Genomic DNA, 144179 nt, shown 5'->3' with positions numbered 1-144179 from the left:
GGCAGTGTCTACTCTGAAGTGCTGCAGCTGTGCCACTGTAGCATTTTAAGTGTAGACAAGCTCAGAGCCTCAAAGTCCTAGATTATGAACCCAGAAGGGGCCACTGTGATCTTTCTGACTTAGTTTGCTTTGCAATAATATTAACATCACTTTGCACCTGGAAAGAATCTGTCATGATCTGGGGAACTCAAAGCACACCAGTTAATCCTCAGAACCCTCCCTCTTAAATAGGTAAGTACCCTGGGTTAAATTATTTATGACCGTTCTAAACAAAATGGAATCAAGGAGGAGAAAAAAAAACACCTAAACTTCACAAGAAAATGAAGACTGATGATAAAGTGTATGGGATCTAACCAAAATGCGGTCCGGAAGGGTGAAGAAGTCGTAACCTGGTGCTGGCCAGCCCAGGGTTATTAGAAACACAGACTCACACAGGTGCTGCAAGAGAGTCCATAAAAGCAAGGGATCTCGGGACATGAAGATGAGACTGCCCAGACAAAGGCTTGTAGAAACCTTCAGCGGCAGACCAGTTGAGTGTGATTTTTGCTGTCTGCCACCTGTTTTTGTGTGACCAAGAAATAGAGATTCCCCTCCCTGGAAAAGGGTATCCAATGGGCTGATCCTCTGCTGTTTGTGCTGAATTGTCTCAGCAGTTTACATTGCAAAAAGGGAACCTCCAACAGTCGTAAGCCCTATGTATTAGTAGCAGCCTATTGTGTTGCTCTTGCTACCAAAGTTTCCGTATGTCTCTATAAGGCCCCAAATTGTCTGGAGTTTTCTTTGTTTATTGGGAACAAATCAAATATGCATCATTAGACAAGGAATTTTTCAGGAAAGTTTTCAAAGTCCCCCCCTTGCCTTCTGCTGTCATGAACTCCTCTGAATATATGGCCCACCTGTGAAAAATGTAAATTGAACATCCCTTTCATTTACCAAGAAATACACATTTTCCAAAGAAGTGTGTGTTTCCTTCAAGAACGCCAAATTAAATACTGGGTAAGGGTTCAAGTATATTAGTATATTATCGCTTGTTAGCAATAACTTTGCCAATTTCAATGGGCAGGAGTCAAACTTTCTCAAAGCTGCCGTTACTGCTCCTTCGGTTCATTTTATGGTTCAGTTGTGCAGCTTCTCCCTATTGTAAATCTGTTGATCTCGGAAACAGAAATGTACAGGCTTTTCTCAGGTTTCCAATTCGTAGCAAAAGTGTTTTACAGAGTGCTCACATTTTTGCTGATTTGGATTTATAGGTGGCTTTAATTGGGGCTTTATAGAGCAGATGCTCTTGTTTAAAGAAATACAAATCTGGTTTTATACCTGGACACCAGATTCCAAACATATAAACAGCAAAGCATCTCTGTGGAATTGGGGCTCCAGGGCCAGATAGGCACAGCCCATAATCAGATGTGTGAGAGCCAAGGGACCCCATTACTCCCCTGCTTGGTCCATTATAGATTGTGACTCCAGCTGTGAAGAGCTTCAAAGGATAAACATGCAAAAGAGCAGTTGCATTTTTTTAATAATAATAATTTGTTTGCTTGCACATATACTATGTTCTGCAGTACAAATAGGTGTGCTTTATTTGTATGCATTTTTGGTGGTTGCTTTGAAGATCTGGCCCTTAAAATCCAGTAAAAAAAGATCAATGATACCAGGTCAGATTGATTGAATCATCTCAGCCTGAATTTTAAGATGTCTCCAATGAAGGACATCTTGATAATGTGCAGACTTTTCCCGGGTATTTTGTAATAATCTGGATTGCTTCCGACCTCTTATTGATCATGGTTTGACTTTGGGAATAAACAGACAAGTTCAGGGCCGACTGATCTGGTAGTATGGGAGCAGCCCAGTATGCTGTCATAAAGAAGATCTAACTTTCAATCCTGGACTTTTTTAACTCCATGGATCAGTGAGTGCTTGAAATATTGTCGAGCATTCCACTATCTTACTGATGCTCTGATAGCATTGGCAGTAAGAATATGCCAGGGAGTGTGGATCAAATAAGACACCCCCTCCCCACAAACTTTGAAAATGTTTGTGAGCTTTGCCTATCCCCTTGCTGACAGGTTCTAGAAGTAGCTCCAATGACCCATCCTCAGTAGGAGGTGAGGGCTCCATGCCATGGGGCCTTGGAACTATGAAGGAAGAAATGGTAGTAAAATCTATTGGGTTGATCATAAGCTTAGGAGCTAAGGAACTCCTATTCTTGCCATTGTGGCTGTGGACAAGTCGCATCAAACTCTGTATCTCAGTTTTCACATCTGTAAAATGGGGATAAGTGGTCAAACCAAGGTCTCTACCATAGAAGATTTTTGTGCTAATTAACTGAATAGTGTCTGTAGAGCTCTTTGAAATATAAGGCCAGATCCTCAGCTGACATAGTCAATTTACACTAGCTAAAGATCTGGCCCATAAAGTGCAATGGTGTTATTAAAAGAAAGAAATAGAGGCATAACTGAGGAACCACCCACATTTTTTCAGGGGAGATGTTCACCCTTTTGGGTGTGAGTGGAAGTATTTAAATAATTGTCTGTCAGGTCCATTAGATAGTAGTGATATTTATTCGTATGTTCCCAAAAGCTCATTACCACTCTAGGCTGCCCTAGGTGAAAGACATCTGAGGTTAGTTCTTGGTGACAGAACTCTGATTCACTGCTGAGGTCTTGATGGGGAAAATGACAGAAAGAACATTCTCTCTCTGCCAGTGGCTTGATGGCGTGTGTTGATGGCTCTGCTTAGTCTCACTGGGGGGGTTTTCAGCTCACATGGGTACATGCCGTTTGAGATTTGGTGATGCTGAGTATTAAAAAAACATTCATAGGGGTAAGGTTAGAGGGAACGTGGAGTGGTGAATAGATTGGCAAGTCACGAGCCATGCAAATCATTTTGTCTATATCTGCTTTTATGCTAGAAAACAGTAATTCTTGCCACATAAATAAGCAGGAGGCCTTTAAAATGCTGCTTTTCATTCAAATGTGTCGTGTAACCAAGCCTGCAGCCCTTCTGGTCTTTATGCTTGCCCATGTTTCAGCTAACAGCAGCCATAGTCCTGACGTCAACTCTTTGGCGATAGCTCCCCCACCCTGTGCCCACACCTTTGACCTTGCAGTTGTGCTTATCCCCCTGCACAACTTCCCGAGCCTTGAGGTCAGTTTTTCTACTCTTGATCGGGGGCATTCCATCCCTGATTCATCCCACCCCAGCAGTCACTGACAGATTATTAGAGAAGGAGGCCCTTAGACTTGTCTGGAAGAAAGTCATTGGAGATGCAAAAAAGGAACCTAAGCTTTAGAGGAAAGGAAGTCAAACCAGTGAGGGTTGATTGTATGCTCACTGGGAAGAGGAAAACTGGGTAACAGTCAGGGAGGCAGGTGGTACTAATGGAAGGTTTTGCTTGTGTTTTTTGGGATGTTTGAAGTCGGGGGCAGGGAGTGTGTGTAGGGGGCAATTATGAAGATGATGGAGGGATGATGGCCCATATCCTCAAATATGTTTAGGCACCTAACTGTTAGTCACCTAAATATTCTGAGGATCTGGGCCCATGACACTGAAAGAGTCAGATGGGATTGTGGTCAAAGGTACAAGATGATGCATGAGAAGTGCACAAGATAGGATCAGGCAGATGAAGCAGTCAAAACAGAAGGGGTTACTCAAAATCAATCCTTCTTTATAAAATAATTCTGCTGTTGTTCTGGACCCTTGATGAAATACTATCAGTTGATTAGGCAGAAAGAACAAAGAACTTTGAGGCCAGCCCCTACTAAATGTGATTTAATTCAAATCTTTCAGGCATTTATATGGATCTACAAAAACAATGAGGAGTCCGGTGGCACCTTAAAGACTAACAGATTTATTTGGGCATAGGCTTTTGTGGGTAAAAAACCACTTCTTCAGATGCATGCAGTGAAAATTACAGATACAAGCATAAATATACTGGCACATGAAGAGAAGGGAGTTACCTTACAAGTGGAGAACCAATGTTGAAGGCCAATTCAGTCAGGGTGGATGTGGTCTGCTCCCAATAATTGATAAGGAGGTGTCAATACCAAGAGAGGGAAAATCGCTTTTGTAGTGAGCTAGCCACTCCCAATCCCTATTCAAGCCCAAACTGATGGTGTTAAATTTGCAAATGGATTGTAGCGCTGCAGTTTCTCTTTGAAGTCTGTTTTTGAAGTTTTTTTGTTGAAGGATGGCTACTTTTAAATCCGCTATTGAATGTCCAGGGAGATTGAAGTGTTCTCCTACTGGCTTTTGTATGTTACCATTCCTGATGTCTGATTTGTGTCCATTTATTCTTTTACGTAGAGACTGTCCGGTTTGGCCAATGTACATGGCAGAGGGGCATTGCTGGCACATGATGGCATATATCACATTAGAAGACATGCAGGTGAATGAGCCCCTGATGGTGTGGCTGATGTGGTTGGGTCCTCTGATGGTGGGTATTGTCATTTTAAGAATGCTTGATAGAGATCTTGTAGGTGTTTGTCTCTGTCTGAGGGATTGGAGCAAATGCACTTGTATCTTAGGAGTTGGCTGTAGACAATGGCTCGTGTGATGTGTCTTGGATGGAAGCTGGAGGCATGTCGGTAAGGATAGCGGGCAGTAGGTTTCCGGTACAGGGTGGTGTTTACGTGACCATCACTTATTTGCACTGTAGTGTCCAGGAACCGGATCTCTTGTGTGGACCGGTCCAGGATGAGGTTGATGGTGGGGTGGAAATTGTTGAAATCTAGGTGGAATTCTTCAAGGGCCTCCTTCCCGTGGGTCCATATGATGAAGATGTCATCAATGTAGCACAAGTAGAGGAGGGGCACTAGGGGACAAGAGCTGAGGAAGCGTTGTTCTATGTCAGCCATAAAAATATTGGCATACTGTAGGGCCATGCGGGTACCTATAGAAATGCTGCTGACTTGAAGGTATAAGTTGTCCCCAAATCTGAAATGGTTGTGGGTGAGGACAAAGTTACAACGCTCAGGCACCAGGTGTGCCGTGGCCTCATCAGGGATTCTGTTCCTGACAGCTTTTAGTCTGTCCTCATGTGGAATATTGGTGTATGGATCTAGTTTATTTAATTTATAGGAAAGGTATGATGGTAGAAATTCCTCTGAAAACTTATGAGCCAGGTCCTCAGCTTGTGTAAACCATCATAACTGCATTGATTTCAATGGAGCAATACTGATTTTCACCAGCTAAGGATATAGCCCAAAGTTCTCAGTAGAGAAGGATATCCAGAAACAGGGACCTAAAGGTTACCATGTAAAATCAGCCTTTCATTATCTAAGCACAGATGTGGCTCTGCTCCAGAAGAAGCCTGTAGCACCTTTGTAATTAATGAGGGGATTCACTAGACATGTCAATGTAGCAGATTCATGGACATTTTATCCAGTGCTCTTTCTCTAATTTACTGTTCTCGTTACAGTACGTTAGATGATATTTTGCAGCAAGTCTGAAGGGGACTAGACCTGTGCCAGCATTGTCCCAGCTCTCATGTCAGAGGCTATTAAATGTCTAATCTGATTAAATGTTGGCCTTATTACAAACCCCGTATCATAAAATGGCCAGCTAGTACTCACTCGGAAGGAAAGAGAAAATAATTTCAGTAGCTGGTGAATTCAAACCACAAAACCCTCAGAGAGAACGTTAAGGGCCCCAAACCTACGCAAAATGAGCTGTGGAAAAGGGCCTAATGCTGAAACTACAGTCTGGGTTTCAGCTAGATTCGGCTCAGCCAGAACTTGGCTGTCAACGCTATAGAAAAGGCTAGTTGACAACACCCAAATGTTGTTAAATACTTCAGAGAGACAAGGTGGGTGAAGTAATATCTTTTATTGGACCAGCTTCTCCCAATAAAAGATATTATCTCACCCATCTTGTCTCTCTAATATCCTGGGACCGACATGACTACAACAATGTTAAATACTTTGGCAACTACTTTGTTTTGCTGCTAGACTCTCGTGCTAAAAAGATTAGTCTACTGCTGGCCGTGGGCCAAATCATGGCCTGGCTTGTACAGTCAAGCATGGGAATAAGGGGGTGTAGTCGGGCGGCTGCCCCACTCCAAGGTAAACAGGATTAAGAGCAGCTGATGGAGGCTGGCGATGTAGTTGGCCCCAGGTGTGGCTTAATCAGGCCACAGCTGGACTGGATAAAAGGGGAAGAAAGACTCTTGCTTCAGCTGCAGAGCAGAGAGGACCAGGCTGCCTGGGAGAGCAAGAAGGTACCTGGGGCTGAGCTGAGCTGAGCTGGGAAGGTCAGGCAGAGCTGAGGAGCTCTGGCCTGGTGAGTCCCCAGGCAGAGGCCTTGCTAAAGGCCAGGGGAAGTACTAGGGCTGCAGGGAGGCAGCTGGGGCTAGAAAGACAGCAGGTCCAACCCGCTTGCCAATGATGAGTGGCCATTACGGACTGCAGTCTGCTCCAGTGAGAGGGGGCTAGGCAATGACTGGCAGTAACCACTGAGGCAAGGTGCGTATAGAGGGTTGGGGGTTTCCCTAGGAAGGGAAACCCAGAGTGTGGGGGTATTTCTGTGGGCAGAACCCCAAGGTAAAGGGCACCAGGATCTGGGAGAGACACGGGGGACCTGAGGCAGGCGAGACACCAGCCAGAAGGAGGTGCTCTGGAGTGGAAAAAGACCTAATTCCCAGGATGACCAGCAGGAGGTGCCACACCGGTGAGTCAGCGACCCTGCTACAGGGGGTATCAGGTCTCCATTATGCCCTTGTCTTAGCTACTCGTCCTGTGATGGAGCCTCAGCAGAACTGCTGTGTGTTTCTTTCCTGCACGTGAGGGGAGGATGAGACAGAGAATGGATGGGGCCTTGGCTCCAACCCCACCATGCAGTGGGTAATGGAGTCAGACCAGCACTTTGGGAGCTGTGAGCTGAATCAAATATAAGGCCCAGCACAGAGTATTTTCCCCACTCCCAGCAAGACAGAAGTCAGGAGGCAGGTTGTGACTTTCTGTACATTGCCCCTTGATTTTAGCCCCGTACTATCAGTAGCTGTGGAAGTACTCAGCTCAAAGGCGTGCTAGGTGCCTATGATGGGACTTAGGCCAGACCTACACTAAAAAGGTAGGTCGACCTAGCCACATCGCTCAGGGGTGTCAAAAATCCACACCCTGAGAGACGTAATTAAGCCAACCTCACCCCTGTAGACAGCGCTGGGTTGATGGCAGAATTCTTCCAGCAATCTAGCTACCGCCTCTCAGGGTGTGGATTAACTACAGAGACAGGAAAATCCCTGCTGTTGCTGCAGTTTCTGAGTGTCTACACTGAAGTGCTACAGCTGCATTGCTGCAGTTTCTGGTGAAGACAAACCCTTACTCCAGCTATTGCCATGCTAGCTGCTGGGTTATTAGCTGGCTGAAATTGGGCTATAATAGGGAAAAAACTTCCCATAAACATTCATAGGCATTTTTAACTAAGTGATCTCCCACACTGCGTGTGCCCTATTAGGGGTTGCTCTCCATAAATATTCCAGCAAAACACTTTCACTGACAGGAATGTTTGAGGGAGAAGTGAATTTTAAGCTGGTATTGTAGAAAATGACTTTCGAATTCACAAGGGTGAGTACGTGCACTGCAGACCTGATTCTCAGTTACTCCAGTCCAAGCAGGGAGTGGAAACATATCATAGGAGCTGTTTCTCCAATCAAACCTGTCTCCAGTACTGCTTAGATTGAATTTTGACTATCAAACACTTGCAAGGAATTGATCGTTTCATTTAGGAGATGGCTTATGCCCTGAAACACAAGACTTCTTGGGAGTCTGCTCTAGCAATAGATAAATTAGGCTGTTGCCTAGAGCGGCAGATTTCTGGACAGCTGCAAGCAGATTTGGACAGCAGATTTGGCCCAGCTGCCCCTCCTTCATGATGGACGAGAAGCCAGGCCAAATTTGAGTGGCACTGCAACTCCATGCACTAGGTAGCAATGTCACTCAGTCAGATTTGGCCAGCTACTCCTCTGTCATGCAATGGGCAGGGGATGAGCCAAATTTGTGTGACAACCCCATGCACCAAGTTGCAATGCCACTCAGTTAAATTTGGCCCTCCCATTGCTCCCTCGTGGGGTAGGGGCACCCAGGCCAATTCTGCCTCCTTCAGTCTGTGAGAAGGGAGGAAGTACACTGAAGTTTTGCCCAGCATGGCAGATTGCCTTGAGCGGCCTCTGGGTTTATATATCTTTCAAATAATCTTTTAAAGTCCTATATTCTCATTATCCATATAAATGTCTAATCTTTTTTTAAATTCTGCTAAGCTCTTGACCTCAGTTTTTGTCAGTGAGTTCCACAGGTTAAATACACAGATGGGTGGGGGAGAGGTTAAAAAAATATTTCCTTGGATCAGTTTTCAGTTTGTCGCCTTTCAGTTTCATTGGATGCCCTCTTATTTTTGTATTATGAGAGGATAAATAGGAGCTCCTGATTGGCCTTCACTTTACCATTGATTATTGTGTATACCTCTATCAATTCTCTTCTAATTTGTCTTCTCTCTGAACAAAACAGTCCCTGTCTTTTCAATCTCTCCTCATAAGGAAGTCTCTCCCTACCTCTGAATCCTTTTTGTGTCAGCTTGCTCAAGAAGGAGGCTACAAACAATTATTTGCAGGGCTTATTCAATGAATAATTTCAAATAGTGCATACATGTGAGAAAATCACAGTCTGTTCCTGAACAATGTACAAACAGAAGCAAAATTAATGGAATAAATTATTACTCATGAATTACTCATCCTGCTCTGTCGCTGGCATTTAAATATAATAATGACCAACTAATTTAAGAAGCCGGAGAATCAGGTTTGTCATCCGTTACAGAAGGAAAAAATTATTCTCCAGTTGTTTGCAGGCTGTGGCTGATAAAGAGAAATTTTACCTCAAATTTCCTATGCTGGTATGGTGCATATGACATGACCACCTCTAATCCTAGCAGAGTTTTAAATATAATTAAGTCATTCTATAATACTGCCACTAGCTTTCTCCTGCATGCCCCCTTGTTTAATACATTCCTGGATTTTATGCGAAGACCTATGATGGGTAATCCCTGTAAAGAGAATTTTATTCCATTTTTAGTCTTAAAGTTTCAAAGACAAGTTCTACAAATCCCAGAATTATTTATGTAACTTTATTGAAAACGAACCTTAAAACAAAATAAAAACCCACCATAGAAGACTGTAATTATAGGAACTGAAATGTACATGAGGTGAAATCCTGGCCCCACTGATATGAATTTTGTTCTGTAATAGGCTGGATTAATGGTACCAAGGAGTATTCTCTAGCTGACCTGGTGGTATGTTTTATGTATGTTTTGCTTTGATGATAGTTTCCATGTTAATTGCTGGTGAATTGTTATTGGCCAAGAGAGCAGTGTGAACAGTACACAGTGAGAGCAGCCCGGGGCAGGGCACAGCTGATGTATCAGAGTTGGCAAAAGTCAAGGAACTTAGGCAGTAAGAGAACATTGTTAATATATGCAGAGTGGTTTCTTAAATGGATTACCATGAGAGGTTGTTGTGTGGTCAGAGACTGACACCATGTGCTTCAGCCCAGAACCAGAGCATGACCTCCTACCTGAAAGTCCCTCAGTCTATTAAATCATCCATACACGTACAATATGTCCTGGTCCTCTTTAGGAACTGGAGGTCCAAGAATTCAGATTGTATCTGAACTTTACAGAGGGAGGCCTAAATGTCCCTGAACTTTGGGTGTTTGACTTCTATCTGAAGCCAGATTTCCCACATAGCCTTTCTCTTTACCATGGAATACACTCAAATTTCCAAGCAGCACACCTGTCCACCTGGGAATGTTCAAGATCTGATTTCTGCAGCTGGGCCCCATCTCTGCTTATGATTCACCAGATAGTTGTGGCAAAAAAGGATGAAGTGCAAACCATCAGTGTACTGTATAATGTTCAGGGCTCCCATGTCTGCACTTGCCAACAGACCCCTGAAAGGCTGTGTTTGGGGTTTATGTATCTAAAAAAAATCAGTGATGTATATTTTCTTTGTGCATTTTTATAATATGTACATTGCATAGACCCAGACTGGCTTCAGTGTGAGAGTACTCAAGAGTGACAGCTCACCAGCATGAGTAAGGGCATCACACTCTGGTCCATAGTAGTGTGAAAAATCTTAGCAAAAGAGTACATTAGCTTTTCATTCAGAAACTGAAATGTCAGCCCTGGTTCATCTCTGAATATCAGTCAGAATACTGTACATGTCTGGGAGGCAGTAGTCTCTTGATTATGAGCAATCTGTCTTGCTCCATAATGGAATACATTTAGACTAGCCTCAAGGAGGAATTTACCCTGATTCAGGTCTGTTTGAAAAATATGCTGGTCATAATGAAAGGAGAGTGCTGGTTTCTATATGCGATATGGTGCGAGTTAGAGGGTAATTTATTCTGCCCGGACTGTGAAAACAGACAAAGGCAGCTTTCTGTAACTCCAAATAAAACAGCAATTGGATAAGCAGCAGATTAGCGTTTTAGACCAGGAAATATCTGGAGCCTGTATGATTATAGCCAGCTTGTTTATTGATTCCATCCCAGAATATCTAACAGGAACATTAATAATACATTCAATTGTGGAGCGAAACTTTGAGCTCCAAGTGAAACTAACAGCTCGGATCACACTCTGCTTTGGTGCTAAATTGTGGCGCTGGGTGTACTTATCACCTGCATCTGATTATCAAAGTATCCTGAAAAACTATGACTCAAATGGAAGTAAGAGAAATTATTCAAAATTGGTGCCTGAGAGTTCCTAGTAACATTAGAGGAGAAGAAACAAAAAGCATCGGAGCTACCAAAATGCACAGATACTTGAGGGTTGTATGATTGTTTGGCTCAGTTGCATTTAGTTTGTATTGTTCAGGATGAAACTGGACACCAGAGTCACAATGCTGTATGATTAAGTACTGCAATGAGATACAACAGGCAGTGCTTTTCTGGGAAAGCCAAAAGCCAAGTGATGTAACAAGACAAGATGCGAAATAATCTCCCTGAAATACACTGCCTGGAGTGTCATATTGCTGGTATGAAATTGAACTTATCCATAAATCAGACAAAGCAATGATTTTACTGGGTATTATAGGCTCCAATGCTGATCAGCAACAGCCAATCGAAACCCACCAATTGTATTCAAAATTTTTACGTTATATTATTACAACTATTGAAGTACCAGTAATTATATACATGAAGTTTTAGCAATATTTTTATATTATAAAATGAGATGAATTGTACATGAAAAAGATAAAGATCTTTACACAAAGCAAGATGAAACTCAGAAATCCTTTGTCTGATCATTCTAGCTAGTTAAAGATCCTCAGCTATGTCAGAGCTCCATTAAGGACAACTGAGGAGAGCTGGGAGTAAAGGTGTTCTTAAGAGAAGTTTTGAGGAAGTTTTTTGTGGCAAAATAAGAAAGCAAAGCATAGAATATAGATCATACCAGTATGCGTCATTCTGACAAATAAGAAAGCCAGAATATCTTGAATGCTCCCTATCAGACTGTAATTGACTTAGAATATCGTAATCACCAAAAAGTCAGCTTGTGAACAATAGAAGAAATATTGATGGAAAGCACTATTTTATATAGAGAGGGGAAAATTAACATAAAGGACACAGTTAGGCATTGCCACTGCAACCAATTGGATAGAAGGACAGTCAGATCCCATAGTGATGAGCACTGTGTGAAAACTACATTGCAAATTTTTTCCAATTTTTTTCCCCAAAGGCAAAACATCTGAGAGTGGGAAAGTCAAGAATGACTGATTGCCAGGCACTGTCATGGGAATTTTCATGATTATGCATGCTGGATCCCCCAGAAATGAGTGATTAAGGACAGCTGCAGATGACTTTGTAAAGGATTTAGAGACCCGTATTGTCAGTGAGTCAATAATAGTTTTCCAAAAGCTGGTTAGTCCCTTCCCCTGGCTTCTCAGTGTGTCCTGTTTATCTGTCATGCTATGATTTTGAGCTCTTTGGGGCAAGGATATACTTTATTTTCTGTACTGTGAAGCACATTATCCATGCTAAATAAATTAATAATAATGCATTTAGGACATAGTTATATAGCCATTGATGGACGAGTAAGAGCTACTTGCATAAGGGTTGCAAGACTGGATCTTTTAATCCTTATCTCTTTTAATTATTATTTATAATTTATGTTACAGTAGTGCCTTGAGGCCTCAAGTGAGATCAGATCTCCATACTGCTAGGCAGTGTGCAGGTGCATCGTTAAATATAGTCCCTAGCCCAAAGAGCTTATAATTGAAATAGGCAAGGCAGACAAAGGAAATGTTATCATCCCCATTTTACAGCTGGAAAAATGAGCCCCAGATCCTCAAAGAAATTTAGGCACCTAACGCCAAGTAGGAGTTAGGTGCCTAAATTTCTTTGAGGATCTGGGCCTGAGACTTTAAGTGACATGTAATCTCATATTGTGATCAAATATATTGTAGTGATTAATGTAGATAATACCTCCACCAATCAATGGTGGTATTTCTTTATCTTAGTGTTAAGTAGTTGTGTTGTATGTTATGTCGCCGGTCTGACCTGGCGGGATTGGCAGGAAATTCTGTTCTGCCTGTGTGTACTGGAGTTGGTACTTGCAGAGTTCCAATAAATCTCTGATTCTGTAAGCGAGTATTAGAGCTGGTGGCAGCAGCTTCAAAATGGCAAAGGCACTTCTGCCTGAGAAGAAATCTACTGTTAATGCAGATGAGACTGGAGTCGCTTGCTCTCTGAGGGTGCATGAACTGATGAGAAAGCAACACAGTAGCTAACAGTGTTTTTGGATGGTGATGCCAAAGCATTTTACCAGCAGCTTCCCAGTGCGGTTCATAGTTCTTATAAGTGTTTGAAACACTGTCTGTATGACCACTATGAGAGGAGATTGACCCTCTTGAAATAGCGGAAGGAATGGGAAGCAGGAAGGGGAGCCCTTGAATAGTCTGTGTGCGTTGAGGATACTATTCAAAAGGGCTTTTTCTGTGCCACCCTGTCCATGAGATGGCTCAAGTGAAGCAGAATCTGCTACAAGAAATCTGGACGTGGCAATGCAGAGAGGAGCCTATGTGCAATGGCAAGCTCTGAGAGACTCCTGGGTGAAAAGTCACATTATAAGTGGTTTGACAGGGGGACTTTGTAACCTGCTCATGAAGGAAGATAGCATCCTGGACAAATGTCTGGACCCGACTATACTCAGAATTCAAAAGGTGGAAGAAGAAATTAGTGTTTCCTTAAAGGTATCAACTGTTAAATCCCAGCTTCAGGGTGACTCCTCTATACCAGATATTGCACTTCAAGAAATGACTGCAAGGGAAGTGGCTAAAAATATTGGAGGAGACCCAAGTGAACACTACTGACAGGTGTGCTGTGGGTTAGAAGAGTGAGACTGTTTCCCCAGTGGGTCCCAGGCCAGGTGACACTTGCAGGCAAAGCACAGGCAGAGGTCACTGGAGACAGAAGCACCCATGCAGAGGACGGCTACACCAGGGAAACTAGACGGTACTGATGCAGTAGGGCCACCATCAGCAACTATTAAAACAGGCCACATGAAGGTCTGCCCACGTACCTGTTATGATGTGTCTGGAGACACGGAGGGCTGGAAAACCACAATGTTATTGGACTCAGGATCTGAAAAAAGTCTGGCCCATGGAGAGCATGGAGTTAAATTGTTGACTATTAGCAATCAGTCACTGTAGACAGTGAAATCCAGTTCCCACTGAACTTGGGGTCTTTGTTTACTAAATGGACTTTGGCTGTGATGACCAATATTTGTAATGCTGTTGTATTGTGGGTGGATTTCATCTGAGCTCATCACAAGAACTGCTGGAGTGTTAATAGAACACGCTTGTCCCGGGACAATATTTAGATATTCCTTCTGCATGTGCGTAGGAGGAAGTGTGGACCCTGGGGAGGAACTTTTGGGACCATAGAGGTGCCCCTATCATGCCTACAGGGTGACAGAGAGGAACTGGCCCCCGTGGTAAATAAGTTTCAGAATAAAGTTGTGGTGAAGCCACATCATGCAGTAATGCCCCTAAGGGTAAAGGACTGCTGCAGTGAACCTGTAGGAGTGTTTGAAGCTACCAATATCCTGTCAGGATGGTGGTTAGGCAGAACTCTGTTTCGCCCTAGGCCAAAGGGGGAGTTCTGGGTAAGAGCACTTAATGTGACTAACCAGGAAGTGCAGCTAGTGAAAAATCAGACAAGGGGGACAGTGCCCAAAACAGCTGTGGGTCTCAAAGCTGCTTACAGGGGCAGAGATCAACAACTATGAAGCAGCCCAGTCACTAAAAGAGCTAGGAGTTGACTTGATAGAAGGAGCAGCAGAAGGCAATGGAAGGAAGCAATTAGAACAGCTACTCTTATGACATGCTAGTGGGTTCTCCAGGAATAATGAAGAGCTTGGGACATATGATCAGGTGCAACACTGGATTGTGCTTAAGCCCGAGAGGGTTCCTGTGAGGCAGTCCCCCACGTTGGGTTCCTCTGGCATACCAGGAAGCAGTGAAAGAAAAGCTAAACTGTGTGCTGGAGGATGGCCTGATTGAGCAAACTGTTATCTTGGTCATCCCCTGTCATAAATATAAAGGGAAGGGTAAACCCCTTTGAAATCCCTCCTGGCCAGGGGAAAGCTCCTCTCACCTGTAAAGGGTTAAGAAGCTAAAGGTAACCTCGCTGGCACCTGACCAAAATGACCAATGAGGAGACAAGATACTTTCAAAAGCTGGGAGGAGGGAGAGAAACAAAGGGTTTGTGTGTCTGTCTGTAGTCGTCTTGGCCGGGGACAGAACAGGAATGGAGTCTTAGAATTTTTAGTAAGTAATCTAGCTAGGTATGTGTTAGATTATGATTTCTTTAAATGGCTGAGAAAAGAATTGTGCTGAATAGAATAACTATTTCTGTCTGTGTATCTTTTTTGTAACTTAAGGTTTTGCCTAGAGGGGTTCTCTATGTTTTTGAATCTAATTACCCTGTAAGATATATACCATCCTGATTTTACAGGGGGGATTTCTTTATTTCTATTTACTTCTATTTTTTATTAAAAGTCTTCTTGTAAAACACTGAATGCTTTTTCATTGTTCTCAGATCCAAGGGTTTGGGTTTGTGGTCACCTATGCAAATTGGTGAGGCTTTTTATCCAACATTTCCCAGGAAAGGGGGGGGTGCAAGTGTTGGGAGGATTGTTCATTGTTCTTAAGATCCAAGGGTCTGGGTCTGTAGTCACCTAGGCAAATTGGTGAGGCTTTTTACCAAACCTTGTCCAGGAAGTGGGGTGCAAGGTTTTGGGAAGTATTTTGGGGGGAAGGACGCGTCCAAACAGCTCTTCCCCAGTAACCAGTATTAGTTTGGTGGTGGTAGCGGCCATTCCAAGGATAACGGGGGTAATATTTTGTACCTTGGGGAAGTTTTGACCTAAGCTGGTAAAGATAAGCTTAGGAGGTTTTTCATGCAGGTCCCCACATCTGTACCCTAGAGTTCAGAGTGGGGGAGGAACCTTGACATGGTGGCACAGTGGTGGGATTAACCTGAAATCATTTTGAGATCCAGTTGAGATTTTTTGAACTAGAAATACAGATTTTAAAAAGGAATTTTTAGGAAGTCCAGAAGGCAGCTTTGAAACTGAAAGCAGCTTGGTTTCTCTCTGCTTTGTGGCCAAGCAGAGACAAAAGGGGATTATCTTGTGAATTGCAGGTTTTCTTGCCTGGAGGCAGGGTACTTAACTCCTGCAGGGAAATTCACAGTCTTCCAACCCAGAGGTTTGTTTTTTTTTTTCTTTTCTTCCTAAAAGTAAATAGGGGGTGTGTGCTCTACCCATTTGCCTGGAGACAAAAGTGGCAGGGTTTTTTTTTAGGATTTTGATTTTTTTTTTTTTTGTTTTACAAGGAGCACAGGTTTGAAAAGAAATTTTTTTCTTCTTTGGGCTGGGTAAGCAGGTTTCCAAGTAGTTGGAGGTTTTTTGCTTTAATTTGGGCCCAGAGCAGAGACAAGGGAATTGTCTTTTTCTGTAGGCTGACAATCACTATCAGAGAATAGGTATTCTATTCCAGCACAGCAAAATTTTACAGCCAAGTTTTGTTTGTTTATTTCTAAACCTCGGGTGTAAAGTTAGTTAAAAACAGAGAGGTTAGAATGGCCAAATCCTCAGCTCGACTACAGCTGGAATTAGCCAAATTTCAGGCTGAGGAAAAACAAAGGGAACATGAAAGACAGATAGAACTCATGCAGCTGAAGAAGGAACAAGAAAGGGAGGCAGAACAACACCAAGAGGCTGCCCACAAGAGGGAAATGGAGGCAAGGAAGCATGTGGAGGAGGAGAGGGAAAAAGAGAGGAAGCATGTGGAGGAGATGGAGAGGATAAAGGCCCAGCAGAATATACCAACAAACCCTAGCAATCCTTCTCCAGGTACCACTTCCCATCCCAGAAAGTTCCCCACCTACAAGGCAGGTGATGATACTGAGGCCTTCTTAGAAAACTTCGAAAGGGCCTGCCTTGGGTACAACATCTCTACTGACCAATACATGGTAGAGCTGAGGCCGCAGCTCAGTGGACCCTTAGCTGAGGTGGCAGCTGAAATGCCTAAAGAACACATGAACAAGTATGAACTGTTTAAATCCAAGGCGAGAGTCAGAATGGGGATAACACCCGAGCAGTCTCGTCGGAGGTTCAGAGCCCTAAGGTGGAAACCAGACATGTCATTTACCCGACATGCCTACCACATTGTAAAACATTGGGATGCCTGGATATCAGGAGCAAGTGTTGAATCTCCAGTAAATTTGCCCTTCCTAATGCAAATGGAACAATTCTTAGAGGGTGTTCCTGAGGAAATAGAAAGATACATCCTAGATGGGAAACCCAAAACTGTAATGGAGGCAGGAGAGATTGGAGCCAGATGGGTGGAGGTGGCAGAGAAGAAGAAAACTGGTCGCAGTTGGAGCGGAGACCAGAAGGGACCACCCCAGACCACACCCTATTACCGGGGGCCGCCCAAAGCCCCACCTACCTCCCAAAGAACCCTCCAGACCCCTTATCGTCCCACCACCCCGTTCTCCAGCAACCCTCCTCGCCCCGGTGACCCGTCAGCTGGACGATGTTTTAAATGTAACGAGCTGGGGCATGTAAAGGCCAACTGCCCCAAGAACCCCAACAGATTACAGTTCATTGCACCGGAATCACACCAGAGGTCCACAGGCCCAGATACCTCCCAGATACCCTTGGAGCGGAGGGAAACTGTGAGTGTGGGTGGGAAGAAGGTCACCGCGTGGAGGGACACCGGAGCACAAGTGTCAGCTATCCATGCTTCCTTAGTGGACCCCAATTTAATCAACCCAGAGATCCAAGTGACGATTCAACCCTTCAAGTCCAACTCTTTCAATTTGCCTACAGCCAAGTTGCCTGTCCAGTACAAGGGCTGGTCAGGAATGTGGACTTTTGCAGTCTATGATGATTATCCCATCCCCATGCTGTTGGGGGAAGACTTGGCCAATCATGTGAAGCAGGCCAAGAGGGTGGGAATGGTCACCCGCAACCAGGCTAAACAAGCCGTGAGGCCTAGCTCTGTTCCGGAAACTTCTATCAGGACCCAGTCAGAGGTGATGGACCTGGACCCCAGGCCAATGTCTGCAACAGCAGTAGTGGATCCAGTCCCAGAGACCCAGACGGAACCAGTCCCAGAACCGGAACCAGCCAAACAACCAACACCAGACCCCGTGTCAGCACTGAATCCAGTACTTGCAACCTCAACACCAGAGGGCCCCACCGAACCTGAACTGGCAGCAGCCGATAACCCTACACAAGAGGCTCAGCCGGAGCCTGAATCCCAACATAGTACACCAGCGGAGAGCGGTTCACAGTCAACAGAAACAGCTCCACCCCCTATATCGCTTCCAGAGGGACCAAGCCTAGGTCCACAATCCCATGAGGAACTGATGTCTCCAGCATCAAGGGAACTGTTCCAGACCGAACAGGAAGCAGATGACAGCCTCCAGAGAGCTTGGACGGCGGCACGGAGCAACCCACCGCCTCTCAGCTCTTCTAATCGATCCAGGTTTGTTGTAGAAAGAGGACTTTTATACAAGGAAACTCTTTCTGGGGGACACCAGGAAGACTGGCATCCTCAGAGACAGTTGGTAGTTCCAACTAAATACCGGGCCAAGCTCTTGAGCTTAGCCCATGATCACCCTAGTGGCCATGCTGGGGTGAACAGGACCAAAGACCGTTTGGGGGGGTCATTCCACTGGGAGGGAATGGGCAAGGATGTTTCTACCTATGTCCAGTCTTGTGAGGTGTGCCAAAGAGTGGGAAAACCCCAAGACCAGGTCAAAGCTCCTCTCCAGCCACTCCCCATCATTGAAGTTCCATTTCAGCGAGTAGCTGTGGATATTCTGGGTCCTTTTCCGAAAAAGACACCCAGAGGAAAGCAGTACATACTGACTTTCATGGATTTTGCCACCCGATGGCCGGAAGCAGTAGCTCTAAGCAACACCAGGGCTAAAAGTGTGTGCCAGGCACTAGCAGACATTTTTGCCAGGGTAGGTTGGCCCTCCGACATCCTCACAGATGCAGGGACTAATTTCCTGGCAGGAACTATGAAAAACCTTTGGGAAGCTCATGGGGTAAATCACTTGGTTGCCACTCCTTACCATCATCAAACAAATGGCATGGTGGAGAAGTTTAATGGAACTTTGGGGGCCATGATACGTAAATTCGTAAATGAGCACTCCAATGATTGGGACCTAGTATTGCAGCAGTTGCTCTTTGCCTACAGAGCTGTACCACATCCCAGTTTAGGGTTTTCCCCATTTGAACTTGTATATGGCCGTGAGGTTAAGGGGCCATTGCAGTTGGTGAAGCAGCAATGGGAGGGATTTACACCTTCTCCAGGAACTAACATTCTGGACTTTGTAACCAACCTACAAAACACCCTCCGAACCTCTTTAGCCCTTGCTAGAGAAAACTTACAGGATGCTCAAAAAGAGCAAAAAGCCTGGTATGATAAACATGCCAGAGAGCGTTCCTTCAAAGTAGGAGACCAGGTCATGGTCTTAAAGGCGCTCCAGGCCCATAAAATGGAAGCATCGTGGGAAGGGCCATTCGTGGTCCAGGAGCGCCTGGGAGCTGTTAATTATCTCATAGCATTCCCCACCTCCAACCGAAAGCCTAAGGTGTATCATATTAATTCTCTAAAGCCCTTTTATTCCAGAGAATTAAAGGTTTGTCAGTTTACAGCCCAGGGAGGAGACGACGCTGAGTGGCCTGAAGGTGTCTACTACGAAGGGAAATGTGCTGGTGGTGTGGAAGAGGTGAACCTCTCCATGACCCTTGGGCGTATGCAGCGACAGCAGATCCAGGAGCTGTGCACTAGCTACGCGCCAACGTTCTCAGCCACCCCAGGACTGACTGAACCGGCATACCACTCCATTGACACAGGTAATGCTCACCCAATTAGGGTCCAACCTTACCGGGTGTCTCCTCAAGCTAAAACTGCTATAGAACGGGAGATCCAGGATATGTTACAGATGGGTGTAATCCGCCCCTCTGAAAGTGCATGGGCATCTCCAGTGGTTCTAGTTCCCAAACCAGATGGGGAAATACGTTTTTGCGTGGACTACCGTAAGCTAAATGCTGTAACTCGCCCAGACAACTATCCCATGCCACGCACAGATGAACTATTAGAGAAACTGGGAAGGGCCCAGTTCATCTCTACCTTGGACTTAACCAAGGGGTACTGGCAGGTACCGCTAGATGAATCTGCCAAGGAAAGGTCAGCCTTCATCACACATCTCGGGCTGTATGAATTTAATGTACTCCCTTTCGGGCTGCGAAATGCACCCGCCACTTTCCAAAGACTTGTAGATGGTCTCCTAGCGGGATTAGGAGAATATGCAGTCGCCTACCTTGACGATGTGGCCATATTTTCGGATTCCTGGGCAGACCACCTGGAACATCTACAAAAAGTCCTTGAGCGCATAAGGGAGGCAGGACTAACTGTTAAGGCTAAGAAGTGTCAAATAGGCCTAAACCGAGTGACTTACCTTGGACACCAGGTGGGTCAAGGAACTATCAGCCCCCTACAGGCCAAAGTGGATGCTATCCAAAAGTGGCCTGTCCCAAAGTCAAAGAAACAGGTTCAATCCTTCTTAGGCTTGGCCGGTTATTACAGACGATTTGTACCGCACTACAGCCAAATCGCTGCCCCACTGACAGACCTAACCAAAAAGAAACAGCCAAATGCTGTTCAGTGGACCGGAAAGTGTCAGAAGACCTTTAACAAGCTTAAAGCGACACTCATGTCTGACCCTGTACTAAGGGCCCCAGACTTTGACAAACCGTTCCTAGTAACCACAGATGCATCCGAGCGTGGTGTGGGAGCAGTTTTAATGCAGAAAGGACCTGATCAAGAATTCCACCCTGTAGTGTTTCTCAGCAAAAAACTGTCTGAGAGGGAAAGCAACTGGTCAGTCACTGAAAAAGAATGTTATGCCATTGTCTACGCTCTGGAAAAGCTACGCCCATATGTTTGGGGACGGCGTTTCCACCTGCAAACCGACCATGCTGCACTAAAGTGGCTTCACACCGTCAAAGAAACTAACAGAAAACTTCTTCGGTGGAGTTTAGCTCTCCAAGATTTTGATTTCGACATCCAACACATCTCAGGAGCTTCTAACAAAGTGGCTGATGCACTCTCCCGTGAAAGTTTCCCAGAATCAACTGGTTAAAATCGTCCTTGAGATGTGGAAAATATTGTTAGTCTTTATGTACTTGGTAGTATATTTAGAGATGCATGTGTCTTATTAACTCTGTTTTCCTAGAGCTCCAGGAAGAAATCCCAGCCAGTGTTTCACCCTAGCTGAGATTTGGGGGGCGTGTCATAAATATAAAGGGAAGGGTAAACCCCTTTGAAATCCCTCCTGGCCAGGGGAAAGCTCCTCTCACCTGTAAAGGGTTAAGAAGCTAAAGGTAACCTCGCTGGCACCTGACCAAAATGACCAATGAGGAGACAAGATACTTTCAAAAGCTGGGAGGAGGGAGAGAAACAAAGGGTTTGTGTGTCTGTCTGTAGTCGTCTTGGCCGGGGACAGAACAGGAATGGAGTCTTAGAATTTTTAGTAAGTAATCTAGCTAGGTATGTGTTAGATTATGATTTCTTTAAATGGCTGAGAAAAGAATTGTGCTGAATAGAATAACTATTTCTGTCTGTGTATCTTTTTTGTAACTTAAGGTTTTGCCTAGAGGGGTTCTCTATGTTTTTGAATCTAATTACCCTGTAAGATATATACCATCCTGATTTTACAGGGGGGATTTCTTTATTTCTATTTACTTCTATTTTTTATTAAAAGTCTTCTTGTAAAACACTGAATGCTTTTTCATTGTTCTCAGATCCAAGGGTTTGGGTTTGTGGTCACCTATGCAAATTGGTGAGGCTTTTTATCCAACATTTCCCAGGAAAGGGGGGGGTGCAAGTGTTGGGAGGATTGTTCATTGTTCTTAAGATCCAAGGGTCTGGGTCTGTAGTCACCTAGGCAAATTGGTGAGGCTTTTTACCAAACCTTGTCCAGGAAGTGGGGTGCAAGGTTTTGGGAAGTATTTTGGGGGGAAGGACGCGTCCAAACAGCTCTTCCCCAGTAACCAGTATTAGTTTGGTGGTGGTAGCGGCCATTCCAAGGATAACGGGGGTAATATTTTGTACCTTGGGGAAGTTTTGACCTAAGCTGGTAAAGATAAGCTTAGGAGGTTTTTCATGCAGGTCCCCACATCTGTACCCTAGAGTTCAGAGTGGGGGAGGAACCTTGACATCCCCAATTGTAATAGTGGAAAAAAGCTCCATGGAGATTTGAGGATCTGTATTGACTACAGGGGACTTAAGACACTTCCCCACAGAGCAGACACACAGGATAAAATATGAGAGCGAACTATTTTAGAAGTTTTAATTTGGTGTCTGGATACCATCAGATTAAAGTGGCTCCTGAGGACTGAGGAAAAAACTGCCTTTGTGACACCCTCCAGGTTGTTTCAATTCCACAGGATGCCTTTTGGACACATGAATACACCATGGACATTTCAGAGAGTAATAAATGATCTAACTCAAGTTTTGAGGACTGAAGACATCCTCACATACTTAGAGGGCTTCATTTGTTTCCATAAAACATGGGAGGAACATCTGGTAGAAGTAGAAAGGACTCTAAAGGTTTTTAAGCAATCAGGGTTTAAATTTGTGGGAAACAAAGGAGTTTGCAAGGAGTTGCATCACCTTCTTAGGACATTTAGATGGCGAGAATGGGTAGGAGTCCCAACCCCAGAAACTGAACATTATAAAGTACTGGAAGGTTTCTATAAACCCAGTGGTAGTACAGAGGTTTGTAGGCCAGTATAGATTCTACAGGAGATTTGTAAAAAAATTCAGAGTGGGCAGTACCATTATACCAGCTAACCAAGAGTGTCTGGACAGAGCAATACCAAAAACTGTCTGAGTCACTGAAGGAAGGACTTCTAAAACATGCTATGCTTAAATCCTTGGATCCGTCCCATCCATTCATGGTAATCTGTGATGCCACAAATGTTGTTAGATTTGCAGTTGAACAAACTGATGAGCTTGGTAGGCACAGACCAATGGCTTTTAGAGGTTGCAGGTTAAGTGAGAGGGGAACCAATTACCCAGTCCTGCCTGTGTGTTGGTTGGTACTTGTAGTGTTCCAGTCAGTCTCTGTGATTCTATATGTGAATATTACAGTATTTCTAGATAGCTATGGGAAACAGAAACAGCCACAAATTATTTCACACAATTCAAGGGAATGCAGCACTCCTGTAATGTCTTAATTCCAGGTGCTTAAGTAAAATCGATTACAATTTAGAAGGATCTTTTAAATTAGTAGCCATACAGAGAAAGATGTGCAATTAATAAGAAACTGAACGGGCATAACAGCATTAAATGTATCATCTGTGCACAGCAGTGAGATAAACCACCACAAATTTAGATCTTGTCAGTGTGACACAGGGCAGGTACTAAATTCCATTACATCATACCTGGAACATTTGTAGATGTTGATTACTAGGAGAGATGTTGATTACTCGGAAATGTAACAGTAAAGCAGGTCCTTCTTGCTTATGGACCATATGGAGTTGTTTGCTCGACTCCCTTTTGTGTTGGAGATTATTTGCTTAACCCCGCACGCTGCCCCCAAAAGACAATGTAGGCCATAAGTAGCAGTCAGGAAGCTTTACAGTGCAATCAGCCTGTTGCAAAAATAGAAGCAACTTCTTGTTTTAGAATTGTTTGAAACTACTACAATTGCTTGAATGATTTGGTACCCCTGGGAGATGCATAAACAGGAAACAGACTATTAAGCTTTAAAATCATATAAATCATTGAGTGTCTTTAAAAAAAATTCAAAGAAGGGGCTCAGGGAAGGGGGCTCAGTCACTGGCTTTGATCCAGTGAATGAAATCGGTGTGAAATGAGTTGGTGGAGACTGAGCTGGCCTCTCTCTCTGAAGGCTGATCTTTCTGGCACCATGTGGGTGGACACCTTGCACTGTCTCTGCTCATGTGCTGCCTGTTCTTGGGATAAACAGTGGGGACCAGCTTCCTTCAGCGACGTCATCACTGAGGACTGGTCTAGATTAACAGTTAGTGCGCGGCAAGCTGGGGTGTGAATCTACAGCGCTTTAGCATACCACACACCTACTGCCCATGTGGACCCTGCTACTGTGCACTGAAAATTCCCTAGTATACTCTGATCTACTCCACTTTGAACCGGGAGTAGGTCAATGCACATTAGGGACTTCTAGTGTGTGCTAGCAGGGTCCAAACAGACAGTGCATGGCAGGCTAGTGTGCTGTAGATTTACACCCCAGCTTGCCGGGCACTGTTTGTCTAGACAAGCCCTACTATTACTTAAAAATAAAAAAATAAAAATCAGCCACTAGTGCTTGCCTATGTATATGAGGGCTAGATTAAACGTAAAGATCTATAAGTATGTAGAAAAAACAAACAACGTGAGAGCTCTCAAGGGAGGGAACAGTCTTACCACATGCAAGCAGGGGGAAGAATAGTCTTGTGGGGAAGGTAGTGGCCTGGGCTACAGGTGAGCTGTGTTCAATTCCCAGGCTTCCTGTGTAACCTGGGGCAGGCCCTTAAGGTGTCTGTGCTCAGGGCCGGCTCTAGGATTTTTGCTGCCCCAAGCAAAAAATATTTTGGCCGACCCCGCATTTTTTTTATGCCCCCCAACTCCGCCCCTTCCCAAATCCCTTCCCCAAATCCCCAGCCCGCCTCTTCCCCCGCGCGTGCCGCATTTCCCTCCTCCCCCCCGCGATTGCTTCCTGCAGCTCCCCCCCACAACCCTCCGCCCTAGCTCACCTCCGCTCTGCCTGCTCCCCTGAACACACCGCTGCTCCACTTCTCCCCCCTCCCTCTCAGGCGAGGGAGAGGCGGCGCGCTCAGGGGAGCAGGCAGAGGTGGAGCGGAGGTGAGCTGGGGCGGCGGGGGCACATTTCTAGGGGCGGCATGGCCGGTGCCGGAATGCCGCCCCTAGGACTCTGCCACCTCAAGCACCTTTCGTGGTGCCTAGAGCTGGCCCTGTCTGTGCCTGCGTTCCCCACTCTCGGAGGACAATACCACCGCCCTACCTCTGCGGAGTGTTGTACGGAAACGTTCCTGCCGTTCCCCTCGTTTGAAACACCATTAAAAAACGTCAGCATTCATAGCTTACAAAAGTGTATTACAATCCCCATGTTCAGTGCTTGTATGTTATATCCCTGTCCCCATCCGCTCATGTCTTCTTAGCGGCAGGTCTACCCTTACGACAGCATGTAGACTACAGACACTGCATGCCCAGCTAGCAGGGGTATAATACCAGTGTAGATGGTGAGGCAGGGCTTAGGTGAGTAAAGCAGAGTGCCCTACATGCCTGAACCCTAGGCTTTATAACTCTACACACCCAAGCAGTGCCTCCCATGTCTACACTGCTATTTTTAGCAGTGTAGTGTCCTGATGCCTCCCGCTGCTGGAGTGCTGCCCCACCACGGTGAAACACTCCAGCAGCGGAGAAAGGCTCCGGCCGTGGGAAGGCAGCAGGGAAAGGTTTCGGCAGCTCACCGCTGTTGGAGCCTTTCATTGTGGCAAGGAAAGGCTCTAGCAGGGGGAGGCAGTGCCTTTCATTGCCGCATGTAGCTTCATAGAATATCAGGGTTGGAAGGGACCTCAGGAGGTCATCTAGTCCAATCCCTGCTCAAAGCAGGACCAATCCCCAACTAAACCATCCCAGCCAGGGCTTTGTCAAGCCTGACCTTAAAAATTCCTAAGGAAGGAGATTCCACCACCTCCCTAGGTAACACATTCCAGTGTTTCACTACCCTCCTAGTGAAAAAGTTTTTCCTAATATGCAACCTAAACCTCCCCCACTGCAACTTGAGACCATTACTCCTTGTTCTGTCATCAGCTACCACTGAGAACAGTCTAGATCCATCCTCTTTGGAACCCCCTTTCAGGTAGTTTCAAATCCCCCCTCATTCTTCTCTTCCGCAGACTAAACAATCCCAGTTCCCTCAGCCTCTCCTCATAAGTCATGTGTTCCAGTCCACTAATCATTTTTGTTGCCCTCCGCTGGACTCTTTCCAATTTTTCCACATCCTTCTTGTAGTGTGGGGCCCAAAACTGGACACAGTACTCCAGATGAGGCCTCACCAATGTCGAATAGAGGGGAACAATCACATCCCTCGATCTGCTGGCAATGCCCCTACATATACATCCCAAAATGCCATTGGCCTTCTTGGCAACAAGGGCACACTGACTCATATCCAGCTTCTCATCCACTGTAACCCCTAGGTCCTTTTCTGCAGAACTGCTGCCGAGCCATTCCATCCCTAGTCTGTCGCGGTGCATGGGAATTTTCCGTCCCAAGTGCAGGACTCTGCACTTGTCCTTGTTGAACCTCATCAGATTTCTTTTGGCATAATCCTCCAATTTGTCTAGGTCCCTTTGTATCCTATCCCTGCCCTCCAGCATATCTACTTCTCCTCCCCTGTCATCTGCAAACTTGCTGAGGGTGCAATCCACACCATCCTCCAGATCATTTATGAAGATATTGAACAAAAGCAACCCGAGGATCGACCCTTGGGGCACTCCACTTGATAACGGCTGCCAACTAGACATGGAGCCATTGATCACTACCCGTTGAGCCCGACAATCTAGTCAACTTTCTATCCACCTTATAGCTTCACACCGCTGTGACACGTGTGGACACAGCCTACACGTGGCATGTAACTGCAAGTGTAGTAGCTGTACTCTACATGCCGCCGTAAGTGTAGCCAAGGCCATTGTCTGTGTGGTCTCCAGGGCCGTGTCTTTATCTGTGTATGGACTGGGGATTCTGGGCACTAACCTAACAGTATTTGTACGGCATTCGGGTACTCCAGTGAAGGGTGGCCTATATAAGTAAATAGACTTTAATTCAAACCTGTACTCTGGATATGAGCTCTCATTCTGTGCTGCTTTGGCCTCTGATTTATAAAGCTTTATTTATCTCAAAAGCTTCAATGAAGTTTCAAAATGATACTAAGAAATGTGCAGGAGGTCTGACCTGATCTCTATGTGGCTTAGCTAGCACGGACATGGATTTCAGCACCGATCAGTTTAATTTTTTCCCAACCCCCTAGTATAATTTTTCTAACCCTTCACCTCCGCTCCGTCTTCCCTTCTGAGACACTGAGACCCCAAGTGGATTTTCTCGTTTAATATATACAAGTGCCTAGGACTTGTATACATTAAATGAAATAGCAAACGCTGGTCTGAACTAATACGTGAGTTTTAAAGTTCTGCTGTACATTTTATTTCAGGCACTTCATAGGAAACCGAATTTAGCCACGACAAAATGGTCTCAAATTCCCCACACATCTTTACTTTTTCTTGGCTCTGGATTGATATGCTATATTAGTTTGAACTGGCTATGGCTCTATTTTTTATCAAGCAGTCCTGGCAAGCAGTAAATCAGTCGTACACTCAACAGCATGAAGCAAAGTTGCTTGTTGATGCGTGCTTCTAGCATCACTTAAAGAGGAACACAAGTCAGCAGTTTAGCCAGATTGGTTTGGTTTGCAGCGGTGATTGAAAGTTTTCTCAGTTTACAGCATTAGCAGAATTAATTTGTTAGAGACTCTTATCTTCCCTAGTTAATTTGAATGAAGTGCAGCATGTAAATGTTTGCACTTTGCAAAGTGTTAGCTTTGCCATTTCAAAGCAGAGGTTCTCAAACTCTGGGCCTGCAGAATGTGCTCTGGGAGGGCGGGAGAAGCTTTAAGGAAAACTACTGGGAACATTTTACCCACAGCAATGAATGACTAGCAAAGCTCATTCCTCCAGACATATCACGTCCTCAGATGGGGCTGTGCCTTTGACTCGGGATGGGGCTGTGCCTTTTGACAGATTTCTGTTCAGCTTGCCTAGCATTGTACAAAGTCATCGCCATTTGTACGTGAATCCGTTTGCTACGACGCGGCGTGCACATTTAAATGGAAGCATCGACCACAATTGCAGTGTTGCTTTTGCTCTTATTACAATGGATCGTTGGCTCTGTTTGAATCAATGCCTTCCTCTTTTTAACATTTAGTGAGAGTTGCATGTTGATTTTTTTTAAATTGGTACTTGTGTGAGGGGCATAAACTACTACAGATACAAAGAAGGTGGATGTGATCAAATAAGTTTGAGAACCACTGATGTAAGGCAGGGGTCCCCAACGCAGCGCCCGCGGGCACCATGGCGCTCGCCGGGGCATTTTTGAGTGGCCGCAGGACACCCTGCTGCTGAAATGCTGCTGAGAAGTGGCCATGAAGTATGTGTACACATGACTGCTCTCTACTGGACAGAATCAGAACTGCTCATCCATATGTCAGAAGTTGTCTTCTCAGGCCAAGACTCTTCTTTAGTTCCAGTGATAGGGATTTCTGCTTCTGGAGCAGGAGGATCAGAATTCGATCTTCATAATAGTTATGAAATTCCAAGTGGCCGTGGTGTGAAGCATAGTGACAGCCATGATGTTCCCAAGTACACACTGATGTTAAAATAGCCTATTTTTCCATAGACTTGCATGTACCTTTTTTAATGGACGTGATTCAGAATGCCAGTGCCTTTTAACAATATTTGTCATAGGCATTCAATTAGTTCTATGCCCAGAACATCCACACACAGGTTTTGGCTCTCATTGGTGGAGCGGATGGCTTAGTTATGTAATTTGCAGATTTGAAGGGTTGTTTTTTTTATGCTGTTTTGGACCACTAGTTCATATCTCACCTCACCTTTCATCCATCTGAGATAGGTAAAATTAGATCATATTCAGCCTGGGTTTAACACCATTGGCTTCAATGGAATTATTCCAGAGATGAATTTGGTACAAATGAATCCAGTGGAGTTACATCATGGATTTTCTGTATAGTAGCAGACGTTAGCATGTATAGTTTTCAGCATTGCACAAATTTTCACACACAACAGAAAAAAACAGGCATTTGCATCTCTCATTATAATTTGTCCACACTTTTATACTTGTCAGGGTGTTCTCCCCTTTTAAAATCTACATATGGTAAAATAGGACTTTTTACAATACTGGGTCATAAAGAAATGCCAAGCAAGAAGCAGATAGGAATCTAAATATGCCAAGTTTCAAATACGCTTTTAAATCGTCTATGCTTTGGATCAAGGAAGACTTGTTTTTTAACAAAGTATGGCACTGATCCCACTAGGAGAAGGGCCAAAATCAGAGTCTCTTGGACAAACCCAGCTTTCTTATGAGGGAATATTTATTATTATTACTAATACGTGTATTATCCTCATGCCCTGCTATGTTGGGCACTCTAAGTATATAGCTAGAGTTTACGTCCCAAAGAGTAAGAGGAGACAAAGCAACTTGCCCAAGGCCATGCTGCAGGTCAGTTACAGAACTGGGACTAGAACCTAGGTCTTCTGACTATCAATATACTGCTTTGATAAATCACTGATATTCAAGCACAGTCCCTGATTTATCACCCATACTAAATTTACTGGTTTCAGAGTAACAGCCGTGTTAGTCTGTATTCGCAAAAAGAAAAGGAGTACTTGTGGCACCTTAGAGACTAACCAATTTATTAGAGCATAAGCTTTCGTGAGCTACAGCTCACTTCATCAGATGCATATCGTGGAAACTGCAGCAGACTTTATATATACAGAGAGAATATGAACCAATACCTCCTCCCACCCCACTGTCCTGCTGGTAATAGCTTATCTAAAGTGATCATCAGGTGGGCCATTTCCAGCACAAATCCAGGTTTTCTCACCCTCCACCCCCCCACACAAATTCACTCTCCTGCTGGTGATAGCCCATCCAAAGTGACAACTCTTTACACAATGTGCATGACAATCAAGTTGGGCTATTTCCAAACCTGGATTTGTGCAGGAAATGGCCCACCTGATGATCACTTTAGATAAGCTATTACCAGCAGGACAGTGGGGTGGGAGGAGGTATTGGTTCATATTCTCTCTGTATATATAAAGTCTGCTGCAGTTTCCACGATATGCATCTGATGAAGTGAGCTGTAGCTCACGAAAGCTTATGCTCTAATAAATTGGTTAGTCTCTAAGGTGACACAAGTACTCCTTTTCTTTTTACTAAATTTACTGTTATCCTACAGGATTTTAAAATTAAAGTTTGCTGCTTTACTGAGTTCACTCTTAAAAGAAACAGACAGGCCTCTCTGGGCTTCTAACCCTAGAAGAAACAAGGCAAACTTTTAAATCCGTTTCCAGACACAGACTGAAACATAAAAAATCTTTAAGAGCTGTAAAAAGTAAATGATAATAAAACAGTCAAAGAAAAAGGAAAGATATAAATTAAAATGTGGAGATAATACTTAAGGGTACCAGCAAGACAAATAATTAGATGTCTGTTTAAAGGTTTTTGTTGTACTAAAGTGGAACATGTCACAAATTAGGCAAAAGGCTCAAGAAATCATGGACATTTGGAGAAGCAGTATGTTTTGTCTTGACCTGTGTTTTTCCACAGCTGAATGCATGTGAAGCAGGTTATCTATCTATACTTCAAATAAAACTATTAAAGGGCATGTTCCCAATGTGCTGCGTGCAACTTTTCTAAACCCACATCTGAGTAAATGAAGTAACTTTGCATTGATAAGTTCTAAGGAATTCCAAATGCTTGCACATTTATGTGAGCCTTACATTTGGACTAGGAGAGTGTAAATAGCAGTGTGCACCAAAGTGGTGTGTTGTAACTCCCGTGTGTGTGCTGCAGGCACAACCTTGAAGGTTCTTACTGTGCATTGATGGAGTCCTGTTTGAAGAGGCCACAAAACGCGTTTAGTGGTACACTCAAGAACGGATCCCATCTGTTCTGATTTCTTTCTCCGTGTTGCCAGCTTTTGTTTTGCTATGAGTCTCATGCTATTTGGTGTTTATCTTAAAGCCTCACCTACTGGAAGCATGTGACTGAGTATCTCAGCCTTCATGAAAAGCTTGAAAATGTGACCTAGTGTATGCTGAAAACGCAAACTCCAGAAGGCAAGTAAGAAGAAACTCATATATAGAATTTAAAATCTCTGTCTTAAAAATCATATCTCATGATTTTGGGTGCTGACTCATGATTTTTGATTGCTTAGGGCTGGTAATACTGCTTTCTAGCCTTCCATCTTGGATATTTGTAACATGGTCATTTCTGTATTATGCAGGCATCATTATATCTAATACTATGTTCTAACCACTAGACCACACGTGACAGGCCAGTGTATTAAGGTCCATGAACTAATTCAAGAGTGATTCAAATAAAATTCCAGACAGTGATACAGCAGAGACATGCGTGAGAAAGAGCAGGAAACCATAAATGAGAAAAACAAAGGGACAGACATATATTTCTGATGCAATCGCCTCTACGCTCTCGGTAGGAACACTTCACACACTGGTGACAAGGGCTAGCTTCTCGGCTGACGTGAGGAGGCAATGTATTTTGTGTGTACTGTCTGGCTCTTTATAACAGACTAATGCCTCCTGAAAAGGAAAACCAGAAGCTAGTTAATGTCTGCCATATTGTGAAAGTCTACTTGCATTATCTCATGAAAGCACAGAAACTCACCACTTCGTATCCACCAGCTCAAATGGTAAGAGTCAAGCTTGCCAGCCACATCTTTGCTTAACTTTAAAAATGCTGTTGGTTAAACTTAGTCCAAGAAAGAATTAACGTAACCCCTCCCCCCACACACGTCCTCTTCAGAAGAGAATAATTGCATGGAAAAAAGCAAAGTCATATTTTTCCTCCATGAGATTGTATTTGTGGGTGTGTTTTCTAAATTCATCATATAGCTGCAGTAGGAGACCTCCACTGAAGAAATTTAAAAGTTTAACATCAATTAAGTGCAATAGGACAAGTATATCATGACTATTTTATCAACAGGTCTATTACATCACCTTCACAGATTGAGTATTATACTAACTTTTTTGCCAATTCATTTCATGTGTGTACTACTACCCTCTGTTGGGTGGAACCAAAACTGCCCAGCAATGACTCAGGCAGAACTAGCCAAACTTTTAGCAGTGATTAGAAGTGGTCAAAAAGTGAAGAGATTTTTGTGACAATTTAAAAATTAATTTTATTTTGAACCTTTAAAACAGACCTTTTAGTTTATTGAAAAATCTCATACCTTAATTGTTTTTCAAAATGGCTTTTGAAATTTTTCAATCGAAATTTTAAAAATAATTGAAGAAAAGGCACTAAATTTTCTGCCAAAACCAGAAATCTCAACAATGTTGATGATTTTTCACAAAAAAATTTGTTTGCAAATAAACAGCATTTTTTACAAACTTTACATTAGAAACATTTTGAGCAAGAACATATAGCTGTGAGGAATTAATCCATCAGATTTGTCCCTTTATTTTTAAGTGAGAACAGATCATTATTTTAATCAATTTGTTGGCCATTCATCAACTAAATGTTTTCAGTTTTTCATTTTGTTTAGACTCAAACAACACTTTTGATTTGACCTACATTTTTGTATTATTTATTTATTTGGGGTAATTTTCAGGTGTTTTTACCCTTTTTTGGTATTAAACAAATTTCAAAAACAAAATTCTGTTTTTATATGAAAAATCAAATTGTTTTGAAATGGTTGAAACACAACAGTTTAAAATGAAAAAGTCTAAATTAAAGTTTCAACATTTTAAAAAATTTTTTCCAGCTGAAACTATTTGCCGAATTTGATCTAAATATGCAAATAGTTTCAGTGGACTGAACAATGTTTTTTTTTTTTTTTTGGCAAATTTATTATTTGCCAAAAAAATGTCACCCAGATCTACTAAGTATGGTCAGATCAAATCACCATTTGGAATTTACACAGGTGCTTCAGTACTTTCCCAAATAGGGATGGACTGAAGTGAATATTTAAGTGATTTCCTGAATCAGGACCTTACTTTGTACAGATAGTGTCTTTTTCTTTTTCTTTTTCGTCTAGCTATATGCATTTTAGCAAACTTTCTAGTATCTCAGAGATTATATGCAAGAACCAAAACTGCAGAGTGGAACTTTATTGTGCTTTAAAGGCAGCTAGGCCTGCTGGGATCTCTGACTCAGAAACAAAGCCTGCTTTCTGAGAACAACCTCAGTTTGGGGAGAAATGCTGATTGGTTTAAGATTGCGTAAGACGGGGGAAAATGGTTCTTATGTAAGATACATTGTTAAGTGTTTTGGGGGTTTCTATCTCTAAACCCCTCGCTCCTGATAACAGTACCAGATCGAAACATTGTTATAATGTCTATAAATGTTAGGCAACTGTTACAATAAAGTCACTATGTAATTGATTATCAATGACTTGCCAAAGTTAGTAGTATATTTATATGCATGTAATAGAAAATATAAAAGCCAAGTGCAGCATCTCAAACAAATAATTTATTGCCAGAACAGTTATTGTAAGGGCTGTTCCAATGATGTTTAAATGGTTTTAAATTAGTTGTTACATTTATATCTACACATTGTTTACTCTGGGCTGTTTATTAAACAGCCATCCAACACCAACCAAAAGTGCACTTCCCTTCTTTTAAGCATCACCCATTTAATGATAAATTATTCACTGAACAGATCCATAAATTACACATTCCTTACAATAAAATGGCTGCAACACTAACAGATGTGTTGGAAATTGCAAATGTGGTTTCTGAAACAATGAACATGATAGCTTTCTTTGCTCTTCCTCCATTCCTACTTCAGATCTCTCTCTCTCTTTTATGGTCATGCATTTATTTTTAAATATAAAAATCTAAAATTGGACTGACATTCTGAGAATGTGGGTTTATGGAAAAACCCATAGTCAAACTGATTTGATTTATTGGGGGAGAAGCAGAGAAGGAGTTTCAAAATGTTCCCAAAATAGCACATATCAAAGACCTGACTGTTTTTGAGGATTGTGCAATTTCCTTTATGGAATCAAATTAAAAATACATTCCTGAACATTTGTTTTCAAACCCCACACCACCTCTGTGTCCCAGTTAATCACTGCACTGTGGATATGGTACCATATTGCAACACAATCAAGTCAGTGGTAGAATCTCTTAAGGAGTCTAGCTCTTCCTCATTTCCCCTAATTCAGTAGACTAAGTTTATCTCACAAACCAGCCTCTAAGGTTGGTGCAGAGTGGTTCCTGATTTCTAGTTAATGAGTTCAATGTATTTATGAAATAGTTATGTGCTCTATTTTATGGGAGTTTGTTTTCTATAAAAAATTGATATATTCTTGTTTGCGGTAGTGTGACCCTAAGAACCCCTTTACACTAATTGGTAGAGCCCTGCACTGATACAAATTGATGTAAGCAGTGTCAGGATGAGCTCCACCCTGACATCTGGTGGTGAGGTGTGCCAAGTTGTGGAAAAGAACTTCAGGGGCCGATCTCATTTGCATAGGCACACCCACCCCACCTAAAATGAGGCCATAGCTGCCCAAATGGTCACTTTGGCTGCTGTGGGATCCCCAGTGTCTCTGTTATTGGGGCAGGAAGAATAAATTGTTATTACCCTGATTATGGGAACTGTGCTTGGAACTGTACTTGGCCTTTTGTTATGATGGAGGGATTCACCATCAACTAAGTAGCACTCGCTAGGCAAGGGTCATGGGTTCCAAAACTCTGTGAATGGAGAGAGGCTGGGGACAAGTATTAATACTTGGTGGCATGGGCCTCTGGGTGAGGGCCTTACATGCTAATTGCACTTCCTCCTCTCTCCACTGTGGAATATCAGAGCTAATTTTGATTCCATTAGGAGTCTAGTTATAGGCTGCTGAGCTCACTTTGGGCTAATGGTGCACCAGCACTGAGGCTCCCCTACTACAAGCTGAATTCACCTAAGAGCTGAAATCACTGAGCGTTGTGTTAAGTAGTGGGGGAGCCTGAAGATATATTGTGGAGCAGTTTGTGGGACAGCTGGAGTGCCTTGTGGACAGGCTGGTGGAGCAGTTCTATAGGATGGCGGGAGCTGCTTTTGGGACGTGGAGCGGAGCAGTTTGTGGACTGGCTGGTGGAGCAGCGGAGTGTAGCGAAGCAGTTCGTGGGGTGGCTGGTGGAGCAGAGCAGAGCGAAGGCCTATGGAGCTGTGGGGCGGTCAGCTTCAGATCATGTAAGGTGCCCCTTACCTCTCTTCCCCCGCCCCCCATCTCCACCCAGGTTGGGAGGTAAAGCTCTGCAGATAAACTTTCGAACTCTGGGGCTGCCCTGACCAGGGAAAGAGACTTTTGGGTCATTGGACTTTTGGGACTTTGGGTGATTTGGGGTTGCTGGACTCAAGAACCAAAGGGAAAGGGGCATGCCCCAATTTGCTTGGGGTGGTTTGTTTTGCTCATGGGTTGTGTTACGAATCCTGTTGGTGGTGTTTCCCCAACATAATGCCACTTTGTTTCTCTCTGTTATTAAAAGGCTTTTGCTACACTCAGACTATGTGCTTGCGAGAGGGGACGTATTGCCTCTTGGAGGCGCCCAGCGGGGGTGGTATATATTTGTCCCAGGTCACTGGGTGGGGGCTCGAGCCGGTTTGCATTGTGTTATTGGAATGAATCCCCTAGATATTGAACCCGGCCCTTGTTGCTGCCAACTCTGATGGGCAGAAGGGTTACATTTATATCCATGGATGCAGATATCCACGGATATAAATTGGTATCCGCGGAACTGCAGGGCTCTCCTGGGAACCGCAGCAGCGAAAGGAGCAGAATGTGGGGCCACAGCTCCCAGGAGCCAGTGCCCTGCGCAGGCAGCTCCTCCGGTGCGGCTGTACCATCCCCAGCCCTGCCCCCATCCCTTCCACACAACTGTCTGTATCTCCTCTCTGGGGGTGTGCACGCTGCTTGAATACAAGAGCACAACCAGGAACAGCTTCCACAGGTTTTATTTTCAGTACAAATTTTATCTGGCTCCCTTGTCAGGATAGGAACTTGAAAACTTCCCCGCTGTGTGCTTTTTGGCAGAGAGGAGTATCCCTCCTGCACTTTTTCCACTTTCAAGGGTTGTAGTAAAATCTGTATATTGTAGGCAGTGCACGCCATCAAGGACCCCAGCATGCAGCCTGAGTAACTGAGCTGTGTGCTGGGGAAGCCTGCAGAGGACGCTTGGGGGGGGGGGGGGGGAAGAACCTCGGCACCTATTAGAAACAGGGTGCAAACATCCGTGAGAGTAATTAACCATTGGAACAATCTAAATAGGAACATAGTGGATTCTCTAGTACTTGAAATCTTTACAGCAAGACTGAATATCTTTCTAAAAGAGATGCTGATGGGGTGAAATTCTAAGGCCTGTCTTATGCAAGATGTCAGACTAGGTGACCATAATGATTCATGTTGGCTTTAAAATCTGTGGGTGAAATGCTGGCCCCACCTCAGGCTGCTCCATGAGTACTACTGCCTCAGGCTTCAGCCTTAGGCCCTGTGCTCCCCCTGCACAGTCTGAATGGCCAGTGGATCTGTGTACTCATGGGATACAAAGACTCTGGTCCTCTCTAAAGGGCCTTTCTGTGTTGGTGCCTTGGCAGCCACCTCAGAGCTTTGCTCCCTTATGCACATAGGTGTAAAACCTCTCTCCGCCACATATAGGGGAACCAGAGTTGTTCTTCACCTAAGACCCTTCTTACTCACAAAGGGAATGAGGAGCAGGCAGGATTGCATGATGCCCAAATTTCCAACATAATGAAATGCTTGCTGGCCCTATTCTTAGCATCACAGTGAGGGTTGTCTGTGGCTGCTGAACCTAGACACTGTCACGTCTTTGACCTTCCTGTTCTGGGGATTTGTGCCTTATAAACAGAACACGATGGCTTTGTGTCAACACCTGTCAAATTATGAGCTGTTTCTTGTAAAGATGTTTGCGGTAGCTTTCAGTTTACAAATATTGTCGTTGTTTTTTTTTTCTTTTCTTGGAACCCATTTATCTGCTGTCCTGGAGCTGCACTTCCTGGTGATCTGGATGTATTGTCTGCTACTCACTCTGGAGGAAATAAACTCAGTTTGAGCTCATAGTTCTCAAAGGCAGAACAGGTTGTTTGCAATGAGGCTGTGATTAAACAGAGATTTTATTTTATCTCTGTAGACTATGACACTGGTTGATTTCCCCTTCTCATGCTCCTGGGCAAGACATGTACAACACATTTCTGTTATTTCTTTTAACATAGCATCAGTTGGAAAGGACTGTAGGAAAGGAAGTGGGATTAGGATTAAAGACACTGAGAACCAAAGTTCATTTGCAGGTTAGGTAGATCGGGAACAGTTGCAAAACCAAATCCTATCAATCTAAACTTGAATCAAGGCTCTAGAGGAAAAAAAGCTAGAAAGGGAGCTGTGGCAGAGAAGAGGATGGGGAGTCTAGGCTCATGGGGGCTGCCTGCCTCCAACTCAATTCTTGAAGCAACACTTAAAGCTCTGTTTACTTCTTTTAAAAACAGGAATAATGTAGAAATGGGGCTGAAACAAAATCCTGCATCCAAATGCCCTCCCGCCCACTCCCACTCCTTCTCCCCCTCCCCCCCAGTTGTGGAAAATCATGGATCCAGATCCAAATTGTGATGTGTGGATTCTAGTCTAGTATAACACACACCTTCCTCAAGGGTATAGAAATATGAGTATTTACAGCATGATTAATGAATACAGTTGCATGTAATTAATGTGCACATTAAAGTTTGACTTTGAAAAGTTTGCTCCTAAACATTGAAAGGTCAATGCGAGGTTGGGAACTGCAAAAAGCTACTCATTTGAGGGTATTCCCAGGAGGGAGTGTTGTGCAGGGCAGTGGGTGCACCGTTGATATTAAGTTATGTTTGTAAAGCTGGTGAAAATCCTCTGTGAAGGTCAAAGATTCAGCTCATCTGAGGGTCAAGCCATGGGGCCCTGAGCCTGGGTGAAGATTGGGGGTGCATAGGGGGTATTGCTCCCCCAAACTGTATACATCAATAGTGGGGTGGCACTGTTTAAAGGTTCAGCTGCCCCTCAAATAGCTTGAGTCATTGCCCTTATATAATTTCCATGTGGATTACTAAATACTCTCCCTGCAAATAGCAGGCCACATTCTGGCCTCAGATATGCACGCATATGACTCCCATTGACAAGTCCTGGAATTTTGCTCATTTTTAGGAGAGTGGAATTAAGCCCTGTGTATGGCTACCCTGATCCAATTTGCACAACATCCCTAGAGCTTAACACCTCCCACACCCATCTCCTGTGCTTTTGCATTCTACATTAAGGGCCTAATTCTGAGCACTCATAACTCCTAGGAAAGCCAGCTGGAATGCAAAGCCAATGATGTCTGAATAAGAAAATTTTCATACCCATGACGTTCGAATGGGGCAAAATTAGGTAAAAGAAGTTCAACTCCCTCTAGTTTCAAGCAACTTGAGAGCTGGTCCAGACATTTTCTCTCTTGTCTCTCCAGTCCTGATGCTCTGGAGCAGATGCCTCAGTCCTTTCTCTTTCATTTTTCATGCCTTATGTACATACTCAAAGGATTTTACCACCACACTCTTCATTATCAGATGACAGGTTGCTGGCAATGGTATGTACATTTGATGCACAACAGCACCCCTCCACCACTTCTCCCCTTCCTATCTTCTTTATACAGATTATGTGTTCTCATTCTTGTTATGAGAACAATCCCACCAGGCTGCAGTTAAGCCCACTAGATCATAGTCTCTGTCATTTAGTGTCACTTCTAATTATTCTGTCTGGCTTCCCATACTCCTAGCATGTGTTTAAAAGGTTTAGTGCATTATTTATAGTCTTGTTCTTTATTGACTGTTTCCAAACAGCACCATGTTCTGTCTTAGGCTCTATTCAGTAAGCACCCCTTGTGAGGTGCTTTTCACCCTCCATTTCATTGATGTCAATGGGAGTTGAGGGTGCCCACTGTTGACACTTCCTCATCTATTGTTGGGAGTGGACTACGTCCACCCTGATCGAATTGGCCCTGCCCGCACTGGCTCTCCACTTGTGAGGTAACTCGCTTCTCTTCATGTGTCAGTATATCTATGTCTGCATCTGTAATTTTCACTCCATGCATCTGAAGAAGTGGGGTTTTTAGCCACAAAAGCTTATGCTCAAATAAATCTGAGTCTTTAAGGTGCCACCGGACTCCTTGTTGTTTCTGTGGATACAGACTAACACGGTTACCCCTTGATACTTGACACTGTTTCACAGGATCAGGCCTTTATTGTTTGTGTTTCATGTACTTGCCAGATGATTGGGGTTAAGTGAAATCTCTCCTGCTCACTTCATCCAGCCCCACTCAGTGGCAGGCCCAATAAGGTCCAGCAGAGCAGCTGTTCTCCCTTGCTGTGCAGGTGGAATTTGAACAACTGCTGGAGTGGCAGATTCCTGTATGTCAATCATGCTGTATACATATACATGTAATGGAGATATCCTCTTAGTTGTGTTGTGTGTAGGGGACCAAGTTAGGGCAGATTCTCTGGCTTGTTCCACTCCCTTTGCACTGTTCAGGTAGCTCAAAACAGCAGACACTTGTCACATTCCTTCTACCAAGCAGAGATTCTCCAGTCAGCATAGAGCCAACCTAGCCAGCTGCTACTCCAGCCTCAGCAAGGGCCATGTCAAGGATAGGGAGGAATGGGGGCAGGGAATGGCAGAGAGAAGGAGTGGCTGGAGTGCATTGTGTTTTGACTATCCTGTCCGAGAGGGGCCAGCAGAGAACGCAGGGAGCCATAATCCCCACTTCTCTGCTTTGCAAAGCAGCGTGGTTAAAATTAAGTATGTGTTTATCTATTCCACTGGATTGGGCCCTGACTCTATCTAAATAATGATCAGAGAAGGAATATACAGATTAACCAGTTAAATTCTGCAGTGCAAATGATTTTTTGCTACAATTCAGTGTTTGACACTGGTCCTGTAAAAATGTTTCTTAGTTCACGATTTAACAATTCCACTGACACTCTTCATCATTGCAGAGCTGTTCAATTCTATTCTATCCAGGGCCGGGTTACAGTTATGAGGGGCCTAAGGCTAATGGGAGGGAAGGGTCTAAGTATGAATTACATATTGCAAAAATTATGAAGTCATCAAACATTTATTTGCATACATATTTGCATATTTATGTAAATTTAACAAGTTTATTCTACTCTCACGACCTTCAATTCTTCAAACAGCAACTTCTGAGTAATAGGTAGCATGAGGGATGCTACGCTGCCCTTCTCCTGGGCCTCCTAGGTAGTGCGGGGCTCATCTGTCTGAGAATGAACATTGCAACATCCCCCATCTTGCTCACCTCTTTCAACCTTGTGCTTTTACCCTCAGCTCTTCCCTGGCACAGTGCAAAGTCAAGCCCTGCAGGTGTTTTCCCCAAGCTATGGCCTCTACACCACACACCCTGTCTCCCTCTGACTACAGTCTGGGAGGCAGCCAGCTTCTATTATGTAAAAGAAAACCACTCAGATGTGAAATCCACAGAAGTAGTAGTGGGAAAATTACATTGGGTGGCATTGTATTATAGGTTGTCTTGCTCTGAAAGCTGCCTCCCAGTGTTGCACGGGCTGAGGACAATAAATTACTGTTTTCACATTGAACCCAAATATTATTTGTGGGATGATACCCAGTTTGTGTAGTTAATCTCCAGTGATTCACCACATCAGGCCATTCTGCCACCAAGCTCTTCCACAATTAGAATCATAAGACTGGAAGAGGCCATCTAGTCCGGTCCCCTGAACTCATGGCAGGACTAAGTATTATCTATTCTAGAATGTGAGATCAGCAGTTCTGACAGGAGGTTTAAGCATGAGTTCTATGTGCACCAGCCCCCTATGGTTTGCATTTGTTTGTTTTAAAGCTTTTTGTGTTTTTTTTTTTTTGTTTTTTTTAAAAACCCAGCTAGAAATGACACAGATCTTTAGGTGGTTGCCCCATCATAATATTTGGCACTTCTGTACTATGTTAGCTCTTCAAAATCACTGTACAAACATTAAACAAACTTAATCTAAAGCCTTTCAGCTTTTGAATGACTAGGAGTTGACAAAACAGAGCTATTCCCTGTTGTGTTCTCTGCCCCTTTGAACAAAAAGATGTCCCTGAAAATCAGCATCTTAAAAGAACCATTTAGGATCTTTCGAAAGAACAGTCCAACCAAGGCTGCTGTAGTGACACCTTGTTACTTCAGGTCTGGCGTTTGTTTAAGGCTGGCGTTCCTGTTTCGTTTGCTTATTTTTTTTTTTCCCTTCAAGTGCTCAGAGTTTAGGGGAAGAAAGTGAATGAGATTCTGCTTATACCAGGTGTGAAAAAGCAGAAGGGACCAAAATCTATTCTTGTGCAAAAATCTGTTCTCCCTGAAGTCAATAAGGCTGCACAGGTGTAACAGTCAGCAGGAACTGGCCTGCATTCTCATTCCTTTCTCGAATCACATCCCATGCTTATCCAACATTTTCCACCTGGGAAAGAAGTTAGTTTGAGCAGGGGCAGAAAAATGAGGACTAACAGGTTTATTTAGCTTTACGTTTTTGGAATGAAACTCAAAAGAAATCAAATGTGAGGTACTTTTATGATGGATTGAACTGCTAGAGAACCAGCAAATGGACAGAACCTGCCTTTAGCCTATTCAGCTAGTCCTTCTATCATAGCCTGCTAAGAAGTGGATTTAAAATCCTTGAGGGAAAGGGGAGGGAGAAACCTACAATATTGTGTGTTGAGCTTCCTCCAGTGCTTTTGCAACCCCTTAAAAGCACAAAGATGCGTTGGCCTGTGGAGCTAGGCTGAGCATAGGGAAAGAACTTGGTTGCCTGTGCATCCCAGTACAGAAAAATATATCAAAGAGAAAAACTGGATGTCTTTGATTTTTTGTCCAGTTCAGTACAGTATTGAACACAATGTATCATAAATCTGAAGCCCCTTGATGGAAGGTTCTGTAAAAGTAAAATTACTGGTATCCAGAATGGGATGTTTTGTTTTGTTTTTTTCCTACAAATATGTGGGAATTCGTTCCTTACACATGGGAGGGCCAGTAGTTCTGGCTGGAGCTGGAGAGAGTGCGTGCAGGTTGTGTGCAAGCTTCCCACCCTACCGCTCTGTTACTGCCTCTTCCCCCTCTCCCCCCAGGCACTCACCAGTTGTGCAGAAACAGGACCCAGCACACACAGCAGATGTCAGTGACGGGCACTAGGGCCCTGGAGGCAGTGTCCTGGAGCTGCCTGTCAGCCTCGGGGGAGGAGAGGGACAGAGGGAGCCTCTTCCCTCCCTGACAGCTAAGCAGAGCTCTGGAGAAATTAGGGGTGGGAGGAACGGGGGAACACAATGCCTGCTCATACTACACCCATGGCTGGCACGGGATCCCATGGTAACTCGATTTTTAGTGTCTAGTCACCAGTGTTAACTGGATCCCGGGCAGTGTGTTCCTGCAGCACAGGGAGACACAGCTGGCTGCCGGCTGAGCTCTTTCCAAGCCATAGGGGGCTGCTTTGCCTTTTCTGCTGGCAGAAGCGCTCAACCAGGGCTACGTGAGCAAGCTCACTCCCCCCCTCACCTGGCCGTGCCCCCTGCCTCACCACTAGGGGCTAAAAAATAGGAGGGCCTAAGGCCTTATCGCCTTATTAGCCTAATGGTTCCAATCATAGAAGATAAGGATTGGAAAAGACCTCAGGAGGTCATCTTGTCTAACCCCCTGCTCAAAGCAGGACCAACCCCAATAAATCATCCCAGCCAAGGCTTTGTCAAGCCAGTTAATCCGGCCCTGATTCTATCTAGGTGTTTGCACCGCACGTATCACCATAGTATCTGAGCGCCTTCCAGCACGCCACTGAGCAGTGTGACTAACACCTGTTCTGTGTTGTTTGTTCTCTCATTGTCTTCCCAGAGGGAGAAGTGTGTGCAGTGGATTGTCTTGTTTTGGTAGGGTTCAGTTTTAGGTTTTCAGTTTAGGTTTGGGTTATTTTTTTTTTTTTTTGCCTCGGTGAAGACGATGCTATGTATTCATGGTCAAGAAGTGCACCTTTCCCTATACTACCCTTAGTGACCAGCTACAGAATATGTCTACACTATAGCTGAGAGTGAGCCTCCCAGCCCAGGAAGACAGACACACCCTATGGGTTTTGCAAGAGTAGCCTTGTCTGCCATGCTCTCCCTGAAGGCTAACAGCCCACCATTAGCGATGTCACCCCACCTGTTGTGAGTTATTTGGAATCAGTCAATGATGAATCTATATGATGGTTTGTTCCCAGCACAGACTAAATGTTCATCCTGGGTCATGTTGTGCCATCAGCTGAGATCAGTTAGGTCCTCTGGCTAAAAAAGTGATGGCACAATGTATTGTCCCACAACCTTGAGTCTAGTGGTTTGAGCCAGAGAATTAGGATCTCCTAGGTTCTGTTCCTTACTCTGGTATTGATGCAAAACATGCTCCTGCTTCCAATGAAACCGACAGCAAAACTCCCATTGACTTCAGTGAGGTGAGATTAGTCTCTCAATGTGTGATTGCAGGCAAGTCAATCATTCAGCACCTTCATTATTCTTATTTATTAATTGTATTACAATATCGCCTAGGAGCCCTAGACATGGACCCTGGCCCCACTCCGCCAGGTGCTGTGCAATACAGAACAAAACAGGGGCAGTAATCCCTACCTAAATGGGGGTGTTGTGAGAGTCAATATCTTTGTAAAGCTCTTTATGGTCCTTGGGCGGAAGGAAAAGCAGACTCTAGCAAAAGCCAGCAGCTCTTACTTTAATTCCACAGAAGAAAAAACCTTGCTCCAACCCAACTCTGAGAGATGAAATCACTTGAGAACATCTAAGTGACAGAGACTTTCAAGCCACCTTGTTTGTATTTGGTTATAGCACCAGATTGGAGCTTTTGTTTTCTTTTTAGCACTTTAATGATATTTGAATCTCCTTAGGCTGTAGAAATTAGAGTCCTGCGCAGGACTTTTTAAAATCCCGCTCCCAGCCACTCCTGCTATTATAGCAGTGTGTCCTGCAGGGACCCACAGGATCCCAGTCTCGCTGCAGGGCTCTGCACCAGTGGTTCTCAACCAGGGGTACGTGTACCTGTGGGGGTACGCAGAGGTCCAGATATTTGCCTAGCTTTGCAACAGGCTACATAAAAAGCAATAGGGAAGTCAGTACAAACTTAGATTTCATGCAATGACTTGCTTATGCTGCTCTATGTACTACAGACTGAAATGTAAGTACAATATTTATATTCCAATTGATTTATTTTATAATTATATGGTAAAAATGCAAACATAAGCAATTTTTCAGTAAGCAAGTAATTTTTAAGGGAGGTGAAACCTGAGGGTCTGCAAGACAAATCAGACTCCTAAAATGGGTACAGTAGTCTGGAAAGGTCGAGGGTCACTGCTCTACACTAGTCCTGCACAGGGCTCTACTGTAGATCTCAAGATGGTTACTCACTGTTTTGTTGTCAGGGCCCCAATTCCCTGTTCCATCTAAACTGTGCTAAGTGCAGGAGCTGGGGGATGGAAAAGGGGAAAATGGTTTTGTGCCACCTCTACATTTCCCTTCTTTCAGAACTAGACAGCAGACTGTTTCAGCCCCAGTACAGGATGGAGCAGCATCAGGGCTGCTCTTATTAGCATCCAACTGCCTATGGCCCCCAAAGATGTTTTTTGGCAGCCAGGAATAGCCAGAGTGCAGCTATTGATGATAATCAAGTTGGGCCATTTCCAGCACAAATCCAGGTTTTCTTCCCCTCCCCCCCAAACCCACTCTCCTGTTGGTAATAGCTTATCTAAAGTGATCACTCTCCTTACAATGTATATGATATGGAAATGGCCCACCTTGATTATCATATACATTGTAAGGAGAGTGATCACTTTAGATAAGCTATTACCAGCAGGAGAAGTGGGGGGGCGGGGGAGAGAGAACCTTTTGTAGTGGTAAGCACCCATTTTTTCATGCTTTGTGTGTATAAAAAGATCTTCTATACTTTCCACAGTATGCATCCGATGAAGTGAGCTGTAGCTCATGAAAGCTTACGCTCAAATAAATTGGTTAGTCTCTAAGATGCCACAAGTACTCCTTTTCTTTTTGTGAATACAGACTAACACGGCTGTTACTCTGAAACCTATCAAGAGTGGTGAGCCCTACTGATGGTACCAGCGGGGTGAGTGTGAGGTGGTCAGGCTGCTCGGAGCAGGTGTGAGAGTTGATGAGTCATTCCTGTGCTGGGCTCTAGCCAACCCCCAAGCCAGGAAATGATCTGGTGGCTCCCAGGGCAGGAATGTAAGCCCCACATGAGCAGCAGCAGCTGACTCATGGTGGGTAGAAAGCTGGCTAGATTGTCGGGCTCAACGGGTAGTGATCAATGGCTCCATGTCTAGTTGGCAGCCGGTATCAAGTGGAGTGCCCCAAGGGTCGGTCCTGGGGCCGGTTTTGTTCAATATCTTCATAAATGATCTGGAGGATGGTGTGGATTGCACTCTCAGCAAATTTGCAGATGATACTAAACTGGGAGGAGTGGTAGATACGCTGAAGGGGAGGGATAGGATACAGAAGGACCTAGACAAATTGGAGGATTGGGCCACAAGAAATCTGATGAGGTTCAATAAGGATAAGTGCAAGGTCCTGCACTTAGGATGGAAGAATCCAATGCACTGCTACAGACTAGGGACCGAATGGCTAGGCAGCAGTTCTGCGGAAAAGGACCTAGGGGTGACAGTGGACAAGAAGCTGGATATGAGTCAGCAGTGTGCCCTTGTTGCCAAGAAGGCCAATGGCATTTTGGGATGTATAGAATCATAGAATATCAGGGTTGGAAGGGACCTCAGGAGATCATCTAGTCCAACCCCCTGCTCAAAGCAGGACCAATCCCCAATTTTTACCCCAGATCCCTAAATGGCCCCCTCAAGGATTGAACTCACAACCCTGGGTTTAGCAGGCCAATGCTCAAACCACTGAGCTATGCCTCCCCCGAGCAGATCGAGGGACGTGATCGTTCCCCTCTATTCGACATTGGTGAGGCCTCATCTGGAGTACTGTGTCCAGTTTTGGGCCCCACACTTCAAGAAGGATGTGGATAAATTGGAGAGAGTCCAGCGAAGGGCAACAAAAATGTTTAGGGGTCTAGAACACATGACTTATGAGGAGAGGCTGAGGGAGCTGGGATTGTTTAGCCTGCAGAAGAGAAGAATGAGGGGGGATTTGATAGGTGCTTTCAACTACCTGAAAGGGGGTTCCAAAGAGGATGGCTCTAGACTGTTCTCAATGGTAGCAGATGACAGAACGAGGAGTAATGGTCTCAAGTTGCAGTGGGGGAGGTTTAGATTGGATATTAGGAAAAACTTTTTCACTGGGAGGGTGGTGAAACACTGGAATGCGTTACCTAGGGAGGTGGTAGAATCTCCTTCCTTAGAGGTTTTTAAGGTCAGGCTTGACAAAGCCCTGGCTGGGATGATTTAACTGGGAATTGGTCCTGCTTCGAGCAGGGGGTTGGACTAGATGACCTTCTGGGGTCCCTTCCAACCCTGATATTCTATGATTCTATGACTCCAGGGCTTGGAATGCTCTCCTGCCTGACAGTGGGAACAGACTCCCCAAGCCAGAGCCTGCTTCAGCCTTGTTCTTGCTCCTGTTCCAGACCTGTTCCTAGTCCTGCTCCAGCCTTGCTCTTGCTCCAGCCTCTCTCCAACCCTGCTCTGGACTGATTCCTGCTCTGACCCCTGGCTCCAATCACTATGCCTGACTGTCACAGCTCCAACCATGAGGCCTGACCATCCCTATCATGGTTTTTGACAAGCTGAGGATGACCTCATAGTTAAAATGCCACCAGCCCATGTACACTAGTGCTCACACTGTTGGTACCTGCACTGGTGAGAGCAACTGTGGGAAATCATATGAGGAAAAGACAGAGAAAGAAAAGACCATTGAGTTTGCTCCAGTGAAAGACAATAGCGAGACACCCTAGGTACTTCACAAAAAAGACAAAGGAAGGGGATGGGTATTTTTGAAAAGACTGGACCTATGAGGGAGACAGATGCCCAGTGTGACATACCAAGGTACTCTCCAGACTGAGTAGTTCATCACCCCTGCCCTGCAGCCTGGGGTGCCCTTTGCTGCTGTAGCCTCCAGCCTGGACTGCTCACAAACAGCCTCCAGCATGCAAGTCACTCCCAGCGATGTCTGTGTGTGTGCTGCAGCCACACCTTGGCTCTTAGCAGCCTTAAAAATCACCCCAGGGGACCCCAATATACTCCTAGTCCCAGATTTCCCCCCAGAAACATATGTCCTGTACTGCCCAGCCCTCTCCTGGTCAGTATGAATATATTAAGTCCATTATTTCTTCAAGGGAATAATATGCACACAACTTGTTACCCCCAATGGAGTTACCCAGACCCTTCAGTCTGAACACACTTTATTAGCTAAAACAATAAAACAAGTTTACTAACCCAAGAGAGAGATTTTAAGTGCATGCAAGTAATGAGGCATAAAAGTCCTCAATGAGGCATGAAAGTCAAGAAAAATAAAGAGAGGCTCCAGTGAGTGTTTTAACTTGACAAACTATATTAGTTTCAAAGCAAAGTTTTCTCACCACACCCTTTCAGCAGTCTTACTGACCAAACTCTTCCCTACTTGAATGGCTGCTTCCTTGGTTTCTTCAAGTGCAGTGAATGTGATGGGCAAGGAGAAAGAGGAGGGTGCCTTGGGGTGTTTGCTCCTCCTTTTTATACTTTCAGTCCTCCTCTTGAAAAACATTTCCAGCTGACAACCAGGAGCCAAAGAATCTATGTGGAAGGATGTTCCCTGCTGTTTTTTTCACCTGTTTGAAGGCCCTTTGTCTTTCCTTCCTGCTTGATAACTCTGTTTACTGCTTAAATGCAAATTAAAGCAAGCACATGTTCCTTCATTTAGGACAGACCAGTTTTCTAGCCTCTGGCTGGGCAGGGTTGTGGGGTTTGGAACATGTGTTAATAACACCATACTGGGCAATTTTATAATGTCACATACAATGTTGCCACACACATTTCACCAGAACAATACTGAACAGTAAATTATGAGTTTTCAAATGATACCATACAAGGCATACTTTGTACAAAGATTATTACAAGCATGTGTAGGGTATGAATATAAGGGTATAGTCTGTCACACCTAGTAAAATTCTTTAACATAAGATTGTGGCCAGAACTGTGTCCTGCTCAAAGTAATAGACCTGTTGCCACCTGCTTCTTACTTGAATGTTATTGGAAAAGTTTCAGAGTAGCAGCCGTGTTAGTCTGTATCCGCAAAAAGAAAAGGAGGACTTGTGGCACCTTAGAGACTAACAAATTTATTTGAGCATAAGCTTTCGTGGGCTACAGCTCATTTCATCGGATGCATGCATCCGATGAAGTGAGCTGTAGCTCACGAAAGCTTATGCTCAAATAAATGTTTTGGAAAAGTTGTTACACTTCATGCTGCCTTCTCATGTCTGTCTCTCTGTGTAGACTTAAAGATCCTGATTTTGAGAAATTGCTTCTCATTTTTCTTGTACAACATGCGGGGCTGTAGTTGTGGCCCTTTTTCAAAAACAAGCCTAAAAGGTTGTGAGAAACTAAGTTTTTAAAGTATGGACAAACGCTCTCCGCCTTTACTCTCCACCCCACAATGCTATTTGGAAAGTAATAATTGTTTTAGCAACTGCACACATGACGTTTCCAGGGATGACTCACTCATCCTTCCAGCTGGTGAGACACCTGTCATGGCCCATAATTTCTTTCCATGCCAGCAATGGCTAACAAATAAAGACGCATTCCATTTCAACCGGGTAACAATAGTGTTTGCTTTTCAGTTGGTTTCTTCCTGGTGTGCTCAGGCTAAAGCACGCTTCTCTCTTCACAAATTGGCCAGCCCTACAGAAACCTGCAGGAATGTTTGGAATTTTTATTCAGTGCCAGACAGCCTCGGTGGTTCTAGTAGACGAGAAACATACTTAGTCTGCAATGTCAAGCCTGCACTTAGCACTCTCAGTGGTTTTGAACAATTGATTCGGAACATGGCAGAATAAACATTGCTACTTGACCTCTAACCTTTTCCCTTTGTCCACAGAAGTTCAAGAAATTCCAAGGGCGAGGAGCCAAACAGCTGTGTTCCCCTCAGTAGGTGCCAAATCTTCCATCCCTCGTATGAACCAGATAATTTAGAATATGGGATACAGAAACCAATGGGAAATAAGCAAACACAAGTGCCTTGTTGCACAGCTTGGTATTAATGTTTGCATAACATTTCACAAGCTCTAGTAATACATATCCACTGGCAAATGCAAGCTTACAGACAATATACATGCACCTGAATAAATACCATTGGTCCAGTCTTGCTTCATTGAAGTCAATGGCAATACAGGATCCAATGCTGTGTGTATCTCCTTCAGAAAGAATAGTGTGACAATGGGTTCCAGTGAATATAGCATAGAGTCAGGAGCTCTAGATTCTGTTCTCGCTGTACCATTGACCTTGTGAGCGAACCTGGGGCAAATCAGTTGGTCCAAAATTTTCCAATTTGGGTTAGGAACGCTGGACACCTAAATAAGTGGTGCTTTTTCTGAGGTGCTCTCATTTCCCACCCTTCTCATCAGTATGAAAGTGTTACATATACATTATCTTTTCTCCTTGCAGCGACTACTAATAAACAAGCGTATAAACAATGTTGGAAAAATAGCTCTGATGCTGGTTCTAATGGCTTTCACATTAGAGCTGAGTGCAACTGAGGGATCAAAACGCTTGTTCTGAATTCTTGCAGGGCTTTTCAGGTTGCTCAGGGCAGAACCAAGGCATCATAAAGGAGATTTCCACCAGATTCTGCAGGACCTTGATTGGGCTTCAGCCAGCTTGGCCATCACCACAGAATAGTTCTGAGCTTGATAGCTTGCTCCCAGGAATGCAAGAGTGTGAGGGCTATTGAAAACTACCCTGTGCCTTTGGTCTTGAGCTGTATGCGGGCTGAGACCGAGAGACTGGACCCAATAGCCAGACCCCAGTTGATTTCTAGGTTTGAAGATACTGCCTCCTTCCTTCATACAATGTATGGGCTGGTGGTGAAGGCACAGAACTGAAGGGCTGGAGGTCTTTATTCTATTCAATCATACTCTGCCAAAGGCCTTCTTATGCTCCCTGGCTGTACAATGTGGGGATGATAATAATAGATCTCACTGTGAGGCTCAGGCCATCCATGTTTGTGAGTGCTCAGATGCTATGGGGCAGAGACCCCTAGGAATACCATTTTGTTCTTTACTGGTTGGAACTATAGTAAAAAACAAAATTGTCAGACACATAGATGAACATAATTTGTTGGGAAAGAGTCAACATGGTTTTTGTAAAGGGAAATCATGCCTCACCAAGCTACTAGAATTCTTTGAGGGGGTCAACAAGCATGTGGACAAGGGGATCCAGTGGACGTAGTGTACTTAGATTTTCAGAAAGCCTTTCACAAGGTCCCTCACCAAAGGCTCTTAAGCAAAGTAAGCTGTCATGGGATAAGAGGGAAGGTCCTCTCATGGATTGGTAACTGCTTAAAAGGTAGGAAACACAGGATAGGAATAAATGATCAGTTTTCAGACTGGAGAGAGGTAAATAGTGGTATCCCCCAAGGGTCTGTACTGGGCTCAGTCCTATTCAACATATTCATAAATGATCTGGGAAAAGGGGTAAACAGTGAGTTGGCAAAATTTGCAGATGATACAAAACTACTCAAGATAGTTAAGTCCCAGGCAGACTGTGAAGAGCTACAAAACGATCTCACAAAACTGGGTGACTGGGCAACAAAACGGCAGATGAAACTCAACATTGATAAATGCAAAGTAATGCACATTGGAAAACATAATCCCAACTGGATGGGGTCTAAATTAGCTATTACCACTCAAGAAAGAGATTTTGGAGTCATTATATATGGTTCTCTGAAAACATCCAATCAATGTGCAGGAGCAGTGAAAAAAGCAAACAGAATGTTGGGAATCATTAAGAAAGTGATAGATAATAAGACAGAAAATATCATATTACCTCTATATAAATCCATGGTACGCCCACATCTTGGATACTGCGTGCAGATGTGGTTGCCCCATGTCAAAAAAGATATATTGGAATTGGAAAAGGTTCAGAAAAGGGCAACAAAAATGATTAAGGGTATGGAACGGCTGCCATATGAGGAGAGATTAATAAGATAGGGACTTTTCAGCTTGGAAAAGAGATGACTAAGAGGGGATATGATAGAGGTCTATATAATCATGACTAGATAAGTTGATGGAGGATAGGTCCATCAATGGCTATTAGCCAGGATGGGCAGGGATGATGACCCTAGCCTCTGTTTGTCAGAAGCTGGGAATGGGTGATGGGATGGATCACTTGATGATTACCCATTCTGTTCATTTCCTCTGGGGTAACTGGCATTGGCCACTGTGAGAAGACAGGATACTGAGCTAGATGGATCTTTGGTCTGACCCAGTACGGCCGTTCTTATGTAATACTAAAAAATAAAAGGAAAAAAAACAATAATGGGCTACATTTAGTGTTAGTTTGGATCAGGACTCTTTTCGCTCAAGTTCAAATCCAGGTTTCAGTCCATAGATGTGAAGTGTGGATGTGGCTCCAGAGTCTAGAGGCAGGGTATTTTTGTTTGGGCATCTCATTGTTTACCTGGGAATGCTCTGTGTTCAGGACAGTACCAAATTACAGTAGTGCTCCTAGAGAAGGACAGAGGAGTTCATAATTATATTCAGAAGCTCTATCAATTTGTCTAGTGTTCATTTCGATGAGGTTTTGCCCATATGCTTGTAACCTTAGGGTTAGAAGGAAGGGCAATGGCCGTCTAATCCAACCCCCTGCCAAGATACAGGATTTGTTGTGTCTGACCCATCCAAGACAGATGGCTATCCAGCCTCTTTATGAAAACTTCCACTGAAGGCACTTCCCCAACCTCCCTGGCAGTCTGTTCCATTGTCCTATTGTTCTTACAGTTAGGAAGTTTTTCCTGAGATTGAATCTAACTGTGCTATAAGGAATACATTTGGAATGCTGTTACTACAAACTGTTCCCAGAGATGCTCCGGCATGTTACTCAGGATGACACAGTACTATTCAAATAACTTGTTACCGTGTCTATTGTCATGATCAGTTGCCAGACTGCTTAGTGGTACTTCGCACTGTGTTTTACTTTTACTGTAAACAACATTCTTGGCAGTGGAGTTCATTCAGAGAGTGGCTCTAGTATATTCCTATCAAGCCAGAAAGAAAAGCCTCTTTTCACCATAGCAAACTATAACATTTTTGATACTTCCCAGCCCAATTGGGCTTTCATTTCTCAATGTTCTTCTCAGGTTTCTGAACTCTATTAATCAAGCATGTACTCCAAATAACATCAGCTCAGTGGGTGAGATGTCAGGGACCATCTCTTTATTTTTTGTTTGTATAGCACCTAATACTATAATCCATAAGATAGCTACGCAAAACATGCCCATTTCAGGTCCGACTAGTTTCAACAAACTATTCAGGTGGTTTTGGGAGGTGGGTCTTCTCACCCTTTGCATTTTTTCCCCTTCAACTTTCGGTTTAAAAACCAAACAAATGTGATAACTGCCACATGCGCCGACTTTTCAAAGTGCCGGGGGGTGCTCAACCCCCGACTCTGCCCCAGGCCTTGCCCCCCTTCCCCTCTCCCTGCAAGACCCCACCCATGCTCCACCTCTTCCCACCCCTGCTCCACCCCCACCCTGCCCAGTTCCTCACCCTTGCTCCTCCTCCCTCCCCCTCAGCTTCCTCCACGCTGCAAAACAGCTGTTTGCGACGGGCAGGAGGCGCGGGGAGAGAGAGAGAGGTGCTGATTTGTGGGGTCCACTGACTGGCGGGAGGCACGGGGAGAGATGAGAGGGGGGCTTCCAGTGGGTGCTCAGCACCCACCATTTTTTCCCCATGGGTGCTCCAGCCCTGGAGCACCCACAGAGTTGGTGCCTATGATTACTACAGTTACTGCCGCTGGTTGGCTCATTAGACTCACCAATTGGACTTTGAGCTAGACTATGTAATGCAACCATATATTATTGTTACCCCATCCTCCTTTTCCATCCTGTCCACTTGCCCACCTGCTACATCTTGTCTTTCAGACTGTAAGTTCATTGTGGCAGGGATTGTCAGTTATTCAATGTCACTACAGTGTGTAGCACTGAGGGGGAAAAGGGGCAGAGAGAGGGTGACCAGGTTGACACTTCTAGGTGCTGCTGCAAAATAAATGAAAGTCCTTAGTATAATAAGTATAATAATAGATTCATCTGGTTTTGCACAAGCTGAGGAGGAGCCGATGGTCATACTACGCACAGGTACCAATGACACAGGGAAAGGTAGGAGAGTGGTCCTGGTGGCCACATTTAGGTTGCTAGGTAAGAGATTAAAGTCCAGGTCCTCCATAGTAGCATTCTCTGAAATGCTTCCAGTTCCATGTGCAAAGCCAGTGAGACAGGCAGAACTGCAAGGACTAAATGTGTGAGATTGTGTAGGGAGGAAGGATTTAGGTTTATTAGGAACTGGGGAACTTTTGGGGGAAGGAGAAGCCCAGTGAATAGGGGAGAAGCAATAGATGTGATATATCTTGATTTTAGTAAGGCTTTTGACACAGTCCCATATGACATTCTCATAAGCTAACTAGGGAAATGTGGTCTAGATGAAATTACTGTAAGGAGTTGAAAGACTGTACTCAAAAAGTAGGTATCAATGGTTTGCTGTTAAATAGGGGAGAGCATATCTAGTTGGATCCAGCAGGGGTGAGTCCTTGGTCCGGTCATTTTTATTAATGACTTGGATAATGGAGTGGAGAGTGTACTTACGGAATTTACAGATGACACCATGTTGGGAGGAGTTGCAAGCACTTGGAGGACAGGATTAAATTCAATAAAGACAAGTGCAAATACTTCACTTAAGAAAGAAAAATCAAAAGCACGATTACAAAATGGGGAATAACTGGTTAGGTGGTAGCACTGCTGAAAAGGATCTAGGGGTTGTAGTGGATCACAAATTGAATATGATGCAACTGCAAAAAAGGCTAACAGCCTGAGGTATATTAACAGGAGTGTTATATATAAAACATAGGAGGTAATTGTACCTGTGAGGGGGTTTACAGCCCCCACACTATACCAGGGTGGGGAGTGGAGCAATACTGGGCTAGGATGGCCCTGGCCTCAACAGGTGCAAGGCATGTGCCCAGTGGAAGAACAGTTTAAAATGACACTGGTAGCCCAGGAGAAGGGGGAATGAGCTGCATGTGGTACCAGGAAGCAAGGCTGATTGCTCTGCAGGGAGTGGCAACCACTTTGTGAAGGCTTCTCTAGCAGCAGGGACTTGGGTTCCCCCCCGTCATTGGGAGTTGAAAACCCAGAGAGAGATTGACTGACTGAAGTGGACACTGACTGATGGAGGAGAGCCTGCTAAGCCTGTGACTACACAGGGGGAGCAACCTGAGCCAGAGGGGGTGAGGGAGGCTGCAGCCGGGACACCTTCAGGGCCAACTAGAACAGAAGAATCTGTAAGACCATGAGCTGACCACTAGGTCAGCTAGTTACCAGACCTTCCCGCTACAGTCCCTCTTTACTCAGCACTGGTGAGGCCTCACCTGGGGTACTGTGTGCAGTTCCGGGTGCCACACTTTAGGAAAGAGGTGGACAAATTGGAGAGCATCCAGAGGAGAGCAACAAAAATGATAACAGTTTAGAAAACCTGACCTCTGAGGAAAGGTTAAAAAAACTGGGCAAGTTTAGTTTTGAGAAAAGAAGACTGGGGGGGGGGGGGAGGGACCTGTTAGCCTTCAGATATATTATGGGCCTGTTATAAAGAGGACAGGCATCAATTGTTCTTCGTGTCCACTGAAGGTAGGACAGAGGCAATGGGCTTAATCTGCAGCAAGGGAGATTTAGGTTAGATATTAGGGAAAACCTTCTAACTATAAGGGTAGTTAAGCTATGGAACAGGCTTCCAAGGGAGATTGTCATATCCCCATCACTGGAGGGTTTTAAAAACAGGTTGGATGAAAACCTGTCAGGGATGGTCCTGCTCCCGCACAGGGGACTGGACTTGATGATTTCTTGAGTTCCCTTCATTTCCACAATACAGGAGGGATGGGCTCTACCTAAACCAAAATGGAATCAGACTGCTGGGACGTAAAATTAAAAACCCTGTAGAGGATTTTTTAAACTGTGGGCTGGGGGAATGCCAACAGGTCTAGAGGAGTATGTGTGTTGGGTGGAGACATCCCTTTGGAATAAAATTTATTGAAGTAGAAACTATTATGATGGATAGGAAAGAAGTCAAATGTAAAAGAGTCCCATTTAAACATAACACATGAAGGCAAGCAACTAAACTCTGATGAAAATGTACAAGTGCTTATATACAAATGGTGGCTGTCTAAATATTAAGATGGGTGAATTAGAGTGGCTGGTGTTAAATGAGAAGACTTGCATAACAGGAATTATGGAAACTTAGTAAAATGAGGATAGTGCATGGGACATAGTAATACCAGAATTTACAATATATAGGTATGACAGAGTATGTCACGCTGGTGCAGAAGTGGCATTATAGATTTAAAAAGAGACATAGAGGCAAATGAGATTAAAATCTTAAATCAAATAGTACCATAAAATCTCTATGGATAGAAATTTCATGCTTGAACAATAAGAGTATGGCGGTAAGAATATACTACTGAGCACCTGACCAGGATGGTGATAGTAATTATGAAATGCTCAAGGAGCTAAAAGAAGCTGCAGACAGAAAATGCAGTAATAATGGGGTATTTCAACTATCCTCATACTGACTGGGATATGTCACCTCAGGACAGGAAGCAGAGATAAGATTTCTAGACAACAGTAATGACTGCTTCTTGGAGCATCTAGTCTTGGAACCCACAATGGGAGAGGCAATTCTTGACAGTCCTAAATGGAGCACAGGATCTGATTCAAGCTGAATAGCTCAGTAATAGTGACCATAATGTAAGTAAATTTAACATCCTTGTAAGGGGAAAATACCAAAAAACGCCACCACAGTAACATTTAACTTAAAAAAGGGGAGCTACACAAGAATGAGGATGTTCATTAGACAGAAATTAAAGAGCAGTCACAAGGGTAAAATGCCTGCTAGCAGCATGGAGACTATTTTAAAACACATAACAGATGCTCAGACTAAATGGATATCTCAAATCATAAAAGACAGCAGGAGGACCAAAAGAATCCCACCCTAGCTGAACAGCAGAGTAATGGAGGATGTTAGAAGCAAAAAGGCATCCTTTAAAATTTGAAAATAAAATCTTAATGAGGAAAATATGAAGGAGCACAATGCTTAGCAAGTAAAATCTCAAAGTATAATTAGGCAGGCCAAGAAAGAATTTGAGAAGCAACTTGCTAAAGAAGCAAAATCTAACAATAAAATTAGAAACAGGAAGCTTGCCAAACAGCAAGTGGGCTACTAAACATGTTAAAGAGAACTCAGGGAAGACGCCACTGCAGGGAAGCCAAATTAATTCTTTGCACTGGTCTTCACTGCAGAGGATGTGGGGGAGATGCAGTGGAAAATACAGGAGGATATATATATGTTCTCTGTGTGTATATCTAATCTATCTATCTATCTTCCTACTGTATTTTCCACTTCTTGCATCTGATGAAGTGGGTTTTAGCCCATGAAAGCTTATGCTCAATTTGATAGTCTCTAACTGTGGTAGGTAACCTGTTGCTTAAATCAACCTGTGTACTAGGTGACTGGAAGATGTCTAATGTGATGTAATTCTTTAAAAGGGTCCCAAGGAGATCCTGGCAATTACAGGTCCGTGAAAGTATAGTAAAGAACAGAATGATCAGGCACAAAAGTAAACATAATCTGTTTAGTGAAGATTCAACACAGCTTTTGTAAAGGGAAGTCATGCCTCAAAAATCTACCAGAATACTTTGAGGAAATCCACAAGCCTGTGGATAAGGGTGATCCAGTCTAAACTGAGTTCTTGGACTTTCAGAAAGTCTTTGACAAGGTCCCCCACCAAAGGTTCTTACGGAAATTAAGTAGCCATGGGATAAGAGGGAAGTTCCTCTCATGGATCAGTAACTGGCTGAAAGATGAGAAATAAAGGATAGGAATAAATGGTCGTTTCTCACAATGGAGAGAGGTGAACAGCTGTGGTCCCCCAAAGATCTGTACTGCACTCTATATCTGACCGATCAGTCCTCATCCCCAAAGGAAACCGGCACAATGATTTCAAAAGACAAGCCTAGGAGCTTAAATTCATAACTTTGCTAGACAATAAAAATCATGGTCTTAATAAAGACATTAGATTTATGTCATATTACAGCTATCAGTAATCCCTAAAGCCCCCTTTTTGTGGCTACAGGGGTGTTAATGGGCCACTTATGGGCCTTATGGCTACAGGGGTGTTAATGGGCCACTTCACCTTGAATAGTCCCTTAGAATATATGCTAAGTACTTATGCTAAACTGTCTGTTCGATCTTGTATTTAGTTATGACACTCTCGGTACTTTTACCAGTCCCTTCTGGCCTTAAACTCTATGAATATGACTCTATTTAAATCAAGCAGACTACTGGTGGTAAGAAGCTTTCCATAGTAAGCATTTGCAGAGAGAGGTCCCTGGATGGCATTATGTTGATTTGCTTTCTTTTTTGGTTCTTTTCTACATCCCAGTAATACCATGGCAGCAGATCATGACATTGTACAGGTAGTGTTCTGATTATATGACCGGATTAAGTAGAAAAAGCAAGGGTTTGGAGGAGAAATGGTACTCAAACTTCAGTATCAGTAATGGTGCCAAAGAGAACAGACAGCGCCACTTGCAAAATCAATTCTGTTTGATACAAATGTTCTTTTTTTGTTCCTTTTGTTTATTTTTTAAAGTTGCCTCAACTGAACATCATTTTTAAAGCATGGAGGGGAATCTGCTACATCTTGCTCTGTTGTTGATATCAGATAACAAAGACCATTCATAGAAAGAATTAGAGGGTCATCCAGCTAAGATCGAATGATCTTGACAAATAATGTTGTGTGGAAAACTCAAGCCATGCTTATCTTCAAACCACAGAGAGAACATAGAAGTAAGTTTGTGTATAGAAGTTTGTGTATCGCCAGCCAATTTTGTTCTGAAATAATTGAGTAGACCCATAAATGTGTCTAAATTCTCAATGCTGTTGCATAACACTGCTCAGCATGTTTTGTACTCCTCCTTCTGGTTCGGTGACTCAACCACTTAGCTAATTATAGCTGCAAGTGGCAAAAGGCAGCACTAATACCAACTATGTTTTGAAGAAAATGCTTCTTCCCTTCCTTAGATGGGACTGCTTTCACTTTGCTTGGGAGATGTTTGGAAGGCCAATATTTTTTTTCTCTATCGTACAATTGAATTACAAATTGTTATCATTGTCATAACGGTATTCTCCTTTAGATCATAAACAGTAATCTGGGTTGGTCAGAAATCAGTTGGTCTGTCTATCCTATTATAAGCATTTATAGCATCTTCATTTCTGTCACGTCTGACCACATGTGTTAGGGGGCTTATTCCTTCACTCTCCCACCTCCCTGGTCCTTCTCGCATGAACAGAGAGCAACAATACCCAAAGTCCGAAGGTGCAAACAATTCGATGTTTATTGGGGTGAACTTCCAGCAAGCTTAAATCCAAGTTCCTTTTTCCTTATTTTTGAATCCCAACTTACTTCCTGTTTGCCCCTAATTTATATAGTAATATTCTTACCTATACCTTAACCAGTCATTCTACTGAAATTTACCTAACCAATCCTAACATATTGTAACATGATTAGCTAACCAATTATATCCCACCACCTTAATTAGTTTACACCCAGAAAAATTAATGATACAGCAGACAGAAACAATCACAGAACCAGACAGTGACCATGCAAATAAACAATAGCAAAATGGGAACTATAATGACAAAACAATACAGAAGGGAGGATTTCACAACTACATCTATAAAGACATAAGGGTTTCCCAGCTGTGTCTACTGATAAGTGAGTTCTTACCAGACAAAAAACTATCAGACTAAATTTCCTTTTACATCTTCTATGCTCTTCCCTTTCTCTAGACGTGATAGATCAGAACATCTTCCTAACAGCCCCATATTGACTAGTTTGGAGTGTGAGGATATGACCATTCACTTCCCAGCTTATGGCTGCCTCTGCTGCTTAGCCAAAGGGATTGACCTAAGAACAGGGCCGCAGACTGTCACAGTGAGAGAAGGCCCTTACACGGATTCTTTCTTGTATACCTCTATTACTAGCTAAATAATAAACATATACCTAAATTCTTAAAGTATAGGCCTTTACAGGCAGGCCTGAATATCTATATCCTAACAACATGTATAGACAGGGACCCAAGCACTGTCTACAAGATCATGAAAACTATGCCCACATTAATCTTGATTATTCAGAGAAATCTCTGGGGTCAAAGGCCCTGCAGATGCCAAAGGTCAGCCTCAATAAGTATGTATATCCAGTTTTGGACCTCTAGTTGTAAAGAAGAACTTGAAAATTAGATGCATTATTGGTTTGTGGCTTTTAGCTACAGCCATATACTGGGGTCAAGTCAGAGCACCGTGGTCCTAGCTGCAGCCATGGAAGGCGAAATGCCTTCTGGAGCACACCTACTGTGCATTTCCATTGGCAGGGGAGTTTGCGCTCCCCAGGACCCCACTCCCCTCTCTCACTCACACACACACACACAATTTGGGACAGCACAGTATCTTTGAGGCACTGGCAAGAAGACCACAGGAATTGAGATTGTGGTAGACCCCTGCACAGAAGGCTCAAGTGTGGGGAGGGCTTATTGTTTGACCCCTCCTGAACAAGGGTCAGTCCCAATCCGGCCCTGAATTTAGGGCTAGATGGTGATTTTGGCACAAGCCCTGAGTAGGACATACCGTGACTCACAATATGGACTCTGGTTCCCCCTCTTTCTCCAGTGGGGGAAGGAATATGCAACAGTCCTTTACTCCTTTACCCAGTACACATACATGCTTTGTCTTCTGCACTGGGTCAGTTGTACTTGCTGGTGTATTGGGTCACCCACCTTCCACCTCTGCCTGCCCACTCCCCGCCCACCTGTGCAGCTGGGAAGGTAAAGGCCCAATGAAGGCTGCTTTACCCACCTTCACTGCACTCCATGAGACAGGTAGCCCCTGCAGGAGAATATGGCAATGCCTTACACCCCATACTACTCCACAGTGAAATGCCCAGTGATGCAAGTGGAATCCATTTCTTACTGGTATGGGGGGTGGTGGTGTGGGGGGTACATGACTTCCTCACGTGATCCTCCACGTGACTTCTCCTCACCCCACCCCCAGCCCGGGCCTCCCATGCTCTTCCCATCCCCTTCCCATGATCCACCCCCTTATGTGGGGGTGGGACTTTGTCCTCCTCCTGCTGCACTGGAGAAGCAGAACGTGGGGCCACTGGGTGGTGCTTCGCCTGCAGCTCCTTTGGCACAGCTGTACCTCCCCAGGCCTTCCACACAGGGTCTCCTCTGTCTGTACAGCAGCCCTGTAGGAGGCCAGGGCTGGAGGCAGGGATGGGGGAGTACAGCCGTGCCGGAGGAGCTGCTGGCGTGGGGGCGCCCGGTGGCCCCATGTTCTGCTCCTTTCCCCGCTGCAGTTCCTGGGAGAGTCCTGTGGTTCTGCTTCTCTTCTTTCTGGTACACAGTATTAACTATAAATATCTTGCTGGTAGGGCCTACCGTACCGTACTGCGTTACTGCACATACCAGGGTGCAATTCAGAGCAGCGGGGGCTGTGTCACCCCTTCCCTGCAACCTTGGATGCCTTACAATGCCTTTCTGTAGAAGCTCCCACCTGGGTCACTCACAAACAGCCTTCCAGCATGCCAGTCACACCCTGTGTGTTTGTGTGTAACTGCAGCCGACCAACTACACCCTGGCTCTCACCAGCCTTGGTTATACTGCAGGGTGACCCCAACACACCCCTAGTCCCAGATCTTTCCCCAGAAATGTATGTTCTCCTGCACTATCCAGCCCTCTCCTGGACAGCACAAATATATTTAATCCATTATTCCTTTAAGGATTAATATGCCAGCTTTTATTATTTTAAATAGAGTACACAGTCACTCCAATTTAAACATACTGGATTAGATAAAAGAGTAAAACAAGTTTGTTAACTACAGAAAGATAGCCTTTAGGTGAGTACAAGTAATGAGGCGTAAAAGTCAGAAATGGTTCAAAGAAAAGTAAAGATAAAATGCTTACTAGTGCCTAATTTAACAAATTATTCAAGGAAAGTTTCTCACCACATGCTCTAGCAGATTAGTGACCAAACTCCCAGGTGAGAAAATCCCCCTCCAACCTTGAGTCCAATGGCTGTTTTCCTTTGTCTTCGTAGATGCAATGCCAGAGACAGACAGGGAAAAAGAGGAGGCTGTTTTGGGGTGTCTGCCCCTTCTTTTTGTAGCCCTATTCCCCCACTTAAAGAAGCATTTCCAGCTGGGATTAAGGCAACAGGCAATCTAGTGAAGAAAGGAAACTCCATGCTTTTTCTTTGCTAAAGTGTAAATTTTTGCTCCTGCCCCTTCCTTGCCAAAGAATGGCCACTTAGCAGGTAATGGTCCATCAGCCTTGTTGACACCTAGCTGAAGTGTCAGCTTTCCCTTTGTCTCTGAAGAACTGGTTTAGTCACTCCCCAGATTTACCTGGGAAACATACATCAGTCATGATTTCAACTTCTCTTCAGAACTTTACATAAAATGTCGCCATGTGCATTTTGCCATGATATTACTGATCAGTAAGTTACGAGTTCCTAAATAATACCTCACAAGGCACACCTTGTACAAACGTTATAACAATACTGTGTTGGGTGTGAACACATGGGGATATTCTGTCACAATAGCGCAGGTCACAACTGTGGCCATAGTAATTAAAAAGCACATGATCAGCTGATTTGGACACCAACATTTGAAAAGAGGGCTTGAGAACCCGAGTGCAACAGATAAATTGGCTTGACCTTTAAAAGAAAGAAAAAGAAAATCCAATGAAAATGTTGTTCTCCTGCAGTGTTTGCCATTCATAGCACCAAATGAAGCTTTGTAAAGCAGACTACTTGGCTAAAATCCAGGAAGTTTTTATAGACCCAGTCCCGCTCCTGCTGAAGTCAATGGGAGCTTTGCAATTGGTATAAACAGGAACTCATTGTGCTAGGTGCTGTACAACATACTAAAAGATGGTCCCTGCTCTGAAGACAGACAAAGGGTGGGAGAAAAGCAGGGTTTTTTAAATCCCCATTTTACAGGGCGGGAGCCAAGGAACAGAGCAACTGTGTAATTTGCCCAAGATCCATAGGAAGTCTGGGGCCCAGTCAGGAACTGAATCCAGATCTCAAGTCCCAGAAGAACACCTTAACCTTAGCTGGTAAGGCTTTTTTTATTATTATCTGGTTTTTATCCCAACAATACATTTTTAAGCATATGAATTTAAATTCCTTATAAAGATCAGCAAAGTTCATAAGAATATTTGAAATATATTCCCTAAAGCACTTGAGACTATCTGAGGGACCTGGCCTTCTTCCATTCCAGTCAGTGGGCATGTTTCCATTAAAATTTTAAAATGAACAAGATCTGGTCCTTTGTTAACATCAGTCCCTCCTTGTCTGGGACCTGAACATCACCGAAGTTAGGACTGCATTGGTCAGGCCTATACATTTCCCTGACACAGGATTTTCAACAGGGTTACACTTCTTTCTTCCCTAGAGCAGATTTATTTCCCCCCCGCCCCGGTCCCAGACTGAGGTCACAATGCCTGACAAGATGTAACAGGTTCTGGACTGATCTGCACTATGGTCATGTCAAGAGAGCAAAGTGCACTTAGAAACGATGGCAGGCATTTTGATGGCTAAGTAAGCAAAGCAAACTCACTGATACTTTGCAGGAATGCCTGGCACTTAGTGGGATTTATACATTGATAATCTGACCTGACAAGTAGGGATCTAAATCTCAGGGGCATTTGTACCATACTTTTAGGGTCAAACAATAATTGGCTCTGTTTGGACAATGTAAGAATTAAGATTCTTTCTTGATGCTTTGTTGTTTAATGTTTGGGTTTCTTTGAGGGGAAGGGTTTACTGTAAATTTAGGGCTCATTATAGTCCTCATTTCATCTAAGAAACCAGTTAAACATGGGCAGCAGCAATACAAATCTCTTCTTTTTTCACCAGCATGCCTCAACCCTGACTGCGAGAGAATACCTCTAAGGTAACAGCTCAGTCCCTATGTCCTACTGCATTCTTGGCTTCCATGCTGAGACTGCCAACAAAGATACCAATTACCGCCAGCCATGGTAATTGTTTTAGGGAAGTGAACACCTGGTGGATACAAGCCACTTGAGCAGCCATTACACACTAATAACTTTTGATCACCACTGACCTAGTAGTTCATGTTTTACATCTTATTCACGTGAAATACTTTCTGGTGTTCACAAATGTCTGTAGCTCGCAAACTGGCCGTGACCTCAAGGAAGATTTTGATGTGAAGAAAATGAACTTTCTTTCCAGTTTTCCTTATTTTTTATAGTATTGTGTCAGTGATCCCAGTACTGAGTGACACGCATGACAAGCTCTCAAGCATTGTCAGAGCTTAATTAAGGCCAACAGACGGCAGAGAAAAAAATGTGGGATTCCTTAGAGCCGTGGCTGGAATGCAGATGATCTGCCTATCCTCATCACTTCCCTCTTTTCCCCAGGATAAAATGTCTTGTGAAGTATTTGTAGTGTATTCCTTTCCTTTATGTGAGTAATCAAAGAGGTGAGGCATTGACTGAAATGTTCTATTCTCCTCATACTTTTCCAGAAATTTAGAGGTAGGTTCTCTGCTGCTACAAATTGTCATAGTTCTACTGAAGTCAATAAAGAGATGCCAATTTACACCAGTTAAGGATCTGCTCCTTAAGGGGTTAATTCTAGGGAAATTAGCTAGGGAAAAAAACACCCTACCTGATGTATCATGGAATTCCAAGATGGCTCTCTTTTGGGTGTCTCTCCCCCCCACCACCCAAGCTATTCCAAGTGTGCTGGCCATGATCAGAGACAGGACGCTGGACTAGATGTATCACTGGTCTGGTCTAAGCTATTCAGTTAAGATTCTTATACCACCTTCACCACTGTGGTGTCTGAGCACTTTCCAGCCACACAACTAATATGTTAAGTGTAGTCTGGTTTGGTAAGTCCTCTGTATGTTTATTTGGGTTCCTTTGTGTTGAGTTGGGGCAATACTGAGGAAGTTATGCAAAACAGGAGCTACTGAAACTGGTTTCTTATGAAAGGCAGTGACTTGAATAACCCTTTCCCTATTAGAAATGTAACTTTCTGTGGTAACGTCTCATGGTCTCTCAGAGGCTAAAATCATCAGTTAGTAGGATTCAGTCCTACAGTCAGTACAAAGAATGAAATTTGGTGCTCTTTAGCTGAGATAATGTTCTAAAGTCTCCACCTAAAAGGATGATTGGATGACTAAACATGGCTTAGATTTGTGGCTGGTTTTCATTTATAAGCTAACAGTACAGGTGCTCTGTGATCCCAGCACTTCAAAGTGCTGAGAGCCTCCTGTGAGGTGCTGAGCTCCTTCATCACCAACTGACGTCAAGGGAGATCAGCATCTCACATTAACCAACGTATGATGGGCCTCACTGTGTTCTTCATTAAACCAGTGTTACAAAACATATGTAACAATGGTATAATCTAGCATAAACCCAAGTGGCCTGATTCTCCTCCTTCACCAGTGTAAATGAACAATAACTCAATTGAATCAATGGAATGACGCCAGCCTGAGAAAAGATTCAAGTCAGTTAGATTTATTCTGGGTTTACACACATGTAACTGAGATCAGAATTCAGCCTGCTGCATATGAAAAAAAGAAAAAGATGCTTTCTGTTGTGAGAATTAAAAAATATTGGATACCTAATTCTGCTTTAGGATTATTCAGATGTGTTTTAGTTGCAGAACTGTATGCATTTAAAAAAATCAGATTAGTTATGTGTATTAGAATCTGTGTTGAGTGTGGTATGGAAATATCTCCTTTTTATGGCAAGTAAACATCATCAGTCCTGTAGACATCCTGTACAGGAAATGTTCAACAATTAAAAAAAAAAAAAAAAGACCGGAAAATAACAGTACCATTAAGCGACAGCAAATTCAAGATTACAACCAGTGTTGTCCCTGGGGTTACGATTTTTGTTTTTATCCAGCACAAGTGCTGGGAAATGAAAAATCAAATCAAATACTCTTATAAAGCAACCCTCATGTTTTGATGCTCAGTTAGAAAATACAAATGGGGAGGTTTTGAAGCACTTTGCAATATGCAGGTGAAAACACCGGCTCCCATTCTTCCCTTGATCTTTGTGCAATTAATGTCAAAAGGATTTCTGTGTATAAAATGAGGAGATAATATTTTTTTCATTTCTGGAGCACTTTCCGTCCAAGGAGCTCAAACACTTTACAAAGAGTAATGAATGAAGCCTGAGAGGTGAGTATTACCTCAGCTTTATGGCTAAAGAAACTGAGACACAGAGAGGTTCATGGCAAGTCAATGTCAATCCCAGGAATAGGACTCACACCTCCTGACTCCTAGTACTTTGCCTTACCCACAAAACCATCCTTCTTCCCATAGTATGTAGCCCAGTATTGCGTATGCACTTATATTATAAGTATCACAAGAGCCATACAAACAGCAGCTCCTATCTGAGACCAGCATAGCACAGATTCTGCTGGCAAGAGCAGGTTCCCCTTTGGCTCAACATCTGGAGCACCTGATCTGAGAATCCCAATTGGAGTCAGAGCTGTTACTTGTGAGATGCACACACAGCAATGTCGGCCACTGGATGGTGGAGCTCTGTCAATAGGTTACATCTTCTATAGTGTCTGGCCACCAGCTGGCAGATGCAATAACCAATAGATACAGCACCAGACATTTTTTCATGCACAGTCATACTTTTGTGGGAGATATTGTGATGGATATGACTGTTTCCTGCAATATCCTGGACAACCCTTATGGAATTAAATTAAACTCTATTGAATTAAGTTAAACCTCATTGAATTAAATTTAATGCTTTTGAGGTCCATTGTATTAAAACGGCAATTCTTTATGTGTTGTTGTAGGATTGCATGTGACTTCTTCAAAGGATTTTTGGAACAATAAAGTGAAGTGGATTTCCTAGGAGATGAGGGGACTGCAAATGACCCACCTTGAATCCATCCTTTTGAAGCTGCCCTTTGAGCAGAGACCCGTTGTCTGGCTGATTTGATTACCTATCCATGGTCTCCTCAAAGAGCCAAACTGGAAAAATGAGCGACTCTTACTCATGAAACCACAGGAAAACCCCTGGATGGAAGTTAAAGGAGTACTCCTGCCAGATCCCATGTTGCAGTTGAGGTGATGTCCAGTAAGCTTATTAGTATGTGTGTAGGTTTTTTATTATGTTTTCTCTGTAATGCTTCTACCTTAAGAATAAAATGTGCTTGCTTCAAAAGAGCTGTGCGGAAATGCATACCTGTGACAATGTACCTATGTACCACTTCTTAAGAGAAGGCAAAAGAATACTTAGGCAGCCTGTCTTTTTTGTTGGGGATTTCACAGTATAGTCAGGGGAGCGTGCAGCTTGGAAACTCCCCATTTGGAAGGGAAAGAGGTATTTGTCTTCACACAAGAGAGCCAACCCTAGGGTAGGTGCCTTTGCTGGAATATAGAAGGAGAATACAGGTGAAGTTGCCTGAATTGTGACATATATTACTTGAGTTACTTACTAGTGGTCCTAATGTGTCCATACATCCTGTTTTGGCTGGGATAGTCCCCTTTTCAAGCCTTGTCCCAGACATTCTGACTTTTTTGGCAAAACTGTCATTTGTCCCATTTGTCCTTGTCAACTGATCATCTGTTGGCAAGAGCAAATGGGACAAATGCCCAGTTTTGCCAAAAAAGTGGGGCACGCCCTCCTAGGGGGCTGCAGAGGAACGTTCGGGGGGGGGTGGGGGGTGAAGTGGCTCCATATAGTGAGACTTGGGCCGGCCCTGCATGTGGGGGACGGGGAGAGGAGAACTCGGGCCAGCCCCGTGTGGGGAGTGGCCTTGGGCTGGCCCAGAGTGGTGTCCCATTTTCACTTTGGGAAATATGGTCAACCTAAGTGGTACGGTTGGGAAGTTTAAATGTGCCTACCAGTATAGCTTCTCATTTCAGCTCTGAGGCTAGCTGCTAATAGAGTGCAGTGGTTAGTGGTAACAATTTAGACCATTTACTGGTTGTCCATCCTTTTCTTTAACTAGTTACTCATGACAGTTGGCCTTCATTTCTCTGATCCAGACAGAACATGGTAGATTCAGCATGTGAACAGGCAGCTGCTTGAGTATGTTTTGTTCAGGCACTTGCTAAGAATAAACAAGGTGGTGACTCAGGGCTCCAAATACTGTTCTTGTGGTTGCATTGAGGTACATCTACCCAAAAATCCTGACTCCTGTCCTTTTGGAAAAGAGTTGGTTTTTATTCTTTGTTTTTTCTTTTCAAAATCAGAAGCTGTACCCAAGTCCAAGAGTTTATCCTTATGTCTGTAATGAACACACCCTGAATTCAAACACCCTAGAAGTTTGAAAGTACTAGGGAGAGGGGGCTGACATCTGGATCTCACTTTGACAGCCTGGGCCCATCGCTGTCTATTGCTTCTATTGGCTATACAGTGCCTATTTAGCAACTTCTATCATCCAGGCACTGAAAAGTCTTTAGTGGACGCAATGAGACTTTGGTAGAAAGCTATTACTGCAACACTGCTGTGGTTTGATATCAAGTCTGTTCCTGGGGCAGGGGGATGCAGATAGAGGTAGAGAGAGAGAAAGATACGTAGGATTATTTCTGTTTTGTACCCTAGGGTCCCATTTGTTCACATCAGTATCCATAGCAGAATAAAATCCTTTTTATTGAAACATGTTTTCAGTCGTTGGCAGCCAGCCTGCTCCAATTAGTTCTCCTATCATATTCCTCAAAGCCAGGCTCCAAGGTGAACAAGTGACAACCTGACAATTGGAATGTAAAGCTTCAGGTAAGATTAAGGGCTTTTACAAGCCCACACTGCACGTGTATATTGTTTTCTGTAATATCAGGAAGGAAAAGGAAGAAAGAGACTTTCTAATCTCACTGGAGACAGCACCTCTCTGTCTCACCGTCAATAAATCTTCAGACTTCAGCCATTTCAGTTCTTCGCTATTTCCAACCAGAGAAGGGACAGAGCAGAAGATTTCAGAGCTAGATCCAGATCTCGATTTCAAATAGTCCCAAAGCTCAGGGGTAGAGCAAGTCAGAAAACTTCAACTGAACCATTTTTGTCAGGAAATGCAGGTCTATTGAAATCAAAATGCTGCATGAAGAAACTTTGTCTCAGAGGGAAAAGAAGGGGGGGGGGGCAGAGTTCAAACAGTGACAAGACATTGCATTGCAACATTTTCAGAATGCAATGTTGATTTTTTTAAAGTGACTTTAGTTTTCATTTTTTTGTTTTGTGTTATATCTTCCAATATAAAATAAAAAAGTGAAAATCTATATGAAACATTTAAATTTTGGCAAAAAGAAAACAAATGTCAAAATCCTGTGCAAAATAGAATATCTGTCCCCTGCACAGCTCTGTTTGGAGGTATTTGGATCGGGAGGGGGGCGGGGAATTTGATCCATTCTGAAAATGGATTCTGAATACCACTTAATTCCAGGTATGCTTAGATCCAAAGTTCTGGATTACACCAATCTCAGTTTTCAATTTAGTTTTGATATTGGGTAGGGGGAAAGTGTCTGAGTTCATTGTATATGCAAGAAATGGAGACTGGTTTCTCCTTCCACTGGGATAAAGTGAAACTTCAGGTTTCCCTGATGAGAAGGGTATAAAATATGAACTAAAATGCACAAATGAGACTAAGCCATGCTGGAAAATCTCCCTCCTGTCTCACCATGAACCTCTTTTTCAGCAACAACATTAATATGTTAAACAAAGCATATGAACGTGTATTGCAGGGGAAAATGCTACTGCAGCAGCAGATGGACTAGATGACCTAATACTCGTCTACTCATTGACCACTTCTGCACAGATGAAACAACTGTCTTTTAGTGTCGTGCAAACTAGCTATGGCTCAACCAGGTTTGACATTGGCCAGTGTGAACTAAAGATGACAACAAAGCAACACACAATCCAAAGTTTCTCCCAAATTTGGAGAAGTTCAGTACATCTACCTATACTGTGGTATTTTAAAAATCCACTCAAGCGTAGCTATGGGGGCGTAAAAGCTCAGATACATCAGTGAAGAGCACAGTTTAAAGGCCTAGAGGAGCAGAGAGAGATGATGTTCACTGTCCTATCCAGCTCCCTCCTCTCTGATGAATGGATAGGTGTCAGTCACTGCAACCTCCTCTCCTCTGGGTTCCTCCAAGTTTTCAAAATCCCAGACAGACTCCAGTTGTGTTTGCAAAGTACTGTGAGGTCCTTTGGTATTATCACTGCTGCTATACACTTTCCTCAGTACACACGGGTAGCTGCCACTAGCATACCTGGGTGTTGGGAGCAGGGCTACAGAATATATGCCTTGTGGAGATATTGTCTGCATGTGAAAATATACCCCATGTCACATTTATTAATCTTCTTTATCAGAGCATCTATCATTAATACACACACAAATCCCCAGCTGTAGCTGTCTGTTTAAATGAATATCTGGAGAGTGAGGACTATGAGAAACATTTCTGTATAGGAAAGATTAAAGAAACAACAGAGAATGTATAAAGGCCAGCTGCATGAGTGTTGTCAAGGTACCAAATGTATTGAGGTTCTGAGCACCTCCATTAGGCACTCTGCTATATGCCCCCAATTGGCTGCAGTGTATGGTTTTAAAAATAAAACGTTAAAATGTTAAATTAAAAATGATTAAAAATATTTTAATGCTGCCAGTAAAAATCTCAGCTGTGTCTAATTTATACTCAGGGTAGCTGAAGAAGATGGGAAAGATGGCGGTAAACTATCTCCTGATACATTTGATCCTAGGGCCACAAGGTGCTGAAATAACCCTGGGCATAATTTAGAACAGCTTTAGGGCACCTCTAAATTATGTATGCTGGATGAATTTTACAGAGTTGGCTTTACCAGCCAAGGCTTGGCCTGAGCACTGTGTGCTCTGACTTCATTTCTTCCCCCAGGAACTACTCTTCCTGCCCTGACACACCCGTATGATTGAAGTAAGGGGAGAGGGTGGAATAAAACTGGTTTTTCATTCTTTGAATATCCCACACTGGAGAAATTTTCTGCTACCTCTTTTAGGCATCTTTACATCCCTCTTGTGCTGCTGGCATGGTTCAAAGGCAACTTTACACAAGATTGAGGATCTGGCCCTTTATTTTCACAGCAAGAGCCACAGGTTGACTGAGTGAAAATGTGAAGCTTTAATGAATCTTATGTGTTTCTTGCTCATAATCTATTATTTATAAAGGCTGTAAGAGGACATGACTGAAATTTGACTCTGCCCTGAGGAGTTTCCAGACCAACTTGGACACATGCAGTAATTATGGTACCATTGATGGATGGCTCTGTCTAATCTGGTTCTCTCTCTATCACCATCTCATGTAAATGGTCAGACCCCAACCTGAGAACAGACAGAGTTGCATCTTTGGAAAGTTAAGTATGATATAAAGATATAGATATAAAGGATATAGATATAGGATAAAGATATAAAGGATTTGACGGAGGAAATGAAGATCAATTAGGTCATGGAGGCTGGAACAAAGAGGCTGCCTATTCCTGGGTGTGGAGTTCTTGTGGAAGGAATTGCAAAGCCAGGAGTGAGAGTGAATATTAGGCAAAGCATAGGGTGTGAGGCATGTGGCTGGGTGTAGGGAAGGAGCAGAACGGAGAGCCCAGGAGTGGGTGAGGCAGATGTGAAGAGCCTCGAAGCTGAGGAGTTCTAAATTATTACATGTTTAAAGAAACATCCCAGTCAGAAGCCTGTCGCTAGAACTCTCAGACTCAGTCACATGGTGCGTAGTGCGTGTTATCACATCCTGTGCTGGCGCTTGTTGAGAAAGTGTTTTTTTGTGAACATTGTTGAGAAAAGTGAAAAACCTTTTCCTTAAAATATTGCCTCTTTTTTTTCCCTTCAGGTTTTCATTGAAAAAAATAACTGAAATCTGAAAAATATTTAGCTGAAAAGTGAAAATGTTTCCATGTTTCTCTGAACAGTTTTCACTTTAGTGTTTGTTCACATAATACATTGTGATGGTATTATCGGTAAGTAGGTGAGTCTCTGATACGGTGCCAAAAAGTGTGACATGTATTGTAGATGGCCCGAAGCTCCAGCCAGTTGATATGGAGTGAGGACTCCTGCTCCGACCACAATCCCTGTACTTTAAGTGACCCTCGCTGTGCCCTTCCCAAGCCATCATGGAGGCGTCGGTACAACGGACTTGGTTGGCAAGGGCCAGACAAAGGGAACGTCTTGACAAATGTTCTGTGGACACATCCACCACTGCAAGGAGTCTAGGACCAGTGGAGGGAGATGAACCAGGAGCAGTGTCTTGTGAGGGGGTCCCTGAAGAGGGATGGGGGTATGGTGGGGAGGACATGTAGAGAGGACCTGGATGGCACAACCGATCTGATGGTACTTAGGAACCAGCTGTCGATGGTGATCAATCCCCAAGCATTGTGAAATCAGGCCAGCCTGTCCCAAAACGGGGGAGGTGAGTTGGGAGGAGCAATGACTGGAAAAGTGTTCTGGACCAAGGAGTCAAAATTGGCGCTTTGAAGGCACCAAGGGAGGGTGTGTGGACTGGCTGAACCCTGAACCCGACTGCTTACTCCTGTGGGATGTATCCTTCTTTCTGAGGTAATTCCCTCAAATCCCTTCATGGGAACAAAATAGCACTTTTCCATGTGCTTAGCCACAGGCGGTACTGAAGCCGGCATGCTCCAGAGAGTCTTAGCCAGTCCAAAGAACGCATTGTTGATAGGGAGGGCTACTTCCCAGGGCAGACGGCTGTACAATGTCCACCAATTTGTGGGTGTTTTCTTGCAAGACCTCTGCTGAGATACTGAAGGAAACATATACATGCTGCAAAAGGTCTTGGTACACCTTAAAATCCTCTGGTACTAAAGGGGAGGATGAGCCAGGCAGCACAGCAGTGTCCAAAGACAAAGATAAGGCCCTTAACTGAACCAAAGCTGGATCCTTTCCAAGGCTTACGGACTCGGACAGGGACAATTCTGGAGGGTCTGCAGGGGGAAAGACCACTGGTGCCTGGGCCTGCAGCAGATTGACGGTCACCACCACAGACCTGACTGGTGATCTCATCTTTGAGTGAGATGAAGAGCGGGAACTCTGTGACTGAGGAGCATCCCACAGATTCCACGGAGGGCATTGACATGGATAAGGCATGGGTGGCCGGTAGGCGCCATGCCAGGGACTTCCATCCTGACCACGAGACATGCACCAATCGTGGTATCTGTAATGGGATATCAGTGGCCCTTGATGTTGGTCGGGCAATGGAGAGTGGAAGACTGATAACCCTGACGCACATGCAGATGAGCCACGGGATCCCGGAGATAAGGGAAGAGTGAGACCAGAGGGAGAGAGCAGGCCATCTGACTCATCCATCGCCCAGAACGAAGCAGGAAGTAGCACTGCCATTGGAATTGGTACTGTCGGGACTGAGCATGCTGGTGCAGAAGTGGTGTTAGTCCCAAAGTGAACAGCAGTACTGGAATGTCTGGCGGTACCAACATCGAGGATGGGGAAAGATGTCACAGAAGCATTTGTGGCCCAGCTACAAGGGTGTCAAGGAGGTTCCCGATACCGAGGTCCCCCGTACCAAGCCCAATACTGGCCCAACTTCCACAACGTGCGGAAGGGGAACATTGGGGTGTAGTGCTGACAGACCTGAGGGTTCAGCGGCTTGTTTAATCAGAGGGGCTCTAGTTGATGCAGTCCTGGCAAAGTCCTAGACCAAAGGAGAGGCTGGGATCAAAAGGTGGAGGAGGTCTGTAGCTGCCTGGTACACTGCTGATGTAGAAACAGTTGGTACCAGCATCTCCCCCATCGGTACCAGTCAATGGACCTCTGGAGGCTGGAACTGGAGTCAAGGGTATAGGGTTTCTAGCTTCCCTTCAGTACTGGGGAAGGGTTAGAGGTACCTGTGCCATCCTGTATGCTGGCACCAGCTCTGTGCCAGTCCATGCTTTTCCTGGGGGAGACAGATGGGTCACCTGAGACCTGGAGCCATCTTGATTGGCCTTATGAGATCTTTTCCTTGACACAGTTGATGGAGAACAGACCCTCCATTTCTTCTGGGGAGGCGCCTGTTCTGGAACATGCAGCAGCAGTGTTCTCAGAGCCCAAGGGCAATCTCTGATCTGATGAGGGCTTCCGTATTGAAGCAGGCCGCCTGGTCTGTTGAGTAGGTGCTGCTTGAGTCCTGAGCCACTTGAGTCCATTTCTTAAACAATCTGCAGACCGTGCAATGCTCCTTGGCCTGGGCCTCGCTGAGACACAGCAAGCATCGTGTGTGTGTGTGGGGGGGGCGGTGCTGGGGATCACTCCCCCACACAAAGGACAATGTTTAAATCCCGAAGGAAACAAACGACTACTACTAACACAACTTCGCCTAGCAGTCAGGGTACTACTAACTACATACAATAAGAGAAAAAACTAAACTAGTTGAGAGGTTGAGACCACACAGAGCTCTGACTCCAGCCATGGGCAGTAAAAAGGAACTAAGGGAGGGCCAGGGTTGCACTGTCACATATAGCCAGGGGAGGCGTCATGGCCGCGAAGCATGAGTGCTGCCCCTCTATGTGTACTGCTAGGCAAATTTCTCCACCGCTGGGCCAACACACACTTAAGTGGAATGCATGGCTGTATCTACTTGAAGAAGAACGCTAGTTTGCTATATTTAAATCCCTAGTGGAAGATAATCATGCACGCAGAACCCCCCCAGGAACTGCTGCTCAGCGTGCAGTTCTGGTATCACTTGCATCAATGTCAACTAGTAGCAATTCTATTGAAGTAATGGAGTCATGCATTATTGTAAAACTGGCATCGGTGAAGTCAGAATCTGGAGACTGTAGTAGTGGTTGCTTTAGAAATGGGGATGTGTGCCAGAGAAAATGAATGAAAATAAAGTTGATTATTAATTATTTATATTATAATAGCACTGGAGTCCCTCATCTGAGCTCAGATGTCCATTATGCCAGGCATCAGGCAAACATGTAGAAAGTTCCTACTCTAAATTACTTAGTGTTGTTTAATGTCTTAAAAGCCAGAGGCTAAGCGACCAAAGGGAGCTAGCAAACAGGGGACCGCAAAGAGGGGAGGTTGAGGGGGGAGAAGGAGATTCCCCCGCTGAACGAACAAGGTGCGAGTACTAACTTTGGGGTGAGTGAGTTTGTTTGGCTGTTTGTGTGTTTCTTTCTCTTTCAGGTTATTTCAGTTATTTCAGTTACTGGGTCAGTTGGGATTGTATGTTTGGGGACTATTTGAGCCTTTGTTCCCTGGATCATCCTTGATCAGCCCTATTCAGCCTTGTGATCACCCTACCCCTGTGTGATTAACAAGGGGGTAGGGCTGACTTTTACTAAAAATACCCGTGACAGAATTTCAACCTCAGCTATAACACAGCAGTAAGTGAATGCAGAGGGGATGGAGGGTGGGTCTTGGAATACATCACATCTCTAAGAACCACAGGTAGAAACAGTTTCATCTTCTTTGAGTAGATGCAGCCGTATATTCCACTTAGGTGACTCACAAGCACTACTCTCCCCCCGACCCCCAGAAGGCAGGCTCAGAGCCTACCTAAACAAGGACTTCAGGATCACGCTACCAAAGTTTGCATCTGCACTGGAAGATGCGGTTATGGTGTAATGGTTTGTGAACATATGTATATGTAGCTTGCTCAGGAAGGACAGGCAGGGAAAAAAGGGAGGAGGTGTTGCCTTATATATATTAAAAATGTATACACTTGAACTGAGGTTGAGATGGAAATAGGACTTGTTGAAAGACTCTGGGTAAGGATAAAAGGGGTAAAAACAAGAGTGATGCTATGGTAGGGGTGTACCAGAGACCACCTAACCAGGGAGAAGAGGTGGATGAGGCTTTTTTTAAACAACTAACCAAATCATCCAAAGCCCAGGACTTGGTGGTGATGAGGGACTTCAACTACTCAGACATCTGTTGGGAAAATAACACAGCAGGGCACAGATTATCCAACAAGTTCTTGGAATGTATTGGAGGCAATTTTTTATTTCAGAAGGTGGAGAACGCTACTAGGGGAGAGGCTGTTCTAGGTTTGATTTCGACAAATAGGGAGGAACTGGCTGAGAATTTGAAAGTGGAAGGCAGCTGGGGTGAAAGTGGTCATGAAATGATAGAGTTCATGATTCTAAAGAATGGTAGGAGGAAGAACAGCAAAATAAAGACAATGGATTTAAAGAAGGCAGACTTCAGCAACCTCAGGGAGTTGGTAGGTAAGATACCATAGGAAGCAAGTCTCAGGGGAAAAACAATTGAAGACAGTTGGCGGTTTTTCAAAGAGACATTATTAGGGGAAAAGGGCAAACTATCCCATTGCATAGGAAAGATAGGAAGTATGGCAAGAGACCACCTGGGCTTAACCAGAAGATCTTCAATGATCTAAAAATAATAAAAAAAAAAGTCCTGCAAAAATGGAAACTAGGTCAAATTACAAAGGATTAATATAAACAAATAATACAAGTATGTAGAGACAAAATTAGAAAGGCCAAAGCACAAAACGAGATCAAACTAGCCAGAGACATAAAGGGTAACAAGAAAACATTGTACAAATACGTTAAAAACAAGAGGAAGACCAAGGACAGGGTAGGCCCATTACTCAATGATGGGGGGAAATATTAACAGAAAATGTGGAAATGGCAGAGGTGCTTAATGATTTCTTTGTTTCAGTTTTCACCAAGGTGATTGGATGCCTAACATAGTGAATGTCAGTGAAAATGAGGTAGGATCAGAGGCTAAAATAGGAAAAGAACAAGTTAAAAATTACTTAGACAAGTTAAAAGAAAAGGAGTACTTGTGGCACCTTAGAGACTACAGCTAACGAAAGCTTATGCTCAAATAAATTGGTTAGTCTCTAAGGTGCCACAAGTACTCCTTTTCTTTTTGTGAATACAGTCTAACACGGCTGTTACTCTGAAATTAGACAAGTTAGATATCTTCAAGTCACGAGAGCCTGATGAAATGCATCCTCAGGGAGCTGACTGAGGAGATATCTGAGCCATTAGCGATTATCTCTGAAAAGTCATGGAAGATGGGAGAGATTCCAGACTACTGGAAAATGACATGTATATTGCCCATCTATAAAAAGGGAAATAAGCACAATCAGGGGATCACAGACCAGTCAGCTTAACTTCTGTACCCGGAAAGAAAATGGAGCGAATAATTAAGCAATCAATTTGCAAACATCTAGAACAGTGGTTCTCAAGCTGTGGGTTGGGACCCCAAAGTGGGTCTCGACCCCATTTTCTCCAGTTCCCATTCACGAGTGGAGAAATGGTCTGAAGAAAAATGGGATGAAATTCAATAAGGACAAATGCAAAGTACTTCAATTTAGGAAGGAACAATCAGTTGCACACATACAAAATGGGAAATGACTGCCTAGGAAGGAGCACTGCGGAAAGGGATTTGGGGGTCATAGTGGACCGTAGGCTAAATATGAGTCAACACTGACACTGTTGCAAAACAAGCAAACATCATTCTGAGATGTATTAGTAGGAGTGTTGTAAGACATGAGAAGTAATTCTTCCATTCTACTCTGCACTGATTAGGCTTTAACTGGAGTATTGTGTCCAGTTCTGGTGCCACATTTCCGGAGAGATGTGGACAAACTGGAGAAAGTCCAGAGAAGAGCAACAAGGTCTAGAAAACATCACCTATGAGGGAAGATTGAAAAAAATGGGTTTGTTTATTCTAGAAAAGAGAAGACTAAGAGGGGACATGATAACAGTTGTCAAGTACATAAAAGGTTGTTACAAGGAGAGAGAAAAATTGTTCTTCTTAACCTCTGAGGATAGAACAAGAAGCAATGGGCTTAAATTGCAGCAAGGGAGTTTTAGGTTGGACATTAGGAAAAACTTCCTAACTGTCAAGGTGGTTAAGCACTGGAATAAATTGCCTAGGGAGGTTGTGGAATCTCCATCATTGGAAATTTTTAAGAGCAGGTTAGACAAACACCTGTCAGGGATGGTTTAGATAATATTTAGCCCTGCCATGTGTGCAGGGGACTGGACTACATGACGTCTTGAGGTCCCTTCCAGTTCTATGATTCTATGATAATGATATATGGAGCAGGTGAATGAAAAACAAAAAATACGTGGGAGTATAGAAGGATGAGATAATACATGCATGCTTTTGCACAGACCAGCTATGTGCACAATGTAGCTGTCATAATCAGAGATTAGCCGAGTCCACAAAATTTGGTGGTGATCTCCTGCAGTGTTCAGCATGAGGGTTGGATCTAAGACCTGGCACCTAATTAAAATGATCAAGTAATGCCTCAACTCTTGCAAATCAGCTCTCTCCACAGCTCCTTATGAGTTACAGAGAGGACACCACATCACTTTCTTTCTGATTGAAAAAGATAAATTAGTTACTGCCCCAGATAACATTATTATAAATGTCTTTCGGATCCTGACCTGCAGTTGTTGAAGGTGTTAAATAAAATAAATGAACAATGTTTTGCTTTCATTTGATTGAAAGATGCCAAGATTTTAGAATCTTTAAAAATATTCATGCTGATAGCTTCTAAGTTATAAATAGCAAAGCTGAATACATTTGGCTAAAGGTTACATTCCACTGGGTACTTGTAAGAGAAAGGATCAACGGAGAATGTTAAACTCATAAAATGTATGGTAGCCCATTGGACAGATGTATTGGTGGATGAGAAGCACAGACTGTATAACATGTAATTGTCAACTAATCTCTCAAAGATTTACTTCTCCAGAAGTCTCTGTCCTGAAAGCAACATATATTTAGATGGCTTTTAAACATATTCTTGGAAGTTTAAGTCTGCCTCGTCATTATTTACTGGAATCTATGTTTTTATTAAAGAGATTATGAGTAACCCAAACTCGCCTTTATATTTTGTGTTTATTTTGATTTAGTATAAAATCTAAAATATTTATTCTTTGCTTCTTTATATGGACCAGGATGAATTTAGGGCCCAAACTCTCATGATTCCTAACAACGCCCTGTGACATCAGTACATATTATTATCCCCATTTTATAGATGGGGAAATTGGAACAGACAGGCAGTGACTTTCCCATGTCATAGAAAGTCATTGGAGTGGCTGAGCTGGTATTAGAATTAAGATTTCTCACTCCCAGGGGCTTGCACTAACTGTTAGAATGTGCTACCATTTCATCTCATTATTTCACATTTCCTGATCTTAATGCAAAAGAGGCAGAGTGGAAGAGGTGCTGATTGACAGACTGCAGCTGCTGAGAATATTTGTGGAAGTGAGAACGAAGCACAAGTGAGATAAAGTAGAGCTAGAAAAGGCTGTGACTTAAAAACAAAAAGTTAAATCTTACACACAACGCTGGCTAATACTTTGGAACCAGCGGTGCCTGGCCAGAACTGTAACAATAAGCTGCTTGACTTGTGTGTGTCAAACTAGAAACTGGGCTTCCGTATTCCGAACACCTTGTGAGCAGACATGCCAAACCTGCGAAAAAAACACAGAAATTGGGCTTGTTTTTGGCTTAAATGGCTTGTGAGTTGCTTGTTGGCTAGTTTTTGGCTTGTGGCTTGTTTCAGTTGTAGCTTGTAGCTTCTGTTTTTTGATTGGCTATCGGCAAGCAGGGGCAAGGTGGGGGCAAGCGTGGGCAAGGGGGGAAAGAGTCAGAGGTGCATAGCAGGCCCACCACAGTCCCAGACTGCAAGCCGGGGGGATCTAGTCACATAGAGTGTTGGGGTTCTTGGGGATTGGCTTGTTTTGGCCTTGTTTTGAAATGGGATTAGCTTTGGCTTATTGTGAAAGTCGGGTGCTTATTTACTGCGTGAAAGTTGGCAATTGTGCTTGTAATCTCAGGAAGACCATGTAAAGAGGGGAAGGGAGAGGGTACAAGAGTGTCATTTTACAGTGCATAAAGCATAGATCAAGATTTTGGTGGCCTGCCCATTTAAGCACTGGTGCATGCAAATGATGGGCACTCAGTTATTAAGGTGGAATGAACAGCTGAGCTAACCACTGTCCCAAACATTCATTTACAGCAGCCTGTGACTGTCTGGCCCAGCAGAGGATGGGGGCATCTTCAGGGCAGCCTGTTTATTTCCTGGGGGAAGGGAGTGCTTCATTTTTCTCTGCACAGAGAGTTTGGGCTTGTCCACACCAGGAAATCATATCATGCTAGAAGACACCCTGAGCAGTCATGGTAAGTGACATAATATTAAACACAGTGTAGATGGGGCCTGTTACGGTTCACCAGTCATCAGCTGACATGCTATTAAACAGTCCCAGCATACCTTGACTGCTAAAGTATTTTTAACATCATGTTATTTACCCTGACTCTTCAGGGCTACGTTCTAAGATGTTGTTTTATAGTGAAGTCAAATTCTTTGTAAGATTGGTCCAAAATGGTCATTTTTTTCATGGAAATTTTTTGTTGATTTCATACATTCACAGATTTTCAGGCCAGAAGGGACCATTGGGATCACAGAATCATAGGACTGGAAGGGACCTCAAGAGGTCATCTTGTCGAGTCCCCTGCACGCATGGCAGGACTAAGTATTATCTAGACCATCCCTGACAGGTGTTTGTCCAACCTGCTCTTAAAAATCTCCAGTGATGGAGATTCCACAACCTCCCTAAAGAATTTATTCCAGTGCTTAACCACCCTGACAGTTAGGAATTTTTTCCTAATGTTCAACCTAAACCACCCTTACTGCAAGCCCATTGCTTTTTGTCCTATCCTCAGCAGTTAAGAGGAATAATTTTTCTCCCTCCTCCTTGAAACAATCGTTTATGTACTTGAAAACTGTTATCATGTCCCCTCTCAATCTTCTCTGATCATCTAGTCTGACCTCCTGCATTTCACTGGCCAAAGAACCTTTCCCACTAATTTTTGCATCAAGCCTATGACTTCCGTTTGAGCTATCACATATCTTTTAGAAATACACCCAGTCCTGATCTAAAGACTTTAAGTGATGGAGAATGTATCATATCCTTAGGTAAATTGTTCCAGTAAATAATTACCCTCACTGTAATCTACAGTTAATTTCTAGGCTGAATTTGTCTAATTTCATCTTCCCACTATTGGATTTTGTTGCCTTTCTCTCCGCTAGATTAAAGCGTCCTCTGCTATCAGAAATCTCCTCCCCATTTTTCATTATTTTTTTTGGGGGGGGGGCTTTTTCAATGAAAAGCTGAAACCATAAACCAAAAATGTGTCACTATTCAAGTGGCATAATGGGAAACAAGAAAAAGGAGGAGGGAAGGGAAAAGGGGAGAGGAAAGGGGGTGGGGGGCATAAAACCTGTTTTTTACGAACCTTTTACTGTTTTTTTTTTAAAGTGCTGAGCAACTGTACACTGAAAATCAAACCCCTCTAAAATGCTGCAGGACTAGAAATGAAATGTTTTCATTGAAAATGACAGTTTTGCAATGAAAAAAATTCATTCCTAGTCCTGCAGCATTTTAGAGGCCTGATTGAGGATTGCTGGATAGAACTAATTTCAGTTCTCCTTGCTCAGATTAGTAGATATATTGGCCTAAATTTTCAAAAGTAACCAGTGCTCCTGTGTGCTTCCATTTTTGGGACTTCAGACTGCTTTTAGGGGGGTTTGATTTTCAGTGTACGGTTGCTCAGCACTTACCGAGAACGAGGCTCAGATTAGCAATCTAAAAATGGAGGCACCCAAAATCGCTAGTTCCTTGTCAAAATGCAGGCCCTTATCAAATTCTATTTTTAAATGCCAGCCTGTCCATTAATGAAATCACACCGATAAGACACCACAGCAAATAAGCCTAACTGCCACCTCTGAAGAGAAATCTTTATTAAAGGAGGAGTCACCTTGTACAGAACATCTGCCTGACAGTCTGGCTTTGCTAACACAGGGTATATGCTTGCCAGACTGAGACCTTTGCTGGGACATCTATTTACACACTGGGAGGCAACATTTCCTAAGATGCTTTGGCAACATTTTCCTGCAGAAGCGTTTGAAGGGGTGACATCACATGCTTGGCAGTGGGTCAAATAGAAATAAACAAAGTCAAAAGAAAATCAGAAGATTTGGGGGGTTTTAAAAATAAAATGTCCTTTAAAGAGTTCAGGGCCAACATTTTCAGGCATAAAATAGGCACAGCTTCACTGAAGTGAACGCACTTGCATATGTCGCTTGACGTATAACACAACTCCATGTTATTGAACACCAGTTCACAGAAATTCACTGATAAATGAAACTGAGTTATATCCCCAGATGTTTTACTCAAGTCTGCACTGAACACCATACAGCACATTTATTTGTGTGTGTGTGTATAAGAAATATACACAATGGATATATTGTGCCTACCAACATCTGTCTAGGTACATGAAGAAAGATGTAAAGATCACACTCAATACGTCAATAATCTAGAGTTAAGAGACTGAAAATATTATACTAAATGGACCTCCTATACATCTACTAAAGCCCTTCCCCCTCAACACACTTTTAAAGTATGTAAATAATCCCATTCTTATTCAACAAAGCACTTAAACACATGCTTAACATTAAACACATGCTTAAGGCCCACTGCACTTGGCACTTGTAAAGAAACCTATTTTATGAAGATTTTAGATGTCTGCTTGTGACGTATTCAGCCTTTGCAACTCCTTGCTGGGGGCCCTATGGTCTTCCTACACCTGCCCCAAGAAGCAGCAAGCTGAGAGGGAAAAAAGCAGAAAAGATGGGTCCTCCAAGCTTCCCTAGAGAGGACTTTCTCTGGCGCAGACATTTTGAAAACCACAGAGGTCTGGCGCTCCAAGGGCTAGAAAGGCTAGCAATAGACAATCAGGGCCCTGCTGGCCCAGATAAAAGGAGCTGCCTGGCCTTAGTAAGTCAGATCCTGGCTGGGACTGGAGAGTAAGGTAGGGTGCTAATCTCTGGCCAACGGACCTTGTGGGATAGCCAGAGTTTGTTTTCTGAGTGCATGTTGCATAGCTGAGTATGCAAGGAGGGCTGGTCAGGTGGTGGCCCAGAGAAGCAGCAGCAATGGACTGAAATTGAATAGTATGTGGTTACTGTGTCTAGTGTCCTTGGGTTGGAACCTGGGGTGGTGGGGGGACAGACCTGGGTTCCCCTACTGGCCACAGGTAAGTGGCATAAAGCTAAAGATGGGGATGGAGCTTATTTGGGAGTCTGAACAAAGGGCTGGTTTTAAATGGGCCAGGGCTGGGGCCGAAGACCCCAGGGAGGGCAAACAGTCTGCTTGTTTGTTGGACTCTTTAATACCCCAGAAGGGATTCATTAGGACTTTGTGACTTGGCTGGAGGACCAAGCTACTGAAGACTCAACAAGGTCAGCTGGCAGCCTGCAAGGAGCACCAGGAGCAAGAAAAGGATGGTGATACTACACCCTGCTGCTTGGAGGTGCTCCAGAGGTGAGTGCCCTGTTGCACTGCTATTCTGTAGTGTCCACTCTGTTTGTGAGGTTGTATGTCACCTGCATTGGTGATACTGTGTCAGAAAATAGGGGTTGTAATTCAGTATAAATGGTGTTAGGGGTTTTAGAGGGGGCTGCCCATCCCCACATTGCATAGATTCTGTCTTCCACAAGGAGCCAAAGTTAAAATGCTGTAAAGTTTACAGTGTTTGTTCTCTCAAAGGGGTGTATTGTGTTGGGACTTCTCCCTTTGGTGGGGTTCCATTCTGCAAATGGACGTGCATGTGCTTGTGGTTGAATCTATAGCCCCCTCTCTACTCAGGCTGTCAAGGTTAGGACCACGATTCAACACCTTGCATAGGAAGCTGCTATGGAGTTGATGTAGGGTACGTTGTTACCGTTCTGGGTATAGCTTCATCTCTCTGCTCACCAGCACAGGACACTTCTCTGAAACAAAGCCCAGCTGAGATTCAAACACAATGAAAATGAGGTAAGAACAACAGAGAAAGTGAATAGGCACAGCCATTACTGTTAGGGGCCTCATCTTTGGAACAGAGACTGTACATCACCTAGCGTGAAGGCACCCCGCTCTCCTGAGCACTGCTGAAATACTTAATAGCCAGAGTTCATTTTAAGAGGTATATTTCTGATACCTCCAAGACAGCTACTATTGTAATGTGATTCTGTGGCAGAAAAAAACCAGGCATCTCACTTGTCACTTATTCCACACAGCAGGCCTGCATGAACTTCAGTCATCACCAACACCAGACTCTTAGAACACACCGGCTTCTAAAACATTTGAACTTCTATTGTTGGGGCAAGAGGTTCACAGTTCTCTGCATGCTGATGAGTGTGACACCCAGGAAGACACTGACTATGAAGTTACGCAGACATGTATGTATCACATTGAGTTCACTTGTCACTGTAAAACTGTCCAAGAAAACTCATAATCCAACACAAAGAACTGCATCAAGGACACACTGTCTCTTACTCCTTATCCTATGATGAATGAGCTAGGGGATCAAGAATGGATGGGACTGGTGGCATGAAATAAGCATGTGGGGTAATGCCTGGAAGTCAGTGGGACTCAGGATCCTAAGTTACTTGAGTGCTTTTGAAAATTTTACCCATGCTCATTTCAGTACTGTCAGTGTCCATAGAAGTGCAGCCAAAACAATTGCACTGATTGAGAAGGACGGAGAATATCACAGTGGATTTTTACTTTTAAAAGTATTGCTTCTTTATATTTTGTGTAGCTTTGCCTAGAAGGTGAAATTCACCCAGAAGGGATAACATAAAGAGTTTGTACCACTCCGAGCCAATGCAAACACCATTTTAAAAGGTCTTAAGAGCGCCTGATGCTGGCACTCTTCGTGGGGTAAATTTTACATAGAATGAATAGCAGTCTACCTTAAAAATTATGGAACAGAAGTGGCTCTCTTACCATTCTTTCACTATAGAACCCATACAGAAGAGGTATGTTGCTGTCCTGCACTGGATTTGTTCTTTTATTTACTTAAGTGTCTATGCAAGTAATATGCAATGCTTCTGATTCAAGTTTTGTGAGTTTTTTTATTTTTTATTAAAAAGAATTAGTATCAGTATTTCAGTTTGTCTGTGTGTTATTGGACCAGCAGATTATTCCTCTTTCTAAAATCTAACCAACAAAAAAAATTAAATTAAACACATGTGCACCAGAGAGGTCAGGCTATACATTAGTTATTGATTTGTGTTACCGTAGTGCCTTGGAACTCTAATCATGGAATAGGACCCCACTGTGCTAGGCATTGTACAAACACAGAACTAAAAGACATTTTCCCCACCCCCAAACTGCTTATACTCTAAGTACAGTATATGTGCCACCATTGGGGAGATTTATTCTCAGAGTGCTATAAGTGTAGACCACGCTTTACAAATGTGGGAGGATCCAAGTTATTTGGGTTCCACCACTGGAACTTAAACACGCTCTAGGCTGTCATTGCCAATCCATATGCAAGCCAGACAACATAAAATTCCCTTTAACATAAAATTGCATTCTATTAATGAAAATCTCCATGACAGTTACTTTCTTTTCTCCTCCATCTTTTAAGTTTAGATATGAGAGGTAAACAAAAAATGAATGGCACAGGGAATGACTTAGAGCGTTCCTATTTACTATCTCATAATTAAAGAGTAAGGACATATTTTGTGCAAGTGAGAGGCACCAGTGAATTAAAATCTGACAAAAGGAAATACCTTTTTACCTACCACAATTAATCTGTGGAACTCATTTCAACAATATATCATTGAGGCCAAAAGGTTACCACTAGTCAGCAAAGGATTAGACGTTTCATATAAGAAATGGTATCCTATTTAAAGGGATGGAAATTCTCATAACTGAGGGCAGAAGCCAACCACTAACTCTGAGTAAATTATTCCTTAATTCTCTTCTACATTGTTTCTTGCATCTGTCACTACAGCACTTACTCCTAGCCAAGGTCAGAGACAGGATACTAGATTAGATAGACCAATGGGTCTCATCCAGTATGGCAGTTTCTGTGTGACTTATCTGGATCCTCCCTGTGATCTTGTGTCAGTGGAGATAAATAGTGATGAAGCTGTCAGCAGCCAATTTGTTTTGGCTAATTAGTTAATTTAACCTGTTAATCATAAAGTACTAAGGGATGAATATATGTCACTTACATGCATATATTTGAGTGGGAAGAGTTTAGATCAAGTATTTTGATTTTAATTTAGGATTAATAGTTATGGAGTTGAGATATACCTTTGAAAGTAACTATAAGGTATGGCGCTGTCATGCCATCCGTCTCTGTGGTAGTAGCATAGATATATCAAGGCATGTTCAATGCCTGGCCTGTAAAAGCAGCACTATGGTTGGTAGTATGATCAACCCACACCCTTTTCACCTCTCTAACCTCCTACATATTAGATCCTATGGAGGAGATTTATCAGGTAGTGCTATGGTACCAAAGTCTAAAGATAAGTTGCACTATAGGTTCAATTCCCACCAAGGGCAGAATTTCTTTTATTAAATTCTATTTTGCACCCTTCCATCTCCCTCCAGCAATAAACAGTTGGGGGAGTCAGTGGCTGGAAGCCACAAGACACAGCTGGCATACTTTTCCCCTGTAAATCCTAAAGACAGAAGGCCTAGAAGGATGGAACTCTTTAAACATAAGAATGGCCATACTTGGCCAGACCAATGGTCTGTCTAGGCCAGTATCCTGTCTCTGACAGAAGCCAGTGCCAACTGCTTCTGGCCGTTGGAAGTTTAGAGACTCTTGGAGCATGGGGTTTTGTCCCTGACCATCTTGGCTAATAGCCATTGATGGATCTCTCCTCCATGAACTTATCTAATTCTTTTTTTTAACCCAGTTATACTCTTGGCCTTCAGAACATCCCATGGCAATGTATGCTGTGTGAAGTAGTACTTCTTTTGTTTCTTTTAAACCTGCTACCTATTAATTTCATCAGGTGACCCCTAGTTCTTGTGTTATGCGAAGGGGTAAATAACACTTACTTTCTCCATACCATTCATAATTTTATAGACCTCTATCATAACCCCCCTTAGGCATTTCTTGTCTAAGGTGAACAGTCCATCTTTTTAATCTCTCCTTATCTGGAAGCTGTGCCATACCCCTAATCATTTTTGTTGCCCTTCTCTGCACCTTTTCCAATTGTTCCCCCATAGGGGATGTTGGGGTTCTCCCCCCCACTCTGAACTCTGGGGTACAGATGTGGGGACCCCCCTAAGCTTATATTCTACCAGCTTAGGTTAAAAACTTCCCCAAGGCACATATTTAATTTCTTGTCCTTGGACAGTATTGCTGCCACCACCAAGTGACGTACACAAAAATTCAGGGCAGGGTCACTTGGAATCCCTGTCCTCCTAAAATATTCCCCCAAGTCCCTTCACCCCCTTTCGTGGGGAGGTTTGAGAATAATATACTAACCAATTGTCTTTAATGTAAGTACAGACCAGACCTTTTATCATTAGGACACTAAAATTAATCAGGTTCTTAAAAAAAGAACTTTATTATAAAGAAAAAAAGTAAAAGAATCACACCTGCAAAATCAGGATGGCAGGTAACTTTACAGGGTAATAAAAAGATTTAAAACACAGAGGACTCTCCTCTGGACTCAGCTTCACAGTTACAAAAACAGGAATAAAACTACTTGTTAGCATAGGGAAAATTCACAAACTAAAACAAAAGATAATCTAACGCATTTCCTTGCCTTACTTACAATTGTTGTAATCTTAGATGAATCATTTCAGGTATGTTTTCAAGAGATGTTGTACCTGCCTGGTCTCTCTCTCCATCCGGAGAGGGAACAAACAAAGAGCACAAACAAAACCTCCCCTTCCCCCATTTGAAAGTATCTTCTTTCCTTATGGGTCCTTCTGGTCAGGTGCCAGCCAGGTTATTTGAGCTTCTTAACCCCTTACAGGTAAAGTGATTCAGTACAGCTGCCAAGGAGGGATTTTATGTTACTCTCCTTTATATTTATGACTGGAGAGAAGGAGAAAAGCCTGTGCTGGTAAGCTTGATTTACATGAACTATAATGTTTACCCATAATTCCACCTACTGCATTTTGTTGGAATTTGCATATGTTTTGATTGATTGTATAGATCATTACTATTACTCTACTGATGAAAGGGGTGCAGGATTTGCCCTAGAGTGTGTGGGTCACCATGAGTGTACAGGCTGTGGACTTTGGTTTGATAATGAAACTCAAGCTCTACCAAGAAAGGGAGAAAGCTAGAGATCTAGGAGTTTTGGTTCAAGAGTCCTGTTTTTTCTCTGGGTTCTCTACGTGGGTGGAATCTGTGGGACCAGACCAGATCAGCCCAGTAGCAGTTGTGCTGGGGCAGAGCTGATTTTGTGGGAAGGATTAACTGGACTAGGAGTGGCACAGAGTTGGCTTTCCATTGAGTCCACAGATGACAGTGCTGCAGAGGTGAAATCATTGCATCCCGTCAGAGCAGGACCTGGCAGAGGTATGGAGGAGAGATGCCCTTTAAACTACCCCTGAGACTAATTAAATCTGTGAGGGAGGCTTGAGGTGACAGGGTTTGTGGTGGGACTAAGAGTTCTGGACCTCAAGAAGCTGGACAATTATTAATAGAACTGTGGGGTTCACTAAATGCACTGATTTAGGTTGCTCGTTTTCTTAGCTGTAAATATAGAGAGGGGTTTTGTATTCCTTTTGATGATTTCCCCCTTTTCCCGAAGTAAAATGATCCTTGTAGTCTATGTTCCCAAAGACTGAGGGCTTGTGAGCAGCAAAGAGCCAATTGCAAAAATGACCATGGGGGTTTTATTTTAATTTCCCGCAGCCTGAAGTAGGAGTTGAGCATGAGGGAGAGGGTGGGGGCTTAAGTCATAATTCTGTTTGTTTTAGAAAAGGACCCCTAAACAGGCTGAACCTGGCTTTTGCTGCTGCTCTTGGCACATGGCAGAAGGGTTAGAGCCCCAAATCTTTACAGAGTCAGCAGTGGAGGAGGAGAGAGTTACAGCCACTGCAGAGACACAGCGATAAATCCTATGTTTCTCCCCACCCTCCATATGCAGAGAAGGGAGGTAGTGGAGAAGTGAGACATTAAGGCCATTCCACAGTATCTGCCATTGGCATCAGGGAAACTTTCCCATGGGACCCAGGATCCTAGCACTGAAGACAATTTTCCCATTACATTTAAGCAGGTAGATGCAGCCTTAACCTTGCAAGGATTATTTAGCCATATGGAATTCATGACTTTAGTTTAATTTTACTATATTTCACTGATGGTACATCACAAACTTGCAGTGTGTGGGCTCTGTAAAGGCTCTGATTTTTCCTGTCTAGTTATACACAGAGGTAACTCCATTGCCTTCAATAGTTACTTTTGCTTTACAGTGGTAAAAGGAAGAGGTGCACAGCTGCTATGGGAATGAAGGCAGTATTAGTACCTACCTAGATAGGCAGGTAAAAAGAGAAGAGGCCCACTGGGCTGCCTGTACATCATGTGCAAATCTGTTTTGTTTGTTTGTTTGTATGTATGTACTGGGGATACCTTTAGTGAGGGGGCAGACATGGTAAATTTAGTAAACGTCACAACTCTAGGCCATTTTATGTATTACACCAAAATTGGCATAGATCCAGTTAATGCATTACATCTTAGTGCAAGGGGTTACATTTCCTCAAAGGAAATTTAACTCTGGCCTGAAATATGTTCCAAGTGTTTCCACTCAGTGTTCTTTTACGGTACTAAATCTGCTTTGAACGGATTAATATTTAATTAAACTGTAGATGATAGCTTAAAAATATCCCACAATTTACCTATTTTACCTGGCCTATTTTGCTTTTTTCTTATTTTTATTGCTATAGGAGTGCCTGAGCTCAGAGCCTCGTGGTGTGAGACACTGTATGTATACATAGTAAGAGACAGTCCCTGCTCTAAAAAAGAACAGGAGTACTTGTGGCACCTTAGAGACTAACAAATTTATTTGAGCATAAGTTTTCAGGAGCTACACTGAATGCATTCGATGAAGTGAGCTGTAGCTCACGAAAGCTTACGCTCAAATAAATTGGTTAGTCTCTAAGGTGCCACAAGTACTCCTTTTCTTTTTGCGAATACAGACTAACACGGCTGTTACTCTGAAACCAGTCCCTGCTCTGGCGCACTGAGCCGTCCCTATAGTGCTGAGAGGGTTAACATTTACAACACCCTTTTATGGGGTGCAGCATAATCCCCATAAATTATGAAAAAGAATCATAACTAGCCATCTGGTTATTCTCTCCACACACCATAGCTGGCAAGGACACAAAGGACACCCAGTGGATTTGATATTTTTTTATTTCATGTGACACTGAATAATTGTAAAGTTTAGTTTGAGTAATAAATGGGGTTGTCCTTTTCAGTAAAGCTGCCTTAGACATATTATTCCCTTTATGGCGTGTTCTGCCAAATTCCAGATGTTGCTGTTTATTCAAGACAAAGTTCATCCAGAAAAGAAAATGGAGTTGTTGATGGCAGAAAAACTGCATTAGCCTCCAAGTACAGTCAGTTTTTCTAGGTATTATTGTTACATAGAGCTTTACTCCGAGATAAGTTATTGCAAACTTATGAATTGTTTCTAGGTAGTGAAAATAACTGTCAGTTCCCATTCCCTCCATTAACCTTTTTAATGTGATCTTGTTAAATCAGTGTGTGGCCTGGGAAGGCTGAGGAGAAATTAGTACACAATGAAATAGATTAGAATCATTTCTGTACATAATGGTGAAAGAAACAACCCTTTCCTTATTTCAGTCTACTCCTAATGTAACTGTCCTGCTCTATACTGACAGAATGGGACAAATGGGAGGAAATAATGCTGTTATTCTTTATATTGTGGTAGCACATAGGAGCATCTGTCAAGGACCAAGTCCACACTGTGCTAAGTGGTGTATGAACACAGGACACAATGACTGTCCCTGCCTCAAAGACCTTATAGTTTATGTAGAAGGGCTTGTCTACACAGGGATGCTCAGAAAAGTTCATTTGAATTAACTTTTAATGTAGATTAGTTCAACCTGTGTGGGTGCTCTTATTCAGAGTTAGAGTGGTCTTAATTCAGTTTAGTTTCCATTCGTCTCTCTAAGTAGAATCTCTGTACATTTTAAAAACACCTAATCTTAAAAGTGCAGTCTCGCCAGTAAAGGAGAAGTCGGGCAATTGAAGAGCACTGCTATGCCTGCTTTCTCTAGAAGAAGCAGGAATGGCTGGGTGAACAGAGAAAGGGAGTCACAAAGTTGATATGGGTAGATGATTAACACATGTCAAAAGTAATGTTGCTACATTTTCCCATTGCTTTCAAAGTAAATGGCCAGCTCCTCAGGGCAGACTAATTACCCCTTGTGCAGCCAAGCTAGCATAGCTCTTTCTATGCTACTCACTCCCCTGTAATGGGTCTGCTGGATGGGAGGGAGCATGTCCAGAACATTGTACCTCAGTGATCCTGGACTGCCAGAAGAGTTCTTAAGGGACCCTTCCAGCCAGTGTGCATTAGAAAGGTATGTCTACACTGCAGTCTGAGGAGTGATGACAGCATGCGTTCTGTACTTGGGAAACAATCAGACGACGTAGTCTCATTGTGTTATGATGATAGCTTACCAAAAGTGATCACTCTCCTTACAATGTGTATGATAATCAAGTTGGGCCATCATACACATTGTAAGGAGAGTGATCACTTTAGATAAGCTATTACCAGCAGGAGAGTGGGGTGGGAGGAGGTATTGTTTCATGGTCTCAGTGTATATAATGTCTTCTGCAGTTTCCACAGTATGCATCCGATGAAGTGGGCTGTAGCTCACGAAAGCTCATGCTCAAATAAATTGGTTAGTCTCTAAGGTGCCACAAGTCCTCCTTTTCTTTTTGCGAATACAGACTAACACGGCTGTTACTCTGAAACATGTTATGATGATGACACTCTTTCCGTACCAATAGTAACTCATGAGGATGTTACAGAGCAGCTGCTAAAGTTGGACATTTCTAAATCAGCCGGTCCAGATAATTTGTATCCAGACATTTTAAGAGACCTGGCTGAGGAGCTCACTAGACTGTTAATGTTGATTTTCAAAAGTCTTGGAACACTGGGGAGTTCTAGAAGACTGGAAGAAAACTAATACTGTGCCAATAGTTCAGAAGGGTAAACAGGATGACCCAGCTAATTATAGGCCTGTCAGTCTCACCTTGATCGTGGGCAGTAGCTGATATGGGACTTGATTAATAAAGACTTCAAGAAGGGTGATATAAATAATGCCAGTCAATAGAGGTTTATGGAAAATAGATCATGTCAGTCTAACTAGATATTTTTTGATGAGATTACAAGTTTGATAAAGGTAAGAGTGTTGACATAATAGACTTAGACTTTGTAAGGCATTTTGATTAAAAAAAATAGAATGATATAAAATTAACGTGGCACACACTAAATGGATTGAATGGCTAACTGATACGTCTCAAAATGTAATTGTAAGCAGGAAATCATTGAGCAAGAGTGTTTTTTCACAGGGTGTCATAGAGATCAGTTCTTGGCCCTACACTATCTAAAAAAATTTTATCAATGAACTGGAACACAACATAAAATGATAACTGATAAAGTGTACACACATGCAAAGACTGGGGTGTATGGTAAATAATGAGGAAGACTATTCACTGATACGGAGCAATCAGATCGCTTGGTAAGCTGATTGCAAGCAAACAATGTGTTTTAATGTGGCTAAATGTGTGGGTGGCTCATCGGAGGAGGGGGGGTTCCAAGTGGGGAGGGGTGAGGCTCAGTGGGAGTGTCTGGATATGAGGGGTTCTGGATGCACAAGGGTTGGGTGGATGGAGGAGCAGCTCCCTGTACACGGATCCCTCCCCTTTCAGCCGAGGAGCAATGGTTGGGGGGAAGTGTATTCAGAGCTTCCTGCAGCTGGGGGAGAAATCTGGGAGTGGGTTTGACCCAGCCCGGATGCCATGCAGGGGAAGAGGAAGTCCCATCCTCCCCAGCTCAGCCAGGACTAGCAGCTGAGCCCAGCGCAGTGTAGGAGCCACCAGCCGGGTCTTCCCCAGTCCCACCTTCATGCCCCAGAGTGATTTATCTCTCTGCCAGCTGCCTTGGGCACCCGAAACATACTTCTGGGGAGGGTCGCATGACTTCACTTGTGGCTTCTGTTTGCTTCCCCCTCAGAGAGTCATTTTTCTGCAGGGAAACAAAGAAATCTGCAGGGAACATAAATTCTGTGCATTCGCAGTGGCACAGAATTCCCCCAGGAGTAATGACTAAAGGACTAGAAAACACGATCCAATTGAAACTGACAGTTGAAGCTAGACAAATCCAGGCTGTAAGTAAAGCGTACATTTTTAACAGTGAGGGTAATTAACCATTGGAACAATTTTGTAAGTGTTGTAGTGAGTTCTCAATCACTGGCAATTTTAATTTGATTGGAGTTGGGTTTTTTGTTTAAAAGATCTGCTCTAGTTCAAACAGGAATTAATTCAGGAAAGTTCCCTGGCCTATGTTATGCCAGACTAGATCACAATGGTCCCTTCTGGCTTTGGAATCTATGAATCCCTAAACCAGCTCAAATAACAATAGCAGTGAAGCCGTAGCATCCTGGGCTATACACTTCTGTTTGGGACCCTAGGTATGCATGCACATGGTTAACCCTTGCTGCTGTGGCCTCACTGCTCTCATTATTCAAGCTAGCTAGATCAAAGCTGATTCAGATAGGTCTACATGAATGCAGACATACCCTTAATTGGATCAGTAACCAGTTTAGCATAGCATAGTGGGGTAGGTATAACAAGTCACAGGCCCTGCCACATCTGCTGATGTAGCACACGTAGACAATGTGCTCTGAGTACAACCAAAACTTGATGTCTTATGTGGATACTCTGCTCCTGGAACGTGCTCTGGTTCAGTTACAATGTCCAAGTCACAACAGTGTAATTCTGTAGTGTAGACAAGGCTGCAGTTCATTAGCACTTTTCCTGTTGACATGTGCAGATAGATCTGATCATGAACCAGCCATTACAGGATTCTCCCATGGATTAACAACATGATCTAAATTTGGACCATAAAACCAGACCATTATTGCTGACCTATATTCAGTAATTTGTGTGAAAATGACTTTTTTAAATCATAGAAGCTCTACAATGGGGAAACAGAGGGGATATGATTGCACTCTCCAAATAGCCAAGGGAGGTAAACATGAAGAGCTATTAAAACTGAAGGGCTCAAGGACAAATGGGCATAAATTGGCTATGAATAAATTTAGACTGGAAATTAAAAGGCTTCTAGCGATCGGAGGAGTAAGGTTCTGAACAGCCTTCCAATAGGAGTAGAGGGGGCAAACCACCTAACTGGTTTAGATGGGGCCTGATAAATTTTTGAGTAGGACTATAGGGCAAAGGTTCCTGTGATGCCAGGAGACTGAACTCGATGACCCAGGAGATCCCTTCCAACCATTTTGACCACCTTTTCCCCTCCTTCAGTATATTTTAAAATTCTTATTAGGCATGTTTATTATGGTAGTGCCTAAGGGCCACCCAAGAACAGGGTGTGTGTGTGTGTGTGTGTGTAAATACACACACACACACACACACACGTTAGGGGGCTTATTACTTCACCCACTTACTTCCCTGTTCCTTCTCGCAAGAACAGAGAGCAACAATACCCGAAGTCCAAAGGTGCAAACAATTCGATATTTATTGGGGTGAACTTCCAGCAAGCATGATTCTAGTTTCCTTCCTTAGTGTCCCCCTTCCCAGCTCTGACACCACAGAGCCATACACCTGTGTCCCTGTTCCCATTCCTGCCCTTAGCAAAACATGATTCTAATTTCCTTACCCCCATTCCCTGTTCCCATTTCCCCCTTTAGCAAAACATGGTTCCAATTTCCCCACCCCCATTCCCTGTTCCCATTTCCCCTCCCCACACCCACCCTCTCACTTCCTGATTGACTGCAGACTATATAGTAAAACTTGAGTTCTGCTTAGCTATACCTTAACTAATCATTTTCCTGAAATTTAACTAACCAATCCTAACATATTGTAACATGATTATGTAACCAGTTATATCCCACCACCTTAATTAGTTTACACCCAGCAAAATTAATTATACAGCAGACAGAAACAATCACAGAACCAGACAGAGATTATACAAACAAACAATAGCAAAGTGGGAACTATAATGACAAAATAATACAGAAGTGAGGATTTCACATCCCAGCTATTGATAAGTGAGTTCTTGCCAGACAGGATGCTATCAAACTAAGTTTCCTTTTACATCTTCTAGGCACTTCCCTTTCTCTGGAGGTGACAGGCATTATCAGGACAGAAGTGTATTCCTAACAGCCCAATAGCACCTTCTTTCAATGTGACTAGTTTGGAATGTGAGGATGTGACCGGTCGCTTCCCAGCTTATGGCTGCCTCTGTTGCTTATCCAAAGGCCTTAGCCTAAGAACAGGGCCTCAGACTGTCACAGTAAGAGAAGGACCTTACACTGGCAGACAGTGATTTTGATTCTTTCTTTTATACCTCTAACTAGCCAAGTGATAAGAATACACCAAAATTCTTAAAGTACAGGCCTTTGCAGACAGGCCTGAATATCTATATCCGAACAACAGACAGACAGGCAGACAGACAGTGTGATCCCTGCCCTGAAGAGGTTACAATCTAATTAGACAAGACAGACGCAGGGTGGGAGAAAGAGGTGTAACGCAGAAGCAGAGTGAACAATCTGATGGCAGCAAGTGGCCTTTTAATTCCACGATAGCTTTTGTTTTTATTTTGTAGGGCAAGGGCAGAGGGGCTTAGTTAGGAGGGGATTAGCTAAATGGAAGGGACAAAGGGGACAGGGCAGGAGAGAAGAGCATAAAAAGGGGAAGTGAGAAGAGACTGTGAGGAAGGGTGAGGGACAGGGTTGGAACAAACAGCAAATCAGCACAGGGCAGAGAAAGGCCAGTCAATTGTAGGAAATTCTCTGATGTCATGGAAGTGCTGTGTCCATGCACTTGACTCAAGTGCTGGGAGCTCTCACCACTTCTCTTATTCCACAGTCATTCTGGATAGTTACCATCTGCTGACGATAGCGTGAGAGGAAAGATATTTAATCACATTGCTCATCTACTGGACTTGACTGCCACTTGACCTTGCCTTGTAGAGAACAGTAATGTGAGGTGCTGAATAACCATCTAGTGTGGGCATAAGACAATGTTAGACTTCAGTTGCTAAAACTAGAGGCAGGGGAATAGTCTGGCTTTATGTGGGATAAGGGAGAGGCTGAAATGACTGCAAAGAACTAAACATGAGCAGTAGGAGATGTGGCCAAACAGCTGAAGAACACAGAATGGTAGCAACCTGTATGGTTGCTCTGTACACAGATGATCACTCTGCTAGATGATTATCCAGGTGTGAGGTCAGCAGCCATCTAGCACTCCCTCCCCACACCCTGGAGATTGCGCTCATGAGGTATACGTCTAAATCCCCAGGGGTGAGAATGCTGTCATTGCTGGTGGTTTGCAATTGGCACCTGAAAAAGAGCATCATGGATTTATCATTTCAGACCATCTGTTGGTTTGGAACACTGCCCACTTCTTGCAGATATATTTGTCTTTGGGTCTTTCCCCACCACAGTCACTACTAAGGCCTTGGTGATCTTAACTTTTTTTTCCTTTTTTGTCTATTTGCAAAAACAATAAAATTCCAGAGGAAACAGAAGAGTGAGTGAACTGCTAACAAGGCTTTTTTTCCTCCTTTGTACCTGAATTGTTTTTCATCTGAATATTATTTTAACAAATACTTTGAGAAATGTGTGTAGGGGAAAAAATCCCACCACTTTTCAAATGACAGTTACAGGATTAGAATAACTGAAAACTGCACTCTGCTGTTTATTTATAGTGCAGGTGATACAAGTTCAATTCCTTGCTCTACCATCTTCCTGTGTAACCATGGGTGAGTCCGTTAGTCTCTCTATGCTTCAATTTCCCATATAAATCAGGGATAATAGCCCTGCCCTATGATGTGAGGCTAAATGTATTAAGGATTGTGAGGTGCGTGGATACCCCAGTGATAGGGGTTATATGAGTACCACAGATAGACTGTATGGCAGGGCTATAGAGGTTCCCTATTCAAGCCCACTAGTCAACATGAGTTACATCACCACTCTTGTCGAAAGGAATCGAACAAAATAAAATGATTACTGTCTGTATTACTGGGGCCTCTACTGGCCCCCAAGTCAAACAGCAGAGCTCCATTGTACTATACACACACAGAATGACAAGACAGTCCGTTCCCAAAGAGCTTACTCTCTAAGTAAACAGAGTTATCCACAGAATGCTTTGATAGTTAAGTTTCCTTTATGAGGAATGGCTACCTGGGTGCCACAGATGATCTCTCCAGAATCCCCCCCTCCTCCCACCCTCACTTCAACTTATTTAGGGTCATAAATGTAAATTTGAAACACCCAACTTTAGGCACCCAAGTTAGTAAGGGTTGCCTTCAAGAGTGAGCTCAAGAGATGTACCTGCCTCAGAACAGCATCGTGAGTCCTAACTAGACACCTGTATGTAACCCTTCTGCCCGTCAGAGTTGGCAGCAACAAGGGCCGGGTTCAATATCTAGGGTATCCTTTGCAATAACACAAGGCAAACCAGCTCGAGCCCCCACCCGGTGACCTGGGGACAAATATATACCACCCCCGCTGGGCGCCTCCAAGAGGCAATACTTCCCCTCTCGCAAGCACATAGTCTGAGTGTAGCAAAAAGCCTTTTAATAACAGAGAGAAACAATGTGGCGTTATGTTGGGGAAACACCAACAGGATTCATAACACAACCCATGAGCAAAAACCCCCCGAAATAAATTTGGGGCATGTCCTTTCCCTTTGGTTCTTGAGTCCAGCAACCCCAAATCACCCAAAGTCCCAAAAGTCCAATGACCCAAAAGCCTCTGTCCCTAGTCAGGGCAGCCCCAGAGTTTGAAAGTTTATCTGCAGAGCTTTACCTCCCAACCTGGGTAGAGATGGGGGTCGGCGGGAGAGTTCTCTTCTGCAGACAAACAACGGCTAAACTGTGCACCTTTTAGTGGCCCGGCTGTAGCAGCACAGCCGTGTCATTAAAAGGTGCACAGTGTAGACAAAGCCTAATTCCTAGCTCTGCGCTCACTCCTCTAGATCACGTAGACTGTCAGGGGCTACCACCAACGCCACCACTCCCTGACAATTCACTTCAAGCTACAGGTTCACACGCTTCTGAACTCACAAACAGTCCTGTTTTTATTGAACAATCTTCTGCGTCACCAGCTTTAGCACAGAACTATTTGCACAAAGAATTTCCTCTTCAGTTGTGATGGCAACCCTTTATTAATTAGTCTGGGTCGAATGGCCCCTCAGTAAAATAAAAGTTGAATGCAGGAAATATAGGAGTCTTTTGTCTTCATTTACTAAGAAAATGGAATCTTTTCCTTATTTTCCCAATCCACCATCCTTTCCTTAACCTCAGACGATTTCAAACATCTGTGGCATTCAAGGAAATAACTGTGACGTCAGTTATTGCAAGGTCGGAGGAAGGAGGACAGAGGCTCAGAATGTGTGACACTCCACGCCTCCCCTCCAACAAATATACACTATGCAGGGGTTATGTTTTGGTTATAAAAGGGATCCTCATGAGATTATTCTCTGCTTAAAATCCCCAGCTGGAATTTGAGGAAGGACTGCAAAGAACGAGGTTAATCATTGTATGAGTAATCTTTAGCTAGGGGGTTTCCTGCATTCAAAAAGAAAACTCACGTTGTAGCCGTTTGTAACAGATGGGAACAAAACATTAACTAAAGATAGCTTGATGTCACATCTGAACCCAAAAGTACAATCCATCTGCTTTAGGATGCATCTGAGCAGAAAGACCAGCCTAGCTACATTCGTTAATAACTTACCCTTTAATAAGAAAACCTTTCTGCAGTCTCTGCAATACACATTCACAGAGAGACTTTACAGGATGTGCAATACAGACAGCACTGAGCCCAAATCTCTCACATTGATGTAAATAAGAAAAAATCAATGGAAATCAATGGACAAGATTCTCAGCAGATATAAGTCAGCATAGCTCAACTGAAATTAACAGTGCTATGATCTTTCCCAACTGAGGCTCTAGCGTGAAATTATGCTGATATAAAGCTGGTGTAAATAAGAAGAGAATCAGACTCACTATCTCTATTGTTCACAATAGCAACCAGGAACATATGGTCAAAGCAATCAATTCCAGCATGGCTTGGATTTTCAAGCTATATAAATATCTTAGCACCTGCTCACTTCATAAAAGAACTTCCACTAAATATTATTTATTTGTGTGGAAGAAGCTATAAGTAAAGACCCACTGCCATTTGTGGACCATGTCAGTATTCAATATGCAGGAAAGATCTCAGCCAGTGGAGTGCATGACTTACTATTTGCACTGAAGTGTGGTATATGCACAGGACAAAATATTGGCCCAAACTGTGCTCAGTTACACCAGTTGAAACCTAGCATATTTTCACTGATATAAATGGAGTTACTCATGATTTACACAGAGCAGATGTTGGAGCAAAATTGCATTTGTATAAATTTAGGGTAGGATTTTCAAAAGCCCTGTTGGCCTAACTCTTCTCCCATTGAAATTAATGATACAACTCCTAATGACTTCAACAGGAGAGGAATTAGACCAACACTGAGCACACTTGAAAATTCCACCCATATCTACTGCATGCAGATATAAAACATGGTGGCCTAAGACACATATTTAGGTTGCTTTATGTGACAGGAAGCAATCCCATGCACTGTGTAATCTTATATCTAATTACTTGGGAAGTTCCATAGCATCTAAGTCTAGGACTCGGGGTCACTGTATAAAATGAAACAATACAGAGAAAATCACAAGTAATCCTCTGGAAAACAAATCATTCTCATCAAAAAAACAAACACAACACTGAACCAGAAAACAATTCCTGTATATCAAATGTCTGATCAATACAGCTGTAAACTCATCACAGTTATAACGCCCCAACTTCACACAAGAAGTAATATGCTCACTAGAAAGGAAGGATTATCTTGTGGTTAAGGCACCAGGCCGGGACTTTGGAGAGTTAGATTCGATTCCTGGTCCCACCACATCCTTCTTGTGTAATTTGGGACAACTCACTTTCTGTGCGTGTGAAGCTGATGCTGGTAAATGATGCCAGATGACAGCACTGCAGTTGGTCATTTCAGCTTACATGCAAATAACCAGCAGAGGTGCACATTTACCCCCATTGCCCTACCAATGTGCTGCAAATCTGACCTGGAAGGTGAGAGTGTAATTCAGTCTCCCTGCCAATTCATGAGATAACTGGCTCTGAGGATGAGGGGAAAGCAGTGGACGTGTTGTTCCTTGACTTTAGCAAAGCTTTTGATACGGTCTCCCACAGTATTCTTGCCAGCAAGTTAAAGAAGTATGGGCTGGATGAATGGACTATAAGGTGGATAGAAAGCTGGCTAGATTATCGGGCTCAATGGGTAGTGATCAATGGCTCCATGTCTAGTTGGCAGTCGGTATCAAGTGAAATGCCCCAAGGGTCGGTCCTGGGGCCAGTTTTGTTCAATATGTTCATTAATGATGTGGAGGATGGCGTGGATTGCACCCTCAGCAAGTTTGCAGATGTCACTAAACTGGAAGGAGTTGTAGATACACTGGAGGGTAGGGATAGGATACAGAGGGACCTAGACAAATTAGATTCATAGATTCATAGATATTTAGGTCAGCAGGGACCATTATGATCAGCTAATCTGACATCCTGCACAACGCAGGCCACAGAATTTCACCCACCACTCCTGCAAAAAATCTCACATCTATATCTGTGCTATTGAAGTCCTCAAATCATAGTTTAAAGACTTCAAGGAGCAGAGAATCCTCCAGCAAGTGACCCATGCCACATGCTACAGAGGAAGGCGAAAAACCTCCAGGGCCTCTTCCAATCTGCCCTGGAGGAAAATTCCTTCCCGACCCCAAATATGGCGATCAGCTAAACCCTGAGCATATGGGCAAGATTCATCAGCCAGATACTACAGAAAATTCTTTCCTGGGTAACTCAGATCCCACTCCATTTAATATCCCATCACAGGCCATTGGGCCTATTTACCATGAATAGTTAATTACCAAAACCATGTTATCCCATCATACCATCTCCTCCATAAACTTATCGAGTTTAATCTTAAAACCAGATAGGTCTTTTGCCCCCACTGCTTCCCTTGGAAGGCTATTCCAAAACGTCACTCCTCTGATAGTTAGAAACATTTATCTAATTTCTAGTCTAAATTTCCTGGTGGCCAGTTAGAGGATTGGGCCAAAAGAAATCTGATGAGGTTCAACAAGGACAAGTGCAGAGTCCTGCACTTAGGACTGAAGAATCCCATGCACCGCTACAGACTAGGGACCGAATGGCTTAGCAGCAGTTCTGCAGAAAAGGACCTACGGGTTACAGTGAACGAGAAGCTGGATATGAGTCAACAGTGTGCCCTTGTTGCCAAGAAGGCCAATGGCATTTTGGGATGTATATGTAGGGGCATTGCCAGCAGATCGAGGGACGTGATCAGTCCCCTCTATTCGACATTGGTGAGGCCTCATCTTGAGTACTGTGTCCAGTTTGGGGCCCCACACTACAAGAAGGATGTGGAAAAATTGGAAAGAGTCCAGCAGAGGGCAATAAAAATGATTAGGGGACAGGAACACATGAGTTATGAGGAGAGGCTGAGGGAACTGGGATTGTTTAGTCTGCGGAAGAGAAGAATGAGGGTGGATTTGATAGCTGCTTTCAACTACCTGAAAGGGGGTTCCAAAGAAGATGGATCTAAACTGTTCTCAATGGTAGCAGATGACAGAACAAGGAGTAATGGTCTCAAGTTGCAGTGGGGGAGGTTTAGGTTGGCTATTAGGAAAAACTTTTTTACTAGGAGGGTGTTGAAACACTGGAATAAGTTACCTAGGGAGGTGGTGGAATCTCCTTCCTCTGAGGTTTTTAAGGTCAGACTTGACAAAGCCCTGGCTGGGATGATTTAGTTGGGGATTGGTACTGCTTTGAGCAGGGGGTTGGACTAGATGACCTCCTGAGGTCCCTTCCAACTCTGATATTCTATGATTCAGTTCATGACTGCTTTGCTCAGACTCTCAATACATACTGATTAGAGTGGATTTCTTATGGAGGGGACATTTGTCCACTAGGAGCTGGACTGAGACCTTACGAGTAAACCACAGAATCATTAGATCTGGAAAAGACCTATTAGATCATCTACTCTGTCAGTGAAGGATCATTCCTTACAATCTATTTCTAGTGACTTCTTATATTTCTCATTTCTTCTTCCATCACTTTTCTTGGGAGATTATTCCAGGGTCACGAATTTCCTTCTGTTATTTTGCCTAAACTTTCCTTTTTCTCAATTTCATCTGATTACTCTGTGTGATAGAAATATAAACAACATACAATTGCTTTGTACTGTACTAAATGTGCCTCCTTGCTGACTGTCTTCTCCAATGTCTTGGAGTAGTACTTTTCTGTGAAACTACAAGTCATCTCTATTTATAAACAAATAAAGGCAAAGCTATTAAGTTATCTTACATCATTATGCTATTTTTGAGAGACTTCAGTAGTTGTGTTATTCCTGAATGAACTTTACAATGTTAGTCTGTGTCAATATCCTCTTCTGTTGGCTCCATTACTAGTAGATGTCCTGAACAATTTGTTCTGCCATTGTTTTGCTTGGTGTTTCCCTTGGGCAGGAGAAGGCAATTGGCAGCTGAAATTTGGCTGTTTCTGGTTAGCCTTTGTAGAATAAAATGTTGATGCACCATGCAGCTTGGTCAGAGGGCAGCATTGCATTATGGGAAATGCAATTCCCATTGCATTATGGGAAATGTAGTCCTCCAGGGAGCTGGGTCAGAGGAGATAATGGAACTCCAAACTACAACTCCACCAGACAATGCACTGATTACAAAATAATTAAACTTACTGTTTTGTTTACCTGATTTGCAACTAAATGTTCTGGGTCAGTTCAGAAAACTGAATATTCTGCTTCAGGTTGCACTGATCTGAAATGAAATATATTTGATTTTTCCCAATAGAAAAATCAAACATTTCATGCAAAATCAAAATTTTCCCACATAAACTGTATTTTCCTTTGAGAAATCATTCTGATGGAAAATTCCTGACCAGCTCTCCTTAAAAGCTCTTCAGGGCAGGGACTATCTTTTACCATGTGAATGTATAGCTCTGAGCACAATGGAGCCCTGATCTCTGTCCAGGCCCCTCGACACTAACATGGCATAAGTGACAATGATAACTCATAGACTTTAAGGTCAGACGGGACCATTGTGATCATCTGACCTCCTGCACATCGCAGGCCACAGAACCTCACCCACCTACTGCTGTAATAGAACCCTACCCTCTGGCTGAGTAACTGAAGTCCTCAAATCATGATTTAAAGACTTGAAGTTACAGAGAATCCACCATTTACACTAATTTAAACCTTCAAGTGACCCGCACCTTGTGCTGCAGAGGAAGGCAAAAACCCCTTGGGGTCTCTGCCAATGTGACCTCGTGATCAGTTAGATCCTGAGCATGTGGGCAAGACCCACCAGCCAGACACCTGGGAAAGAATTCTCTGTAGTAACTCAGAACCTTCCCCATCTAGTGTCCCATCACCAGCCATTGGCGATATCAAAACTTTCCAAAACATTCACCTTTTCTGGTGAAATGCTTCATATTTAGATTCTGCTGGAAGTGAAAATATTTTGGCGAATTTGGGTAAAATCTCTTCAGTCATATTTTTTGAGTTCAGTGAAATTAAAAATAATAGAATTTTTGCAAATTGCAAAAACATAATGATTTAATTTTAGAGCAAGCTGCAACAAAAATGTCTGAAGTTTGAAACCTATTGTCTCCTAATTGTGGTCAAGTGGCTTTGTCTGGCATGGAATAAGTTGATTTTGATTTGCCAGACCTGATCCACAGTCCATTGGAGTCATTGGTCTTTGGATCAAGCTCTTAGATTTGTAGTTCCATCATATTTCTGTAGAGAAAGTTTAATGGATGAATACCTCTCTGCTGTTCAGTTCTCTCATATAGACAACAAAAATGTCACCAACAATACTGGTTACAAAGAGGGACTTTAGTCATGTTAAATGCTTGGAGACTAGGCTTGACATAACAGTTTTTTGTTTTGTTTGTTGCTCTTGCCTCATTTACTGTAAAAGGACCTGACCCTGAAAAATCTTACTAGCAGTCCATTGATATCCTCAAAACCACTGCTTGGCTTTTGCCTAACCCTCTAGGTGCCTTAAGTCAACTAGCCACCTAAGTTGTGACGCTGCCCCACAACTGATGAGCTGCTCACTGGCCCTGCTCATGCCTAAGCCCCAGCAGGATTCTCAAATTAGGCATTCCCCTGCCTGTAACCTGTGGGGCCCTGTCCGGTAGTCATTCTTAGAATATTTCTATGTGGTTGCGTCTTGCACAAAAGATCGCCGGGGGCAAGCAAGACGGAAATTTTGTGTGCATGTTTGTGGCAGAGCATGGATTTGAATCTGGGTCTTTCACATCCCAGTTGAGTGTCCTAACTACTTGGCTATAACAGGGTCTCCCCCTCTCTCACTTTTCGTGAGATCTGCCTGACCTGGCTTAGGCGCTAAATGCCAGGAGAGGATTCATGGCTGGCAATCTTGAGCGAAGACAGTCACTTAAATACCTTTGTGAACCTGAGCGCTAAGCCCTCTCCTTTCCCCTGCACTGCACTCCTGCCTAGTGTAGGTAACTCCCCACTGCTGGCTTTTGCTTTTTTTTTGTAGGTGCCTAACTCTCCCCATATGTTGTATGGGGAGTCTGGGTGCCTAACTCAAAGCTGTGAATTCCACTGGGCAGCAGGTCACCCTAGGAGTCAGGAGTTGCAGGTCTAGTCCTTAGTGTCTTTCTCTCTCAGATGTTTCTAGGCTAGAGTGTTCTACTCAAGTCTGTTTGTGAAGCCACCACCCTCCAATATTCAAATCTCTCCCAGAACTCACTTGTGCTGCAAAACCAACCAGAGGACATGAAGAGGGAAGTAGATAGATGAGGGGAAAGGGTAAGCTAACCAACAAGTTATAATTTTTTTTAAAAAAAGGAACTGAACCACCAAGGAGAGCGTGTGTCTTATGAAGTAATCACTGATCTTGTGACAGTCACCCTTGAACTTCCTCTTCCCTTCACTACCCCTCTCTCATATATATATGTCCCTCACTTTTAGTTTCATATCTTTTCCAGATTGTCAGCACTTTTGGGGTAGTTACTTTCTTTTGCTTGTTCAGGAGGTGCCCAGCACATTTTTGGATGCTCAGATGATGATGATAATTAATAATACTGATAAGATGGTAATTCAGGCTCTATGCCCATTTTATTTTTGGCCTCTCTGCTTGACATTCATAACAAAGATTCCAATTCTTACCAATTGGAGGATGGATTATTTGATGAACAGCAGTCACCTAGCCACCGGTAGCAGGATACCTCAAACTCATGTCACATAGGCCTCCAAACAGCTGTCAGATGGATCAGGTCTAAAACGAAAACCTGGAGGTAAAAGGCCTTGAATCCCATCACAAATCTCTTGAGCCGTCAGGCAGGCATTTGTTTGCTTTCTGACACTGAAGGATTTAATTATTAGAGATTTATCATTTTTCAGCGCACCTCTAATTATTGTTAAGCATTGGTTTGGAGAACAATTTCCAAGAGCTCCTTTCTCTTTTTACTGTCAGTGTTTCTCTTCAGGTCAAATTTCATTATTATTATTTCAGAGTGGTAGCCGTATTAGTCTGTATCAGCAAAAACAACAAGGAGTCCTTGTGGCACCTTAGAGACTAACAAATTTATTTGAGCATAAGCTTTTGTGGGCTAAAACCCACTTCATCAGATGCATACATACATACAGTAGGGAGGTATAAATACACAGCATATGAAAAGATGGGAGTTGCCTTACCAAGTGGGGGGTCAGTGCTAACGAGCCAATTCAATTAAGGTGGAAGTGGGCTATTCTCAACATTGTCAAGAAGGGGTGGAAAACACTTTTGTAGTGCTAATGAGGCCAATGTAAACAAGGTGGCCCATTTCAAACAGTACAGCTATTCTGTACAGCTGTTTGAAACGGGCCACCTTGTTTACACTAGCCTCATTAGCACTACAAAAGTATCTACAACTCCTCCCAGTTTAGTGACATCTGCAAACTTGCTGAGGGTGCAATCCATGCCATCCTCCTGATCATAAATGAAGATATTGAACAAAACTGCCCCAGGACCGACCCTTGGGACACTTCTCTTGATACCAGCTGCCAACTAGACATGGAGCCATTGATCACTCCCGCGATCGCCATGAGTTTTCAAAGATAATGGCCAATGGCTCTGCAATCACATCCGTCAACTCCTTTAGCACTCTCGGATGCAGCATATCCGGCCCCATGGACTTGTGCTTGTCCAGGTTTTCTAAATAGTCCCGAACCACTTCTTTCTCCGCAGAGGGCTGGTCACCTCCTCCCCATGCTGTGCTGCCCAGTGCAGTAGTCTGGGAGCTGACCTTGTTCGTGAAGACAGAGGTAAAAAAAGCATTGAGTACATTAGCTTTTTCCACATCCTCTGTCACTAGGTTGCCTCCCTCATTCAGGAAGGGGCCCACACTTTCCTTGACTTTCTTCTTGTTGCTAACATACCTGAAGAAACACTTCATGTTACTCTTAACATCTCTTGCTAGCTGCAACTCCAAGTGTGATTTGGCCTTCCTGATTTCACTCCTGCATGCCTGAGCAATATTTGTATACTCCTCCCTGGTCATTTGTCCAATCTTCCACTTAAGCTTCTTTTTTGTGTTTAAGATCTGCAAGGATTTCACTGTTAAGCCAAGCTGGTCGCCTGCCATATTTACTATTCTTTCTACACATCAGGATAGTTTGTTCCTGTAACCTCAATAGGGATTCTTTAAAATCCTACTACCACGCTGTCCCCAGTACCACAGGGGGATCTAGATCCTAAAGACCCCAAATAAAGTCATGCAGCTGCCAGAACATCTCCATGGGGATACAGTCCCCTCTGAAACCTACAGGTGCTATGGTCCCCTTCCTCTTTATACCTGTGTCAGTGCACAGTGGGAGTTGAAGCACCATTATCTCTCACATGGATATTGCTAGGTATTAATTGTGTCTCCAGGGTAGCAGCCCACACAGCAGTTGCAGACTCAGTCCCAGCCCTGTCAGACCCTCTCAACATCTGAAGCACAAAACCTTTGGTGTTGCAATGGAGTAACCACAGCAGGCTTGCGGGGGATGCGGGGGAGCGGGGGCGAGCAGAAGGAAACACACAGTGGATCCCCTTTACTCCAGCTTCTGCTCAACTCTGCAGGAGAGGTGTGGGGGAATATGAGTCCCTGTATTTTTGGGGTGATGTGGCTAATGGGACGTTTTAATGATGGGCACAGTGAGACTTAGTCACTGGAGCTCCTGCTCACTACTTCCATGCATTTTCCCATAAATGCACAGTGACGTTATCTAATTAGAGTATGACCATGAAAGTCATGTTGCTAGCACTGTTATATAATTGCAATGAATCTTATACAAAGTGTGATGCATGGCCAGAAAGAGTTAAGCATCCTGCAGGATAAATGACCCAGATTCAGTCTTTAGAGACATGCTAGAAAAGTATGCAAATGGTAATTAGGGCCATTCCATGCTAGATAGGCTAGAACTTTGAAGTGTAAACCTGTATTGTTAGAGAATTAGAGGTAATACTAGTTGTGTGTGTTTATTTATATCTTGTTAGATGCTAGCCATGTAGACAGACAGTTCCTGTCTGTCACAATAGCTATTGATTCAAAGATCAAAAGAGAATATTAACATTTAGATGAATCCTAGGTGCAATAATGTTATTGTCTATATGTCTCTTTAAAGTTTGTGATAGACTGCCTTGTGGCTAAATTGCCTTATGTTAATTTGTGTAGCTAATTACTGGTGATGCTTAGGAAATAGGTCTACTTCAAAGGCTCCATAATTGCCTATTGTTCGCCTAAGAACCCCGAGCTGTCAAAGAAGACCTGGAACGGCATAAAAACGCCTTTGGTACTGATCCTTTTAATCTCAGATCTGCCTGATGCTTCATGCAGGGGAAGCTTAAACCATAAATCTGAGATCTCCAGTCACAATCTGGAACCACCCTGAATATGAACATTGGACTATAACCTATGGATTAAATCTAAAAGAACTCTTTGCAGCTACAAATCTCACCCTGATCTCTACTATGAATTTACTCTCAAGAACTGTACTCATGTCTGTATGTATGTTGATCTTTTAACCAATACTCTGTCTCTCTCTTCTTTTTTAATAAATTTTAGTTTAGTTAATAAGAATTAGCTGTAAACATGTATTTGGGTAAAATCTGGAATATTCATTAACCTGGGAGGTAATGTATCCCAATCCTTTGGGATTGTTAGAACTTTTTTATATGATGAATAAGATTTTCAGTAATCCTCATCATATTTGACTTGGGTGTCTGAGTGGAGGCCTAAGGCTGGGTTACTTTAAGGGAACTGTGTTGTTGGCTTCTGGGAAACCAGCAAGGTATTATAGAAGCTGTTTTATGCTGGCTTGATAAATCTAAGTATTGGAATGTCCACCAGCTTTGGGGATTGTCTGCCCCATTCTTTGCAGTTCACCCTAATTGGCTCCCCTGGGACTCTGGTCACAGGCACATTGACTTATGCAAGTTGTAGTTCTGGAGGCTGATGCCTTCATTCTCCTCTATGGGCCAGGCTCCCTGGATGTACTACATCTCCCGTGATACATCCAGAGTCACAAGACTTCCAACATGACCTGAGGAAGACCTGAAGAAGAGCTCTGTGTAGCTCAACAACTTGTTTCTCTCACCAGAAGTTGGTCCAGTGGACTCCAGTAAAAGATATTACCTCATCCACCTTGTTTCTCTAAAGAAAACTTTGACACTTCCAAATCAACATTTTTCAGAATTTCTGTTTGGTAAAAAATATGAAATACACCCCACTTTTTTTTTTCAAAACTGGACATTTGTCACATTTGATCTTGCCAAGTGATGATCAGTTGGCAAGAGCAAACAGGACAAATGCCCAGTTTTGCCAAAAAAAAAAATAAAATAAAATAAAAAAATAAAAAAGTCAGGACATCCAAGACAGGGTTTAAAAAGGGGACAGTCTCAGCCAGAACACAACATTAGTCACCCTAGTATTACAGTATGTGAACACTGACTCCTTACTATTCCCAGAAACCACTTTGCTTTACCACATGCTCATCAGTTAGATAAAAATCACAGGAAAGATCTGGATCATTATGCAGTTGCAACCCATATACTTTCTGGTGTGGTGTTCTGTCCCTTCTAGTGGCACTGAGACCACTTAGAGAGAGCGAGCCAGTGGACTTTTAGCTCATGCGGTAGAGACCTCTGACTACTGTGTTTCTGCTCCAGCTAAGTGACATCTCTGCCGATCCTACAGGCTTCGTTGCCACTCCAGCCACTATATATAATTGTCACCTTTAGATAGAGCACTTCCTGCCACTTGTGGACAAGATCTGCCACTTCATAAAGTGGGGCCAAGCCAAGGAATGTGCAGTGGAGAACCAATCAGATTAGCAGAGGCCTTGTTTGCTTTGGCAGTAGAAATAGTAGTCCACTTGTGATCAACAATGGATTATACTTTGCACTTATGTAGCATCACCAACCTCAAAGCAATTTGAGACACCACCATCAAACAACCCCGTGATGTGGGTATTACAGCAACTATACCAATGAGTGAACTCCAGTACAATGAGGTTAAGGCCATTTGTAGACACTTAAATAAGTGGACTGATTTTCAGAGGTACTGAGAAAACACGCCATATGGCAGAGTCCAGCACAATTCAATAGGATTAAATTTATGGGTTTCTATAGATATTTAAGAGAAATTTCTCTAAAAAGCAATTTATAGAGTTCCACATCCTTTCCATAGGTTTTTTTTAAACTACATTATAGGAGATATATAATTTTCTATTAATTAAATTCTATAGAATAGTCCAAAAACAGCTATAGAAATGTTATACCTTTCTATGAAGTTCTCTAAAACTTTTCCATTAGGTGCAATTCCCATTGGAATCAAAGGAATCACTTTTGGGCCCCCAAATCTAATATTTTTAATTGATGTAGAAACAACAAAGATCTGTTGAAGAAGAAATTAGATTTGCAACAACTGTTATGCCTGGAGGCATTCAACACCTTGGAGTATTGGTTGACCACAGGATGACTATGAGCCGCCAATGTGATATGGCCATGAAAAAAGCTAATGCAATCTTGGGATGCATCAGGTGAGGTATTTCCAGTAGAGATAAGGAGGTGTTAGTACCATTATATAAGGCATTGGTGAGACCTCACCTGGAATACTGTGTGCAGTTCTGGTCTCCCATGATTAAGAAGGATGAATTCAAACTGGAACAGGTACAGAGAAGGGCTACTAGGATGATCTGAGGAATGGAAAACCTGTCTTATGAAAGGAGACTCAAGGAGCCTGACTTGCTTAGCCTAACCAAAAGAAGGTTGAGGGGAGATATGATTGCTCTCTATAAATATATCAGAGGGATAAATACCGGAGCGGGAGAGGAATTATTTAAGCTCAGTACCAATGTGGACACAAGAACAAATGGATATAAACTGGCCATTGGGAAGTTTAGACTTGAAATTAGATGAAGGTTTCTAACCATCAGAGGAGTGAAGTTCTGAAATAGCCTTCCAAGGGAAGCAGTGGGGGCAAAAGACCTATCTAGCTTCAAGATTAAACTCGATAAGTTTATGGAGGAGATGGGATGATGGGATAACATGGTTTTGGTAATTAATTGATCTTTAACTATTCATGGTAAATAGGCCCAATGGCCTGTGATGGGATGTTAATTGGGGTGGGATCTGAGTTACTACAGAGAATTCTTTCCTGGGTATCTGGCTGGTGAATCTTCCCACATGCTCAGGGTTCAGCTGATCGCCATATTTGGGGTCGGGAAGGAATTTTCCTCCAGGGCAGATTGGAAGAGGCCCTGGGGTTTTTTTGCCTTCCTCTGTAGCATGGGGAACGGGTCACTTGCTGGAGGATTCTTTGCACTTTGAAGTCTTTGAACCATGATTTGAGGACTTCAATAGCTCAGACATAGGTGAGAGGTTTATTGCAGGAGTGGGTGGGTGAGATTCTGTGGCCTGCATTGTGCAGGAGGTCAGACTAGATGATCATAATGGTCCCTTCTGACCTTAATATCTATGAATCTATAAACCTGTGCTTGTCTAAATGCAGCCAAAAGCACATGGCCCTCCTGGTGCTGAGCTAGCTAGCAAACACTGGCTTACACACCTAGGTACCAGGCAGGTAGAGACACAAATGTGAGTCATCCGAAGCACAAGAAGGTGAATAACTAGGAGATGGTTTCAGCCCCGAAAGGCACAAACACCACATTTAGGGAAATATGGGTTTGCACAAAGCTAAACTTTTATCTACTCTCCTTTTCAAGTTTCTTTTTATTTGCCAGTTACACTTTTATTTTTCAGCTGGGCAGAAGTACTGAGTGAAGGAAATATGTGAGCCAGTCCCAGGCAGGTCTTTGAGATTGTTGGATCAGGAATATTACTAGGGAGCATTTGAGCTGACCCTCTCGTAGTGGATCACCTGTTGGTATGAGTTATCCATTTACTAACAGAGGCCCTGATGAGTCACAGTTGCACTAAAGCCCCTTTTAGCCCATTCTGGCAATAAACAGGAGCCTTAGCCCTTGTCTTCACTGGGAAAAACAGATGTAATTTGTATTAAAATCCTAGCGTGGGCAAGGCCAATTGTAGTTTTAACATGTTAGCTGGTTTGAGGTAAATTCTAGGCTCCTCCCTAGATCACTTCAGCCAGCCAACATGTATCAAAACTACAACCACCTTGTCTGCCTTAAGGTTTTAACACAGTTTATTCTAAGGTGGACATGGTCTTAAAGGAAGTAGAAACAGCCCCCTGAGCTCCACTTGGCATGGCCCTTCTTCCTGTCCAACATGGAGTACACATATCTCATCATGTGTGGGCGTGAATGTGGAAGGGAGGGAGGGAGGAAGGTGGTACACTGTGAATAGGAGACGGCATAATGCTTTATAGCTATTTTCTGCTTCCTGAGGGACAATAGCTCCAGGGCAGCTATAATTTACACCAGAAGCTGGGCAAGTTGTTGCCCATTATTGCAATTTTATACATTTGTTGTTTTTCTTAAGCCTCCAGCTCTTGGAGTCATGTGATTAGGTGAGAATCTCAGCTTTCATTTACAAAAAATTAAGTTTCTAGAGCTGTGGTTGCAGAGAAAGCTTGAAAACATGAACTCTAAAAGACTCCAAACCCAGAAGACTAATGAAAAGAACCCAATATAATTATTCATGATTATGAGGCCAGTCTAATAATTATAAAAGATTGTGGCTGGCAATACTGAGTGTATGGAGTGCAAAGGTGGTTTAAATCAAACTTTCTTCCCCCTAAAACCTCTGTTTTTGCCCCAAACTCAAGAACAAAGTACCTAAGAATTGGGTCCCCAGCATTCATTTGTAATCTGATTGCACAGACTACATTCCAAGAGGCCCAATCACTTACATTACTAGCCGTCCCTGTTCTAAGCAGGATAATTAGCTCTTTCTCCTAGTGTCTGCTGATAGCTACCTGATGCATTCCGCTCAAAAATGTGCTGATTGTTTGTATGCTATGCATAGAGTAACAGTTTATGGGGAGAAAGTCCATCAACATCCTTAGCCAGCAGTATGAAACAGCAATTACAATGTAGTCAGACAGCAAGGAGCCTGTGCTTTTAATGCTATTAATTCTGTCATGGCTTAATACATTCAGTGCACTGGAGTAGTCAAGACTGAAGTTTAATAAGCACAGCACTGCAAGTTTTTAACCTATTTACCTTCATATTTTTAAGAGAAATCTGCCCTAATCTGAGGCCTCTGATAAATTGCAAGCAGCAACAGCCATAAAAGTCTTTTTTTTTTAAATCTGGTATTTTTAGTTTCTCATTTTGTACATGCCTCACAAACTCTGATTTTTAAAAAACAAACCAAAATTACATACCATTTCCATGGAGTTTAAGGGATAAAATTTACCACCCTTCTTTTCCTATGGGGTGTGTATGTGGAGGTGCAGGGAGGACAATGGTTTGGGGTCCTTCACCACTTTTTAGGGGGGGGTTGGCGAGAGATGCCAGTACAGCATCTTCGTCCTGCTGATGGATGCTGCCCTTTTTCAGTTTTGTGGGATGGGAACATTGGCTAGCTCTAGGGCCTTTGATGGTAGTGGGGGGAGTGGAGGGACCATCCAATGAAGTGAGCTGTAGCTCACAAAAGCTTATGCTCAAATAAATGCGTTAGTCTTTAAGGTGCCACAAGTCCTCCTTTTCTTTTTTCAGGCAGTTGTGTCATTTTCACACTTAATGGGGTCTGCTAATTCCATCCCCACAGCACCCCTGTGAGCTACAGAGGGTAATTTTCCCCTTAATTTTACAAATGGGGAAACTGGCAGGGAAATTAAGTGACACACGCGAGGCCATAAGGTGTCACTGTGTCATTATCAGAGCAAGGGTTAGAGCTCAGGATACTCCCAGTCCAGGACACTAGACTGCAGCTCTTTATTGTAACATACAAGGCTTTATGAATGTGAACAGTTAAAAACCTTCCCTTCCCACAATGTGTGCAAACCAATTTCATTTTTGCAAAGATTTTCTATTATGAGAGATAGGTGGGGGGGAAGGGGGAGTGGGGAATAAAAGTTTCCTGACAATATGACCTTGTGATCTGAACCAAGGTCAGATATCTAGGTGCACTTTTTCAGATGATTAAATGTATATGGCTACCAATATCACTGTACAGGGACCTTCCATCCCAGAGGATCCCAGAGAACTTTATTAACTATTTGCAAGGTAGGAATCCATTAACTCCAGTGGTGCAAGTAGAAATCATTTCTTGCCAGTACTGCATTCATGGGAGGGACACAAGGGAGGGCATGTGACCTCCCCATGTGACTTCTCCCTGCCCCAGCCCAGGGCCCCCACTCTCTCCCCATCTCCTCTGACACCCCCCTTTGTATATACAAACATCAACATGCGTAACTACTCACTTTCCCCCCGAAATATGTAGTGTTCAGTCTGTTTATATGGAATATGGGAGTTGGGTAAGGAGCCATTTCAGCATATGTATGACTTATTAAAAGACAAATTTTAAGTAGAACTGTATCCTAAACTGCTTTATGGTATTGTGCCCAAACATTGCATTTCAATGGGGGATTCAGCTTCCTTTATAGGAACAGACTCCTGAAACTTTTACCAGCTCACAAAAGTGGTCCATAGTCAGGCAAATAGTCCCATTGTCTTCAATGGGATTGGTCACATGATTAAGGGTTTACAGGATTAGGTTCCAAGTTTGTAAATTGTTCTGGATGAAACTGACAATGTCTGAGCTGTCAGATCAGAAGGAGCTTCTTTCGAATAAAGGTGGGCAAATGTGTGATAAGTCTTAGCTCCATTGCTAAGATGAGGAACATATTTTCAGCAAAGTTCTTGGAAGATTCCCGAGGCAGCTAGCAGGCTTAAGGCTGGTTTAAGGCTTCACTTATAGTTTTCCCACCCACAAAGCTGGAAAATGAGGCATTTGTTTTCTTCGTTTTGCTGCTTCAGTTCCAGTTAACAAAATTCATGTTAGACTAGTTTGGCTGCAAAGAAGAATTCTAGGTACACTGGGGACAACACCTGATTCCCATCAGGCTGCAGAACTGGGCTGACATCAGAATCCAAACATCCTCTGGTCAGTGCAAGCAGAGGCATTCCTCTAATGATTTGGACTTGCTGTAATGCCATATGGATGTCATGGATAATTCGGAACAATGGGGAGAAACAGAATAAAAAACACTATTTAAACACCTTTCTTCCCCCCCCACCCCTCCCCTCTTGAGGACTCCTGACCAATGTAATAGCATAATATATATACTAACAAACTTAAACAAAGCCTTTGTTTAAGTTTGTAAGCATATGTATTGTGCTGTTAAAGCCATATAAGGAATGAATGTCCTCTCTAGCTGCACTCTGCTCCTTTAAGGCGGGGCTAGCCCCAAGTCTTTCAAATACCCCGTACCCACTAAAAATCTCTTGCCAGGACTGCATACTGGAGGGTACCGCCCTACTTGCACCCTTGGTTAACTCACAAGTGAAATTTAGCTACTTGCAGTATTCTGCATATGCAGCAGCTGTCTAGCAATACACAGCACCACAAAGCTGTTTAAGGAAGGAAGTGAACAAGAATTCAATAGCCAATTGAAACTGCAGGGAGAATTTAGAACCAGAATTTGGCACTTGAATTAACAGTGCTGCTCTTGAGAAAAGTGTCCTGCAATCTGTAATAACAGCAAATGGTCAGGACCTCAGTTTGGACGTCCAATCCTGTCAAGGTTCCTCCCCCACTCTGAACTCTAGGGTACAGATGTGGGGACCTGCATGAAAAACCTCCTAAGCTTATCTTTACCAGCTTAGGTCAAAACTTCCCCAAGGTACAAAATATTACACCCGTTGTCCTTGGACTGGCCGCTACCACCACCAAACTAATACTGGTTACTGGGGAAGAGCTGTTTGGACGCGTCCTTCCCCCCAAAATACTTCCCAAAACCTTGCACCCCACTTCCTGGACAAGGTTTGGTAAAAAGCCTCACCAATTTGCCTAGGTGACTACAGACCCAGACCCTTGGATCTTAAGAACAATGAACAATCCTCCCAACACTTGCACCCCCCCTTTCCTGGGAAATGTTGGATAAAAAGCCTCACCAATTTGCATAGGTGACCACCGACCCAAATCCTTGGATCTGAGAACAATGAAAAAGCATTCAGTTTTCTTACAAGAAGACTTTTAATAAAAATAGAAGTAAATAGAAATAAAGAAATCCCCCCTGTAAAATCAGGATGGTAGATATCTTGCAGGGTAATTAGATTCAAAAACATAGAGAACCCCTCTAGGCAAAACCTTAAGTTACAAAAAAGATACACAGACAGAAATAGTTATTCTATTCAGCACAATTCTTTTCTCAGCCATTTAAAGAAATCATAATCTAACACATACCTAGCTAGATTACTTACTAAAAGTTCTAAGACTCCATTCCTGGTCTATCCCCGGTAAAGACCAGCATATAGACAGACACAGACCCTTTGTTTCTCTCCCTCCTCCCAGCTTTTGAAAGTATCTTGTCTCCTCATTGGTCATTTTGGTCAGGTGCCAGCGAGGTTACCTTTAGCTTCTTAACCCTTTACAGGTGAGAGGAGCTTTCCCTTGGCCAGGAGGGATTTCAAAGGGGTTTACCCTTCCCTTTATATTTATGACAAATCCCAAAGACGAGGACATTGATTTCTCAAGGGAATTAGGTTATACTAGAGCTGTGCATTTTCCCTCAGGCTCAAAGCCTCTGCAGAAAATGACTGCTGAGAGACTTTAAATGGGTGTGCCTCATTGATATATTTCTGAAGAAAGCTTATTTGCTGGCAAGCCAGTGCAGACTGGTTTGACTTGACCAGTTTCAGAAGTCAGAAAATGTAGTTTCCTCAGTAAACTTTGACACATGAGGCTTCAAATAGTTAGGAACTGCTAAATAACAAACAACAATGTATTATGTCTTTCCTTCTGCCAAATAGCTTTTGCTATATGAATGCCATGGAAAAGTATACCCTTTTTATGCTACTATATTTCCCTTGCCATCTCTAGAATGATAGACCTTGTAAAGGTAAATGGAAAATAGTGTACCAAAGATTTATCTTGCTCTAAAGACATGAGGGGTGGAGATAAATCCTGATCAAGCCGAGCTCACATAAGATTAAATGCAATAGAAATTACAAAGTTTTCTAATTATGTGGAGATGGCAGAGCTGCTTCTGATACAAAAATATGTATAAGAACATACATGTTATATACCCTTCTGTGCTGGTACATATGGGAAAAAAATGTGTTCCGTTAATTCTTTTTCTATTGCCAGTAGGGTGACCGGACAGCAAATGTGAAAAATCGGGACGGGGAAGCGGGGGTAATACGAGCCTATATAAGAAAAGGACCCAAAAATCGGGACAATCCCTATAAAATCGGGACACCTGGTCACCCTAATTGCCAGGTAAAACTGGCAGCACACGTCTGGTGCCAGGCTGAGAATGAGGCTGCCTCTTTTACATATGCTTAAGTGAAAAGTGCTACCAAGAAACAGACTCAAGGGAGAAATTGTGTCCCATTCATAAGAACCGCCATATTGGGTCAAACCATGTATGGAACTCCTGCCTCCCAGGTTCTATAGTTTTTCTGAGGCTGGAGCAACAGATGGGGCATTCTCAGTGTGTGAAACTCTTGGTGGTAGAATGTGCAATGCCTAACCCCATATAGGCTTAGCTACAGTCCTGCCAAGTTTAAGAGCATTTTGGGGCTGAGGGCCATTTCTACAACCTGGAGGGCTGTAACCACCTTTCAGTTAATGGAATTTGATTAATATGTGAATATTAGGGCTGTCAATTAATTGCAGTAACTCACATGATTACCTAAAAAAAATTAATTGCGATTAATCGCAGTTTTAAATGCACTGTTAAACAATAGAATACCAACTGAAATTTATTAAATATTTTGCAGGTTTTTCTACATTTTCATATATATTGTTTTCTGTGTTGTGATTGAAATCTAAGTGTATATTATTTTTTATTACAAATATTTGCACTGTAAAATGATAAACAAAAGAAATAGTATTTTTCAATTCACCTCATACAAGTACTGTAGTGCAATCTCTTTGTTGTGAAAGTGCAACTTGCAAATTTAGATTTTTTTGTTATATAATGGCACTCAAAACCAAAACAATGTAAAACTTCAGAGCCTACAAGTCCACTCAGTCCTACTTCTTGTTCAGCCAATCGCTAAAACAAACAAGATGGTTTACATTTACAGGAAATAATGCTGCCCTCTTCTTATTTACAGTGTCACCAGAAAGAGAGACCAGGCATTTCCATGGCACTTTTGTAGCTGGCATTGCAAGTTATTTATGTGACAGATATGCTAAACATTCATATGCCCCTTCATGCTTCAGTCACCATTCCAGAGGACATGCTTCCATGCTGATGACACTCGTTAAAAAAAAATGCATTAATTAAATTTGTGACTGAACTTCTTGGGGGAGAATTGTATGTCCCCTGCTCTGTTTTACCCGCATTCTGCCATATATTTCATATTATAGCAATCTCGGATGATGACCTAGCACATGTTCATTTTAAGAACACTTTCACTGCAGTTTTGACAAAATGCAAAGAAGGCACCAATGTGAGGTTTCTAAAGATAGCTAAAGCACTTGACCCAAGATTTAAGAATCTGAAGTGCCTTCCAAAATCTGAGAAGGACGAGGAGGGGAGCATGCTTTCAGAAGTCTTAAAAGAGCAACATTTCAATGTGGAAACTACAGAACCCGAACCACCAAAAGAGAAAATCAACCTTCTGCTGATGGCATCTGACTCAGATAATGAAAATGAACATGTGTCGGTCCACACTGCTTTAGATTGTTATCAAGCAGAATCTGTCATCAACATAGACACCTGTCCCCTGGAATGGTGACTGAAGTATGAATAATGCCGCACCAAAGATGTGCAGTAGGTCCTATCAGCAAAATGGGTCAAATTCTATACTGCTTGCACAGCCAAAATTCACACTGTAGGCTACAGGAATTTTTCCTGTTTAAGGAGCAAAGAATAACTCTTTAGAGCTTATAACCATTTCCAAACAGACTGGCTCACAGGGAACTTGCTATTGGGAGGTACTAGGATGGTGGTTGGCTACAGTATGGTTTGGGCTAGCAAGGCTCCCATTAAAATAAACAAACAAACAAAACAACACTCTGCACAGGCCAGGGAACCCATGGTAGAGTTGTGATTGCAACAGGCAAAACAGTTGTCAAGCACAGAGGAGGCACATTCATGCTCGACAGCTGGTTTGAAACTCCAATGTTACTAGCAGGCCTCCAGCTGAAGTGAGGACAGATTTGCTATGCCTACAGGACCCTGTGCATTTCCCTTTTTTTATATGTATCATGAAATAATATACTGCAAAATATAAAATGTCAGTATCGATCCAAGTGTGCTGCATGGGTTGTTCCAATTAGGAAAGGTCACAGAAGGAAGCCCTGCTTGAAGTGAGATCTTAGCAAGTTTAGCAAATTAGCAGACTGTGTAAAAGGAATTCGCCCACAACAAGAAAAGGAATCGTATTGCACATTCTTTGGCGCTGATTCACTGAGAGCAGAAGAAGCAGGCTGCTGACCCATGCCCCCAGATTCAGCTCTGGGCAGTTTTTTCTGTTACTTTAGTTGAAGAATGATTATCAAAGAGAAGTGATGAAAAGGAAACATCTAAGTCTGTAGAACTCAATTCTTTTAATAAAACCTCAGCTCTTTGTGTGTGTTTGGGGGCAGGGTGGATTGAATAGAAGATATTTTACAAAGAGAGCTCTTCTTCCCTTCTCTTTGCACAGTGTAGGGGGTGGAGTCCCCCAAAATTATGAACATTCTGCAAGAAATTTGCCCAGTGATAGCATGGCAGACAAAGATAGTGGGTCACACTTAATGTTAAAGTTCCATTTAAAAGTACTCTGTGAAGATCTAATACATGATCAATAGACAATTAAGTAGATATTAAAACAATTGTTAGAGATGGTTAATATCCAGCAGGTCCATAGATTGCTTATAGCTAGGTCTAGTCAAAATGTGTCCACTGAACCCTTTTTTTTAGATGAAAAATTGGGTTTTCAATTGAACAAATATTTTTGCAGCAAGTGCCTGGTAGTTTTCAGATTTTTCTTTTTTATCAGAACCCAACTTTTTCAAACAAAAATGGAACATTTTCACATTTGGAGTTTTTCAAAGACAATTCAAAATTTTGCATGGGGAGGGAGAGGGGCTTTTTTCTGACCAGTTCTACTTATAAACATCTTTAACACTTCCTTCTGATGTCTTTATAACTCACTATCAAACATACTACTCTTGTCTGGTAATGACAACATGAGAGAGACAAGGTGTGTGAGGTAATATCTTCTGTTGGACCAACTTCTGTTGGTAGAAGGCACAAGGTTTTGAGCTTCACAAAGTTCTTCCTGAGGTCCTGTGAAGCTCAAAAGCTTGACCCTTCCCCCAACAGAAGTTGGTCCAATGAAAGGTATTACCTCACCCACCTTGTCTCTCTCATATCCTGGGACCAGCACAGCTACAACACACTGTAACAACATGCTTATATGTGTTAATAATTCATTAACGCTTCATAAACCATTTATAAATTAAACCTTAATATAAAGTATCCAGTGCATCTCTCTGAGTGTGGTGTCTTGTGGCAGATTTCCTTTTTATCTGTTTTCTGTCTAATCTGGGTGAATTTTCAGAAGGGCTCTGTGTTAGCCTAACTCTGTTTCTCTTCGGTGGGAGTTTTACCATCAATTTCCATGGAAGCCAAGTTAGGCCAAGGTTGAGCACATCTGAAAACCCCACAATCTAGTAGCTCTGTTTGTAAAGCACCCTGAAAATTTACAGTAATATGTGCAGTACTTTATTAATGACTTAAACTTCTATACATTAAATCAATACTGCCAAATTCATTGCCACAGAATGTCACCATGGCCAAAATTTAGCAAGATTGAAAGAGCAATGGCTATATGGATAACAATAACCTCCAAAGTTATAATAGTTCATGTTAACTACTTCAGGGCTGTAAACTAATCTCCATGCTTGAGAAGTTAGGATGCAACCTTCATAGGGGAACAGATTATCCCACACCTGCCAACTGTGGGGCTCTCCCACTTCCTCTGAAGTATCTGGTGCTGCCCAGGGTTACTGGGCTAGATCAAGTATCAGAGGGGTAGCCATGTTAGTCTGGAGCTGTAAAAGCGGCAAAGAGTCCTGTGGCACCTTATAGACTAACAGATGTATTGGAGCATAAGCTTTCGTGGGTGAATACCCACTTCATCGAATGCATGCTAGATCAGTGGCTCTCAACCTTTCCAGACTACTGTACCCCTTTCAGGAGTCTGATTTGTCTTGTGTACCCCAAGTTTAAACTCACTTAAAAACTACTTGCTTACAAAATCAGACCTAAAAATACAAAAGTGTCACAGCACATGATTCCTGACAAATGGCTTACTTTCTCATTTTTACCATATAATTATAAAATAAATCAATTGAAATATAAATATTGTACTTACATTTCAGTGTATAGCCTATAGAGCAGTATAAACAATTCATTGTCTGTATGAAATTTTAGTTGGTACTGACTTCCCTCGTGCTTTTTTTTGTAGCCTATTGTAAAACTAGGCACATATCTAGTTGAGTTGATATCCCCCCTGGAAGACCTCTGCATACTCCAGGGGTACATGTACCCCTGGTTGAGAACCACTGTGCTAGATGGATCTCAGGTCTGATCCAGTCTGGCAGTTTCTACATTCATTTATTTTTCCATGCACCCATCCATCCCAGAACCTGACGGACTCATCTCCATAACAGCTAAGCATTGAGGTAAAACACATTACAAGAGGAGCTATGTCCTTCTCCCTCTCATCCATTCAAATTCCTCCTTTCCATCTGTGCAGCAAGGGCCAAAGGCCCATGGTATCACAGCAGGCTAAGCCATTCATTGGGAATTTGTCAAGTCTCTGAGCCTTTTTCCCCCCCCGGCCCCTCCCTGTGCTATGCAAAGGATTGATCCAATGCCCTCTAGAGTTAATGGAAAGACTTCTATTGACTTCAGTGGGTGCTGGATCAGGTCCTTGGTCAAGAAGCAGTAAAGCAAGGGAGGTGGAGAACAGGTGCCCATAATAATGCTCTGGGTTCACCCTAAGAGGAAGCACCTGACCTATTTCAAGGAATTATATTCACCTTTGCAGCCTCTTGGAGTGAGAACAAAGGTATTTGGGTCCTGATTCTGCAGAGTGCTGAATACCTCCTAGCATCCCATCAGATCATGGGAGCTTAGGGAGTTCAGAACCTTGCCATACCAAGCCACTGGTGATTGATGGTACTAAGCACTGCAGAGATGCCGGCTGAATGAGCCCAACCTCAATCCATGTGATCTGTGAGAGTAGATATGGAAGGAGGAGTCCAGCATTATTCAACATACAAAGTTCACACTAAGGGCTCCATTTGCCACCTGTTGAAGTCCATGGGAGTCTTTCCAATGACCTTAGTGCAGCTAGACCTGGTCCTTAATGTACACCTTGCATAAGACAGCATTCCAGTGCTCCCTAGGAAATAATCACCAATTACAGAATGTCTTGGCTCTATCATTTTTCTTTTTAATGAAGAATGAATTTAATGAAAGCCCCTCTATTTTAAACAAGTATTAAAGTTGCAAAGAGAGAGACTGAAAATCAGCAATTGCCAAAGTTAAGACTGCCCTTGTGCTTATGTTTTATTGTCGAGTCTTTGATTACAAGATCAGAAGCTGCCTCTTTTCCAAAGGACCCTGCCTGATTCAGGGCATGTGTTAGACATTTTGCAGTGAATGTGGCAGGGATATTTAGGGATTGAGAGATCAGGGGACTAAACATGCTAAAAGTCAGGTACATGCTCAGGTGCTTTTCTGAGGTGAGCCTGGGTGCTCAGTACCATGTAGGACTGAGCCCGGATTAATAAGCAAACTCATTAGGAAAAAAGCAGGCAATTTAATTTGAATGCTGAATGGGCTTTTTGGATTAAGGGATGTAGTTATGTCGCTATTCTTTTGATCAGAAGGGAATTATTACAAGAAGTTTTTGTCCTTCCCAAATAGTCTAAAAGGATATCCTTGTCTCAGAACAGAATCAAGCCATATTCCAGATGTTGCAAGAGGATGTTTATTAAATGACCTAGGGACTACAGACAGACTAGACCAAGACAACTATTTAACTACATTCAGTCATTAACTCTTGGATGCCAGGAGTTTGACTAGCCAAAATCATCTTGCAGATGCAAAATGTTCAGGCTAACATGGGAGCTTCAGGGCTGTTGATTTATTCGTTTTTAAAAAGATAATATTCTGGAGGGGGACAAGGTTTATAAATAAAAATTGTTTGAATGTCACAGAAGTGAAATAAATCTCTCCGGGGGGCACGGGTGGGGAGGAAGTGTCTTCCCCAGTATGTGCAACCTAGTGAATTATATGGCCAAATAAAAATATATTCTCAAAAGATTGTTGCCATAGTTCAGAATGAAAGGGGGTGACTTATCACTCCAACGTAACAACCTTTACGAAGAGGAAACAAGAAGGGATTGTTGTTTTCTTACGCTCTATTTTTCCAGTAGCAATTTCTTCAGCTATAATGCCTGAGATTTATAAGTTTATAGAAATATTTTCATTGGCTCAAAATCCATCTGAAAGCTGCAGGCACAATAAAAAAAACCACCTTCCTCAGCCCAGCTTGTGTCCCTTGAAACTTCCCCATCTAACACAAATAAGGTCCTCACCACTCAAATTCAGTAAAATACATTCTCAACACACTAAGATCACCGCCCCCAAACACAATCCTGCTGGAAAGGCCATGGCTTATCTAAGCATTGGTGCATGCCGTTAAAGTCAATGTACCAGTGTCAAGGACCCTTTGCTGAAAGCACGCTTTGACAGTCAACAGCTGTTTAAGCTTTGTCAACCCACAGGCTACAGCTGGCTACAACTGTCACTGTCTTAAGCTCATCGAAACCTGCAGCAAACTGTTCATTTCTTTCCATCTTAGCATAAAAAGACTCCAAAGGAGAAGTAAGCAACTAAGAGATCCAGCACCATCATTAGCAAAGGTAAGATTCCCCTTCACTAACGTGCATAGGATTCCAGAGACTAGTGTTAACTTTAGAATTATCAGTGACCTGCCCTTGACTCTTGCAGTAATTCAGATGCATGTATTGTCCACACAAAAACTATGTTAAAAGGGCATTATTAAAGTTGCAAAGTCAAACCCTCAAAAGTTAGGAAATGCCAGAATTAAGCTTCCATTCCAGGCTCTGTACAGTAATAAGCACAGACTCTTTTGCCTTTTCCTCCCAAGCGTGACCCCTTCTGCCCCATTCCCTTCAACCTGTCCCTGTCCTATCTCTTACCCATCCTTGATTCCTGGTCCCAGTCCCATTCTCCTTACCAGCCAGTCCCAGGTTCCCCTGGTCTGGATCTTCATCCAATCTGTTTTCTTCCCCTACCCTGGCCTCCAATCACGCCCCCACCCTTTGTACTCCAGGACACTTACTATGTGTAGGTAGAGTGCACAGCTGGGCTCTGATCTTGCTTGGGGCCTGTAGGTGCTACTGTAATACAAATAAATAATAGTAATAATAAACAAAAATATCACTTGGTATATATATGCACACAAATACACACACACACCCCCTGCACCCAAAGAGAACCCTTGAGTAGTTCCCCGTGCTGTTCTGGTCTTAAAGTGTTAACAGCTCTCTGTATCCTGGACATGGGTTTATTCAAAGCCAAACTGGGAGGAATTTATAGTCAGGATGCTTGGAAATTGTGTGCTTTTGAAAAGAAATAACAAATGAAAAAAATACATACTGACAAACATGCTTGTCATATGGGAAAACACAAAGAACAAGATTTATTTGGAAGAACTGCCTTTCTGAGCCCTCTTTAACTTCATCTGAAAAACACTTCCCTAAATCAGTTAACCATTTGTATCATTTACCTAATGTTTTATAGCCTCCCTTATAAAACCGCAGGCAGCTGGAATTCCACTGCATTTGCAAACTTGTCCAAAGATTCACCTGATCATGCAGTCATTCCTGCCCAAGCTTTTAAGTCACCTATAAGGAACCAATTTCACATTCAAGTCAAATAGTGGGGAAGGGATTGTTATTTCACTGGAGGCCAAGTTATCTAGACTGTTTGTGCAGCATCAGTTAAAGGTCCCACAGCAAACAAGCAAGTTTGTTTGGAATCTTGTCCATGCTGACCCAAGTTATTTTCAATATTCTCCCAAGAGAAAGCACTAAGCATTACAATTGGTTGACACTAGTTAACACTCCTGCTTAGTGCATCCCAGAAAGGAGATATCGCACACATTCATATATCATCTGGCCCTAGGTATGAAAATAATTCAGGTCCCTGTTGCAAACAGTGTCCTGCTGTTGCCATGCTTTGGTAAAGCTGCTACTTTAAGATTAAAATGTGTAGCTAATCTCTTCCAATTACTGCATTAATAATGCTCTTATTAGAAATCATTGGAGCTGGCTGGATAGTTGAATTATGCTTGCTGTGACCCAGGGGGATCAGAAGTTCCAATAAGAAGTAGCAGTGCTGGGAGAGTGGTGTTATGCTGCTATTTAATCTCAAGAAAAGCCTTTTTTTCCATATCAAAGGCAGCAAAGACATGACAAATTTTACCAAAATGTTGCCATTTTATCATGGCATTCTGAAATCTGGAAAACATGACACAAAGCCCTGCCCTGTAATCCTACCATCAAAGTGGGCAAAAGCCAAGCACAGGACGGGAGCTGGGACACAACAAAAATAGCTGCCCAGTGGGCATATCTGGTTTCCCCTTTCATCCGAGGTGTTGATTTGCTCAGCTAGAGTGGCTCTCAAACTCTGGCCTCATGTGATACCCTTGTTGCTCCCTTTGTAGATACTATGGTGGCTTAACAGTGGTTCTGGGAATTGAAACAGCTTTAAAAAGTCAACTTTTACCTCAGTTTATTACTTAGAATCAAATGACAATACTGCTGTTATTCCTTAAGTAGAAGGAAAGACTGCAACAGCTGGGTGAAACCTGTAGGAACTGAGTAAATATGCAGGAAGGAATAGCTTCTCAGCTGGAGTGAGTAAGAACCGCTCTGTTGACTTCAGTGGACCTATGCTCAGTCACCTGATTCTGACCCCTGTATGACTGAGGTGAAAAGTTTTTCCTGTTCTCAACGGTCTACACCACAAGGAACCAGCCAGCTAAGCTCTTGGTGTGGTGTGCAGTCTTGAGCAAGGTAAAAGACACTGTTGGTGCCACCAGAACTGCCCTCAAGTGATTCCAGTCATAGCTAGAAAACGTCGGCGTTAGCTCTTAGGATTTGTGGAAAGCCTTGGACTGACCACTCTGGGCAGTGACAGTTCAAGCTACATGCCACGACTCACCAATGTATTTCAACACTGTTCCAGCAGACGCAGCTCTGGTGGCGTGAGGGAAGTTTGGTTTCCAGGCCTGGTTAGTGAATGGCTGCTTCGCTGTAACCATTCACTAGCAACTAAAGTTTGGGAGTTTAGGTTCTATCATTTCCTTATGGGGTTTTCTGTTTGTTGCACACACTTAAAACTGTGTAAACCCAGACATCACGGTTTTGAGGAGCTTATAAAGCTTCTACTTGGGCTGGCCAGCCTCAGAAACAGATTGTAATCTCCACAGGCTTCTAAATGAATGATAAATATTTGGAAATGGAATTGAAGAAGCTGTGTGAGATACAACAAAGCTGCTAATCCAGAGCCTGCCAGTTGTCAAGAAAGATTTTGTTTCCTTATGAGGTTAAAGGAAAATCTTTTATTTAATGAAAAACAACCCTGAACATTTACAAGCTTCTTAATAGCATCTGACCAAGTCTGTAATTAATTCCCTTCTGGACCCTGAAAGAAGTGCAAAATGAAAGGGTCACTGACATGACCTTGGAGATGTGGTTAATCTGGCAAAACACCCCTTGATGCATACGTCAGGCCATAAAAGATTATTTTCCCTGCCAGGGCCTTTCAGCCTTGAGATAGCAGCCTAGAGCAAATTCAAATAGGTGCATCATGCTTTTCATCAGATTAGCTGCACTTTAGTTAGGAAAGAAACGCAATGAAGTGGTTGAACAAATATCTTTCAATCCATGTGGTCTCTGAAACCCAAGCATCCATTTCAAAAGGGTAACACAGCAAGGCTGTCTGTGTTTACATGTGCACGCTCTCTCTCTCTCTATATATATATATCTCCATACCTATGTATCTGGGGAAGGTCAGAGGGAAATGAGATATTGCCAGGCTGCCTTCACCAGCTTATTTTCCTCTAAAGCAAAAGTAAACAAAAGCTCCACGATGGGTTTATTCTGTAGATTTTAAAAAGATACGGAGAAGTAAAGCCGCAAGCTAATCTCAACCAGTTTGTGTGTGCACTGGTAACTATTAACAAGGCAAAAAGGATCCTATTGATCATACCTTGATATCCAAAAAAGAATCTGAGGAACAGTTAGCCAAAGACTCAAAAAGTAATAGCAATTTTATTTTAAGTACATCAGAAGTAGGAAGCCTGCTAAACAACCAATGGGGTCACTAGACGATCGAGATGCTAAAGGAGCACTCAAGGACGATAAGGCCATTGCGGAGAAACTAAATGAATTCTTTGTATCGGTCTTCACGGTTGAGGATGTGAGGGAGATTCCCAAATCTGAGCCATTCTTTTTAGGTGACAGATCTGAGGAACTGTCCCAGATTGAGGTATCATTAGAGGAGGTTTTGGAACAAATTGATCAACTAAATAGTAATAAGTCAGCAGGACCAGATGCTATTCACCCAAGAGTTCTGAAGGAACTCAAATGTGAAATTGCAGAACGACTAACTGTAGTCTGTAACCTATCGTTTAAATCAGCTTCTGTATCAGATGACTGGAGGATAGCTAATGTGACTCCAATTTTTAAAAAAACGCTCCGGAGGTGATCCTGGCAATTGCAGGCCCATAAGCCTGACTTCAGTACCGGGCAAACTGGTTGAAACTATAATAAAGAACAATATTGTCAGACATATAGATGAACATAATTTGTTGAGGAAGAGTCAACATGGTTTTAGTGAAGGGAAATCATGCCTCACCAATCTACTAGAATTTTCTGAGGGGGTCAACAAGCATGTGGACCAAGGGGATCCAGTGGATATAGTGTAGTTAGATTTTCAGAAAGCCTTTCACAAGGTCCCTCACCAAAGGCTCTTATGCAAAGTAAGCAGCCACGGGATAAGAAGGAAGGTGCTCTCATGGATTGGTAACTGGTTAAAAGATAGGAAACAAATGGTAGGTATAAATGGTCAGTTTTCAGAATGGAGAGAGGTAAATAGCAGTGTCCCCTAGGGGTCTGTACTGGGACCATCCTATTCAACATATTCATAAATGATCTGGAAAAAGGAGTAAACAGTGAGGTGGCAAAATTTGCAGATGGTACAAAATTACTAAAGATAGTTAAGACCCAGGCAGACTGCAAAGAGCTACAAAAGGATCTCTCAAAACTGGGTGACAGGGCAACAAAATGGCAGATGAAATTTAATGTTGGTAAATGCAAAGTAATGCACATTGGAAAGCATAATCCCAACTATAAATATAAAATGATGGGGTCTAAATTAGCTGTTACCACTCAAGAAAGAGATCTTGGAGTCACTGTGGATAGTTCTATGAAAACATCCACTCAATGTGCAGTGGCAGTCAAAAAAGCAAACAGAATGCTGGGAATGATTAAGAAAGGGATAGATAATAGGACAGAAAATATCATGTTGCCTCTATATAAATCCATGGTACACCCACATCCTGAATACTGTGTGCAGATGTGGTCGCCCCCTCTCAAAAAAGATATATTGGAATTGGAAAAGGTTCAGAAAAGGGCAACAGAAATGATGAGGGGTATGGAACGGCTTCCATATGGGGACAGATGAATAAGACTGGGACTTTTCAGCTTGGAAAAGTTAGTCAAGGGGAGATATGATTGAGGTCTATAAAATCATGACTGCTGTAGAGAAAGTAGATAAGTAAGTGTTGTTTACAACTTCTCATAACACAAGAACTATGGGTCACCAAATGAAATTAATAGGCAGCAGGTTTAAAACAAACAAAAGGAAGTATTTCTTCACACAACACACAGTCAACCTGTGGAACTCCTTGCCAGAGGATGTTGTGAAGGCCAACACCATAACAGGTGTTCAAAAAAGAACTAGATAAGTTCATGGAGGATAGGTCCACCAATGGCTATTAGCCAGGATGGGCAGGGATGGTGTCCCTAGCCTCTGTTTGCCAGAAGTTGGGAATGGGCAACAGGGGTGGACCACTTGATGATTACCTGTTCTATTCATTCCCTCTGAGGCACCTGGCATTGGCAACTGTAGGAAGACAGGATACTGGGCTAGATGGACCTTTGGTCTAACCCAGTATGGCCGTTCTTATGTTCTTATGTGTATACGAAATTATATTCCTCACTAGCATGCCACCTATGTGCACTGCCAAAAAAACTCTACACTGTTGGCTTATGTTAATAGCTGGCTCTAAACTAAATCAGCTACAGAACTGCTTTGTAGAAAGATGTTTACAATATTCCCCTGGAATCATTGTCTTTACTGAATTAGAAATGGAGCCAAGATGAATTTTTCCCTTACACTATAATCAAACTAAACAGTTGATGCATTAAGTAATGCTTTGTTAAGAGGCACCTTTATCACCCTTCACCTCTTCTCAAGCACAGCACACAGAGCTATGGACCTGATCCAAAGCCCAATGAAGTGAATGCAAGTCTTCCTATTGACTTCAGTGGACTTTGTATCAGGCCCTAGGTGGGATATTTTGTCTTCAACCAGCAGCTGTTCCTTTCTTCCATAAACTGTTAATGTCACATCAATGAAACATCCCGGCTCCTCCAACATAAAGTGCAGCCCGGGAGCTTACTTTTAAGCTTAGGTTTCATTCTTCTTGATTAACCACAGGAATATTCAAAAATCACTTCCATTAACCTTGGGAAATGGAAGAAAATTAATTCAAGGCCTCATTTTCAAGCTTTAGGGGCAATCCTTTATTCTTAATAAACCTGGTTTATTTTAGAGTCTCATGGTCTTCAACTATTTTGTGGATATTTATCCCAGGAGTAGATTGTAGGATTTCAGCCCACACCCAAAGAGTTGGGCTGGATTCCACAAGCGGACTGGATTCTAAGCCTGTATATGTAACTCAATCAAAGACTGAGTCTGTCTGTAAGCACAGTCTGAATGAGATCTCCCCTGACATCTAGTGATGAGCTGTGAAAAAAGACTTCAGGAGCTGATCTTCTTTGCACTGGGACACCCGCCCTGCCTAGGTGCTCAGTATGATGGGATTGCTTGCCCAAATGATCACTTTTGGTTGGCGTTGGATCCCAAGTCTCCTTGTTATTGGGTAAGGAGTAATAAAAGGTTGTTATCCTCGTTGTGTGAATCAAGGGCAGCAGGACTGTGCTTGGAATCACCTGATTAAAGGGCTCACCCTCAACTAAATTGCACTCGCTAGGCAGGGGACATGAGTTCCAAAGTCGAGTGAGTTAAGAGAGGATGGGGCTAGACACTTGTATGTGGTGGTGTGGGCACTACTTAAGGGTCTTAGACGCTATTTGACCCTACCTCTCTCCACTGTGTAGTTAAAAAAAGCTAATTTAGATTCAATTGAGAGTCTTGTTACACACAGTAGAGCTGAAATTGCCGATACCTAGGTCTGAGCATTGGACCTGCTTTGGGACAGTATCACTGATGCAAGAGACTGCCTGGTATGCACCAGCAGTGAGGCTCCCCCACTAACAGCTGAAATCACTGAGAGCTGAGTTAAATGGGGGGACCTGAAGACAACCAGTGGATTCATTATTGGCTGGCAGAGAGGCATGGTGATTGGCCAGCAGGGCAGCTGGTGGAGGGAGCTGAACATCAATTGGCTGGCAGGGTGGCCAGCGAAGAGGAGCAGCGAGAGTGTGCCTGGACAGCAGAGGGAGTAAGGTGCCTTCTTACCCCCCCCCACTCACATCGCGGGTGGGAGGTGAACTCTGCAAATGCACCTCTGAACTCTGGGTCTGCACTGACCAAGGACAGCAACTGTGAGTGGGGTGCAGAGAAGGGACGGGAATGTTAAAGGGACTTTTGGTTGCTGGACTTAAGAACCTGAAGGAAAAGCAGACTTCCCAACTTATGCAGGGGTGACTCTTTTGCTCACGGTTTATGTTTATGCACCCTGTTTGCAGCGTTTTCCCAAATTAATGTCAGGTTACTTCCCTCCTTTTATTAAAAGTTTCTTTGCTACACTCAGACTCTGTGCTTGCAAGTGGGGAAGTATTGCCTCTCAGTTATGTAATTGCCCCAGGTCACCGGATGGGGGCTCGAGCCGGTTTTGTGTTGTATTGTTGAAAAGGAACCCCTAGATACTGAACTGGACCCTTCTTGCTGCCAACTCTGACTGGCAGAAGGGTTACATGTCTCCTACACTTCAAGTGATCCCAAGGCTCTTCTTGCCTCATCCAGTGAGAAGAGCTTAATAATCATAGTGAGAGTTTAACATAAGGTGACACTAACAATACAGCGCTGATTTTGCTATCATATTCATACTGAGTAGTACTTTAGCCCGTATGTTGGTTCCTCTGATCTCATAAACAGAGCAAGAGATTTCTCAATAGGTGTATAGGTGGAAGATTTGGCCCACAGTAAGACCTACCTGTATATTTTTTTAGAAAAATAATTATTATGGTAGAAGCAAGTGGGAAATCTTGCTGAATTCACAGGATGTTTGCCACTGTAATTGGCATAGAAGATGGGGAGTTGTGACAAGTATGTTCAGTTTGCCTGAGATTTAAATGCCACCTGATAGATTTATCCAAGTTCATTTTTACTGCTTGTGTTTTGGGAATAAGCTTTCACTCCAGAACTTGGCAGGATTGGCCTACTTAACCTGGGAATCAAAGCCTGTCGCTGCATGTTGGTCAGACAGGTTCACGGTACAAAACAACAGCTTAGAGACATGTTTGGAAGGTGGGGAGAGGGGAGAAAAATATATCTGCAAAGGCCCATTTAAAATGGGCAATGTGTCAATAAATTCCAAATCCCGGGGGAAGGGAATTAGTTGGTGCACAGAGATTATTGTGATTTTGCACCTATAAATATAGCAAGCTAGATTTTCAACAGCTCCACGTTTGCACTTGATGAAACCGTGGGAAGATGGCACTAGGCCACATTTTCACTTCCCTGATCCTTAGCTGGTTAATTACTGGGTAAGTTATAATGGTTTCAGAATGATCTTAAACTCGCTGGAATGCATCGGTAAACCACTGGTGAGTCTCTCTCTGTGCTTGATCCACCAAGGATGTGGATTTGACCGTACTCCCAACCAGTGCTTAAATTGTCATATAGCATTTTCCGGTGCCCCCCACAACCTCCCTATTCGGGGCTCTGGGCTTCAGCTGTGGGGGGGAGGGGGTCTCAGGGCTTTAGCTCTGCAGGGTGCTCTGAGGCTTGGGGCTTCAGTTCCATGGGACATGCTGGGGTGTATGGCTTCAGCCCCATGGATTTAATAATATTTACCAGAGCTCTGCTCTGGACAGCTCTGGCTGAATTTAAACCTGCCCCCACTTAAAGAACTTTCACTCATGCTATAGCAGTGTCTGCTTTTATCTATGGAGGTCACCAGTTTGATCCTCTTTGTGTTGGCCAAGATATTGGCCATCCCATGTCTTTTTAGGAGTTTTCACCAGTGTAACTAAATTGTTTCCACATGGAACTGTCCCTAACATTTAGCCTAGTGGTTAGGGTACTCCTCTTGGATGTGGGAGACGCACCTGAGAAGGGAAATTTGAGCAGGGATTGTCAGTGATGCTGGAACAATTTTTATAGTGGGGGTGCTGAGGGCAGAAACCAAGTATTTGGGTTGTTCTTACTATTTCAAGCAAAGGGGTGTGTCAGCCCCCCTAGTTCCAGCACCTATGGGGATTGGTACCTCTCTAGTGACTGCCCAAGCAACTGAGCTCTCAGATAGTCTGATGTGGGCTTCCCTCAGTCTCTCATGTTGAAGCTGTTTCACTGTGGATTAGTAATAAAAGTATCGTTGCGTGAGAGAGAAAGAAACAGGGCAAAAGCATGAGTGAATTTCTGTTGCCTGGTGGTTACAGCACACACACAGGATCCGGGCCCACCCCCCAACTTCAGTGACTAATGATTTAGCCATAATGGAACAGTTTCAACAGGAAAGCTTGAGGGAAATCCACATAAGAATTGCCCAGTGGTTATGGCATTCACCTGAGAGATGGCAGATCCCTGGTTGTAACATAGACTCCTAAGGGCCTTCTGCGCCAACAAATTAAAAATTTGGTGCCAAAAATTAAAGAATCCACGCACAATATTTTAAAATTCTGCAAATTTTATCAAATAAATGTGGAGGCTCCAGCATGGCATTGGGGAGCACAGGCCACTGGCTGCACAGAGGTGGGAAATCACTGAGCAGCACCCCCACCCCCCAGGGGCACAGACTCAGCAGTGAGGCTGCACCCAATCCTGACATAGTACAAGGACTGGGCCTGCCCCAGAAACACCCCAGGGCCCTGCCCCTCTGTGTCAGGTGTGAGCTGAGAGGGTTCTGTGTGGGGCAATCTGGATGCAGCAGCTCAGTGGGGGATCCAGATGAGGGGGGGTCTGGAAGCACAGGCCTTGTTGGGGGGTTCTGGGTGCAACAGCAATGGGACTCTGCAGGGGGGTCCAGGTGAAGGTGGTTGGGGCTCAGCAGGGGGGTCTGGGTGTGGGGGTTCAGTGGGGGGTCCAGATGCTGGAGGAGTGGGGCTCAGTGGGGTGGGGAACCAGGTGCAGGTGGTTATGGCTCAGTGAGGTGGGGCTCATTGGGGGTTCCAAGTGTGTGTGGGGGGGTGAGACTCAGCGGGAGGGTCTGGGTATGAGGGGGTCTGGATGCACGGGGTTGAGAGGATGGTGGAACAGCTCCTTGTACACAGATCCCTCCCCCTGCAGATGAGGAGTGATGGTGCAGGAAGCGGGACTTCCTGCAGCTGGGGGAGAAATCTGGAGGTGGGTCTGACCCTGCCCCAGATGCCATGCAGCGGAAGAGGAAGTCCCGTTCTCCCCAGCCCAGCTGGGACTAGCAGCTGAGCCCAGCACAGGGTAGGAGCCACCAGCCGGGTCTTCCCCAGTCCCACTCCCTGTCCCACAGTGATTTACCTCTGACAGCTGCCCTGGGCACCCAAAACATACTGCTGAGGAGCATCTCATGACCGCTCTTGTAGCTTCTGTTTGCTTCCCCGTCAAAGTCATTTTTCTGCAGGGAAGCAAAGAAATCTGCGAAGGACATCAATTCTGTACATATGCAGTGGCACAGAATTCCCCCAGGAGTAAACATACTGGGGCAATCCAAACCAGAGAGGGCTATGCACCCCTTCCCTGTAACCTGGGGTCCCTTGCAATGACTTACTGCTCTAGCCTTCCACCTGGACTGCTCACAACCAGTCACCAGCATGCCGATCACTCCCAGCTGTGTTTATGTAAGTACAGCCTGCCAGTCACATCCTGGCTTTCACTGGAATTGGTTATGCTGCAGGGTGTCCCCAACACACTCCCAGATTTCCCCCCAGAAATGTATGTCCTGTGCTACCCAGCCCCCTGCTGGACAGCCTAAATATATTAAGCCCATTTTTCCTTTAAGGGAATAATATACCTTAGCCTGCTACCCCAAATAGAGTTACCCTGACACTTTAACTTAAACACACTGGTTAATGAAACAAGTTTATTAACTACAAAGAGATTTTCAGTGAGTACAAATAATGAGGCAATAAAGTCAGAAATGGTTACAAGAAAAATAAAGATGAAACACTTTGTAGTGTCTAACTTAACAAGCTATATTAGATTCAAAGCAAAATTTCTCACCAGAGGCTTCCAACATTACTGACCAAACTCTTCCAGTCAGAATCCATAGCTTGAGTCCCCTCTTGAAAAACATTTCCACTGGAGAACCAGGAGACAGTCTGTGGAAGGATGTTCCCTGCTATTTTTTTCATCTGTTTGAACCTCCTTTGCTTTCCCTTCCTGCTTGATGACTCAGTTTATGGCTTAAATGCAAATTAAGGCACGCACACATTCCTTTGTTTAGAACAGACCAATTCCCGATTTCTGCCTGGACAGGGCTGTAGCGTTTGGAACATGTGTTGATAACGCCATACAGGGGGATATTATAACTTCACATACAATGTTGCCACATATTTTACTAGAACAATACTGACCAGCAAATTATGAATTTTCAAATGACACCTTTGTAATACTGCACCCCATATTCTTCATCATAATATTATTATGATAAGATTATGGCATAATTATGATGCATTTTGTATGAGACAGGGCATATAAGGGGTCATTGGAAAAGTTATGATTTGCTGAATAGGATTATCCTATTTGTATGTGTGATGCACGTCTAAAAAAGGGTTAAACATCCTGCAAAATAAATATCCCACAGAAGCCATGTGGGGAGATAAGGTTTGTGTTTTTGTGTATTTACATACGTATGAGTAGGGTGGACAATGTGATCAACAGTCCCTGTCTATGCTGTATTCTGATAATTCAGAGGTCAAAAGAACATCCTATCATGTAAATGAATTGTAAACATGAGATATCTCAGTATTCATCTCTCTTTGAAATGTAGTGTGAATGGTGGAGGAACAAGCAAATGGTCTTATGTTAATTAGTACAGTTAAGTACCAGTGATGGACCTCCTTCAAAAGTCATCCCAATTACCTTTTGTTCCCTGAGGAATTCCAACTTGTCAAAAGACGTGAAATTGTATAAAAGATCCTTAGGTCTGATTCTGTGATCTCAGATCTGCTTACACTTCATCAGGGGAAGTTTGAGTCACAAGACTGAGGTCCCAGTTATGCTGGTATACTCTGAATAGGAGATTTGGACATTGGACTGTGACCTATGAACTGAATTCTAAAGGAACTCTTTGCAACTATGAAGCTCACCATCTCTGCTATGAATCTGCACCTCAATGAATTGAACTTATGTCTGTATGTATATTGATCTTTTAACCATACTCTCTCATTTTTTAATAACTTTTAGTTTAGTTAATAAGAATTGGCTGCAGCATGTTCTAGCAAAGTTGAGACTCACCGGTGCAGCGCCTCCTGCTTGTCCTCTGGGAATTAGCTCTTTTCCAGCATACAAAGTGCCCACTGCAGGCCAGTGTCTCTCCTGCCACTGGCCTCGTGTCCCTCCCGGACCACGGTGCCCCTTTACCTCAGGGTTCTGCCCCCAGCAGTAACCCACGATCTGGGTTTCCCCTCCCAGGGGAATCCCCAACCTTCTAAACCCACCTCGCCTCAGTGGCTTCTGCCAGTCATCATCTACCCCCTTTCCCTGGAGCAGGCTGCAGTCTGTAGTGGCCACGCATCACTGACAAGGGGTTAGGACCTGCTGCCTTTGCCTATTCCCAGGCTGCCCCTTTGCAGCCCCAGTACCTTTGTAAGCCTTCACCAAGGCCTGCAGCCTAGGGGTTTACCAGGCTGGAGCTCCCCAGCTCCTCTCGCCTTTTTCCCCAGGCCAGGCCAGGCAGCTAGCCCTTCCCACTCCAGGGCTAGAGTGAGACTCCTCCAGCTCCTGGCCTTCAGCCCTCTTATAGGGTCAGCTGTGGCCTGACTGGGGTGTGGCCCCAGCTGTGGCTGCTTCTCCCAATCAGCCTAGCTTTTCCCAGCAGCAGCCCTCTCCAGGGCTGCTTTTACTATTGGCTGCACCAGGCAGCCCTCTCCCAGGGCTGTTTTAACTCCTTCAGGGCCGGAGTAGACCACCCCGCTACACGTCTATTTGCGCAAGATCTGAAACATTCATTAACCTGGGAGGTAATGTATCCAATCCTTTGGGATTGGTAGAAACTTTTCTTTTATATGATGAAATAAGATTTACAGAAATTTTCATCATATGTGACGTGGGTACCTGGATGGAGGACTGAGGCTGGATCACTTTAAGGGAACTGTGTTGTTTGGACTTCTGAGTAACCAGTAAGGTAATAAAGAAGCTGTTTTATACTAGCTTGGTAAATCTAAGTATTGGAATATCCACCAGCTTTTTGGGGATTGTCTGCCCCATTCTTTGCAGTTCATCCTAATTGAGTGACCACAGCTGGCTCCACACTAGGACCCCAGTCACAGTGTGCATGTATCATTTTATTATCTGGAGTTACGAATATTAACTATGTATCTGTACTTCACATGTAGTCACACCTGAGCGACACCCACTAGGCAAAATGCTTCCAGTCTAACTAGCTGGTTGTGAAGGGCTCATTCCGGGTAATGGGCCATTAGGGAAAACAATAGGCCTTAGAAGAAGCTTATTCTTCTAAGCTTTAGGTTGGTTGAGGTTGGATATTAGGAAAAACTTTTTCACTAGGAGGGTGGTGAGACACTGGAATGCGTTACCTAGGGAGGTGGTGGAATCTCCTTCCTTTGTAGTTTTTAAGGTCAGGCTTGACAAAGCCCTGGCTGGGATGATTTGGTTGGGGACTGGTCCTACTTTGAGCAGGGGGTTGGACTAGATGACCTCCTGAGGTCCCTTCTAACCCTGATATTCTATGATTCCCCCACCTGGCGAACCTTCCTGTGGACATTTCGGCCAACAGGTAAGTGATGGCTGCTATGACTGTACAAGGGCATGTGACCAGGCCGCATGACTCTGGACTCCATTTTGGAATATCTGTATTTTTCCACAAACTAGTCTGGGAACCAAGTTTGAAACAAAGGGTTCCCACCATATGCTAAAGCTACATAAGTCAGGGAGTGACATCATCTGTTGTTCTTCACTCCCCTACAACTGAAGACCTTAGAGACGGTCCTAAGAAAAAGGACTTGGAATGGGAGTGGGGATCCCAAGTTGCAAAGCAAGTGCAGCTTGTGCCTTGAGACTCTGCAAGCCTGCTTGTATCATCAGCCAGGGTGAGAATTTGCTTATTCACAGCCTATCTTTCTCGTATCTTAGGCTTAGTTTACATTTTTGTTTATTTACTAGGTAATCTGCTTTGATCTGTTTGCTATCACTAATAATCACTTAAAATCGATCTTTTTGTAATTAATAAGCTTATTTTATGTTTTAATCTAAACCAGTAAGTTTGGAGTGAAGTTCTTGGGAATCGTAGCTCAAGGGGCAGGGGCTGTTGCATTTCCTCTCCAGATTGAGAGATGGGCGAACTCTATGAACTTATGTTGTACAGTTCCCTGTGCAGTCCAAGACGGTACAATTTTGGATTTATACTCCAGTGAGTGGATGCCTGAGGAGCTGGGGGTTATCTTGGCTGTAGCCCCTCTATTGCTGGTCAGAGAGCCTGCATGTAACTGCAGCTGGGTGTGTCCCTACTTGTGTGAATGCTGGTGGAAGTGTAGGACTGGAGCGGGTCAACAGCTTGTCACAGCAGCACAGTGTGAGAGGGAGCCGAGGCTGGTGAGTCAGAGGGCTCAGTGGTACCCCACTTCCAGGTGGCACTTCAGGGGGAACCTGTTGCAACCTTACAAGGCACACATTGTTCAAAGATTACTACAGTAGTGTGTATGGTGTGAATACAGGGGTGTATTCCATCACACTTGTCAAATCCTTTCTCCTCCTCAGATGGAGGGGGGCCGAGAACTGGGGTTTCCCAGATGAGTACCCTAACCCCTGGGCTAAAGCTATGAGATAACTCCTCCTCCTCCTTCCCCAAGAAGGGGTTTGCAGCTGAGAATCCCAAGCAGAGGTAGGCACCTGCACTTAGGCCATGAACTCAGGGCAGGGCCTTGGACACCTCTGTCCTCAGCATCTCCTATTGGCTAGCTAAGGCAAGGAGCCACCTATAATGCTGACTTTTGTGAATCCCATTTTTAGGCACCTATCCCGCACCATTCATAGTACGAAAGCCTGAGCACCTAACTCAGGCTTTGTGAATCCCAGTGAATTGTAGGTGCCTAAAAGTTAGGTGCTCAGCATCATCATCATCAATGATGAGGGGGAGCTATAGCTGGGTGGTTTGAGGCTTGGCCTGCTAAACCCAGGGTTGTGAGTTCAATCCTTGAGGGGACCATTTAGGGATCTGCAGCAAGAATTGGGGATTGGTCCTGCTTTGAGCAGGGGGTTAGACTAGATGACCTCCTGAGGTCCCTTCCAGCCCTGTGATTCTATGATGATTTCCACTGAGGCAAACAGTTTATTTGGCTATTAGGATTCTTTTATAATTAGGTAATATTTTAAACATTGACTTTGTAGCTATGTATGTAACAAAAATACACAAGGGAAATTATAGTTTCAGTGCATAAATTCATCACCTGTGAAACTCAAAGAAAGCTCATTTTTCTTCACCATTTTGTACCACTGACCAGCTGCATCATGGGACTTGGACTACTGCTGGAAGCAGGATCCTGAACTAGCTAAATCAGTGATCAGATCCAGGAATGCAACTCCAGTGTTTTATTATGAACTACACACTTTGACACCATTCTGTTCCTTTAATTTAAATAGATTTAAATTCAAAAAGCCATCCACAAACTTCATTTGTGCTTAAAACCACACTGCTTAATGGAATTTCTGCCTCATCCCTTGTGGCTAACTATTCATCCCTCCTTTTTGTCAGACATCCCTAAATATAAAATGATTTATCTGAGCTCTGCCATGCTGTAAACATGATCGCAGGAACCTGTTGATGGGAGACATCCATAACGTTAAACAATCAGTATTTCCTAAGACATTAGCTCAAAGCCAGTTGTAAAGTGCTGTAATAATTTGCAATTCAAATGAAAGTACAAAATGTCCTGTATCTTAGAGATATGCAGCTTGTGCTTTTTGAGTGGCAATCTAAACTTACTCTGCCTGCTATTATGACAACCTTTAGCACAGGTTCACACTGCGAGTTACAAAAATTAGAGCCAGAAAAGACCTATTAAGTCATCACATGTTCCTCTACTAATGCAGACTTGTTCTAGAGAACATATTATTGAGTGCTATTGGTATGTCCAGCCTAGTTTAAATGGACCAAGCAATAGGAACTCCAAAACTGCCTTCAAAAACCATCCCACAGCCTAATAGACTTGATCAGTGGAAAAAATAATTCCAATAGTCAAACTAAATTTCATTTTCCTCAGTTACATCTCATAACTCCTAGTTACACCTACTTGAACCATCCTGAATTTTGGCTCTCCATCCTTGGTGTATATATATTCTTCAAATACTTGTAGACAGTTATTGTACATGCCTTTCCCATTGTTTAACCAAACTAAACACATTAGTTGAAACTTTCAAAGCAGGCTAGAGGATTTTAGTCACAATTCCCAGAGAGAATAATGGGAGTTGACTAAAGATTTAGCCACATAACTCCTGTTAATTACAGTGGGAGTTGTGTGGTTATGTCCCCTAGTCAGCTTTGAAAAGATCAACCAGTTGGGTTTTCTTATTTCTCACAGGGTAAATCCCTCCCAGTACTATCATTATTTTTCTTGATGTTCTTCATAGAATATCAGGGTTGGAGGGGACCTCAGGAGGTCATCTAGTCCAACCCCCTGTTCAAAGCAGGACCAATCCCCAATTTTTGCCCTCATCCCTAAATGGCCCCCTCAAGGATTGAGCTCACAATCCTGGGTTTTGCAGGCCAGTGCTCAAACCACTGAGCTATCGCTCCTCCCCGACATGATGTGATGAGACTGGGTCACAATGACCAGACTGCTAAAGCTGGTCTCACTCAACTGATTCAAACAGGGCTTGCTCAGTGCCTTCTGAGTTTTGCCTGAATAGATTTCTGGGGCTGAGTTAACAAGTTGACAATTTCAGCAAACCTTTTTGTTAGAGTACTTTCCCATTGATTTTAGTCAGAGTAGCAATGGGACAAATCACTTGTTTTGCCGTTGCTATTTCCTAACATGTCTCTCCAAATCACCAAGAAAGTCAAATTTGTAGGCTGGTTTGGATGAAAGAGCTGCTCGCTACCAAAGCTCTAGCAACATGAGAATGAGGTCAGTCAGAGATATTTGGGGGGTGATCAAAGTTCAAGACTTCTGCCAATGTCCACACCCCAGCCACATGGTCAGACCAGTTCAAGGATAATAATCATTATTTATCCTTCCACCAGGTAACTCTCCCACCCACTCACCTCCAAGCCACTTCTGAAGACAGCAGAATAGCTCTCAGGGTGCTAATAGGCCTTATATGTCAAGCTACTGGGTTTGAAATGGTTCTTGACTCCACACATACTCCTCCATAAAAGTCTATCAAAATCTAAAATTGTGTCTGAAGGAAGTCTCCAAGTACCATGCCTCTCCACCGATTGCATATTGGGCCTGATCCAATGCCTGATGAAGTCACTTGACTTCATAGAATCATAGAATCATAGAATATCAAGGTTGGAAGGGACCCCAGAAGGTCATCTAGTCCAACCCCCTGCTCAAAGCAGGACCAATTCCCAGTTAAATCATCCCAGCCAGGGCTTTGTCAAGCCTGACCTTAAAAACCTCTAAGGAAGGAGATTCTACCACCTCCCTAGATAACGTATTCCAGTGTTTCACCACCCTCTTAGTGAAAAAGTTTTTCCTAATATCCAATCTAAACCTCCCCCACTGCAACTTGAGACCATTACTCCTCGTTCTGTCATCTGCTACCATTGAGAACAGTCTAGAGCCATCCTCTTTGGAACCCCCTTTCAGGTAGTTGAAAGCAGCTATCAAATCCCCCCTCATTCTTCTCTTCTGCAGGCTAAACAATCCCAGCTCCCTCAGCCTCTCCTCATAACTCATGTGTTCCAGTCCCCTAATCATTTTTGTTGCCCTTCGCTGGACTCTCTCCAATTTATCCACATCCTTCTTGAAGTGTGGGGCCCAAAACTGGACACAGTACTCCAGATGAGGCCTCACCAATGTCGAATAGAGGGGAACGATCATGTCCCTCGATCTGCTCGCTATGCCCCTACTTATACATCCCAAAATGCCATTGGCCTTCTTGGCAACAAGGGCACACTGCTGACTCATATCCAGCTTCTCGTCCACTGTCACCCCTAGGTCCTTTTCCGCAGAACTGCTGCCTAGCCATTCGGTCCCTTGTCTGTAGCTGTGCATTGGGTTCTTCCGTCCTAAGTGCAGGACCCTGCACTTATCCTTATTGAACCTCATCAGATTCCTTTTGGCCCAATCCTCCAATTTGTCTAGGTCCTTCTTCCCACCAACTTCCATGGGCCTTGAATCAGGCCCACAGGATGTAAACCCTCTGATGAAGTAAAGTAGCTGAAGTTAACATGATATGACTTAGTTTGTTTTAGCACGCAGGGTGCTTTACTAGTACAAAATTAGCCTTTTGGGTCAACTATTAGACAAGGGCATGAGCTGTCAGGCCTGATTCCTCTTCATCATACCATATGATTTTAGTCACATCTGTTCACAGAGAACGTTACCATGCCTTACTTATATGGATAGTCAACCAGCTGTGCCTCTGAGATCATAAACCGTCTCTTCACTCCAACATTGAGACCTCATCAACTGTTAGGCATTGCTGTGAGCAATGAGACAAGAAATTGGAATCTTGTGCCCTTGAAGGCACATTGAACATGACACGTATAAAGCACTATTATATTAAAAGTGCAATAGGCAATAATAGCATGTCCCTACAGTGAGGAGACTTCAATACTGCAATAAAACATCAGGCAAATATTCCAGATCAATTTAGATATGTATTCTAGTGTTTAGCCTCAAGGCCTGAGAACTGGATCCAAAATTACTTTCAGCCACAAGAAAGGATGCACAGCTAACCTGAGATTTATGAGAGAAGCTATACGGTGGACGCTGATCTTAATTACTGATTAATTAGGCACTAAAAACAATTAGACAGCAAATAGGCACCACCAGCTATAAACCCCTACTGGACGAAGAGGCTGCTATAGTGCAGATTCAAACTTTTTAAATTAGCAGAACCCAACTCCTCCCAGCTGAAGCTGACTTGAAAATTAGATGTTACTGCATCTCTCATAAGCAGACAAGGATCTGTTTAGGAAAAATCAGTGACAGGGATTAAGAGAGCTCCTGTTCCTACCTCTGACATGCATTTTACTTTCCACATTGTACACACTGAAAAAATGCCCCCTACCAAAAAGCTGCACATACAATCATTCTGTAGACAGAATTAGCAAAGTATCTGGTTAGAGCCAGATTCTACCACCCGTACACACAGTGACAGTTATTATTTATCTGTATTACCATAGAAGCCCAGCTGAGATCAGGGTCTCCATTGTGCTAGTACACTACTATCATAGTAAGAGAGAGTCCCTGTGCCGAAGACATTACACAAGGTGGACAATGGGTGGGAAGAGGAAAAGAGAACACAGGGAGAGAAGTGAAATGCCTTGTCCAAGGTCACGAAGCATGTTAATGGAAAACATAGGTCTTCTGAATCTCGGTCCAATGCCCTAACCACTGGACCACACTGCTTCTCACTCATCTTCCTCCATGAATTATCTCATTGATTTCTATGACCTTATTCTGGAGCAAAGTATAACATTAGAGAGATTCCAGAGGACTGGAGGCAGGCAAATATAGTGCCCATCTATAAAAAGGGGAATAAGGGCAACCCAGAGAATTACAGACAAGTCAGCTTAACTTCAGTACCTGGAAAGATAATGGAGCAAATAATCAAGCAATCAATTTGTAAACACCTAGAAGATATGAAGGTGATAAGTAACATTCTGCATGTATTTTTCAAGAACAAATTATGTCAAACCAACCTGATAGCTTTCTTTGATAAGGTAACAAACCTTGAGGATGGGGGAAAGCTGTAGATGTGGTATATTGTGACTTTAATAAGGCTTTTGATACTGTCTTGCATGACCTTCTCATAAACAACCTAGGGAAATAAGACCTAGATGGAGCTACTATAAGGCGGGTTCATAACTGGTTGGAAAACCGTTCCCAGGGAGTAGTTATCAGTGGTTCACAGTCAAGCTGGAAGAGCATATCGAGTGGGGTCCCACAGGGATTGGTTCTGGGTCTGGTTCTGTTCAATATCTTCATTGATAATTATGATAATGGTATAAAGGGTCCATTTATAAAGTTTGCAGAAGATACCAAGCTGGGAGGGGTTGCAAGTACTTTGGAGGATAGGCAAACTGGAGAAATGGTCTGAAATAAATAGGACGAAATTCAATAGACAAATGCAAAGTACTCCACATAGGAAGGAACAATCAATTGCACACATACAAAATGGAAAATGACTGCCTAGAAAGGAAATCCTCAGAAAGGGATCTGGGGGTTATAGTGGGTCACTATAATGAGAATGAGAATTCAAGCTAAATAAATGAATCAACAGTGTAACATTGTTGCAAAAAAACTGAACATCATTCTGTGATGTATTAGCAGGAGTGTTGAAAACAAGACATGAGAAGTAACTCTGCTCAGCTCTAATAAGGCCTCAGTTGAAGTATTTTGTCCAGTTCTGGGCTCCACATTTCAGGAAAGATGTGGACAAATTGGAGAAAGTCCAGAGGAATGCAACAAAAATGATTAAATGTCTAGAAAACATGACCTACAAGGAAAGATTGAAAAAATGGGTTTATTTAGTCTGGAGAAGAGGATACTGAGAGGGGGCATGATAACAGTTTTCAAGTACATAAAAGGTTGTTACATGGAGGAGGGAGAACTTGTTAACCTCTGAGGCTAGGACAAGAAGCAATGGACTTAAATTGCAGCAACAGATGTAATTTACTTTAACTTCCTAACTGTCAGGGCAGTGAAGTACTGGAACAAATTGCCTAGGGAGGTTGTGGAATCTCTGTCACTGGAGGTTTTTAAGAACAGGTTAGACAAACACCTGTCAGAAATGGTCTAGTTATTACATAATCCTGCTTTGAGTGCAGGGGACCAGACTAGATGACCTCTTGAGGTCCCTTCCAGTCCTACTCTTCTATGGTTCTATGAGTGAGGGATGCAGGATATAATAGCCCCTAGTGATCTGAGGAAGATTTCAGCAGAGTCTCCTGTAGTTATTTTGAGACTACATTCTCCAAGAGGTAAAACCACCACTTTTTAGCCTCACAAAATTCGGTCAGTTTTGGTTTTTGTAAGATCATCCATCTTTGTGGTATCTGAGCAGCTGCTATGAAAAATAAACATAAAAATATCTCCTAAAATTTTTAAACTCTTTAAAAAATCTATTAACAATCTTTGGACCAGATTCCTCCAGGCACTCCAGCTGCTTTTGCACTTTTGCATAAAGCAGACAGCACACTGGTGAATGTGGCTGTTTATACTTACTCACTAATAAATATCTCCTGAAAGTTTTTTTACTATAAAACCTTTGAGCTCATTAGTTGAACTGGATCAGAGGTGCCTATTGCTGTCAATAATGTATCTGATATTACCATATCATCACTCCCAGAATATTTTTGCAGTACTTTTTGTATTTAACGAGGCTCTATTTATTCATTAGTTTTTAATAGCTAATTTTCACTGTAAAAACATTGAAATTTAAATAGAATTTTCAGCAGAATGTGCTCCAGGCAGTGCAATAGCATAACTGTGTCCCATTTTCTTTGATTAGGTTGAATCTTGATGTAGCATATTAGGTTAACCCTTGAACAAGATAGAACCTCCATATCCTAAACTCTCAACCTCTCCTGGCTAATCCATTTGAACACAGAATAGTGTATATGAAATGGAAACTAATTGCATTTAAAAATCACAAAGATAGTGCACCTCACTGACCAATATAATGCCTCCCTCATCACCATAATATCTGAGGACCTCAGTCGTAAATGGATTTCTCCTCACAACATCC

This window comes from Lepidochelys kempii, chromosome 3 (genome assembly GCF_965140265.1).
Source record: "Lepidochelys kempii isolate rLepKem1 chromosome 3, rLepKem1.hap2, whole genome shotgun sequence".
NCBI lineage: Eukaryota > Metazoa > Chordata > Testudines > Cheloniidae > Lepidochelys > Lepidochelys kempii.
This window is presented reverse-complemented; position numbering follows the sequence as displayed.